The 144,179-nt window shown below is 42.6% G+C and overlaps 1 protein-coding gene and 1 long non-coding RNA gene across 5 annotated transcripts; one reads left to right on the forward strand and one right to left on the reverse strand.

Moving 5' to 3' along the window:
• The first annotated feature begins 5,408 nt into the window (after positions 1–5,408).
• Positions 5,409–96,459, forward strand: LOC121232880 (regulator of G-protein signaling 7-binding protein-like). Of its 4 annotated transcripts, XM_041121388.1 has the most exons (7): positions 5,409–6,062; positions 23,024–23,190; positions 56,954–57,084; positions 89,943–90,090; positions 91,562–91,632; positions 94,650–94,674; positions 95,608–95,637. In XM_041121388.1, coding segments are annotated over exons 1-7 (702 nt in total). In that variant the 5' UTR covers positions 5,409–5,903; the 3' UTR covers positions 95,609–95,637. The 4 variants fall into 4 exon arrangements, with proteins under 4 accessions (XP_040977322.1, XP_040977321.1, XP_040977323.1 ...); XM_041121387.1 differs by lacking the exon at positions 94,650–94,674 and having other exon boundaries at positions 95,608–96,459; XM_041121389.1 differs by lacking the exons at positions 94,650–94,674; positions 95,608–95,637 and adding an exon at positions 93,835–94,144.
• A 9,356-nt stretch (positions 96,460–105,815) lies between these two features.
• Positions 105,816–118,490, reverse strand: LOC121232886. The gene is made up of 3 exons (XR_005931742.1): positions 118,480–118,490; positions 107,127–107,130; positions 105,816–105,965 (listed from the first exon to the last, which is right to left on the reverse strand). It is a non-coding gene; the product is annotated as an uncharacterized LOC121232886 (long non-coding RNA).
• Between the last annotated feature and the right edge of the window lie 25,689 nt (positions 118,491–144,179).

A 144,179-nucleotide genomic window follows, 5' to 3' on the forward strand; every position in this document is an offset into this window, starting at 1 on the left:
GTCCTGTCGCATTGTGGGAAAGCATTGGAGGTGGAAGGCTGCTATATGGAGTCTGTTACGACAAGTCGCAGAAACTGCTGAAGGAGAAGGTGAATCGAGTCAGTTTGCAGAGGTGAAAGCCATCCAGCTAGCGTTAGACATTGCTGAAAGAGAGAAGTGGCCAGTGCTCTATCTCTATACTGACTCATGGATGGAGGCAAATGCCCTGTGGGGGTGGTTACAGCAATGGAAGCAGAGCAACTGGCAGCGCAGAGGTAAACCCATTTGGGCTGCCGCACTGTGGCAAGATATTGCGTCCCGGCTAGAGAATCTGGTTGTAAAAGTACGTCATGTAGATGCTCACGTACCCAAGAGTCGGGCAACTGAAGAACATCAAAATAACCAACAGGTGGATCAGGCTACCAAGATTGAAGTGGCTCAGGTGGATCTGGACTGGGAACATAAGGGTGAGCTATTTATGGCTCAGTGGGCCCATGATGCTTCAGGCCATCAGGGAAGAGATGCAACATATAGATGGGCTCGTGACCGAGGGGTGGACTTGACCATGGACACTATTGCACAGGTTATCCATGAATGTGAAACATGTGCTGCAATTAAGCAAGCCAAACGGTTAAAGCCCCTGTGGTATGGAGGACGATGGCTGAAATATAAATTTGGGGAAGCCTGGCAGATTGACTATATCACACTCCCACAAACTCGCCAAGGCAAGCGCTATGTGCTCACAATGGTGGAAACAACCACCGGATGGCTGGAAACATATTCTGTACCCCATGCCACCGCCAGGAACACTATCTTGGGCCTTGAAAAGCAGGTCTTGTGGCGACATGGCCCCCCAGAAAGAATTGAGTTAGAAAACGGGACTCATTTCTGAAACAACCTCATAGACACCTGGGCCAAAGAGCATGGCATTGAGTGGGTGTATCACATCCCCTATCATGCACCAGCCTCTGGGAAAATTGAACGATACAATGGACTGTTAAAGACTACTTTGAGAGCAATGGGGGGTGGAACTTTCAAACATTGGGATACACATTTAGCAAAAGCCACCTGGTTACTCAACACCAGAGGATCTGCCAATCGGGGTGGCCCTGCCCAGTCAGAATTTTTATGTAGTGTAGAAGGGGATAAAGTCCCTGTAGTGCACATTAAGAATATGTTAGGGAAGACGGTCTGGGTTACTCCTGCCTTAGGCAAAGGTAAACCCATTCGTGGGATTGCTTTTGCTCAAGGGCCTGGGTGCACTTGGTGGGTGATGCGAAAAGATGGGGAAGTCCGATGTGTGCCTCAAGGGGATTTAATTTTAGGTGAGAATAGCCAGAATTAACCTGTATGATATTAGTTGCTATATAACCCTGCTACTGTATGTTATCATTACTATAATTGTTATATGCTATATCCATAGTACTATAGTAAGAATCACTTAGATCAAACAAGAAAAACTGTGATAAAACTGAGCGAAGCGCAGTAGTGATGGAACCAGAACTGACTCCAGCACGCAACAATCCAACGGTGCACACCATCCTCCTGCTGCGTCCAATGTCAACTGCTCGTCACACTGCACTGAAGCCCAGCTCTGCTCTACCGACTGAGAGGACTTTGCACCATCCCTCCTGCCCAGAAAGACTGGTATGACAGATGGAGCCCAGAGTCAGGAACTAAATAAACTCAACGAACATTTAATGAACATGACCCATAAACTAAAGGAATGATATCTCTGTGTATGTGTACATATATATATATATATATCATTGTTCATATGTCTCAAAGGGATGGAAAAGCTGATAATGATTGACCAGGATGTAACTAAAGGTATGGGAACTGAGCATGACGTCAATGGTATAGAATAAGGGGTGGATACTGTCCTAGTTTCAGCTGGAATAGAGTTAACTGTCTTCCTAGTAGCTGGTACGGTGCTATGTTTTGAGTTCAGTATGAGAAGAATGTTGATAACACCGATGTTTTCAGTTGCTGCTAGTAGTGTTTAGACTAATGTCAAGGATTTTTCAGCTTCTCATGCCCAGCCAGCGAGAAAGCTGGAGGGGCACAAGAAGTTGGCACAGGACACAGCCAGGGCACCTGACCCAAACTGGCCAACAGGGTATTCCATTCCATGGGACGTCCCATCTAGTATAGGAACTGGGAAGTGGGGGCGGGGAATCGCCGCTCGGGGACTAGCTGGGTGCCGGTCGGCGGGTGGTGAGCAATTGCACTGCGCATCATTTGTACATTCCAATCCTTTCATTATTGCTGTTGTCATTTTATTAGTGTCATCATTATCATTATTCGTTTCTTCTTTTCTGTTCTATTAAACTGTTCTTATCTCAACCCGTGGGTTTTGCTTCTTTTTCCCGATTTTCTCCCCCATCCCACTGGGTGGGGGGGGGAGTGAGTGAGCGGCTGCGTGGTGCTTAGCTGCTGGCTGGGGTTAAACCACGACACCATGTAAAGTATTTTTCGATTTCTACTTGATGTCTGATTTTATTTCGTTTCCAACTTTTGTAATTCCCTACTGTTATATGGCTTTTGCAGGAAGCAAGAACTATATACATACTCTCCTACTTCCCTTAGGCCTATGGTTATACAAGATCAAGCAAAACGGTTAAAGATTACATATGCAGAGAGGGTCACATTTCACCATGCGGCCCTATCGTTGTTTTATATTGACACGTATCAGGTTAATATATTTCACACGGAGCAACCACTACGTGTACTGAAGCCCTGCTTCCCAGGAAGTGGCTAGATATCGCCTGCTGATGGGAAGTAGAGAATAACATCATTTGTTTTTCTTTGCTTTCGCACGCGGCCTTTGCTTTTACTTTATTAAACTGTCCTTATCTTGACCAACGAGCCTTTTGTTATATTTTCTCCCCCCTGTCCAGCTGAGGAGGGGGAGTGATAGAGCAGCTTTTGTGGGCACCTGGTGCCCAGCCAGGGACAACCCACCACAATAGCAAAACCTATGTATTTACTTTTATTTCATTATGAGCTGTGGAGTTGCTGAAGAATTTGACTATATAATGGGCCAAGTACTCTCTGAACTTATTTCAAGTTCACCTCCCCATGCTCTTTAGAGGCTGCTGCAGGAGGGAACAGCAAGCCCCTGCTTGTTGTAATCCATTAAACACCAGGAGATGAAGCTAGAATAAGGCCATTTGCAACAGGAACTCTAGTTCAGAGAAGAGGAAAGAATCATGTTTCTCTCTTTTCAGGAAAGTATTGCAGCATATATACCTCTGTTTTCTCAGGAGAGCATTTTGTTTCCTGGTGGTATATATTTTCAAACTGAGTCTTATTGGTCCCAGTGCTCCCCCACAACAGCATTTGGTGCCTTAGCTTAGAGCTCTTCCTCCCAGCCCAAGAACTGGGATGCCTACAAAAATCATTGTTTCTTTTGCATCCCAGACTGACTTGTTCCCTGTCACTTCTGCTTCTCTAATGTAACCCTGGGGTGCCATCAAATTCATCATGTTCCATGATGATTTCAGAGGTCAGCTGGAAGAATTAAGTAAACAGGAGGTCTTATAAATTACCAAAAGAATCACCAGATCCACTTCCAAATGTGGGCATACTGAAAATATAAACAATCAGGAGTGAACACGCTGTAGGTCACTGGGACTTCAAAACTGTTCCAGATGTTGGCTGAAGGGCAAAATTCAGCTCTGACTCAGTTTTATACAGTGCAGATTTATCGCCAGGAACTAAATTCTAACCTTTTTTAAAAGTCAGTGGGACTTCTGCCATTGACTTCAAGGGACCAGGACTTCAGCCAAGACAGGTAATGTACGAGCAAACATGCTGCAGACTTTGGTAGATTTATTGTTGTTGGTTTTAGTATTAGTATTATTTCATTATTGGTATTACAGTAGCTCTTAGAGACCTGAAATAAGACTAGAACATATGACTAAAATGATACATGATCAACAATTAAAACACTAGCATTAATGTGGCATAGTACTACATTTTAATTTCCCTTTACAAACATATATGTTTTGTTCTATATAGATGTGAGGAGAAGATGTGTTCATTTTGCTTTTTGCCAGTATTCAAATATTTCCTTTGTCATTAGGTAATGGTTTGTGTGTGTATGGAAGTAATATGATGTCTTGGCTCAAAGCTTGTGTTCATGCAGCACCAAATTCAAGCATTTCTTTCCTATGAGTAATAGAGTTAAGTTTAGTATGAAAAGAAAATGTGGTGTCCTTAAAATAGCACTTGCAAACTGCAAGTTCTTGCTGCTCTGGATGCTGAAGATCTAGTAGTATGTTTACAAGGTAGCATTATAATTACAAGGTCGGTTTTGTTTTACCTAAAGTGATGACAGTGCTTGCAAGCACTGCAAACCCATCAACACTAACACACATCCAGTAGCTTCTATTTCTGGGAAAATAGCAGGAAATTTCTAAAAAGAGTTTCAAAGTAGACTAGACAGATAGGCAATGTCCAGACTCGGGTAGATACCAGGGTGTCTGTGTTACAATAATGCTCAGCGAAGCCTGAAAAGAGGTCCTCAACCTGCCAAAGTGCCATTGCTGGCATATTCATGCTCCTTGGCAAGACTGGGTTTATGTGTGTGATGTGTTTGGCATTCTCTTGGTATCAAGAACATTACTGAAACATAAAAAACTTCTATTTAATGTCCTGAAGAAATAAAATTATACCAGAAGTGAGGTAAACTCCTAAACAGCCATAGCTACCTGGCTACAGACAGGAATAGGACCAGCCCTGGAGCTGAAGCTGGCCCAGCCCATAGCTTGCCCCAGGGCAGTGGGGTCCCCGAGGGGCCCTGGGGAAGGTGGCTGCAGAGACAGTGTGGGCACAGCCCTGCAGCCATCTGCATCAGAGGGGCAGATGCCCAAGGCCTCTGGGGACTGTGAGCCTGTTGAACTGCAACTGCACTGTTGTGCTGGAGCACAGAGGGACCAATTTCTCCAATCGATTATTATTTAATCTTTTCTACTATGAACAAATACAATCTACAGCGCAGTTGCATCACACTCTCCAAACATTTTTCTTAGAGCCCCAAAATAAGATGTTTTTTAGTGAAAGAAAACAAATCTGAGCAGTGAACCAAGTCTTCGTTAAATAGAGAAATATTTTCTAAGTAAGCTTCTTGAGGATTAGTATCAACTTCGGCAAAAGCTGGACGGGTGATGTGTTAACGTCTGTAGGAAAACTGCCCCGGCGGCCACGAGGCGGTTCCCGCTGAGGCTGCAGCCACCCAAAGGGAAGGCGCTGCTCAGCTTCTTCCTGGAGCACGCATTGGGAGAGCGCTTCGCCCCGAAGCTGACCCACCTCCCATGGCGGCCGGCCGGCCGGCCGAGCGAGGCGCCGCCGCCACTGGCGGGCTTGGGAGGGCGGCTGGGCCGGGCGGGCTGACGCCATCAACAGCGCACCGCCCCCACAGGGAGGGAGCGCGAGCGGCGGCCACTCCCCGGGCCTCGCCGCCCCTCCGAGCGGCTCCCGGCGGGCGCCCCGGTGAGACACGCCGCGGCGGGGCGGGCTCCCCCGCTAGGAGCATCGGGCAGGTTTCGGCGGCCCCTGGATGGGATCCCTTCTCCGCTGGGCACGGCCGCTCTCCCCCCCCCCACCGGCTGCAGGAAGGAGGACGGCAAAGCATGCCACCGGAGGGGCGGTTCCGCAGGGACTGACATGCTGCTGAAGGAGGAAAGGCGCCAGCCCCTCCGCCTCTCCCCGCGGTAGCGAAGGCGATGCTGCAGGGCGCTCTCCGGGCTCTCCCGCAGGTGCCAGGCTATCACCCACAGCAGCCGCGATCGCTGCCGTGACCAGCGCGGCCCCGGGCCAGCCGAGGCGACGAGCGGCGCGGGCCTGCACCCCTCTTCGGGGCGGCGGCGGGGGAAGGTGCTGACTGCGCCCGCGGGGCCCTGCGCGGCGGGCGCGTTTGCATGAGCTCTGCACCGAGCTGGCGCAGGAAGCGCCTCTGCTCCGCCGCCTCAATTTTCCAGGGCAGCAAGACCTCGCCGCACGACCGCGACGGTGAACGCCGGAGCAGCGGCTCCGACAGCGCCTACCAGACCCAGAGAGCCCTGGATGACTGCAAGATGGTGCGTACCACAAAAGGGCTTGCCTTAATTTTTATATTTTCCGAGTGTTCTCGTCGCTGGTGGCGGTGCCCCTCCTCCCGCCAGCTTGCCTATTCCCATCACATGCACTTGCACTATTTTTAAAACTTCAGTCCCTGTCGGGGGTGCTGCCCTTTAGCCTAATTCGTAGCGGTTCAAACACGGGAGAGGGGAGGGAAAAACGAAACCTGTGGGGAGCCGGCTGGGTGCTGCAGGACAGGTAGGGTAGGGACTGGAGCCGGGCACCTGGCCCTGCAGGAGCAGGAGCCCTTGCCCCAGCACATGCTGCCTTCGAGGTGCTGCCAAGCAGCTGGAGTTGCATTCTGCTAGATCTGGCCAAATCTGTCCCCAGACTTGCACTCACTGCAGCCTAAATAGGTAAATAGTTGCCTCCACTGCATCAGTGTGCTCTGTGCTTGCTGTCTTGTGTGCAGCACCCACACTCTTGCCCTAAAATCTTTCTAAAACAAGATTCAGAATTTGAGGCCCCGAAATTCTGTCCCTGACATACATGGTACCTGTTTCCAGCCTCCCCCGAGTAGCTGATTGCAATTGTAAAATCCCATATCAAGCACCTGCATCCATGTTATTTTTGGACTATCACATTATGGTATGACATTTTTCTCCATTCATGCTCAAAATGTTTGGATCTGGACACTTTCCTCCAAACCAGCACCATACACCCCATATCTGGCTCCTTGGGCTATGGTCAGCTGGACATTGGGCCCCAAAATTGCTCCTCTCACCAATGACAGAAATAGAAAACAAATGAAGTTGCTGCTACTTTACTTGAAAAATCTGGATCTTGCTACAGCTCTGTCCAGTAGCATTGGAAATACATCATACTTCTGCTGGATTCTGGCATTTTTTTTCCTCTAATATTGCAAACTGTACTGGCAGATACCCACTCTAATACTTCAAAATCGAGAGCAACTCCCAGCACGCCAAGGAACAAAAGCTGCCACAGTAACTCTATAAATACACCCAACAAGTGGATCCTACTGGGTCCTGCCTTTTTTCTCATTCCCGACAGCATAATTTGGTTAGTTAAACAGAAATACTAGCTTTGTTTCTTCACTGTTTATCTAGTAGAATTCACTGATTAGAAATAAAATATGACTTACAGATGGATTGTCAAGATGCAGTAAGATTCAGGAGATAAAACCAATGTTTTTATTCTTTTTCTCTCTCTCAATGCTGCAACATCAGTATGGTTTTGTTTTCCTTGGCAATGCTGAGGTGGCTAAATGTGTCCTCAATTTAAACAGGGGATATCAGGTGAGAACTGGCAACTGTTGTGGTTTAACCCCAGCCAGCAACTAAGCACCACGCAGCCGCTCACTCACTCCCCCCGACCCGGGGGGAAAAAAAGTAAAACTCGTGAGTTGAGATAAGAACACTTTAATAGAACAGAAAGGAAGAAACTAATAATGATAATGATAACACTAATAAAATGACAACAGTAATAATAAAAGGATTGGAATATACAAATGATGCACAGTGCAATTGCTCACCACCTGCCGATTGATGCCCAGTTAATCCCTGAGCAGCCATCCCCCCGCCCCCACTCCCCCCAGTTTATATACTAGATGTGACGTCACATTGATGTGCGGAAACAGACTCCACAATCAGTGAGATTGTAAAGTAGGTATGTTTATTCAGCGCTGGGCAGCACGGGGGGTAGTCCCACCAAAGTCGTGCGCACCTGACGTGGCAGTTCGCTTCAAATTTATACAGTCAAGTGTTACATATACATGAAGTTTCGCAATACGCCTATACATAGGCATGATCTATCCCCGCTTCATATTAAAATTAGTCTCAAAAGTCACAAGGCTGGTCTTGGCTGGTTTTTGGGGTGGACTGCTGCTTCTTATCAGGGACTATCTCTTGCCCCAGCCAGGCTCAACAATGCAAACATTAAGCACCACTTCTCATCCTCTTGGGCCACGTCTACCTCTATTGAAAATTCTTTAACTTCATTATAAGCTAGATAATTACTATATCTACTAAGGTTCCTTTGGCTCCCCGTTTCAACATGGTATGGAATACCCTGTTGGCCACTTTGGGTCAGCTGCCCTGGCTGTGTCCTGTGCCAACTTCTTGTGCCCCTCTACCCTTCTTGCTGGCTGGGCATGAGAAGCTGAAAAATCCTTGACTTAGTATAAACACTACTAGCAGCAACTGAAAACATCAGTGTGTTATCAACATTATTCTCATACCGAACTAAAAAACATAGCACTATACCAGCTACTAGGAAGACAATTAACTCTATCCCAGCTGAAACCAGGAGAGTATCCACCCCTTATTCTATACCATTGACGTCATGCTCAGTTCCCATACTTTCCATTACATCTTAGTGAATCATCATCACCTTTTCCGTCCTTTGAGATATATAGAGATATATGTATACACACACAGTGAATCATTCCTTTAGTTCATGGGTCATGTTCATAAAATGTTCGTTGAGTTCATTTAGTCCCCGACTCTGGGCTCCATCTATCATACCAGTCTTTCTGGGCAGGAGGGATGGTGCAAAGTCCTCTCAGTCAGCAGAGAAGGATTGGGCTTCAGTGCGGTACAGCGAGCGGGTGACATTGGGCGCAGCAGGAGGATGGTGTGCACCATTGGATTGTTGCATGCTGAAGGCAGTTCTGGTTCCATCACTACTGCGCTTTGCTCAGTTTTATCACAGTTCATTACTGTAGTACTATGGATATAGCATATAACATTTATAAAAATAATAACATACAGTAGCAGGGTTATATAGCAACTAACATCATACAGTTTAATTCTGGCTATTCTCACCTAAAATCAAATCCCCTTGAGGCACACATCGGACTTCCCCATCTTTTCGCATCACCCACCAAGTGCACCCAGGTCCTTGAGCAAAAGCAATCCCGCGGATGGGTTTACCTTTGCCTAAGGCAGGAGTAACCCAGACTGTCTTCCCTAACATATTCTTAATGTGCACTACAGGGACTTTATCCCCTTCTACACTACATAAAAATTCTGACTGGGCAGGGCCACCCCGATTGGCAGATCCTCTGGTGTTGACTAACCAGGTGGCTTTTGCTAAATGTGTATCCCAATGTTTGAAAGTTCCACCCCCCATTGCTCTCAAAGTAGTCTTTAACAGTCCATTGTATCGTTCAATTTTCCCAGAGGCTGGTGCATGATAGGGGATGTGATACACCCACTCAATGCCATGCTCTTTGGCCCAGGTGTCTATGAGGTTGTTTCAGAAATGAGTCCCGTTTTCTGACTCAATTCTTTCTGGGGGGCCATGTTGCCACAAGACCTGCTTTTCAAGGCCCAGGATAGTGTTCCGGGTGGTGGCATGGGATATGTTTCCACCCACCCGGTGGTTGGTTCCACCATTGTAAGCACATGGCGCTTGCCTTGGCGAGTTTGTGGGAGTGTGATATAGTCAATCTGCCAGGCTTCCCCATATTTATATTTCAGCCATTGCCCTCCATACCACAGGGGCTTTAACCGCTTGGCTTGCTTAATTGCAGCACATGTTTCACATTCATGGATAAATTGTGCAATAGTATCCATGGTCAAGTCCACCCCTCGGTCACAAGCCCATCTATATGTTGCATCTCTTCCCTGATGGCCTGAGGTATCATGGGCCCACTGAGCCATAAATAGCTCACCCTTATGTTGCCAGTCCAGATCCACCTGAGCCACTCCAATCTTAGCAGCCTGATCCACCTGCTGGTTGTTTTGATGTTCTTCAGTGGCCTGACTCTTGGGTATGTCAGCATCTACGTGACGCACTCTTGCAACCAGATTCTCTAGCCAGGACACAATATCTTGCCCCAGTGTGGCAGCCCAAATGGGTTTTCCTCTGCGCTGCCAGTTGCTCTGCTTCCATTGCTGTAACCACCCCCACAGGGCATTTGCCACCATCCATGAGTCAGTATAGAGATAGAGCACTGGCCACTTTTTCAGCAATGTCTAACGCTAGCTGGATGGCTTTCACCTCTGCAAACTGACTCGATTCACCTTCTCCTTCAGCAGTTTCTGCGACTTGTCGTAACAGACTCCATATAGCAGCCTTCCACCTCCGATGCTTTCCCACAATGCGACAGGACCTGTCAGTGAGCAGGGCATATTGCCTCTCATTTTCTGACAGTTTATTATACAGTGGGGCTTCTTCAGCCCGTGTCACCTCCTCCTCTGGCGACATTCCAAAACCTTTGCCTTCTGGCCAGTCCGTGATCACTTCTAAAATTCCTGGGCGACTGGGGTTTCCTATGCGAGCCTGTTGTGTGATCAGTGTGACCCACTTACTCCACATGGCATCAGTTGCATGATGTGTAGAGGAGACCCTCCCTTTCAACATCCAGCCCAGCACTGGCAATTCGGGTGCTAAGAGGAGCTGTGTTTCAGTACCAACTACTTCTGAGGCAGCTCGAACTCTTTCATATGCTGCCAATATCTCTTTTTCACTTGGAGTATAGTGGGCCTCGGATCCTCTGTATCCCCGGCTCCAAAACCCCAGAGGTCAGCCTCGGGTCTCCCCAGGTGCTTTTTACCAGAGACTCCAGGTAGGGCCATTCTCCCCAGCTGCAGTGTAGAGCATATTTTTAACATCTTGTCCTGCCCGGACTGGTCCAAGGGCTACTGCATGAACAATCTCCCATTTAATTTGTTCAAAGGCTTGTTGTTGCTCAGGCCCCCATTTAAAATCGTTCTTCTTCCGGGTCACTCGATAGAGAGGGCTTACAATCAGACTGTAATTTGGAATATGCATTCTCCAAAAACCCACAACACCTAAGAAGGCCTGTGTTTCCTTTTTATTAGTCGGTGGGGACATAGCTGCTATTTTGTTGATCACATCCATAGGGATCTGACGATGTCCATCTTGCCATTTTACTCCTAAGAACTGGATCTCCTGTGCAGGTCCCTTGACCTTACTTTCTTTTATGGCAAAACCGGCTTTCAGAAGGATTTGGATTATTTTCTTCCCTTTCTCAAAGACTTCTTCTGCTGTGTTGCCCCATACGATGATGTCATCAATGTATTGCAAGTGTTCCAAAGTTTCACCCTGTTCCAGTGCAGCCTGGATCAGTCCATGGCAAATGGTGGGTCTCTGTTTCCACCCCTGGGCCAGTCGATTTCAGATGTACTGGACACCTCTCCAAGTGAAAGCAAATTCTGGACAGCACTCTGCTGCCAAAGGGATTGAGAAAAATGCATTAGCAATGTCAATTGTAGTGTACTACTTGGCTGCCTTTGACTCTAGTTCGTATTGAAGTTCTAGCATGTCTGGGATGGCAGCACTCAGTGGCAGCGTGACTTCATTCAGGCCACTGCAGGAGGTAGAAATACACGGACGCCTGTAAAGTTGAAAGCAGACAACAGACGACCCTTTATTGCTAAAACACACACATATTTATAATCACATATTCTGCAAAGTCATTGTACACGCGCACAAGTATAGAATATGATTGGTTATACCATCTCTGTACACGCGCATAAACATAAGGCATAATTGGTTATACCAACTAAAACATGCGAAACTTGTCTCAGTCTAATTGGTCAAGATAAGCTGCCGAATTACAGTTCTTTGTGCCAAGTTCCCTTTATCGTGGATTGCGCACTTGTGTTCTTCTGATTGGCTTTATTATCATCTTTCTTCTTTCATGTCTTCTTGTTTGTTCTGCTCAAGGTCTTCTAAAGGCGTCTGGAATGCTCTTGTGACTGTTAGCTAAATATGTTCCTACAACTCCCCTTTTTTGTTTTTGTGCAAGCCAAGTTACATGAAATGCTTTTGCAATTATATGTTCAACTATTTTTATAATATATGGTACAATTATTACAATTGCTAATAGTACAATTAGAATAACTAAGCCATGCATAAGCAAATTTTTTAATCATCCCATAATTCCCAAACTTGTTAGCTATCCACTTAACCCTGTGTTAGTTATCGTGAGCCTTTTTACTGTGAATCATATTGATATCGGGTGTTAGTACCATAAGTCATCCGAGGCTGCATGGCCTCCCTTTAAGTTTCGATGGAATTCCCCCCCACACTCTATCCCTGTGAATTAAAAGCATCCCCGCAGGTAAAACAGCTGGAATAGAAAAAGAGCATGATATTCTGGAATAGATATAGTTACACCAAGCTGTAGCATTTCTATATACAAGCAAAATAGATAGCTTCTTGATGCGTTATGTTCGCCAAGATTACCCATACATTCTGTTTTGGTTGTTGGATCATCCATTCTTCCCTTATGTGTGTCACCCATAACAGCAAGGAGGAGTCCTTTTGGGTTCAGTGTTTTTCCAAGGATGTAACGACTGTCCAGGGTTTTACCCACTTTGCTGGTACCCATCTTGTTCCATGATCTGTAACAACACAAGCATAACCTCTTCCCCAGGTTATTAATTGAAATGGTCCTTCCCATACATTTTTCTCAACATTTTTAACCCTAACTTGAACATTGCTATTAATGTCAAACAAATCTCCTACCATGCCTTGCACATGTTTTACAATTGGTGGTACACTTTTGCCATCTGTCAATCTCAAATAATTCAACACATATACAACTTTGTTCAATCGTTCATGAGGAGTAGCCATCTGCTCTCCCCCTTTTTGGTTTTGCAGTTGGCGTTTCAACGTTTGATTCATGCGTTCTACAATTGCCTGGCCTGTAGGGGAATGTGGTATACCTGTGGTGTGTACAATACCCCATTGACTAAAAAACTTTTGAGTTGGCTGTGCGATGTAGCACGGCCCATTGTCAGTTTTTATCTGAAGTGGAATGCCGTGTGCTGCAAAAGCTGAACGCAGGTGTCGCTGGACGTGTCGACTTGTTTCTCCCGTCTGCGCTGTTGCCCATACAGCTGCAGAAAAACAATCCACAGACACATGAACATATTTCAATTTACCAAACTCAGGTACATGTGTTACATCCATTTGCCACAATTGCAAAGAATGCAAACCTCGTGGATTTACGGCTCCAGGTGAATTTGTTCCCACAAGTTGACACTCGGAACATGTCTGTGTAATGGCTTTTGCATCTCCAGTGGTTATACCGAATTGTTTTGCAAGTACCTTTTCTGATTGATGAAAAAACCCATGTGAGATTCTAGCTTGTCCTAGCTTATCTGGTGAAGGTCCTGTCCATGCATGAGCTACCAACCGATCTACTGTTGCATTTCCTTGTGCTATTTCTCCTGGCAGATTCGTGTGACTTCGAACATGACTTACAAAATAGGGGTGTAACCTGTCATTTAACAGGTACCACAGTGTTCTAAACTGTTGGTATAAATCCTCTTGTTTACAGTGTTTCAAGATAGCTCTTTCCATTCGTTGTACTACCCCAACAACATAAAGCGAATCGCAAATAATATTTATGGAAACATTCGACCATAATTTAAATGCTTCAATTACAGCTTGCAACTCTACCTTTTGCACCGAGCCTTCACAGTGAACCACGTGAGTCTTCCATTCGTTGCCTTCTCTCCATACTACACCGGCCTTTCCTGATTTGCCTCCTCCATCGGTAAATGCTGTAGGTCCTTTAACAGGGTGCTGACTAAGTTTAGGTATTGATTCTAGCCCTATGTTTTTCCAAAAGGTGAACATTCGATGACTCGGGTAGTGAATACTTAGTTTCCCTGTGTAGCCCTCTATTGCAGTTTGAAGTGCTACAGAATTCTGCAAACCCCATTCGCAATAATCTTGTTGTAAGGGAATTAACAATTTTCCTGGTTCCTCACCGGCTATTTCAATTATACGTGATCTTCCTTTGATTATTAACAATGAAAATATTTCCAATCTGGTGGTAATTGTCTTTTTAGGCTGGAATGGCGCAAACACCCATTCTAAAATTCGTAAAGGATCTTTTTCAGCTTCCAACCACTGCAATATAATAGCATACGGATGTTGGTCATGATTTATTATGGCTAATTGAAGTTCAACATCTCCCACCCGTCGATCTCCGTATGCTGTTTCTAATTTTTCGGTTATCCCCTGTAAAGCTAATTCGGCTTCCTCTGTTAACGTTCGAGGGGAATGTAAATCGCCCTCTCCTGTCAACAATGTTAATAATGGACTCATTTCCTCATTTGTAATGCCACAAATGTTTCTCACCCAATTTAGATCTCCTACCAACTTTTGAACATCATTTAATGTCTTGATTTCTGTTCTCAATTGCAGTTTTTGTGGGAAAATAGCTGTTTGCGTAATTTTCCAACCCAAATAATTCCAGGGAGATTGACATTGAACCTTTTCCGGTGCAATCTGTAGCCCTACTTCTTTTAGCTTAATTGTTAACTCATTGATCAGTTCAGGTTTATTTAATTGGCTTCCAGCAAGCAATATATCATCCATGTAATGATATATTATATACTGAGGCCATTTCTCTTGTACTGGTTTTAATGCCCAATCCACAAAAATTTGACACATCGTTGGGGAATTTTTCATACCTTGTGGCAATACCGTCCAATGATATCGTTTCATTGGTTCAGCCTTGTTAACAGATGGCACCGAAAAGGCGAATCGCATCGCATCCTGTTCATGCAAAGGAATGGTAAAGAAACAATCTTTTAAATCAATTATCAAAATGTCCCAGTCCCGCGGAATCATGCTCGGGGATGGCAACCCAGGCTGAAGGGCTCCCATGTCTTCCATAACCTCATTTATTTTTCTTAAATCATGTAAAAGTCTCCACTTTCTACTTTTCTTTGGGATTACGAACACAGATGTATTCCACGGACTTGTTGTCGGTCTAATATGTCCCTTTTCCAATTGTTCCTGTGCCAGCTCCTGCAGTTTAGCGACCTTTTCCTGGGTTAGTGGCCACTGATCTACCCAAACCGGATCATCAGTTTTCCATTTTAATTTAAGGGTTGGTCGCTCTTCAATGGCCGCTCCACAAAATGCTTAGGATTGCTGACAATGGTACAACTCATCTGCCCTAATACATCCCGCCCCAACAAGTTAACTGATACAGGAGCAATGTAGGGACGCACTGAGCAAACATAACCATCAGGTTTTTTGCATTTTAATGTTACTGCACTTTGCATGGTGGTTGATGTTCCACCCACCCCCACAAGTCCATGGGCTGGATTGACCAGCAGCCAACTTGATGGCCAGTCTGTGCTTGAAATTATCGTCACATCTGCTCCTGTATCAACTAATAGCTGACAGGTCCAGGATTTAGGTTGATCTTGAGGGTGTAAAAACTGAATCTGCAAAGTTGGCTTTCTTTGTCCAGTGTCTAGAGCCCAGAAAATCTCCAGTTCTCCCGTGGAACCAAAACCCTCTGTCCCCCTATGTTGTTTTAGAGCATTGGGAACCTGCACTTGAAAAGGAACGAGTTGTGCAATTTGGCTTCCAGTTGGAATGTTAACCGGTGGCACAGGTGTCCATACCATAACTTGAATTTGTCCTGTAAAATCAGAGTCAATTACTCCTGGCAAAACAAACAATCCTTTCCTAGTTGTTGATGATCGTCCTACTAACAACGCACTCAGTCCAAACCCTAACGGTCCACATGCAGTTGTTGGAATACACTGCACGGTTGTATCAAAGCGTTGTTTCTACTGCTGTGTCCAGGTCCGCTCCGGCACTGCCTGCTGTCCGGGCGGAGAGGCTTGCCAGGCAGCCGGAGTGGCCGGTGCTATTTGTGTCGTCGCGCGGTTCACCGGCGCGCTCTGCTGGCCGTTTCCCGCCATAGGTGGTAGCGGAGAGCTATCCTTATGATATTTAGAACGGCAAACACGAGCCGTATGGCCACCCTTCTGGTATCTTGCACAAACCTGAACTGGCGTTACAGTTTGTTGTCGATACTGCAAATGATTTTGTCCCGGTTTCCCTTTAGCCCGACATTGTGCTTTTAAATGGCTGGGCTTTCCACAATTGTAACATTTTTTATCCCCTCTAAGTGCAACCGCAAACGCTTCTGCTAATGCATTCATTTGGAATGATGTAGTTCCAATCTTATTACATGCCTCAACCATATCGACAAGGCTGGCATTTCTGGGTAACGCCATCAAAACCTTTTTACAGTCAGCATTTGCATTCGCTATTGCCAATTTTAGCGCCAAAGCATTCTGAGCCTCCACACTCGATACTTGTTTAGTTATTGAATCTCTTAGTCTGTCAATGAAGGACGTGTATGATTCCTGGGGACCCTGCTTAACCTGTGTGAACGACATAACATTTTTACCTTCTTCTGGCAGAGTCATCATTGCTTTAAACGCCATTACTGAAGCAGTTCTCAAGGCTTCTATGGGAAACTTTGCCTGTAATCTTGGATCAGTAAATTTGCCAGTCCCAATAAGGTGATCTATCCCTATTGTCCTCATGGGGTCATCATCGGGTCTATCCAGATTTTTTTATAGCAACTTCTTCACACAGTCCCCTCCATCTATCTTTCCACAACATTTTCTGAGTTGGCTTTAATAGCATGGTAGCTAATTGATTGCAATCGTACGGAGTCATAAGTTGAGCTCCGAAAATATTGTTGAGTAGCGCTTCGGTGTAAGGAGCCGTCAGCCCATAATTAAGGACTGACTTGCGCACTTCTTTTATCAAATCCCATGAAAAAGGATTCCATTCATTTGTATCATTTGCTCTCACTATAACAGGATAAGCATGAGGAACGACCACTCCCTCGCTTGCTGCTTTCTTATGTATTTCTCTCCAGGAACTTCTCAGGTCACAGCCCAAATCTTCAGCTACATCGTAACTTGGCGGCGGTTTTTCTTTTTCTAAAGAAATATCGTCTTGGGGAGGTTCTGGCCAATTATCATCATTGTCAGGTAAAGGTGGATATAAACCCGTAGACGGCTTAATCGGGCGTATTTCTTTCTCAGGGTTTGGTGGTAGAATAGGTGGCGATGCCTTATTTGGCTCCGGTGTATCTTTTACTGAACCATCCAGTAATGTTATTTTATGACTAGTACAGTCAGAGGGACAATGCGAACAAGATGACTCATTGGTATCGTGTCTGTCCTCATCGCCATTTACCGACACCGATACTTTTGGATTCAGAATCGAATTTGCCTTCGCTGCCACCTTTCTTTCTGCCCATAAGGATCGTATATTGTCAAAAAGCAACCGCCAAGTAATAACCATGTCTTCAGCGTGTCGATCCCCTTTAGAGACTGCATCCCGTAGTTTTGTTCCAATTTCTGCCCAAATATCAGGCTCAAATGCGGTAGCCGTTTCAGCAGGAGAGCCCTGAACTCGGCACCATTTCAATAACCCTCTCACGGAGGATTCAGTATATTGAATTCCTCTCTTAGAGAGTATATGCAGTAGGAGTCTGACTATCGCCCTTTCCTCCGAGGACAAGTTCTGCCCCATACTGCCCCTGGTTGCTCACCTTCCTTTCAGGTGTCTTCTCAGCCTAGGCTCAGCTTCCCTGCTTCAGTCCCGCCGACAGCAGTACCTCCAACCAGGGCTTCTCCTGCCGCATCTTCTGCGCTCTCAGGGCCACGTCGGGGTCACCATTTGCAGGAGGTAGAAATACACGGACGCCTGTAAAGTTGAAAGCAGATGACAGACGACCCTTTATTGCTAAAACACACACATATTTATAATCACATATTCTGCAAAGTCATTGTACACGTGCACAAGTATAGAATATGATTGGTTATACCATCTCTGTACACGCGCATAAACATAAGGCATAATTGGTTGTACCATCTCTGTACACGCGCATAAACATAAGGCATAATTGGTTATACCAACTAAAACATGCGAAACTTGTCTCAGTCTAATTGGTCAACATAAACTGCCGAATTACGGTTCTTTGTGCCAAGTTCCCTTTATCGTGGATTGCGCACTTGTGTTCTTCTGATTGGCTTTATCATCATCTTTCTTCTTTCATGTTTTCTTGTTTGTTCTGCTCAAGGTCTTCTAAAGGCATCTGGAATGCTCTTGTGACTGTTAGCTAAATATGTTCCTACAGGCTACCATAGTCTACTGTTAGCCTCCACTCCCCATTAGACTTTCGCACTGGCCATATGGGGCTATTAAAGGGTGAGCGAGTTTTGCTGATCACTCCTTGGCTCTCCAGTTGACGAATCAACTTGTGGATGGGAATCAGAGTGTCTCGGTTGGTGCAATATTGCCGCCGGTGCACCGTTGTAGTAGCAATCGGCACTTGTTCTTCAACCCTCAGCAACCCCACAGTTGAAGGGTCTTGAGAGAGACCAGGCAGGGTAGACAGCTGTTCAGTGCCCTCCATCTCCAAGGCAGCTATACCAAAAACCCATCGATACCCCTTTGGGTCCTTAAAATACCCTCTCCTGAGATAGTCTATGCCAAGGATGCACAGAGCCTCCGGACCAGTCACAATGGGGTGTTTCTGCCATTCATTCCCAGTTAGGCTTACTTCAGCTTCCAATACAGTTAACTCTTGGGATCCCCCTGTCACACCAGAAATGCAGATGGGTTCTGCCCCTTTATAACTTGATGGCATTAGAGTGCACTGTGCGCCGGTGTCTACTAGAGCCTTATACTCCTGTGGGTCTAACGTGCCAGGCCATCGAATCCACACAGTCCAACAGACCCAGTTATTCCCTTTCTCCACCTGGCTGGAGGCAGGGCCCCTCTAATTCTGGTCAGAGTGTCTATTACCCACTTCTCGTAAAATTGGCTCAGAAGTCCCTTCAAAAGGATCAGAAATGAGATCAGCCCTTCTACTCTGTTTGGAAACTGGAGTGGCATTTTTCCTGGGAGAATCCCCTTTTGTGGTGGTTTTTCCTCGCAGCTCACGTACCTGTGCATTTAGGGCCGAGGTAGGTTTTCCATCCCATTTCCTCATGTCTTCTCCATGGTCACATCATAGGTAAAACCAGAGGACACGTCGTGGTGTGTACCTTCTATATTCTGTCTCTCTTGGGTAGAGGAACGCTCACTCCTAATAGCTGAGACATTGGTCCTTACAGGTGGGCAATAGGACATATCCTCTTTGAATTGTTGGAAATCCTCGGACAGCTTCTCCACAGCCGAAATGCAGGCTTGTAGGGAGGAGGAGAGATTTTCTTCGTATTGACGGAGTTGGCGAGCCACTTCATCCACTGTCGGTGCCTCTTCGTCTTTCCAGGTCATTATTGCCAGTGAGTTGGCATAGGACGATGGTGCGCTCCGTACAAATTTCCGCCACATGGGTCGTGTGCATTGGACTTCGTCTGGATCTTTGGGTAATTGTGGGTTGTCCGGGTCATGATGAATCGTCTCTAGCATGGCTAATTCCCTCAGATATTGGATACCTTTTTCCATGGTGGTCCACTTGCTTGATTGACATATAACATCTTCCTTAAAGGGGTACCTTTCCTTCACACTTGACAGGAATCACCTCCAGAGGCTGAGGGCTTGTGTCCCTTTTCCAATTGCCTTGTCAATGCCACCTTCCCTGGCAAGTGATCCCAGCTGCTTGGCTTCCCTACCTTCTAATTCCAAGCTATTAGCCCCATTGTCCCAGCATCGGAGGAGCCAGGTGATAATGTGCTCTGCCTGGATGACGGCTGAAATCTTTTCGCATATCCCGCAGGTCACTCAAGGATAGGGATCGGGTTATTTACCTCTGGTTCTGCCTCTTCCTCCTGTTCCCGTGATGACCCTGGCTCATCTTCATCGTTCGCTAAGTGAACTGATTTTTTTGTCTATTTCTTCTTGTGTATGGGGGCAACTGATACTGGTGCGGGTTGGTTCACTGTTTCAGCTGCAGTGCCTTTTGCTGGGGTTGGAGGGGCTGCAGGGCCAGTCACCGGGGTTGGAGGGGCTGCACTGCCTGGTGCAGGGGTTGGAGGGGCTGCAGTGCCTGTCGTCTTGTTGTTAGATCTAGAGACCTTCTCTTCCCCTTGAGGATACTGAGTGGTGTTGAACAGGGCTCTATAGGCATGGGCCAGGCCCCAGCACATTGCAGGGATTTGCATCTCTCTGGAGTTGCCAGGGTGACAGCATACCTTTTCCAAATATTTTACTAGTTCTTCTGGATTCTGCACTTGTTCAGAGGTGAATTTCCAAAACATTGGAGGTGCCCACTTTCCTAGGTACTTGCCCATACTACCCCACACACCCTGCCACTCATAATTATCCAGCATCGGGGCAGATCTCTGGGTGATCTTCTTCAATATTTGTTTAACCTTAAACAAGACCTGAACCACATTCAGGAACATGCTGGTTCGTAGCAATAGGACCATGCTGGTCTCAACATCCCAAGGGTATTCAAATTTCCCAAAATTCTCAAACACCATTGTAACTAGACTGGAGGAGAAGGGAAAGGGGAGGAAGGGTGTCTCGCCCATAGATTGGCTCTCCGAGGAGGAAAGGTAGATGGTGTAATTATTAATAGTTTCCCACAGATGGCTCCCGAAGTATAGAGGTGATGACAATGCTGAGTGCAAATACCGGATTAATTCCACAACTGATGGCTTTATCATACCATAAACCAGTGTTATACAATACATCAAAGCGAAAACCTTAATCCACCTCCCACGGATGATAAGCAGCAGAAGAGGGACTACATACAGCAAGCGAGGTGATACATAACAGAACTTTAAAACCCAGAGCAACAACTCTAAGAACACATAAATCAACATAATGACCAGCAACTATTAGACCAATATAATGAATGCTTATAACAATTTTGTTTTAACGAGCTCTGGTCAGGTTTGTCGTTATCTCAACCCTTCGGGCCCCACGTTGGGCGCCAAAATGGACTGTCGTGGTTTAACCCCAGCCAGCAACTAAGCACCACGCAGCTGCTCACTCACTCCCCCCCGACCCAGTGGGATGGGGAGAGAATCGGGAAAAAGAAGTAAAACTCGTGGGTTGAGATAAGAACGGTTTAATAGAACAGAAAGGAAGAAACTAATGATGATAATAATAACAATAGTAAAATGACAATAATAATAATAAAAGGATTGGAATGTAAAAAACAAGTGATGCACAATGCAATTGCTCACCACCCACCGACCGATGCCCAGTTAGTTCCTGAGCCGCGATCCCTCCCACCCCCACTGCCCCCAGTTTATATACTAGACATGATGCCACATGGTATGGAATACCCTGTTGGCCACTTTGGGTCAGCTGTCCTGGCTGTGTCCCCTTCCAAATTCTTGTGCCTCTCTACCCTTCTTGCTGCCTGGGCATAAGAAGCTGAAAAATCCTTGACTTTAGACTAAACACTACTTAGCAACAACTGAAAACATCAGTGTTATCAACATTCTCCTCATACTGAACCCAAAACATAGCACTATACCAGCTACTAGGAAGACAGTTAACTCTATCCCAGCCAAAACCAGGACAACTGATTAGAAATAAAATATGATTTACAGATGGATTGTCAAGATGCAGTAAGATTCAGGAGATAAAACCAATGGTTTTTTTCTTTTTCTCTGTCTCAATGCTGCAACATCAGTATGGTTTTGTTTTCATTGGCAATGCTGAGGTGGCTAAATGTGTCCTCTATTTAGACAGGGGATATCAGGTGAGAACTGGCAAAATGTGTCTGGTGCAACCAATTACCATTTGCAGGATGAGACGCTTTTCTGTTTTTCTTAATGCAGAATAATTACACTATAACAGAACATAGTACAATTTTTTTTTCTCCATTGCTTTCATGCATCCTCTACAGAAGGAGAGAGTTGAAGCTCGGTTTAGCAGAGTGCAAGTATTGTGCCTGGGACTGTTTGGTGTGTGCTTTTTTTGTTTGTTTGTTTTGGGGGTGTTTTTTTGCAGATGTATCAGAATGCATTGGGATTGTTTTGCTGCTCCAGAAGCAGAGGAACCTATTTGCTACTGTTACAATGAAATTTAAGAAAGCATGGCCCAAAAATGAGTCCTGATACTATTCTCAGTTATACAGAGTAATTACAGTGGGATGCATGAAGAGCCAGAATGTCGCAGAAGTGACTCATTTATTTTCTGAGTATGAGAATTTGAGGGCTTGACTTTATAATTTGGTAGATCTGATAGAATCCAGGTGCCAGATCCAGGTTTTTAGCATGCTTGTATGTTGGGATATGTTGAATTCTTGGTGGTAATGAAAGCTGCAGAATTATGAGCAGTTACTCTTGTCTGGTTTTTTGTAGTTTGGAAATTGAGGTCAAATTAGCAAAACAAAGATAAATAAATATTCTGTTCTATTGCTCCCTGCCTTCCACCCTTGCCACCATGTGGAGCAAGTGGTCTGATGTGCTTTCTTTCAGAAGACAGCAAATGCTTTATTTCCTTAAAATATAATCCCACATAGGTGGAACTAAACAATAATGATCTTTCCATCACTGTAAAAGTTACCCATTTATCCAATAGCATCCATGTGTATCTGCTGGACATTAGATTTCTGTGAAAAGGTTGAAGTGTTTATTTACTTCTTTGTTTCACCCCCCACACACATAGGAAAAAGTGCTTTCTAGAATCCTAACTGGAAAGTGCCTATCTGGTACATCTTCTCAGCTAATAGCTTCTGATCAGTTTTAAGTCTGAAAGTTGGGTTAGAGGCCAGTGACAGAACAGAAATCATTACAAAATAAATTAACAAAATCTCCACTGTAAAAGCAAATGCTACATTACAATCCCTAAATGTGCTGTTAATCAGGAAGCAGGAGGAGCAAAGGCAATCATTTCTGGAGATATTTTTGTCTCATAATAGCAAAAAATAACCTCATGCTACTAGTAAAACAGATGGTTTTTTGTCTGCTTAATATTTAAGACTAATAACTCAAACACTTTCAGAGATTAAAAGCAGAAACACTACTTTCCTGCAAATGAACATTTATAGCTCACAGAAGAGGCAGCTGGCATGGAGGCCCTAATCATTTACTAAATCTTAGGCACTTGATCCTGTATGCCATGAAATTGGGAGCAGCAGGAACAAATCCTAGATTGGGCATGTTTTTTAAAAACTTGATTGTTTTTATCAGTGTAGTTAAATGTCTCATGTAAGTAAATCCTCTTTGTTTTTCAGCTTGTCCAGGAGTTCAATACCCAGGTGGCTCTATACCAGGAGCTGGTCATTTCCATTGGGGATGTCTCAGTCACCTGTCCATCTCTGCATGCGGAAACGCACAAAACTCGAACCCGAGGATGTGAGATGGCCTATCAGGTTCATCAAAAACTAGCAGCAGTTTCTGGGTAGGAGTCTACTTACATTTAATTAAAGCTTTACTGATATGCACATCTTTAATAAATACTACATTGAGGAAACTTTCAGCAAAAGCATTAACTTGTGTTTCTGTTTTAGGCATAGAGATATATGACCACAAATCCTACATGATGCTCATATCCTTATGATAGTGAAATTTTGGGTCAAATCCTGGTCCCCTGTGGTGGGTTGACCCTGGCTGGATGCCAGGTGCCCACCAAAACCGCTCTATCACTCCCCTTCCTCAGCTGGGTGGGGGAGAGAAAATATAACAAAGGGCTCGTGGGTCGAGATAAGGACAGGGGGAGATCACTCAGCAATTACCGTCACTGGCAAAACAGACTCGACTTGGGGAAGATTAACTTAATTTATTACAAATCAACCAGAGCAGGGTAATGAGAAATAGAACCAAATCTTAAAACACCTTCCCCCCACCCCTCCCTTCTTCCCGGGCACAACTTCACTCCCAAATTCTCTACCTCCTCCCCCAAGCGGGAGGAATGGGGGTTGCAGTCAGTTCATCATACGTTGTCTCTGCTGCTCCTTCCTCCTCAGGGGCAGGACTCATCACATTCTTCCCCTGCTCCAGCATGGGGTCCCTCCCACAGGAGACAGTCCTCCACAAACTTCTCCAATGTGAGTCCTTCCCACGGGCTACAGTTCTTCACAAACTGCTCCAGCATGGGTCCCTTCCACGGCATGCAGTCCTTCAGGAGCACACTGCTCCAGCGTGGGTCCCTCGCGGGGTCACAAGTCCTGCCAGCAAACCTGCTCCAGCATGGGCTTCCCACAGGGTCACAGCCTTTTTTGGGCATCCACCTGCTCCGGCGTGGGGTCCTCCATGGGCTGCAGGTGGATATCTGCTCCACTGTGGACCTCCATGGGCTGCATGGGGACAGCCTGCCTCACCATGGTCTTCACCACGGGCTGCAGGGGAATCTCTGCTCCGACGCCTGGAGCATCTCCTCCCCCTCCTTCTTCACTGACCTTGGTGTCTGCAGGGCTGTTTCTCTTACATGTTCTCACTCTCTCCGGCTGCAGTTTCTGTGTCCACCGCAACTTTTTTCCCTTCTTAAATATGTTATCACTGAGGCACTACCACTGTTGCTGATTGGCTCGGCCTTGGCCAGCGGCGGGTCTGTCTTGGAGCCGGCTGGTATTGGCTCTGTCAGACATAGGGGTAGCTTCTAGCAGCTTCTCACAGAAGCCACCCCTGTAGCCCCCCCTGCTACCAAAACCTTGCCATGCAAACCCAATGCATCCCCTTACCAAGATGGTATCTTACTAATTTCACTGGATGCTTTTATGTAAGATGAACAGGATTTTACTCTGTATCACTAGACAAAAAGATCAAGGGAGAAGCCTTGCCTTTCAGGGGTGAAATAGCAATAGATTTCTGCCCAATCCTTCACTGAGTATACCTAATTGAACAGTTAGAGTCAACTAATTCAGCTTAACTGGAGACTTAGCAAAATTGGAGGAAAAGAATTAGGTGAAAATTACGGAAGCGGGGGGAATACAAATACTATTGTGAAAACTTGTGTTTACATTCTACATGTTTTTCAATCCTTACTTGTGTTGAAATGAGGATTGAAGCTTTGCCAGCATAATGTTTGAATTTATTCTTTGACGGACTTAGTGTATTACATTATATACATTCCTTTCCATGGTGACAGAATGTATCATCACATATTTGAGACTATGCCTCAGTACAAGATAAACCAGGATAAATAGCTGTATCTTACAAAATGTGAATTCATGCTGCTTACATGAAATCTAATTATTTGTGGGTTCTTCACAGTATGGTGACTGGGGCATTTGTATTAACACATGTATCTCCTGTGTTTTGTCTCTCTGACCACACTTCATCAGAGCTTTCTGCACCTGCCTTATCCAACATAATCCATTGTGTGCCACTGGAAAAAATCTTTCTTTTTTTTGCAGCTCTGCCTAATCCCCATTGAAGTTTTTTCATCAGTTTAATGTATATGAGAAATCTGTCATAGGTTTAGTATATAAGGGAAGGCCACACTAAAAAGCTAAACAGAAAAAAACACTGGTTGGTCATTTTAGTAGAACTTTTAACATTTTCATATGTGATTTTGTGGAAAGACTCTTAAGTTGATATTACAGCCTCTGATTTGTTCCTCAAACAAAATACATGCTTTTAAGTTACTAAAGTCTGTGAGAATTAAAAAAAACCAGACCAACCACAAGATACAGTTCTTTTTAACCAGTGTATACTACCTCAACATTGTAGCACTGAAAATGTGGAAACAAACAAACAACAGTGAAATTGATCTTGTGCACTTTCAGACTCAAAGGAGAGACTAATACAAACCAAAATAATACATCTGAATAGCAGAACCTAACTTGGATTTTTTTTTTTCCCATAAAGAAAACCATAGACACATGCTCATTTAGAAGTATGGAGTTTTTTTAAGTAATCATTTCACAGTTGGGAGTCTGTCATATGCACAAAGATGTCCTGAAGGTTGTGCAGATGCTACAAGATTGACATTTAGCTAATCTAAACCTGTTTTAAATAACTATGATAATAATGTGATATCCATAACAACTGGTAGGTGTTAGAAATCCTCTGGAAATTACTTGTTTAGTTTGACAGACATTTTACAAGATGTGCTTCACATCTTCACCCTCCTATAGCTGAGGAAAGCCATGTGAGCCAACTTAACTTTTTTGGTGTATCTGTGAGGAAAGATGGGAGATGAAGGTGCAGTAAGGCTTCAGTGTTGAAAACAAATAGAAGGAGAAGAGAAATAGTCTCAGAGGTTCAGTCTTTAATTCAGCAGGAAGAGCGATGCAGTGCATATGGCATAGGATCTGGAATGGGAACCTAATTTGGTAGGAAGAAAAAGTATCAGGAAGAAAAATATTTAGGGACATGAATGTATTAAATCATCTCCAGTATTAAATAGTCAGGAGGATAGTCAGGAGGGTAGTGTATTGCTCAGAAATCACTGGTAGTCAGCAGATGGGACAGACTCATTTAGTTCACTGCTTTAGTTCAAAATGCATAGCACTGCACTGTGCGAACTCCTGGGTAAGACAACCAATTCAATTTTCCAAAGCTTGTTAAAGAAAGTCTATTACTTTCCCAGCCAGAGAGAATAATAACAATTAGCTAATTATGTTACTAGACTATAAAATTTCATTACAGATCAGCATTCTATTAGTTAAGGTCATCAATAATATTCAGTTAGTCTCTAAGTGACCTGAGCTGTTGCAGGGCACTGAGTTTCTTTCAAGAAGTTGGCATTGCTGTCTCAGACAACATTAAGTTCATTAATCTTGTTTGTGCTGATGTCTTCCTTGGAAAATTAGCAGACAGCTTCATTTTATGCTTCCTGTTTGAATACATCAGGATTTGAGACTCTTAAATGCACTTCTGATTCAGGCAGCTACAAGAGGCACCTATTTCCCTTCATAACTCACCTGTTCTACCAGACTAGGGAAGATAACAAAGAGGAAAGGTGCAAAGACTCAGAAGGAAAGAAACAGGAACAGATCCACTAGTGCTGAGAAAGGCAGCTCTGGAAGAAAATTTGGGAACTGTGGGAAGGGAAAGAAATGCTGAGGTGGAGATAATACATTAGGAACTGAACAGGATAGAAGAAGTTATGAGGAGGAAAAAACTTTGATCATGGGCATATCAGTTCTGGAATATTAGATGGACATTAGAGTAGGACAGTGGTGTCATATGAACAAGAAGAGAAGACTGCAGTTGTAGCTGTAGAAAAAGTATACACTGATAAGCCATCAAAAAGAAATTCAGCTAGGGAAATGGAGGGAGTGAAAGCCACACTTACATTTTAAAAACCGAGAGAAAGAAAAACAAAGGAGATGATGGTGACAAAGATAAGGAAGTAGCAAGGAAACATAAAACCTTACAAAGTCTGTACTGGATTAGACCATATTACCCCAGCTAGCCCAAATCTGACAGCTGCCAGTAGCAGAGATTTTGTAAAAAAGCATATAAAAAACAGGCTGTGCATAGAATGATGCCTTCCCTAGTATACTTGCTACTTCCCAGCAAACAGTAGTTTAGGGGTTTTCTGAGCCAAAGGCTGCATCTGAACAATTTGTATCTGACAAATATGAGCTCTCACAGAAGATTTCAGGATTTGTCTAAATATGAAGGTCTTTTACTCAGAAAATGCTGAGGATGAATAATGACATATTTACACTGTGGTGTGTTTAAAAATGTCACAAATCAATTAAAAAGATTAAGTTTATTGAGAAGGGAAACTTCAGATTCCATCTCTAGCCTAATAGGGCCTCATAGCTATTATACTCTCTTCTTAACTTGCTCTCTTATGTATTTTTCTTGTAGAAATAGGTGAAGTTTTATCAAAGAGCAGATGCATGCCTGAGATTAACAACGCTATCATGGCTTTCAGGGAATAAAGATTAGAAATAAAAATATTTTAAATTGAAATATTCTAGTTATAGCTGATGATCTTTTAAGAATGCAAGTCAAATTAAACTCTTCTTTCAGTGTTGGTATTCTCAGGACTTCAGGTCAATTCCTGCTCAACACACTCATACTATAAATTCTTAGTGATTTTTAATGAGACTGTCTCTGCGGCGATTGAATCAAGTGCTCAAGCTCTCAGTGCAAGATTCCCTTTATTTCACAAAAGGATCAAACTTATATATGTTTCAACAAAGATCCAGAAAGAACTAACAGCATACAGCCAATACTACTAACACAGGAGGGCATATCTGGCCCAGCTGGGATGTTTGCCAGTCCTCAGAACAGTTAAAGATAAAAACATTCCATAGACATACTCGTGGCTGTCTTCAGCCACATCTTCCCAGGCCTACACAAGGCCATCCTCCAACCTGACCTTGTAAAACTAGTTCTTCAAAGGCTTGGCAAACATGCAGCACAACAAATTCTAACGGTCACTCTTGAAAACAAATGCCAGGTGTTCTGAGCTGCTCCCACAACTGTCTTCTGAAGAAAGTGAGCAAGGTTTGGTTCTTTCATTACATTTTCTGCTGTATTCATTTATCAGAAATTGAATGTCTTGAATTACATTGTGCACCCTTGCAGTATCAGAAGTCATGGTCAAAACTGGAGAAAGTAAAGCAGCAAGAAAATGTGTCGGCATGATTTTTTTCCAAAGGAAAAGAAAGGAAAAATACTTGGAACAACAGGAAGATGAAAACAAAATGTGCAAATCTGTTTTGAAAGAGGATCTGCTTTATGGGATGATAAAGACTGGTGATATTTTAGAAGTCATCAAATAGAGAGACAGCTTTATAGATGAAGTACACTATGTTTGGGATGTAAACAGAAAGATAACTCAGAACTGTATTTTAAGATACAGGTCTGCACAATTGTGTACACATTTTTGTAAATGTCCCTTTCATATTCTCAAGCACTTGATATGCTTACATAATGCAAGTACTTCTGTGTGCACTTGGCACAGTGAAACCAGAACTGGCAGTGTCTTTGTGCCAGTCTGATATATATGTTGACAGTGGCTTTTTTTCATGAAATGAAACTGTGTGAGGAGCCCAGGGGTGCATGGCAATGTACATCTGTGTGAACCTAGCTTTGAAAGCGGTTGTCCTCTGTTGTTCAGACTGGCGTTGCAAAGTCCTGACTCTAGGGAGGAATAAACCCATATGCCCATACAGGCTGGGGGCCAAGCACCTGGAAAGTAGCTTTGCAGAAAAGAACTTGGGGGTTCTGGTGAACACCAAGCTGAACATGAGCCAGCACTGTACCCTTGTGGCAACGAGGGCCAACAGCCTCCTATGCTACATTAGGAAGTGTTGCCAGCAGGTCAGGGGAGTTGATTCTTCCCCTCTACTCAGCACTGTTGAGGCCATATCAGGAGTACTGTGTCCAGTTCTGGGCTCCCTAGTAGAAAAGAGAAAGGGACATACTGGAGCGGGTCTAGTCAATGGCCATGAAGATGATTAAGAGCACGCAGCATCTGACATACAAGGAGAGGCTGACGGACCTGGGATTGTTTAGCTTGGAGAAGAGAAGGCTTGGAAGGGGGATCTTATCAGTGTGTATAAATACCTGATGGGATAGCATAAAGAAGACACAGCCAGACTCTTCTCAGTGGTATCTAGTGATAGGACAACAGGCAGTGGGCACAAATTGAAATACAGGAAATTTGATTTAAACATTTTTAAACCCCCTTTTTTACTGCAAGGTTGGTAGAATATTGGAACAGGTGCCCAGAGAGGTTGTGGAATCTCCTTGGAGATACTCAGAACTCAACTGGACATGGTCCTTAGTGACCTGCTCCAGTTGACACTGCTTTGAGCAGGGGGGTTAGACTAGATTGGCTCTAGATGTTCCTTCTAGCCTGTGACAAAAGTTACCGTAAATCTTCTCATTGGGAAAATTCCAAGATAATGTTTCCTTATTTTACATTGGGGTGCATCTGTTACTTTTATAATACAGTTGTTACATGTAACTTCCCCTGAATTCAAGAAAAGTTAAAGAAGTAGACCTAAAAATCACATCCTGATTGCATTCCCTTCTTTGTTGCAGTGCATAGAAATGTTACCATGGTGCTGCTTTAAGTATGTAGTTTCAGTTAATTTCTACTTTTGTTTTCCTTTGCAATCTACAGTAGATTTCTGATGTTTTCATTAAGCAATAGAGGGTAATTTCTCAGACCTAATTAATATTAGATCAGTTCCTAAGGTTGTTTTAAAACACTCTATTGACACACAGTTGTGGCCAAATTTTTATTAAAATGTCTGAATTTTCCCCAAATTATGACACTTTAAAATGATTATCTGCTTTCTAAAGCACACAAGCAAACAAAAAAGGCTGCTCCAAAATATTTTACAAATTAAGAGAAAAGGAGACTTAAGGCTTATAACATAATGAGAGCTGCATTCAGACAGACATAATAGAAACCATTTTCACTGTTTAACTTAAGATGTTAAATAAAGCACTGCTGGCAGGCAGTATAGCTGAGCAGAAACAAAACATAGCAACACTTAGCTCAACAGGGAAGAATTTTTATAATCATGAATCAAAAATAAGGTAATGCCAGCAGATAGAGCAACAAACTAGAGCTCTGCCCAAGCTAGATACCAAACATGCAGCATGTATGGAGATCTCTGCCCTCCCTAGATGTCTTTGCAGTCACTGCTATTGTACTCCTCTAACCATGTGTGCCAGAGGTGGGGAGAGTGATGTTAATGTTGATCCTTAGAGTTCTGAATTACAGGCACTGCCCCTGTATCCTACCTGAGTTACAGTTAGCATTGTTTCAACAGCCAGATGAAAAGTTAAGAATAAGGTAAGTGCTTCACAGAGGTTGCACCATGATAACCAGAATGTGGCCTGTTGAGAATATAATTAAATATTAAAAATAATGTAATGACATGTAAGAAAACAAAGCAAGCAGTCAATATTCACTGCAAGAATCGATACTGTTATACGTGGCATACCAACAGCATAATGCTCCCTGAATTCATATGGGTTTTTTTTGCCAAAATATTGCAGATATTTAAAATATTAAGAACTTAAAAATCTGACCTTAAAAATCCTATTAAGTAAGTACAAAATGTTGAGATTCTGCACTTGTGAAAACTGCGGGAAATAGAAAACTTCCCATTTGCACTCACAGGCGTATACTACAACTCATCTCAGTAAGTTGTTCCAATCTGGCAGGCCAGATCCCACAATTCTTACAGTCAAGGCTTACCTGCAAGTTACCTTACTCAGCAAGTTGTCCTGATGACTTGACTGGGACTGTTCAAAATGAGAAAAGTCAGTGAGATCATTTTCTCCCTCCAAAGAAGAGTTTTCAGGATCTGGAGCAAGTTCATTACTGAGCATTCTTATCATATAAAGTTTCATTTTCCCTCAACCTTTACATTCAGCTTCTGTAAACATTTACCGTAACTTTCCTAAATGCTTACAATTTTCTTGTGATTTTGAGCATATCAGATTCTAGGGGCAAATTCTGACTGTGTTTTTTCTACTCTGTTTGTAATATCTTCACTGATTTCTTAGTCATGAAGTGACTCCAGACTTACTACTGTATATCAGAGATTGCACCTATTCCAGTGACTCAAATCCTATTTTTGACTAATGGGAGTTGGTCTACATGGGAATGTTTTGGGAAGTAAGCTCAGATACAGATATTTTGTGAACATACTCTTTATGGACAAATTAGTGCACGATAAGTATACCATATCTTACTCTTTTCTCAAGAGGATAAGACACACATACATTGCTCTCACTAGTTTCCATTGCAAAAAATTCTCTAATTATACAAGCTATGTGCATCTAAAATGATGGAAAGGGACATTGAAATACTAAGACCATTTTCTGTGGAACTGAGTTAAGGTGGGTTCTGTTGTTGAGAATAAAATCTATTTACTCAATTTAAGTTGCAAGTAGAAAAAGAAATCTTTTAAGACATGCCTCAAGTTCTAATAGGTGAATTCAGAAAGCAAATAATGGAGGAGAAAACAAGGTTACTTACTAAAACTAGAGTTCTCAAAATAGCTAATTCCACAGACTCACTTTTGCTTTGTACCTTTGTCTTTGGAACTGTGCTCTAATAGGCAGTTGGGACTTAAAGATACAAGGTATTTATATCTCCCTTTATAGATCTGTCTTTCATAACTGGGGGCCAGATTTAGTAAAGGGCAAACCTATCTAAAATTGAATTTAGCATTTACTTTTCTATGTCCAAAACAGCAATTCCGAAAAGCCTGAAAGTTCTACATCTGCAGTGACACCATGTAACTTAGTTTTGACAAAGTGAAGAGCTTAGCACCTTGCTTAATGGTAAATCTAATCAGCAGGCAGAAGTGAGGCATTCTTGCTTGTCCAAGCTCTAACGAGCTTGATCCCATAGGCGCTGCCAGAGCATCCTCAGAGCCTAACACACACTGACAATTTTGAACTCCTCATAAAACACAGTGGCACCTGCCACTTTCTTTTAAACCAAAGCTGAAGGTAAGTCAACTTAATTTCTAGAACACTTGCACCTACCTCCCATAAAAATGCCCTGACTTCCAGATTACAGATGGGGGGAAGTGGGAGATAAAAGCAAGATGGCCATCATCTTTGTCAGTCACTTATTTGTCCCTTTCTTCCATCTCACACTCAACCAGCACATTCACAGCACCTCCCAGTGCAGCACTGCCACTGCTGAGACACTCAAGGACTGCACATGCTGGGTAAGGCAGGCAGGTAAGCCTGCCTCTTATGTGAAGGGTCCTCTGACAGAAGAGAAGCTGTGTCCCAGCCCAGCAGCCAGGGACTCTGCCCCATGCTCAAGGATCACCACAATTAGGCATATTCTCCCTGGCAGAAATAGAGCACTGTAGCTTTTCCTCTGTGACATGACCTGAAACTGTGAGGTAATTGCAGTGAAGGAGGGGGCACATTGCCATCATCTGACCCAGTGGGCAGAGTATTGTGCACAAGGGAGCAAAATGGTGTAGAAGTCTGCAGTCTATTTGTGTTTCAAGCAGTGCCAGTGTGGGTAAACATTGAAGACTGTTAAGGAACTTCCTTGGTGGTAAGGAGAACTTGTATTCTAGTCCTTGCTCCAATGATTTTTTCTGTGTTTTAAGCAGATAAACCACATAAAGATGCAGGGGAGCAGAGATCCAGAACTCACATGAGTATTTTTCAGCATTCTTCATCTTTAGCCTGGTGAACTGTAAAGTCATCTACACAGTACCTTGGTCTAGGGTTGTAGTAGGCTGCAGGTTTAGGGTGGTTTGGCTTCCATTTTGACATGGCTTCTGCATTCAGCACTCCATTCTGGGTCTCAAACTCCAACCTGGAAGAGGATACCAAAAAGTAAGGTGCTGCTGTATTTTAAGTCCTCCACTGGAACTCTCTTCTCTGCTATGCATGAGCAGCATTCCACTATGGTTAGATTCCAGGGGGTTTGTCTCTCTAAATCTAACTTGGGGAGAGTGGAGTATTCTGGCCATAGGTGAGCCTATGTATCTGTAGCAATGGTTGAAATAACTACTGTTTTACACTCTTGTTTTGAGCTATACAAACCTTTTACATCACAAAACTGAAGTTAAGGAAAACAACATATGTAGCCAGAGAGATATGGGGACTGAATTAGTTTGGCAGGGTCCCTTTAGAAATGCTGTAGCATCGGAGCTGACATTGTTCAGACAATTCAATGTTTCTGCAAGCATTCTCTAACTTCATACCCTTCTCTTGCCCCATTTTGTCCTTCCTTCAGAATACCTGCTATCACTGTTGGACATAAAAAGCTTTTCAGACTTCTATGAAAGCAATTTTCTTAGGGAGTAATCAGCCAGAGGATCCAGCTGTTAGGTACATATATAGAAACAGGAAATGTGGGGATTTTGAAAAGCCTACAAAACTTAAGTGTTGACTCTTTTTTTGACAGTTGCTGTTACCTTCACTTCACTCCAAATTTTCTTATACCCTCTTCTCCCTTGTTGTCATCCTTTTCTTCAGTGTTTCTGATTCTTTCTTTTTTTTCCCCATAGCCCATCTCCAAACAGTAATGAAATTAATAACACATTTGCTGCTGTCATATTAACTATTTGGAAACTTTTCAGGGCAGAGACCTGAATGTACTTTATATAACAACAAGCCCACTGGAATCCATTTTCCTTTAGATCTGTGGCATTACTGTAATAAACGTGATTAACAAGAAAAATGAATGTTTTGAATATTTTTTTTTTCTGTTTTGGGAAAAGTTTTGAAAATCTTTCATTCAACCTCTGCCTGATCCTTTAGGTGAATCACTTATTAAATAGGTGTACCAGTACTTATTATCTCTGAAAAATACTGTGTATATTATTTAATGCTTTTACATCATATTTCAGTCTTTCAAGGGAAGGCATAATATTTAAATATCCTATTTTATTGTTGCTATAGTGTTTCCTAAATAAAGCATGTGAAAATTACGTTTTTATCATATCGTTTTCCTAAATTATTTCTTCAAAATTTTATTTTAAATGATCAATTTCCTGGAATTTTAGGCCCTAACACATAACAGTACAGAGCAACTCCTGTATGTATCTTGGCATATCACAAGTGGAATCAGTCAATAAGCTCTTCCTGAGCAAAAACCTGAGTGATACTAACTTATATCTGTAAATAGTGCTTTATAAAGGGATTTAGAACTAAATTTTAAAAGGTATTTAAAGACTTACAAATGCAGCTTATTATGAGTCTTTCATGTCATGATAATGACCCTATGCCCACGAAAATTAGGGGCACCACATAAGCCTAAATGGGTTAAAAATTAATGTTAGAACAACCCAAAATATTTTTTTCATTTCAGTATTTTTGAGAGAAAATTTCTTTCTTGGCAAAATTTTGCAAAAAACACATTTGTTGAAAAAAAAGTTTACTGAAGCTTCATGCTTAGCTTTACAGATGTGACTGAAAGTTGCAGTTGCACTGGTAAAGAACTGTCCCTATAACCAAGACAGTCAAGAAGAGTGCCTTTATGTCCTGTTTAGGCCCACTGCTTTGAGATCTGTCTCACCATCATATTTCAGTAATTTTCTTCTCTAGATTTCTACTGAAACACAGCTGTGGCCAAAGCTGAGAATTTAGTAATGAGTTTTAAGTGCTTCTTTCCTGATAATTTTCTTAAATACTATTTGTGGTGGGTTGACCCTTCCTGGACTCCAGGTGCCCACCAAAGCTGCTCTATCACTCCCCTCCTCAGCTGGACAGGGGAGAGAAAATATATCAAAAGGCCTATAAGGACAGGAGAGATCACTCACCAATTACCATCATGGGCAAAACAGACTCGACATGGGGAAATTAGTTTCATTTATCACCAATCAACTCAGAGTAGGATAATGAGAAATAAAACCAAAACTTAAAAACACCTTCCCCCCACCCCTCCCTTCTTCCCAGGCTTAACTTTACTCCCCAAATTCTCTACCTCATCCCCCCCGCAGTGGGACAGGGGGATGGGGAATGGGGGTTGTGGTCAGTTCATCACATGTCTCTGCTGCTCCTTCCTCTGCAAGGGGAGTGTGAGAGACTGAAAGAGTTAATGTCTCAAACATTGTGGTGGGGCAAGTTCTGCATAACCGTGAACTCTGCATAACAATGAACCCTGCATAGCAACGAACCACAGGTGAAAAGAAGCCAATCAGCAAAGATCAGCAACAGGGTGGAGAGGGCATGACTGGGAGGGTGTGCCAGAGGGTGCACAGCTCTTTTGTATTAAAGGGTAAAGGAATTTGGCAGAAAATAAACCCCCTTGCATTTCAGCTTATCCTCAGATGTCAGAGGGGCTGGGGGCGGCTAGGTTTAGTTTCTGAGTAATGTCCAATTCAGTGCTATAAGTCCGGTCCTGTAACTATCACGATGACAGATTGTCCTAGTTTCAGCTGGGATAGAGTTAACTGTCTTCCTAGTAGCTGGTACAGTGCTATGTTTTGGGTTCAGTATGAGAAGAATGTTGATAACACACTGATGTTTTCAGTTGTTGCTAAGTAATATTTAGTCTCAAGTCAAGGATTTTTCAGCTTCTCATGCCCAGCCAGCGAGAAAGCTGGAGGGGCACAAGAAGTTGGCACAGGACACAGCCAGGGCACCTGACCCAAACTGGCCAACAGGGTATTCCATTCCATGGGACGTCACATCTAGTATAGGAACTGGGAAGTGGGGGCGGGGAATCGCCGCTCAGGGACTAGCTGGGTGCCGGTCGGTGGGTGGTGAGCAATTGCACTGCGCATCATTTGTACATTCCAATCCTTTCATTATTGCTGTTGTCATTTTATTAGTGTTATCATTATCATTATTAGTTTCTTCTTTTCTGTTCTATTAAACTGTTCTTATCTCAACCCGTGGGTTTTGCTTCCTTTTCCCGATTTTCTCCCCCATCCCACTGGGTGGGGGGGAGTGAGTGAGCGGCTGCACGGTGCTTAGTTGCTGGCTGGGGTTAAACCACGACACAGATGTACTTATAGCACACTGCACTCTCGGCTTAGCCACGTTCAACGCACGAGAGTTACCAGACTTAGGGAGTTTGGTTGCGTTAACGAACTATCACTGTAATGAACGGGTTAACTTTGTTCATGAAATCGCATGTGGGGGTAGGGACATTCTTCGCTTATCTAAAACCTGTAGAGGTAGGGATATTCTTCACTTATCTAAGACCATGATGATTAGCATATGTAGAGAGACGTTTACAGAGCATGAATGGGACTTGAGTCACCTAAAGAACAGCTGAGGAAGACTTCGGCCTTCATCCCAACAACCACCAGAAGGCAAATTACGACCACTTAACACCTGATGGCACAAGATACCGAAGATACCAGCTAGCCCTCACGTAACAGGGACTAAAAAGACTGTATAAATAAAGAGGCTCTTCCCCAGTTTGGGTGGGAGCTTGTGGCGGAGCACTGTCTCCCTGGCCGCCCAGCGCTGTTTTGCTCTTTTATCGCTTGCTAATAAATTCGATCTTTTATTTAATACAAATTGGCTCCTCCAATTTGTCACGAGCGTCTATAACAATCACGACTAGATTAATGAGCAGCGCAGTTTAGTAAAGCAACAGTACAGGTTCTTTTGGATTGCCGGTGATAAATACACTGTCTTCAAAGCGCGTGCAAATATTGAATACAGCACGTGAAATCAAAAAAGAAAGCAACTCTATATAGAGATTTCTAAGTTTCCCGAGGAAGCACTCAGTACAGCTGAGTGTTCAAATCTCACCCAATAGGCATCCCTATGGGGGGGGAAGAGAGGCTCAGCCCATCGACTGGTCCCAGAAGTCAGCGATGTCCTCCCAACTTGTCTATGATGGTATCTTCCCTAAGAGTCCCCCTCTCTTTGGACCTTTTTATCCTGTTTTTCTTTTTAGGTGGAGCTTGAGTGACTCTAGTCATACATACCTTTACTTTGATTGGTATAAAGTTCTCTTGCTTTGCTTTTAAAGGTATATGCTAGAAAAAATTCAGAGTGCATGCTCCGTAGGGGGGTGGTTGCACCTTGGAGGCGGGTAACTTTTGGGATGGAGGTGTGTTTTGGTATTATAATGAGATTATAATGAGCAAAGTTCACCCAAAGGACATGATGTTGCATGTCAGTTCCCCAGAACTGGGCACGTATGATATAAATCAGAAGTAGGGCATTAGGTTGACAGAACACCCATTATTTTACCTCCTTGCTTCAGTGGATCCAATGCAGGGACCTACCGTTCTTGTTCCTATCATTCCAATTCCCTATCCCTGTGATCACAGAGCCTGGCCGCAGCATCTCCACTCCGCTCCACCCTGTGTGTTACTTTTCAGACTCAGCACACCAAGTTCCCCTGGTGTTGCCAACATCTAAAAGTTGCAGGTTATGTTGCTTAGGGAACTACCATGGAACCGATTCTTTACCTGTCCACTGTATTCCACCCTGGAGGTTCACCTTCCCTTGAGGGGGGAGGGTGTCATATCGATAAATCACCTCCAGCAATCATTCCACAAGCTCCCTGTTCTGATATGCTAAGCAGGACAGCTCACCATGCATGGTGAAAGATCATGTCTGCAGGGAAGGGGAAGTTACTCCCCAAACAAGCCCCAAGGCTCACAAACTGCTCATGACACCTAATTAGCCTAATGAGTTTGAGTGCCTGCCCAAAGGAGGGGCAAGGATGATAAAAGGACACAAACTGAAGCCCCAGGTGTGCAAGCCAAAACCTTGCCATGCAAACCCAATACACTGTTTGATTAAGAAATCCCACATTGCTGCAATTTTTAGTGTTATACATTTTGCTTAGTTTGGTTCTGTATAGCTTTGATTAATTGTTTTCACAAAATTACTTCTGATTCTCACTGAATTTCTTATATATCCAGACTATTTTAGCAATATATTTTTATATCTTCAGAGAAGGACATAAGATAATGAAGTTTTGCATTAGAAAAAGAGTTTAACATGGGCTCTTAGAATTCCACATATACTGGGTTTTTGGTTCTGATTTCTTAACTCCTTTTTAAGTTTTAGACTGAAATTTCCCTGTTAAATATTTTTACTAATTCTCAGTACTTCTCAACATTCTGAAACACTAATTAGAAAAAACAATTTTGATTCTGTGCCCCTCACTGAAATCAGCCAGTGCAGTTGCTAAGTTAATTGTGCAGGACCGTGCAGTTAAGTGCATGTGCTTCTCATTACCCATGTTCTGTCATGCCCCTTCAAGTGCTAGACTTCCTGCAGAGTCATCTAAGAAAAGTCTTTGTATTTATCTTGAGCTTTGGTGCATGGAGATTTGCTCTAGTAAGATGTCGAGTACCAAACAATAAAGGATAACTGCTCTCAACAGCATCATCAGTAACTTGTAAGATCGGTCTCCAACCAAGGGAGATCTCAGATCTGTCAGGCTTACGCAGGGAAAATTCCCGCCAAATCCAAATTTATTATAAGGTGTGTAAAATCTGTTCTAGTTTTTCTAATTGCTTTATAGTTCTGCTTCATAATAATTAAATATTTGAAACCATTATCTAGGCATTAAGGTCTCATCTGAACAAAGCATTAAATTAAGCATTCCTTAATTAAGAATCCTTCCAGTACTATCAATTAAATGATGTTTAAATTCCTGTTATAAAATTAATCATATACTGAAGTGCTGGCTCTTATTGAATACTATTTCCTCTTTGCTGGATACATTTGCAGATCTACATTTAGGTTTTCTACATAATTTTTAACTATAAGAGAAATAATACACTCAGTTATTTGTACATGAACAATTATTCACTGTAGTTCTTCCTTTTCTCTCTTATGTTCCATTTTTTACCTTGCTGTTATTATCTTTCATATGAATACTTTCTGCATGAACATTTCCTGCCAGCAGATTTGGTATAAGAATTCAAATACTGTCATATTATATTAAATGATGTGCTCAAAGTTGTTGAAGAAACTGTCTTCCCATTGCAGAAGAAAACAAGTTTGCATTTATTGGTGAGCAAAGAAAAGCTGACACTTTGTCTCACTGTCTATCATGGCAAGACAGATCATTGCAAATGTACTGTTGGTAACCTTGTCAGTGTGGGAAATGGTTAAGTGGCAAAATATTAATAAGTGCCTTGTTTATACAGTAGCCTCCAATTATTTCCAAAAGTTCTGGAGCTGTTATTGTGGTGAAGCAAAACTATCCACCCATATGCATTTACACCCCCCTCCAAAAAAAAACCCAACAACAACAAAACAGAGATTATGGTACTTTGGGATAGTATGACAACTGCAGCCATAGCCCTGTACATAGGATGAGCAATGTGAGGCTGTGTGCTGAGGGAGCAGTCCTTTCATGCAGGTTGAAGAACACCAGGACCCCAAAACTGTGGGCATTCCAAAGTCTGGGCATTTAATTTAGCTGCAGACCTACCCAAAGTAATGTGTGTACAGCCTTGCTATTCATTTTACATCATTCAAGATGTGAAAATGAGTAGTATGTCTGTATAGCTGATAATACAGGATACTGGATGCCCAAGGAAGGCTTTCTGGAGGCACCCTTGCTTCCCAAGCAGAAATAGGCATTTCAAAGAGGAAAAAAAGTAACACCAGTTCACAAAGAAGTCAGAGACTAGAGCAGGATTAAAAAAAAAAGTGAAAAAATGCAAAGTTCTTGTATTGGGTTTGTGTGGCAAGGTTTTCGTAGTGGGGGGGGTTACAGGGGTGGCTTCTGTGAGGAGCTGCTAGAAGCTTCCCCTATGTCCGACAGAGCCAATACCAGCCGGCTCCAAGACACAGAAACTGCAGCCGGAGAGAGTGAGAACATGTAAGAGAAACAGCCCTGCAGACACCAAGGTCAGTGAAGAAGGAGGGGGAGGAGGTGCTCCAGGCACCGGAGCAGAGATTCCCCTGCAGCCTGTGGTGAAGACCATGGTGAGGCAGGTTGTCCCCCTGCAGCCCATGGAGGTCCACAGTGGAGCAGATATCCACCTGCAGCCCGTGGAGGACCCCACGCCGGAGCAGGTGGATGCCTGAAAAAGGCTGTGACCCTGTGGGAAGCCCACACTGGAGCAGGGTCCTGGCAGGACCTGAGGATCCACGAGAGAGGAGCCCACATTGGAGCAGGTTTTCTGGCAGGACTTGTGATCTCGCGAGGGACCCACGCTGGAGCAGTGTGCTCCTGAAGGACTGCACGCCGTGGAAGGGACCCATGCTGGAGCAGTTTGTGAAGAACTGCAGCCCGTGGGAGGGACCCACGTTGGAGAAGTTCGTGGAGAACTGTCTCCCATGGGAGGGACCCCATGCTGGAGCAGGGGAAGAGTGTGAGGAGTCCTGCCCCTGAGGAGGATGAAGCGGCAGAAATAACGTGTGATGAACTGATCGTAACCCCCATTCCCCATCCCCCTGTCCCACTGCAGGGGGTAGGTAGAGAATTTGGGAGTGAAGCTGTGCCCGGGAAGAAGGGAGGGGTGGGGGGAAGGTGTTTTATGATTTGATTTTATTTCTCATTACCCTGCTCTGGTTGATTGGCAATAAATTAAGTTAATTTTCCCTAAGTCGTGTCTTTTTTGCCCGTGATGGTAATTGGTTGAGTGATCTCTCTGTGTCCTTATCTCGACCCACGAGCCCTTTGTTATATTTTCTCTCCCCTGTCCAGCTGAGGAGGGGAGTGATAGAGCGGTTTTGGTGGGCACCTGGCATCCAGCTAGGGTCAACCCACCACAGTTCTTTATGCTTCCTGAACACATTTTATCAACAGATGGTTTTAAAAATTTCTTTCACCATATATGATTTTAAACATTTCAGGAAGCTAATCTATTTTTTCTTTTTTTTTTTTTTTTTTGACACATTAAAGTTTTCTCACATTCTCTCAGCTGTGATTTTTAACTTTACTCATACAGATTTGATCTGTGAAATATCTGGTTGAGCTGTGTGAGATACATCTACTGACATTATACCACAATTTCTTTTTCACTTGGAAGACTTTTATGTGGAGGTATTTGGATATTTTTTTTTTAAAAGATAAAAAAATATTCCAGGGCATAAGAATGACCTGTTCAAAGCACTCCTAGACGCATTTGATACATCCAGAATCCCAAATATTACCTTATTCTGAGCAACCTAGTAATGATCTGCTTGGTGGACTGTTTCTCTTCCAGTTTAGAATGGTAGCAGTCACATTGCTTGACTACAGGAAAAAAAAAGGATTGAGAATATATGGATCTTTTCAGTTATTGTTAATGGATTATGGAACTTATCCAAACCCCAGTGAAGCTAACAGAACATTTTCCCTTTAGTTTCAATAGTCCTTAAACCACAGCGTTTTGTCATCTTTTTTGAGGAAATGCAAATACATTGTTCCTTACCGCTTCTCATTTTACCCTCTCTTCACATCTGCTGTGTTTTTCTCATTTTGATATATGGAAAACCACAAATTTATGTTACAAACAGATAACAGGTATCCAGATCACACAAGTGCTTTATGGAATGCCCTTTGGAAAAATCTTTATATTCAAATTTATATTCAAAGTAGGTGCTAGAGACAGAAAAAAAGGGAAAACAGAAGTGTCATAAATCAAAGCAGTCATCTGGTTTAGTGTCCTGTTGTCCTGGTTTCAGCTGGGATAGAGTTAATTGTCTTCCTAGTAGCTGGTACAGTGCTATGTTTTGGGTTCAGTATGAGAAGAATGTTGATAACACACTGATGTTTTCAGTTGTTGCTAAGTAATATTTAGTCTCAAGTCAAGGATTTTTCAGCTTCTCATGCCCAGCCAGCGAGAAAGCTGGAGGGGCACAAGAAGTTGGCACAGGACACAGCCAGGTGTTAAAGAATTTTCAAACGTGGGTTTCTCTAGGTTTGCTTTATTAACAACTCGGGGTTGGGCCACCACTGCAGTGAATGGCAACCTTCCAAAAATTTCCCAATCTTATATACCTTTTTACCACCCATTGTCCCAGTCCAAAGTCTTTGTAATTTTCCAGTCGATCTCGGTTCCCATGTCATTATCATTCATCAATATATCTCATCAATTCTCGTGTCCCAGTTCTTCTGAAGTTAGTGGTCGTAGGCAGAAGGTCTTGGGTCACCACGATCACTTATCTTCTTATGCATCAAAGATTACCTTTGAATTTCTGAAAATCACTCAGGATATTCTATTAATTTATCTTGTTCTAAAGTTAATCACTTACTCCCATGTCTTAGGTCTAAGATGTATGATCCTTCCTCTGTTAATTCAGCTTGACTGGGTTTCAAGCCAGCCATGGAAGGGGAGACACATAGGACAAATAAGCAGCTTATGCATATTGTTTTATAAGCATCTGTATTCTATTAATCATATCTAAAACAATTTCTAATCATTATTTATATGTCTAATATGAATAGTCTTAGAAATAGTAAGGCTTAAGGCCTAGTTCCTGAATAGTCTTAGAAACAATAAGGCTTAAGGCCTAGTTCCTTTTACACAGGACAGCTAACCCAAAGTGGCCAACAGGGTATTCCATACCATGGGACATCACATCTAGTATAGGAACTGGGAAGTGGGGGCGGGGAATCGCTGCTCGGGGACTAGCGGGGTGCCGGTCGGTGGGTGGTGAGCAATTGCACTGCGCATCATTTGTACATCCCAATCCTTTCATTAGTGCTGTTGTCATTTTATTAGTGTTATCATTATCATTATTAGTTTCTTCTTTTCTGTTCTATTAAACCGTTCTTATCTCAACCCACGAGTTTTACTTCTTTTCCCGATTTTCTCCCCATCCCTGTTGGTGGGTGGGGAGTGAGTGACTGCGTGGTGCTTAGTTGCTGGCTGGGGTTAAACCAAGACAACTCTGTGGATAGTCAACAGCAGATGGCATCACTTGCCTGCAGCAGAGTTCCTTCCAAACCCCATATGTTAGTAGTTTGTTATGATCTAGATCCTACAACAGCAAATACCCAAAGTATTTCATTCATTTTCAAGCCTTTCTGGGAAGTCTGACCCTATTTGTCCACACAGATCAGAACAAATTTCATAGACTATCCTGCACAAGATACTTGTTTTGATAGTTTTCAAACATTCTCTTTCCAACTATTAACCAAAGGAACTATACAGGAGTGTAGATATGAATTCTTACCATTTAAATTTTGCAGACTTTTGAAAGATAGAGTTTATAAATAATTTATTAGTGAGTAGTAAGTAATTAAGGGACATTTTAAAGAACTTAGAAGCTTAATTAAAATCTAAGGGGAAATCCATAGGCAGCATGAGTTTCTGATGTCTGCAGTCAAGTTAAGAAGCAATATGGAGGTATACTGGGCTTCAGCCTGTTGGCTGGCACAGACCTGTCTGTGCTCTCACTCCTTGTTTATCAAAGAAACTCATTTGAGAACAACTTGCAGATGCTGACAAGGCAGGGTGCTGAACAGGAATTTCTTTGGGAAACTTAAAAATTGTTGCATATCCAACTAATCTGACTACCTACTTCTTGGTTAGCACAGATCTTTTCTGGAAGGTCTGTGCTGTGGTTTGGGTTTATCTATTATTTAGTACTGCCTATCATATTTGAGGCAGTGAGGCTGTGAGTCAGATTTTTTGTCCAGCTGAGGCTAGACCTAAGCAAGGCTGACTTGAGAGCTCACCCAAAGTTTTCTTTCATCTAACTTGACACCACCTCTTCTCAATAGGGAGCCTGATAATGTGCAGAGAGAAAGGTCCTGTTCAGCTCATCTTTGGCTAGTGCAGAGGTCTTATGGATTTCCCTAAAGTAAAGGCAAGGGACAGTCAGCTGAAGAAAAGAATGATGGAAAGCGGACTTAGAGTTTCTGCAAAGGTGTGGTGGTCAAGCCCTGCATTTATTTTTTGAAAATGTTATAGTAACTCAAAAGCATAATTAGACACATGTGCAGTTTCACTTGAAATTCAGAGTGCTTAGAAGTATCCTGTCAGGGATTTTAAGCTTAGCTAGTGTGGAGGGTTAGCCTTGGCCAACAGCCAAACTCCCACCCAACTGCTTGCTCACTCCCCCCTCAGTGGGACATGGGGACAAAATAAGAAGAACAGGAATGAGAAAGCTTGTGCGTCAGGATAAAGACAGGGCCATTGCTTACCAACCTCTGTCACGGGCAAAACAGGCTTGACTTGGGGAAGATTAACCTAATTTATTGCCAATTAAAATAATTACTAATTCAGGTAGTAGGAAGACAAACACTAAAACAACACCTTTTTTCCCCCTTTCCCATGCTCAACTTCACTCCAGACTCCTCTACCTGCCCCCAGAGCAGTGCAGGGAAGATGGGGAATGGGGGGTTACAATCAGTTCATAACAGCTCCTATCTGCCTTGTCTTCCTCCTCACGCTTTTCCTCTGCTCTAGCATGGGCTCCTTCACAGGCTGCAGTCCTGTCAGGAAAATCTGCTCCAGCATGGGCTCTCCACAGGTGGCAGTTCTTTTGGGAATATCCATCTGCTCTGGTGTGTTCCTCTCCATGGGCTGCAGGGAGTATCTGCTCTGCCATGGAGAACCTCCTCCTTTCTCTGACCTTGATGTTCCCTTTCTTTTTTCTCACTCTTTTTGTTCCCTCTTCCTCTCTCCCTGTGACGTTTTCTGCCCTTTTTTAAATAAGTTTTCAAAGAGGTGCCACACACTTGGCTGATGGGCTCAGCTGTGTTCTGCCATGTGTCCATTTTGGAGCTGGCTGGAAATGGCTGCGTCCAGCACAGGGCAGCCCCTCACCTCGTCTCACAGAGGCCACCCTCTAGCTCCCACCACTACCAAAACCTTGCCACTGAAGGGGAAATTCAAATTGTAACTGCTCAGCAGTGGTAATTTGTGACCAAGAAATGATCTGGCACCGAGGGCAAGAAGGCCCAACTGCAGAAGGGGTTAAACTGGCTGGATGCAGGAATGCCAGAGACAGAATGACAGAGTGCTCAGGGGCCACCTTTGGGCAGCAGAGCTGAGCTGGGGGATGGACCCAGGGCCAGGCTGAGGTGCCCCATGCAACCGCTCAGGGGATTGGTGCTGGTGCCAGTGTATATAAGGAATGTGCTTGTGACGCATCTTTGCAGAGTCCATGTAGAACCACTTATTGCAGTAGGACTCTGCCCAATGCATTGTTCATTAAATTTTTCTTTTATATTTAAGCACAAACATGTAATTAATTCACCTCGAGGAGTACCATAAAAATTCCCCAACACCACCTACACCCAATACACCTAGTCTTACCTAAAGTGGAGTGGGTTTGAATAAAATTTCCTGTATTAGTGCTGTTTGACTCAAGTTCAAGAAGTTTTACCAAGTGGTGGTAATCGGTTTGTCCTCTAGTGGAATAGTTTGGATAATCCTCTGGTAATTTACTTCTTGCCCATGCTTGAGTTAATTCAGCAAGTAAAATTCGCTTCTGAGGGAACAAATCTAGCAAATTCCAGTCTGTGATTCTGATTGTTTCAAAAAAACGTTTTCTGAATAGCACCTGCAACTACTGGATATGCTGCAAAGTACATGTACAGCTCTTAAAAACAGTGTACTTGTTCTCCTGATAACATAAAGTCAGGGGTGTGGAAGAATCACAGTATTAATTAGTTAGTAATTAATTAATCCATTTTAAAGGCAAGCTTACTGCATCTGTAGTAATTATCTCATATTATAGAATCATAGAATCATAGAATACCAGGTTGGAAGGGAGCTCAAGGATCATCCGGTCCAACCTTTCTTGGCAAAAGCACGGTCTAGACAAGATGGCCCAGCACCCTGTCCAGCTGAATCTTAAAAGTGTCCAATGTTGAGGAATCCACCACTTCCCTGGGGAGATTATTCCAATAGCTGATTGTTCTCATTGTGAAAAATTTTCCTCTTGTGTCCAATCGGAATCTCCCCAGGAGTAACTTGTACCCATTACCCCTCCTCTTTTCCATGTGATTCCTTGTAAAAAGGGAGTCTCCATCTTCTTTGTAGCCACCCTTTAAATACTGGAATATGGTGATAAGGTCTTCCCTAAGCCTTCTTTTCGCAAGGCTGAACAAACTCAGTTCTCTCAGCCTTTCCTCATATGGCAAGCTTCCCAGTCTGTTGATCATCTTTGTGGCCCTTCTCTGAACCCTCTCCAGCCTGTCCATATCTTTTTTGCATAGCGGGGACCAAACCGGAACACAGTATTCCAGGTGTGGCCTGACAAGCGCTGAGTAGAGTGGAATAATGACTTCTTTATCTCTGCTGGTGATGCCCTTGTTGATGCATTCCAGCATCCTGTTGGCTTTCTTTGCCGCAGCAGCACACTGTTCGCTCATATTGAGCCGCTTGTCCACCAGGACCCCCAGGTCCCTTTCCACAGAGCTGCTCCCCAGCTAGGTAGATCCCAGCCTGTGCTGCACTCCTGGGTTATGTTTTCCCAGGTGCAAGACCTTACACTTGTCCTTGTTGAACTTCATAAGGTTCTTGTTAGCCCACTCTTTCAACCTATCCAGGTCTTCCTGCAGGGTGGCTCTCCCTTCTGAAGTGTCCACTTCCCCACTCAGTTTGGTATAATTGGCAAACTTCTTCAGGGTACACTTGATCCCATCATCCAGATCGCTTATGTAGATATTAAACAGCGTTGGGTCCAATATTGATCCCTGGGGGACCGCACTTGTGACAGATTGCCAGTTTCCAAAGGAGCTATTTACCACCACCCTCTGGGTGCGGCCTGTCAGCCAGTTCCCCACCCACTGCACAGACCGCTTGTCTAGACTGTAACGCATCAGTTTCTCTAGGAGGAGGCTGTGGGAAACCATATCGAAAGCCTTGGAGAAATCCAGGTAGACAATGTCCACCGCTCGCCCCACATCAACCGAGCAGGTTACTTTGTTGTATATATATGAGTTTTTGTCGTATATATAGTGAGTTTCCAAAAGAATTTTAGAACTTCAACAGAAAAAAAGGTCAAAGATTTCAATAAAATAAGTTATGCTATTTTTTTTTTCCTTTAGAGGTATTTCTGAAAGAGGGAGCCAGCCAGAAAAAGGAAGCAGCAGTATATTCAAAATGACTGTAATTTGCAGACCATACATGGCCCTTGGTTTATCAGATACCTTTTATGGAAGTCTGTGAGATTTTCTTGAATGGATAACAAAAGTATATTTCCTACTGTTATAGTTCTAGCGAAACTGTTCTAGCATGGAAATATCTAAACTGCCATCAACTTGGGAGTTAGAAAAGTTTCTACAATATGAGTCAATGCATTGTGGTTTTATTCTACTTGTATTATCATATATCCAGAGTGACTCCATCAGCCTTATGAGAGTACTTGGAGATTTACACTGGTCTAACTAAACAAAATCTGATCACGTCTTCTGTTATTGAGAGTGCTGTTGTAGCTGCTTTGAAACAACAATCTGATTTAATAAAAACAACATTGCAACCGTTTATAGGTCTACTAGAAAGAACTAGCCCTGCTTTTCCTCTGGCTGGACTGGGATGTTGTGTAGCAGTTGTATCACCATATTACAGTGCATTAGTAGAGAACAAAAAACCAACATATGATACTGAAACTGACACCAGTTTGTGTGAAACATATATTTTAGAATAAAACAACACAACCCAGCAGATGGGAGGAACACAAATAAGAATGTTTTCTCAAGATCTGTTTAGAAGAAAACATTGTAGTTGGATGACTTTTCTACTTGGTCAAAATAAATCAGCAAGTCTTTTGTTACCTTTAAAGATGAAAGATTAAGTGATAAAGAAATAAATGATGTGTTTAAGATACAAAAGCAGAAGCAAGTTTATTAGGCTGTTGCACCCGAGCCATAATCAGAGGGGCCTCTTGCCCTCAGTATCTAAGGGGATTAAGCATATCTCCTCTGCAGTATTTGTCACATTTTTCATTCTAGCAGAAGAACCATAATCTCCGAGGTAGGTCTTGTATCCAGATCCTTTTTGTGGTATTTTTGTAGCTGCTATATATTTCTAAACTGCAGTGTTTCTGATACTAAATTAAAAGACAACCTACAGGGTAATATTTGTGGACAGTAATTTTCCACCACTTATCAAGACAATTTCCATTAGTTTTCATGGGAAGTACATATATGGGCCGTAAAGCAGAATTTGATTAATTCATTTTCACTTCTGATTTGCCAAAGGTTTATTTTCCTTTAGCTGATATCTAAAATAAACAGTCTTCATTATATGTTTAGATAGTTCTTTTATCTCATATTATTTTAGAACTATTGATGCTGTTCATAAAAATGATACTTTTCCTTAGAGTTAAGCATAGAATTTGTCAAAAAAGTACTTTTACAAAAAGGTATATCAAACCCTTTATATAACTTAGCCATTCTTTTAACCATAGATAATACACCAACATGTATTTTTAAATGTTGTTGACAGTAATAGTAAAATACTTCTCTGTTGTAAATGTGTGACTAAAATTTTTAAGTTAAATTCAGAATTAAACCAGAAGCTTTGTTCAGTTTTAGCAGTCTTAAGTTTCACTAATTTCAGTGGAACTATGAATGCTGGACACCAGTGGGAATTCAGGAAAACCTGAAGGTGTTTTTTAAACAAAATTTTGGCAGTACAATAAAATAATCTGTCAACTATTTTGGAAAAAAAATCAAAAATTTTAAATGGAGTTTTCACTCTTTACCTTTTCATGTTAAGGAGGGACATTTTAATCATGTTTATTCTTTTATTTTAAAATGATTATCCGAAGTGCTGCATTCACCTTTCTTACTTATAGCAGGTAGTATATGGTTGGTATAAGAGCTCCCTCTATAGGTTTTATTTTAAATATCAGCTTAGGATAATATAAGGAAAGTAAATTCCACCTCTTGTCAGTGCTTCATAAACATATTCAGTTGACCAACATTACCTGATTTTTAAAAAGCAGGATTTTATGGAAAGAAAACCATCAATTTTACCAATGGTTAAAGTATGAAAAAATATAATAATGTTATAGATATAAGTTGTATTTACAAAAATTTATACTTTTACTTTTAATAGCAGCCTGATAAACTGTGTGACTTAAGCTACTGTTATATAAAGAAACAAACCAGCATTTTCTGTTTTGTAACTACTTTTAATACACATAGATATCAGAGCTCTCAAACTGCAGAAGTATGGCTCACATAGCAGTACGAGTTTCTCATCAACTGAGTAGTATTCACATCTTTGAATAAGGACTTCTACCATTTCTGGCACCCTGGTTGTGTAGTATTCATGTGATAACTATGGAAATTCATAGTAAGGGAGAGACAGGATATTTGAAAGTATTTAATATGCAGCTATCAGCATAATTTAGCAGAGAGAGAAAAAAGGAAAAGCAGAGCCAAATGATCTTCCAGTTTTCCCTAGACATCAGCAAGTGTTTCTAGGTCAAACAAGTAATCCTGCAGACCTCATGATGGGAAATGTGGTTGTTGGTAGTAATAAGCTAACCATCTGGCTTTCTTTCATACAGAGTTTTTATCATTAAAAACAAAACAAAAAAAAAATCTCTGTATGAAGGAACCCATTCTCTTAATTCTATTCGAAAATCAAAGTATAGTTTTCTAGTGAAGATCAGGCGGGAGTGAAGCCTGATAGTTGTTAAGCTATATGCCAGCTTGTATGGACCTATAAACTTTACCCTACATGCAAAATATTTGCTTAAGCATGTGTACACCCATCTTTCCATTTCCCCTTCCTCATGTATGGGAACATGTGTGTCTTGCAGCTTCACTGGCAAATCAAGAGGCTTTTTCAGAGCAGTAGAATTCCATAAATTCTATCTTTGGTCCCTCCCTACATGGGCCATTCATTGCATTCATCTTGTGAAAGGCAGTAGTGCTCTCCTGTCAGATGAAGTATCCCCAAGAAGCCACAACCTATGTATCCAAATCCTCTAAAGGTTATCAGTACCTCTTTATCTTACCTGAGCAGATAGGGAGAAGCAAGAAAATTTCTGTTCCACAATGGATGCAGGAAGTGAGCACAATTCCTATTCACACAGCCTTGTGGCAGCTGTGCTCAGAAGCCAGGGATGAGGTCTTTGGCTCATGGGCAGGTGCTTGGTGCTGTGCTAGCTCTTGTATGTTCAGCTGCATTTAAGCTATTAAACAACTCTGACAACACGATTTATCACAGTAGTTGCATGAGATTGTGTTATATGAGATTTATCTTAAATATCTAAGTGGTCTTCATAAAGAAATCAGCTGGACTAACTGAAACAGAGGTAGCTGATTTTAGGGGGTAATAATACAAGTTTGCATGAACTTCTCTATGTACATAAATACCAATTTGGTATATAGTTATTTAATAATAAACATATCATAATCAGCATTCCGAAAGTTATGTCTGTACTAGTCCCCTGTTTAACATTTCTCATGGCATGACACTGAACATATAGGAATAGAAAATTAGAGAGAAGTGAAACTGATGATTCTTTGAAGAGAAATTTTAAGCTCACCACACAGAATGTACATCAGGGATTATAAAAGAAATCTTTATGTGTGTTGGCATCGGAGCATGTGGCTTTCAGAGATGAAAATGAGGCCTATATACGTGCATAGGAGAAAATTGTTTGGTTGGAAGCTAATGGAATTCTTGTGGTCATTATTGCAAGTAAACACTAATTAAACAGTTTGAGACAATCAGTGAGGGTAGTGGCCTGGAAATAATTCTCATTGGACAACCTTTGGATAATTAAAAATATTTTTCTTGGATGTCACTGCTGTTACTCTGGATTTGCAAATGAGAGAAAAATTTTGCCTACAGTACAATTACAGATGCTCCATATTCTTGGAAAAAACCCAAGAATGGGTCAGAACATGCATATATCAGAGATTCCTTTAGTTCTTATTCTCATGCTATTCAGAAATATGAGTTTACAAGAAAAATATATTAGATTTACAACAGCAAAAAAAAGTCAATTAAAATACCTCTTACTGTGCTTTCTAATACTCTTCCAGCTCATCTGTGAATAGAAACCCACTAATAAATTCAAATTGGCTTATGAGCCAATCTTCTTGTATATAATTGCTGCTTTCTTAGTCTGCACAATTAAAAATTCTGTCAGTAAGACCAAAAAAGTTTTAAAGAAAAGTTTTCACCATTTTTGCTTCTTAGAAATGAAATAGCTGTATGAGGAACATAATGTTTTCTTACACCTGTGTGCAGACCCTCAATCTTTTTGCCAGTGACAGCTAGAAAGGAAGAAATACATTCAACATTGTAAATAAAGTTCCTGTAATGACCATGACTCTTAAAAAATCTAAGGATTTCTAACATATGAAACAATGCAAAGAAAAATAGGACAATAATCCACTTTTATCTAAATCTGCTACAAGGAAATTATGTTTTCATGATGTAAGTTTCCATACTCTTGTTAGTGAGAGTTTTGTGGTTAAAGAATCCTAGCTTTCAGAAGAAACAGACAGATTCATACTCGGATAAGAAAGTGGAGTAGATCTGTATCTCCCTGTCAGAGAGTGCTCTCATCACTGAGCAGAAAAAGGTCATTGTTGCCATCTGTGGTGGCTTTATTTTGTACAGGTTCCATTTTGCACATGAATGTTAATGGCGCAATGCCCTGCAGGTGGAATAGGGAAATGAATGACTCATCCATTACTAGTTGTGTAACTGCTTGTCTTAAGGACAGAGGAAACCCTGCTCAGAAAGAAAAGTTTAGGCATCTAGGAAAATCAAGCAGAAACTGAATGTGCTTGTGTGTATGTTGGTGGGGCTCAAGGACTTAAGTATTACATGAAATGAGTAATGATTTTTAAGAGCTAAATTTTGGAGCTGGGTGCTAAATATGGAAAGTAAATGGAATTCTACACTCTTAAATCTTTTTGTAATCCCTTTATTGGTAAGGATAGCTCAAAGGAAATTACTGTATGTGTGCTCATGGGGAAACAAGAGCTGCAACAGTAAGTGATGTAGATGATGGGAAAAAAAAAAAAAGCTGTATCCCCATCTACTGCAGTAATTCCATGGTTCTGAACTAGGGAATAGTGTTCAATGCACATGTAAGAATATGTGACACTAAGGGGTATAAAAAGATCTCATCTGTAAGCTAAAAGGTAAGACAAATCAGGATGGCAAAAGCCTCCAAGAGGCCATGTATTATCTAAATATGTATCACATGGTTCTTAAATTTAGTTATCAGAGAAATAAAAAGATGTATATAAGACCCAAAGTTCAGAAAGTTAAAATACTATTCCAGAGGAAGAAAATGTGGTGTGCTGTACTTTTGCTGTATTTAGTTCTGTAGATGAGTTCTGTAAGGTTACATCTACTCCTGAGACTGCCTCTTGCATCAAACATCAGCATCCTATTCTGCTCTAAGATTCATCCAATTTTGTAGCAATTCTTTTACAGAAAATGTTGAAATCATTAGGAGCAGTACATACAAAATGAAGGACTAGATGCTGGTCTTGAACATGCTGGTAAGATTTAGAAATAACAGTCTACTTCTGAAGATCTGCTCCTGATTTATATTAAAACAAATTAAATTTAAATCTGAGCTATATGTGTTTTATCTTTCATTAATACCAATATGATTACATTAAAAACCCTTCTTGCCATCTGCCAATTTGAAAAGAAATGCTGTTAAATTTATGGTTATTGTTTATGCAGAGAAGAGTCAATTTCTAAATAACTAAGCAATCACAGATCTAACAGCTGTAATTCATATAACAGATTGGTTAAAAATGAAAGAAACAGCAAACACAACTGCAGAGAATGTTAAGATTTAACTCTTATTAAACCAGTACTAGATACTATGGATTAAAGCAAGATAAAAAGCACTAGATACTTAATGCAAGATAAGTATAAAATATTGTAATATACAAAGTAGAACCTCTAAGTATCTGAGGAGTCTGCAATTAGGTACAGTTTTTAAAAATTCAAATTTAGTTTATCCCAAAGTAATTTTGTGTGCATGTATGTGTGTTATATCGCTGTGTTGTATCTTCTAAGCATAATTTTCAGTGTTTCAGAATTGGAGTTCTTTATTCTGTTATACTGCTGCTTATGCAGTCACTAAAAATATCCTTTGAAAAGAATGTGAGATTTGATCCATTTCCAGCAAATATGTGTTTTCATATGCAGTTAAGGATTTGACTGAATAAAAAAAAATTGTCAGGTAGCTAATTTTTCAGGAAAAATATTCAGGGACTTAAGGCTATCAAATGTTTTCAGAGTTGGAATCACTGAGAATAGGAAGAAATATTATAGCAAGTGCCTAGAAAGACATCTTTAAGGTATTGGGGAGGGAACCCTTTTTGTTCTGCTACCATAGCTTTATTCTGTATTTACACTAAGATGCAGGAAAGACCATATCATGTATGATATAATTTTTCAACAAATACAGACTTCACTTTAAAAGTGAAACTAGATGTGGCTTAAGAGAAATGAATATATAATAGTCTAGCTAAAAGAAATAGAGCTCCCAGGATAGGCAGGTTTATTATCATGTGTATGGCATTGCTCCTGAAGTAACACAGACCACAGCAATTGCAATTTGTACTCCAGTAATTTTCTGCCTTTTCAATGAGTTCTACTTTGCAATGGATTGGCAGGTGAGATCGATCTTCCTTTGTCCCTTCTAAGTCCAGCATGATTTCTTTTCAATCTTCAGTCTTTTCCAACTGTCTCTTTTCCTTTTTGGCTGCATTTTTTGCTTCTTTAAGCATTCTTGATTGTACAGCTTACCACTACTGTGATTCTTACCAGTTTTCATTGGCATGTACAAACATCAGTAGCCTTCCTTGATATGCCGTGGAAGTGCTAAGGTTGTTCTTTCCTTTTAGAAAGGTCCTGGCCAATTCTGTGAAACCTTCATGGTCCCATTTGATTTCTGATGTCACTTGGAGGGACAGGAACCCTTGAGGACCTTGGAAAACCACACAGTTTCTCCCTCATTGGAGACAGATTATGGCAAGTCCTTGCATCAAATATTCCTTTGAGATTGCTCCCTTTTCCTGCCCACTGAGCCACACATACAGAAATAAACCAGGGTCTATCTTATACTGGCCCTGTCTGTTTTCTTACCCCAGGATATGACTGAGCATATTCTTCCTTGGTGTCACTGAAATCAGTGGCAGAAGGTACATGCTTTCTAGGCAATGGATGGTCTCCTTTGTTAGAAATAATGGCAAATCTCAAATACAAGAATTAACAGGTTTTAGTATGCAGTATTCATTTGAACTGAACTTCAGTAAAATTATATTAGCACAAACTGATAGGATTTTCCTTAAAATAGAGTGTTTAAGCTTTGTTCTTGACAAAAGAGCTGGACTTAATATTTTGACTGGACCCTGGATCTAGGTATAAGTAATGACCTCTTACCTTAGGTCAGAAAGAACATATTTTACTAGTTTAAATAGACATTGTCTTGCAGTGTTTGGCCTAGATTGGTATTAAGAAATTATTTGAGCATAGCAGCCCAATCTAGTGTTGCTGCAAATAATTTATCAGGTAAGTTGCTTTGGTGCCTGTGAGGAAATCCACAAGTCTAATTTTAATTCATATACAGGAGGGTCGTTTGAAGTATCATTTTAACCACAGGAAATTCAATCACCGTAAAGAATGCTAGCAACCTTTTACTGTGAAAGCTTCATTTATATTATTCATAGGCTAGAAATCTGAAAGTGTGCTGAATTTTTTTTTGTTTTGTTTCTTAGCAGTAGTATTCAGAAATGCCATTAGGTTCAGGTTATTTAGAAAAGCAAGTTTCTCTAGTTGTTATAAAACCCAGTTTTGGGGGTTGTCTTACCATTTAACATCATTACGTAGCAAACCAATAGCAAGAATGTCTGAACATGAAATGGCTGAAATCCTAACTCTTCAATCTTGCCACTTACTGCCTATTGAAAGTACCTTTGGAAGGGGCATTGAAAACTTAATTCTCAGGTAGGACTGAGTAAATCACTTCTTTAGCACTCACAGAAACAGTTAAGTTTATAAAATAGTATGTTTATTCCCATGCAGCATTCTCAGCCTACAGAAGTGAGATTTGATGTCCAATGTTACAACCAGGCATGAGAATTGGTTCCTGGATCTGGGTACATTATTTCTTAGTGTCCTAAGCAATTAATTGGAGATGTAAGATTACTCTTTGTCGTGGTTTAAGCCCAGCCAGTAACAAAGCACCATGCAGCCGCTGGCTCACTCCTCCCCCACGTCCCCCTGGCCACGGTGGGATGAGGAGAAAATATAAAGGCAGGCTTGTGGGTCGAGACAAGGACAGGGAGGGATCACTCACCACTTATGGTCATGGGCAAAAGACAGGCTCAACTTGGGGAAGAAACAAAATCAATTTCATTGACTACCAATCAAAACAAACCAAGGATATTAGGAAATAAAACCAAACCTTAGAACACCTTCCCCCCACCCCTCCCTCCTTCCTGGCTCAACTCCATTCCTGGTTTTCTCTACCTCCTCCCCCTGGCGGTGCAAGGGAACAGGGGACGGGGCTTGGGGTCAGCTAGCCACACATTGTCTCCACCGCTCCTTCCTCCTCAGGGGGAGGACTCCTCACTTGTCCCCTGCTCCACTGTGGGGTCCCTCCCACAGGAGACAGTCCTTCAAGAACTTCTCCAATGTGAGTCCTTTCCGTGGGCTGCAGTTCCTCACAAACTTCCCTGGCGTGAGTCCTTTCCACGGGCTTCAGTTCTTCCCGAACTTCCCTGGTGTGGGTCCTTTCTGCGGGCTGATCTTCAGTCACAAACTGCTCCAGCGCGGGCTTTCCCATGGAGTCACGGCCATCTTCAGGAGCCTCCGCTCCACCGTTCACCTCCACGGGCTGCAGGGGGACAGCCTGCCGTCTCACCACAAGCTGCAGGGGCATCCACCTCCTCAGGCACCCCTCCTCCCCCTCCTTCCTCACTGACCTAGGTATCTGCATAGGTGTTCCTCTCACATTCCAATCTCACTACTCACTACCGGTTCCCATTCTTAAATCTGTTCTCCCAGAGGTGCTACCACTGTCACTGATTGGGTTGGCCTGGGCCAGAGGCCGGTCCGACTTGGAGCTGGGGGAGCTTCTAGCAGCTTCTCACAGGAGCCGTCCCTGCGGCCCCTCCCTTGCTACCAAAAAAAACCTGCGCCACACAAACCCGTAACACTCTTGATTTCAATTTTTATTTTCAAAATTGTTATTACTGTTCTGAAAAAATTCTTGAACCTTCCATTCTCCTCACAGTGCAGTATCACATGACTAATAATTTAAACACAGGGGGGAAAAGGAAATTCAGGCAGAAACTATAGAACCAAAAGACTACAACTGACTTGTTTCTTGTGGGAGAATTTGTGGGAGAAATTGTGGGAGGACGAAGGAAACTGCACAAGGCACATCTGTTGTTGTAAGTTTACTAACTGCACAAAGGCACAATTATTATGAGCTTGCTGAAGAATGCACAAAAAGTAGAACAAGGTCAGGCGTACGTGACTGATAACAGGAGGGCGACGTGACTGAAGACAGAGTGCAAGACGGCATGCAGGTGGAGGAAACTATTCGCGTGATTAGAGGACTTTATCCAATTAGACTATTGTTTAAGCGCGTGAATGGCGCATGTTAACCGATCAACAAATGGCTTATGCGTGAGTAGATACTAGAAACATATATAACCGAGTGTTGCGCAGTTAATAAATGGAGAAATAGTTTGATCCACAGTATCTGTGTTGGTCCGTTTTCTCCCCAGGGCGAGTCCCTGGCGATGTGTCGTTTTCCCTAGATTGTTGCAGCGGAGAAAGTGGGACAGTTTCTGATTAGAGTGAGTAGTGTTTCTGATTAGATTGCTTGAAACAGTAGGGAAGTGGGTTTGATGACCCTCAGGTCCTCCCAGTCCCATTCCTAACTAAAATTTTTCTCTTTTATTGCAGCCCAGAAGATGGTGAAATTCATCCTGAACTCTGTAGATTATACATCCAGTTGCAGTGTTGCTTAGAAATGTACACAACAGAAATGCTTAAGTCCATATATCTGCTAGGATCGCTGCAGTTTCATCAGAAAGGTATTGAATTGCACAAATATACAGATGCTGATTTAAAAAAACAGAAGAGTCTTTTGGAGCATGCATGGATATTCATGAAAGACAAAGCACCAAACTGTAAAATGAACTATACCACCGAAGCTTTTCAGCTACTGAAAAAAAGTTGTATTTCTATTCCATTCTCATCATTCTTACAGAAGTGTGTCATATTAGGCGTGTATCACTAATGTCCTTGTAGTTTAGAAGGCTGAAATTTTTTTTAAAAGAGTGTTCCCAAACCAAAAGTTTTAGCTGTCATTAGTCAGATCAGTGAGAAAGCTATCTTAGTCATTTTATTAGAGTAACTACTGCAAAATGAAAGGTTTTGAAAAATTTCAGTTCATGCATATCGTGGTGTTTTGTTTTAGGTCAGGTTTCAACACTAACATGTGTTTGCTTTGTTATGAGCTTTATAGGAGTTACAGCCAGGATGCCCTGTGTCCATGTTTTTCTTCATAGGAGAATCTGTCTAGCCAGACTGTAATTCCAGTCATGATCAGTAGTCAGAGGATGTCGGTAGGACAGTAATTAAAATAGAAGGTAACAAGGAGCTTGACTTATAACACAGGCTGCCTAAAGATTTAAAAACCCTTTAAAAGTCCCTATCTTCTGTTTGATACATCATTGTTAAATAACTGTTACTCAAACTAAAGTTTTCTTTTTTACTGTTCTCTTTGCAGCATAAGAGTTTGTTTTGTTCCATTATTATGAATTTATGCTTCCAAAAATTACTTTCATATCCTGAATGAACCATTTTAGGGGCTGTCTAATCAAGTCACTGTGCTTGCCATTTACTTTACACAAATTCAAGTGCTCTGAAGTCTCAGAGTATACTACAGACACAGCATTTGCTCCTCCTATTCTGACAAAGAAAGTGTGAGGACACACAGGTGACTTATGGTAGTAAGGAAGTTCACCTCACATTTCATACTAATGAGTCTCTCAAATATTTTGGATGACTGTAAAGTGTCATTTCCCAGGTGGGCTCCTAGGAAATCTGTAAGGTGATCTCTGATGCAGCTGAATCTGGTGCTGTGTTTCCAGCACTGTGATGTCAGTATTTCAGCTGCTTTAGCCACACTGCCTTTCTGGCTGAAACTACCATAGCTGTATCGTAGAAATCCTGCTTCTCAACTGTCCTTAACACACAATATGTACGTTTTGCCTTTTTTAATGGTTGGCCCTGTCACAACTCGTGCTGGACACACCAGGGAGGGGTCATGGTGAGTTCGAATTCCCTTGGGCTAAATTAAGGTGAAGCAACACCAAACGATCAGTTGAACCCTTTATTTATGGCAGCAGCAGCCTGAACTTGGAAGGCATAACAGTAGGTGGCGGGGTTTCTCACAACAGGAATTGGCATGAAACTACTTCAGTAAACCGTATAACACATGGTAACCACATTGTCGTGGTTTAACCCCAGCCAGCAACTAAGCACCGTGCAGCCGCTCACTCACTCCCCCCCCACCCAGTGGGATGGGGGAGAGAATCGGGAAAAGAAGTAAAACTCGTGGGTTGAGATAAGAACAGTTTAATAGAACAGAAAAGAAGAAACTAATAATGATAATAACACTAATAAAATGACAATAGAAATAAAAGGATTGGAATGTACAAATGATGAACAATGCAATTGCTCACCACCTGCCGATTGACGCCCTGTTAGTTCCCAAGCAGTGATTCCCCCCAGCCCCACTCCCCCCAGTTTATATACTAGACATGACGTCACATGGTATGGGATAAACTGTTGGCCGCTTTGGGTCAGCTGCCCTGGCTGTGTCCTATGCCAACTTCTTGTGCCCCTCCAGCCTTCTTGCTGGCTGGGCATGAGAAGCTGAAAAATCCTTGACTTTAGGCTAAACATTACTTAGCAACAACTGAAAACATCAGTGTTATCAACATTCTTCTCATACTGAATCCAAAACATAGCACTGTATCAGGTACTAGGAAGACAATTAACTCTATCCCAGCTGAAACCAGGAAACACATATATATCAATTCAGGGACGAAAATAAGGAGAGCCCTCCCATTTAGTCACGAGGTTCAGAGCAGACCCCCTTGCTTTCTAGACTCCTTCTCAGAGAGGAGCCTAGGGGCAGCTAGATCCACTCCTAGTCCCAGACTTGGTCAACAGTTTTGTGTCTAAAGGGATGTAGTGTAGGGGTTATGGGAAGAGAGAAGAGAGAGATTTCACCAGTCCTGGGTCCAGTGTTGGTCCAGCCAGTCTAAGGGTCCAGTTTCAGAGGGCACGCACATGTGGGGCTTCAATTCATGTCCTTTTATCATTCTTGCCCCTTCTTCGAGTAGGCACTCAAACTCATTAGGCTAATTAGGTGTCATGCGCAGTTTGTGCTTTCAGAACCTTCAGGAAATGGGTCGGTGGGCTTCGGGGTCATTTGGGGAGTAACTTCTCCCTCCCTGCAGACATGACCATTGTTTGATCTTTGGCCATATATGGTGAGCTGCCCTGCTCGGCATATCAGAACACTGAGCTGTGCACCTTCCAGGACACCCTCCCTGTCCTGTGCTGATCCTGCTTCTTTTCACCTGTGATTTGTTGCTATGCAGAGTTCGTTGTTATGCAGATTTCATCATTATGCAGAACTTGCCCCACCACAATGTTTGAGACATTAACTCTTTCAGTCTCTCACAGGCCCACATGTAATAAGCTACTGATGAATAAAAGGAGTAACTGGTATAACTTGAAGAGTTCTTTAAAATAAGCAGAGCAAACAGAGCAATTCTGATCACACTGATAACTATTGGTGTGAACATTTTCAGTCTAGGAAAGAAACAGCTAAGTTAGCAGAAACTGATTACTTTAAGCATAATGACCATACTGAGGTTATTTGTTGGGTAAGATATTTGAGGGCAAGTGTTTGGTGGAGCAATATGGCAGGGTTTTAGTACTAAACTGATTCCTTACTATCCCTGTTGTTATTTATCCGGCAATTCCAGCTTATAGCAAAAGACGAATAAATATTAAGAGCATCTTATGGTTAAAAAGCTACCCACCTTTATAAAACTAGACACTAGATTCAGAACTGAAATCTACCCCACAGAGTATGTTTACACACAAAGGAGATGGCCTTTCTTTAGTGAAAATGCATCTCTAATAATTTCATGTTTGATTAGCCATCTACTGAAAGGAAGATGTAGAAATGCAAATAATTTACTGAACAGGTTACTCAGTAACCTCATTACTCTGTGATGGCACACTGATTGGAACTGTATCTGTGCTAATTGTAAATACTCTTTTCCCAAATAATATCTCAGCATAATATACCAGGTAAAGACAAGACAAAGTTCTGTAATGAACTGTAATGAAGATCTTGTAATTAACCTTATGTATTTTCTGTCATGCTGAAAGATCCCATAATGTATTTTTCACATGTAGCTATAGAATCATAAAATCATTTAAGGTTGGAAAAGACCTTCAAGATCATCAAGTCCAACTGTCAACCATGCCCACTAAACCATGTCCTGAAGTGCCTTGTCTATGCGCTTTTTTAATACCTCCAGGGATGGTGACTCAACCACTTCCCTGGGCAGCCCATTCCAATGTCTGACAACCCTCTCAGTAAAGAAATTTTTCCTAATATCCAACCTAAACCTCCCTTGCCGCAACTTGAGGCCATTTCCTCTCATCCTATCTCCAGCCACCTGACAGAAGAGACCAGCACCCACCTCACTACAACCCCCTTTCAGGTAGTTGTAGAGAGCGATAAGGTCTCCCCTCAGCCTCCTCTTCTCTAGACTAAACAGCCCCAGCTCCCTCAGCCGCTCCTCATAAGACTTATGCTCCAGGCCCCTCACCAACTTTGTTGCCCTTCTCTGGACACGTTCTAGTACCTCAATGTCTTTCTTGTAGTGAGGGGCCCAAAACTGAACACAGTACTCGAGGTGCGGCTTCACCAGTGCCAAATACAGGGGAACAATCATCTCCCTGCACCTGCTGGCCACACTATTTCTGGTACAGGCTAGGATGCCATTGGCCTTCTTGGCCACCTGGGCACACTGCTGGCTCATATTCAGCCAGCTGTCAACCAGCACGCCCAGGTCTTTCTCTGCCGGGCAGCTTTCCAGCCACTCTTCCCCAAGCCTGTAGCGCTGCATGGGGTTGCTGTGACCGAAGTGCAGGACCCGGCACTTGGCCTTGTTGAACTTCATACAATTGGCCTCGGCCCATCAATCCAGCCTGTCCAGATCTCTCTGTAGAGCCTCCCTACCCTCAAGCAGATCAACCCTCCCTCCCAAATTGGTGTCATCTGCAAACTTGCTGAGGGTGCACTCAATCCCCTCATCCAAATCATTGATAAAGATATTAAACAGAACGGGGCCCAACACCGAGCCCTGGGGAACACCACTTGTGACCCACCACCAACTGGATTTCACCCCATTCACCACAACCCTCTGGGCTCGTCCATCCAGCCAGTTTTTCACCCAGCAAAGAGTACACTTGTCCAAGCCATGAGATGCCAGCTTCTCAAGGAGTATGCCATGAGAGACAGTGTCAAAGGCCTTGCTGAAGTCAAGGTAGACAACATCCACAGCCTTTCCCTCATCCACTAGGCGGGTCACCTGGTCATAGAAGGAGATCAGGTTGGTCAAGCAGGACCTGCCTTTCGTAAACCCATGCTGGCTGGGCCTGATCCCCTGCTTGTCCTGGACTTGCCATGTGAGTGCTCTCAAGACAAACTGTTCCATAATCTTCCCCGGTACAAAGGTCAGGCTGACAGGCCTGTAGTTCCCCGGATCCTCCCTCCGACCCTTCTTGTAAATCGGCGTCACATTGGCAAGCCTCCAGTCCTCTGGGACCTCCCCTGTTGACCAGGATCACTGATAGATGATGGAGAGTGTCTTGGCAAGGACCTCCACCAGTTCCCTCAGTACTCTTGGATGGATCCCATTGGGTTCCATAGATTTGTGAGTGTCCAGATGGCGTAGTAGGTCACTGTTTCCTCCTGGATTAAGGGGGGTATATTCTGCTTTTCATCCTCACCTTCCAGCTCAGGGGGCGGAGTACCCTGAGGATAACTGGTCTCACTATTAAAGACTGAGGCAAAGAAGGCATTAAGTACCTCAGCCTTTTCCTCATCTCTGGTTGCTACGTTCCCTTCTGTATCCATTAAAGGAAAGATATTCTCCTTGGGATTCTTTTTACTGTTAACATATTTGTAAAAACATTTTTTGTTGTCCCTTACAATAGTGGCCAGGTTTAGTTCTAGCTGAGCTTTTGCCTTTCTAATTTTCTCTCTGTATGATCTAAGAAGATCCCTGTACTCCTCCCAAGTTGCCCGCCCTTTCTTCCAGAGATGATAAACTCTCCTTTTTTTCTTGAGTCCTAGCAAAAACTCCCCGTTCAGCCAGGCCGGTCGTTTTCCTCGGCGGTTTGACTTGCGGCACATGGGAATAGCCTGCTCCTGAACCTTTAAGATTTCCTTCTTAAAGAATGTCCATCCCTCCTGGACCCCTTTGCCCTTCAGGACCGTCTCCCAAGGGACTCTCTCAACCAGTGTCCTGAAAAGGCCAAAGTTTGCCCTCTGGAAGTCCATAGTGGTGGTTTTGCTGACCACCTTCCTTGCCTCACCAAGAATAGAGAATTCTATCATTTCATGGTCGCTAAGCCCAAGACGGCCTCCGACCATCACACCTCCCACCAGTCCTTCCCTGTTCGTAAACAATAGATCTAGCAAGGCTCCTCCCCTGGTTGGCTCACCTACCAGCTGTGTCAGGAAGTTATCTTCCACACACTCCAGGAACCTCCTAGATTGTTTACTCACTGCTGTGCTGTATTTCCAGCAGACATCTGGAAAGTTGAAGCCCCCCACAAGGACAAGGGCACACGATTCTGAGGCTACTGCCAGCCGCTTGTAGAATGATTCATCCGTCTCTTCAACCTGGTTGGGTGGTCTATAACAGACTCCCAGCACAATATCTGCCTTATTGGCTTCCTCTCTCATCCTTATCCATAAGCACTTGACCTTGTCATCAGAATCGTGTAGCTCTATACATTCAAAACATTCCCTAACATAGAGAGCCACCCCACCACCTCTTCTACCTTGCCTATCCCTTCTGAAGAGCTTAGAGCCATCCATCGCAGCACTCCAGTCATGGGAGTCATCCCACCATATTTCCGTGATGGCGACTACGTCATATCTATCCTGCTGCACGATGGCTTCCAGCTCCTCCTGTTTATTACCCATGCTGCGTGCGTTGGCATAGATGCACTTGAGCTGGCCTATCGAATCCACCCCTAACATCGGCATGCTGCCCCCAGGCTCATCTCTGGTGCACCTAGTTTTATCCCTTACCCCCTTCAAATCTAGTTTAAAGCCCTCTCTATGAGCCCCGCCATCTCACGAGCGAGTATTCTCTTACCCCTTTGAGATAGCTGGATGCCATCTGTCGCTAGCAAGCCTGGTGCCGTGTAAACCTCCCCATGATCAAAAAACCCAAAATTCCACCGATGGCACCAGCCTCTGAGCCACGTGTTAACCAGATGTGTTTTCCTGTTCCTTTCAGTATATTTCCCTGCCACTGAAGGGATTGAGGAAAACACTACCTGTGCTCCCGATCCTTCCACTAATCGCCCCAGTGCCCTGAAGTCCCTTTTGATTGCCTTTGGATTTCTCTCTGCAATCTCATCACTGCCAACCTGCACAACCAGCAATGGGTAATAATCAGAGGTCCGAACCAGACCAGGGAGTTCCCTGGTAATGTCTTTCACCCGGGCCCCAGGGAGGCAGCAGACTTCCCTGTGGGATGGGTCAGGTCTGCATATTGGGCCCTCTGTCCCCCTCAAGAGGGAGTCGCCTACGACAATTACCCTCCTTTTTCTTTTTTCAGAGGATGTGAAAATGCATGGGGCTGCCCGACTGGGCCTAGGCACCTCCCTAGATAGGGCTTCATCTATACCCTGATCTTCGCTGGCCTGGTCCTCAAGTTCCAGAGCCCCATACCTGTTGTGTAGGGGCAACTGGGAAGGTGAGGGAGACCGGGAGCGGATTCGCCTGCCTCTCCGAGCAGGGACCTGTATCCATTCCCCTCCATCTCTTAGGTCCCCTCCTGCCTGATGGCAAGAGGGCAGGGGGTCCTCCGCTTCTTGCGGAGCCTCCATCTGCTGCCTCTGCCTCAGGGATGGCAGGGTGCGGGCCCACCAATCGATCTCCCTCTCACGCTCCCTGATACTCCTCAACCTTTCCACTTCCTCCTTCAGCTCTACCACCAGGCTGAGCAGATCACTCACCTGGTCACACCTCACACAAGAGGTGCCCCTGTTGCCCTCCGTCATCAGTGATAGACTCAGGCAATCCCTGCAGCCAGAGACCTGGACAGCTGCACGTTTACATGGGACCTCTGAATGCGTCGCCATGTTTTTCCTAGCAATGGCTTTCACCCGAGTGGCAACCATACCTGGGTCTCCCTCTGGGCTGACGCCCACTGCTTGAGTAGCCTTCTCGAGCTTGGAAGAGGAAGAGGGGGGCTGCGCCCTGCCTGCACTCCCTGCCTGCGTGAACTGCCACACCAAGCCCTGGTCACCGGCGCTCCCCAGGGCCGTTTAAATGTCCCGCGGTTGCCCCGGCAACGCCCACGACGCGTCAGCCTCTCTCCCGAGGATACAGCTACAGCCAGTGATACTTTTTAATTAAGAATTAGAGATTTATAACTGCTCAATTGAGCTTCTCAGTAATTTTCTCAAGCTGAAAAGAAATATATAAAATATGAAGAGACAGAATTAATAGAGCCGTTGTATACCAAGATACCAGTAGCTGCTAAAATGAATCATCATTTTTTAAGACAGACTGTACTACATTTCCTAGCATTGGCTACAGTTGTCAAACCACTGTCTGTAGTTGCGGAAAAAAAGTAGCTTGAGGTGACCTGAGTAACCCCAATGTGTCTGTCTCTCTTTTTTGCCTCTGGATGGAATCTACATGATTAACTTAAACTAAACATCAAACTATTAGATGTCTAATATTGGATAAAATGAATTACAGCATTATAGTATGGGCCAACTTAGTTCCTATCTGGCAGTACTTTTGATATACATTGGTTCCTCATCTCACCATAGAAAGTCATGGTAGCTATTCTGCCATTGCTAAATAGAATAATTTTTGGCTCCAAGTTTCTGTGACATTCTTTGAGAAAAATTCATAATAGGCAAAAATTATATAATCACAGGGATTTGAATAAATTGAATTTTGGAACTTAGCCAATAGAGCATTGTTCTTATATATTAAATACTTGGATATTTACAACACCTAGAAGTATTTTAAAGGCATCATGCAACAAGGGAAATTCCAGTTACATGTTAAGTATTTTTTCACAGTGAAGGTAGTCAAATACTGGAACAGGCACCCAAAGAGGCTGTGAAATCTTCGTCCTTGGAGATATTCATAAATGGAATGGACAAAGCCCTGAGCAATCTGATGCAAGTTGGCCCTGCTTTCAGTACGGGGTTAGACGACATGACCTTGCAACCTAATTTATTCTATGATTCTATATCTGCCAGAACATACTATTTTCCAAGGAGCAGAATGAACCCGTACATTTCTTTAAATTCTCTACTTAGGGAGAATGGTACTGTAGTGTAGGCAAAGTGCATAAATTTATCTCTAGGAATGAAAGAGCCAGTAAGTTCACCATTATAAAATATATTGTGCTGTTGCTAGTATATAGTTTTTTTACTTTTTTAACTGTTTAGTTTTTCACTGAGTGACGATATTTAAAAAAAAAAAATTCTTTTCCTTGTCTACGAAGAGTACTACCTTAGAAACAGTGAACATTTCCAATATGTATTAACTTTGCTTAATTCATAAATGCGCATGTCTGATGTTATTCCCTGCATGTAATTTCTTGCTGTGTCTTGAAGTTAATTTTTGAAGGTAATATTTTTCATTTGGATGTAATATTTTCCATGTTCTAGTCCTCTTGCCTGTTGGATAAGTAAGTGGTTTGTTGAGTTTTTAAATCTCCCATGAGATTTCACCAATTTATGTTCTTACTTTGGAGCCAGCAGAGATTCAAGTAGAATAACATGCAGGCTGTTCTCACCAACATACAGCTAATAAATAATAATGTGGGTACTGGTATATTGACCAAACATTATCAAATAAACTATAGAACTGATAAAGCTAAGGCAGTGAGCTGATGCTGATGCTCTTTTCCCAAGAGTACCTCGGCCAATGCTCCCTACTGGAAAACAGATGCTCTTTTATGAAACACCACATTACAGTTTGAAGGGCTGAGCTCTGGGTATTTTTACTGTCTTTCACAGCACTGATCTCATGTCTCCTTCTCATATCTCCTTATCAGTTTGTTCTACTGAACAAACATTCCTATATATACTGTATAGTATATATCAAGCTTCCTGTACAGAAATTTCTTGCATAATTAAAGTACTTCAGATTAATATACTACTGTCATACAACCTCTGCTAGAAAAGTCAGACAGTCTGTTAATTGAGATGTAACAGTCACAGTGGGGCCAAAAGCCATAAATATTTCCAGCTGTGTTATGCAGTAAGTAAACCGAGGTAAGTGCTCTCTAATAAATTTGTTTCTAAGATACATAGACCAAAAAGGCCCAGCGTTGAAAATACATTATGATTGCAAAGTTCAACATTCAGAAAGTTTGCAAAGGACAGAATGAAACATGCCCAAGTAGCCTTAATTCAAGTTTTTTGTATATATTAAGTCTTTGGTTACCTGATCATATACCTTATTACTCCTCCTTTCCACAGTCCCAAGAGTCCTGGCTAATTACTACACATGTTAATATTTACTTGGGCATTCATCTTTCTTTTATCCTAATTGTTCAGTGTCATATGTTGTATTTATTGAACACAATTCTGTTCTAAAGGCAGAATCCTTCTGTTCCTCAGACCTTTCTCAGTAACTCATACACTGATGACAGTGTCTTCAAAACTGCCTTGAGTAGTGAGGTAGTAGCAATCTTGCCCACTGTAAAGAAGGAACAAAGAGAGATTAAGCTAAAGAGTGCTAATTTAGAATCTGAGATTGCAGTGTACTTTATGCAGTGCTGTATGTGTTTATAGAGTAATTTCTCAGTAGCTCCAGTTGTAGCTGAGTGCAAAGAGTCTTTGGGTTGAGCAATCAGAGAATTAGAAATACTTTGTCAACAATTATTTTGAGGAGCTGGGTTTAAGCAACTTAGAGGTATACATCGAACTTCCCCATCTTTTCGCATCACCCACCAAGTGCACCCAGGCCCTTGAGCAAAAGCAATCCCACGAATGGGTTTGCATTTGCCTGAGGCAGGAGTAACCCAGACTGTCTTCCCTAACATATTTGTTATGTGCACTACAGGGACTTTATCCCTTTCTACAGTACATAAAAGTTTTGATTGGGCAGGACCAGCTTGATTGGTAGACCCTCTAGTGTTAACTAACCAGGTACCTTTTGCAAAATGTGTATCCCAATGTTTGAAGGTCCAACGACCCCCATTGCTCTCAGTGTAGTTTTTAGCAGTCCATTTTATTGTTCGATTTTCCCAGAGGCTGTCACACAATAAGGGATGTGATATACCCACTCAATGCCATGCTCTTTGTCCCAGGTGTCTATGAGGTTGTTTCGGAAATGAGTCCCTGTCCTGGTTTCAGCTGGGATAGTTAATTTTCTTTGTAGTAGCTGGTATAGTGTTATGTTTTGGGTTCAGTATGAGAAGAATGTTGATAACACTGTGTTTTAGGGTGGTTTCGAGGATTCCCGAGAAGGCGAACACACACACACTGACTATAAGGGGAAAAAGCAAGCATTTATTAACTACAGATGTGTGTTATGCTAAGGGTATCTTGTAAAGCAAATTAACATACCGACCTGAGGACTGTGAGGAAGATGGACCATCCGTACATTCTTGTGCCGTCTTGCGTCACGAGCTCAGCCCAGCAATCGGTAGGTGCCAGCTTTACGTGGGCATCCCCACGGAGGCAACGGTGGCCTCGCCATACACCAGCCTGATGCTCTTCAGAAAAATCCCAGTATTTATACATTGGCAGAGGAACGGGTTTCGGCACACGTGGCCAGTGGGTGCCAAAACACGCCTCGATTGTAACATAGGGAGCCTATGACGCATGTCATACATGAAAACTGATGTTTTCAGTTGTTGCTAAGTAGTGTTTAGACTAAGTCAAGGATTTTTCAGCTTCTCATGCCCAGCCAGCAAGAAGGCTGGAGGGGCACAAGGAGTTGGGAGGGGACACAGCCAGGGCACCTGACCCAAATTGGCCAAAGGGCTATTCTGTACCATGTGACGACATGCCTAGTATATAAACTGGGGGGAGTTGGCCTGGGGGGGTTGCTGCTTGGGAACTAACTGTGCATCCATCAACAAGTGGTGAGCAACTGCATTGTGCATCACTGCTTTCATATATTCCGATCCTTTTATTATTATTGTCATTTTAGTACTGTTACTATTATCATTATTAGTTTCTTCCTTTCTGATCTATTAAACTGTTCTTCTCTCAATCCACAATTTTTACTTTTTTTTCCCAGTTCTCTCCCCCATCCCACTGGGTGGAGGGGAAGTGAGTGAGTGGCTGCGTGGTGTTTGGTTGCTGGCTGGGGTTAAACCATGACAGTCCCGTTGTCTGACTCACTCAGTTCTTTCTGGGGTGCCATGTCGCCACAAGACCTGCTTTTCAAGGCCCAGAATAGTGTTCAGGGTGGTGGCATGGGGCACAGAATATGTTTCCAGCCATCCGGTGGTTGCTTCCACCATTGTAAGCACATGGCACTTGCCTTGGTGAGTTTGTGGGAGTGTGATATAGTCAATCTGCCAGGCTTCCCCATATTTATATTTCAGCCATCATCCTCCATACCACAGGGGCTTTAACCACTTGGCTTGCTTAATTGCAGCACATGTTTCACATTCATGGATAACTTGTGCAATAGTGTCCATGGTCAAGTCCACCCCTCGATCACAAGCCCATCTATATGTTGCATCTCTTCCCTGATGGCCTGAGGTGTCATGGGCCCACCAAGCCATAAATAGCTCACCCTTATGTTGCCAGTCCAGGTCCACCTGAGACACTTCAATCTTGGCAGCCTGATCCACCTGCTGGTTGTTTTGATGTTCTTCAGTGGCCCAACTCTTGGGTACGTGAGCATCAACATGACATACTTTTACAACCAGGTTCTCTAGCTGGGATGCAATATCTTGCAACAACGCAGCAGCCCAGATGGGTTTACCTCTGCGTTGCCAGTTGCTCTGCTTCCATTGCTGTAACCACCCCCACAGGGCATTTGCCACCATCCATGAGTCAGTATAGAGATAGAGCACTGGCCACTTTTCTCCTTCAGCAATGTCTAATGCTAGCTGGATGGCTTTCACCTCTTCAAACTGACTCGATTCACCTTCTCCTTCAGCAATTTCTGCGACTTGTCGTATAGGAATCCATACAGCAGCCTTCCACCTCCGATGCTTTCCCACAATGCGACAGGACCCATCAGTGAACAGGGCATATTGCTTCTCATTTTCTGACAGTTTTCTGACAGTTTATTGTACAGTGGGGCCTCTTCAGCACGTGTCACCTCCTCCTCTGGCGACATTCCAAAATCTTTGCCTTCTGGCCAGGCCGTGATCACTTCCAAAATTCCTGGGCAACTGGGGTTTCCTATGCGAGCCCGTTGTGTGATCAGTGTGACCCACTTACTGCACGTGGCATCAGTTGCATGATGTTTAGGGGAGACCCTCCCTTTGAACATCCAGCCCAGCACCGGCAGTAGGGGTGCCAAGAGGAGCTGTGTTTCAGTACCAACCACTTCTGAGGCAGCTCGAACTCCTTCATATGCTGCCAATATCTCTTTTTCACTTGGAGTATAGCAGGCCTCGGATCCTCGATATCCTCGACTCCAAAACCCCAGGGGTCAGCCTTGGGTCTCCCCAGGTGCTTTCTGCCAGAGGCTCCAGGTAGGGCCATTCTTTCCGGCTGCAGTATAGAGCACATTTTTAACATCTTGTCCTGCTCGGACTGGTCCAAGGGCTACTGCATGAACAATCTCCCGTTTAATTTGTTGAAAGGCTTGTTGTTGCTCAGGGCCTCATTTAAAATCATTCTTCTTCCGGGTCACTTGATAGAGAGGGCTTACAATCAGACTGTAATTTGGAATATGCATTCCCCAAAAACCCCAAAATGCTTAAGAAAGCTTGTGTTTCCTTTTTGCTAGTTGGTGTAGACGTAGCTGCTATTTTGTTGATCTCATCCATTGGGATCTGACGACATCCATCTTGCCATTTTATTCCTAAAAACTGGATCTCCCGTGCAGGTCCCTTGACCTTACTTTCTTTTATGGCAAAACCGGCTTTCAGAAGGATTTGGATTATTTTCTTCCCTTTCTCAAAGACTTCTTCTGCTGTGTTGCCCCATACAATGATGTCATTGTATTGGTTTTGTGTGGCAAGGTTTTGGTAGCGGGGGGGGTTACAGGGGTGGCTTCTGTAAGAAGTTGCTGGAAGCTTCCCCTGTGTTCGAGAGAGAGCCAATACCAGCCGGCTCTAAGACGGACCCGCCGCCGGCCAAGGCCGAGCCAATCAGTGATAGTGGTAACGCCTCTGTGATAACATTTTTAAGAAGGAAAAAGTTGGGACAGGCAGAATTCGGCAGCCGGAGAGAGGAGTGAGAACATGTAAGAGAAACAACCCTGCGGACACCAAGGTCAGTGAAGAAGGAGGGGGAGGAGATGCTCCAGGCGCCGGAGCAGAGATTCCCCTGCAGCCCGTAGTGAAGACCATGGTGAGGCAGGCTGTCCCCCTGCAGCCCATGGAGGTCCACGGTGGAGCAGATATCCACCTGCAGCCCGTGGAGGACCCCACGCCGGAGCAGGTGGGTTCCCAAAGGAGGCTGTGACCACGTGGGAAGCCCGCGCTGGAGCAGGCTCCTGGCAGGACCTGCGGATCTGTGGAGAGAGGAGCCCACGGAGCAGGTTTTCTGGCAGGACTTGTGACCCCGTGGGGGACCCACGCTGGAGCAGTGTGCTCCTGAAGGACTGCACGCTGTGGAAAGGACCCATGCTGGAGCAGTTCGTGAAGAACTGCAGCCCGTGGGAAGGGCCCACGTTGGAGAAGTTCGTGGAGGACTGTCTCCCGTGGGTGGGACCCCATGCTGGAGCAGGGAAGAGTGATGAGTCCTCCCCCTGAGGAGGATGAAGCGGCAGAAAACAACGTGTGATGAACTGACCGTAAACCCCATTCCCTGTCCCCCTGTGCCGCTGGGGGGGTTGGTAGAGAAGCCGGGAGTAAAGTTGTGCCCGGGAAGAAGGGAGGGGTGGAGGGAAGGTGTTCTGAGATTTTGGTTTTCTTTCACATTACTCTGCTCTGGTTGATTTGTAATAAAGTGAGTTAATTTTCCCCAAGTTGAGTCTGTTTTGCCCGTGACGGTAAGTGGTGAGTGATCTCTCTCCTGTCCTTATCTCGACCCACAAGCTCTTTGTTATATTTTCTCTCCCCTGTCCAGCTGAGGAGGGGGAGTGATAGAACGGCTTTGGTGGGCACCTGGCAACCAGCCAGGGTCAACCCATCACAGTCATCAATGTATTGCAGGTGTTCCAGAGTTTCACCCTGTTCCAGTGCAGCCTGGATCAGTCCATGGCAATGGTGGGTCTGTGTTTCCACCCCTGGGGCTGTCGATTCCAGATGTACTGGACGCCCCTCCAAGTAAAGGCAAATTGTGGACGGCACTCTGCTTCCAGAGGGATTGAGAAAAATGCATTAGCAATGTCAATTGTGGCATACCACTTGGCTGCCTTTGACTCTAGTTCGTATTGAAGTTCTAGCATATCCGGAACGGCAGCACTCAGCGGCAGCATGACTTTATTCAGGCCACAGTAGTCAACACTTAGTCTCCACTCCCCATTAGACTTTCACACTGGCCATATGGGGCTGTTAAAGGGTGTGCGAGTTTTGCTAATCACCCCTTGGGTCTCTAGTTGGTGAATCAACTTGTGGATGGGAATCAGGTAGTCTTGGTTGGTACGATATTGCCGCCGGTGCACCGTTGTGGTAGCAATTGGCACTTGTTGTTCTTCAGCCCTCAGCAACCCCACAATCGAAGGGTCTTGAGAGAGACCAGGCAGGGTAGACAGCTGTTCAATTTCCTCCGTCTCCAAGGCAGCTATACCAAACACCAAGGTTGCATGGAGCCTCTGGACCAGTCACAATGGGGTGTTTCTGCCATTCATTCCCAGTTAGGCTTACTTCAGCATCCAGTGCAGTTAACTGTTGGGATCCCCCTTTCACTCCAGAAATGCAGATGGGTTCTGCCCCTTTATAACTTGATGGCATTAGAGTACACTGTGCGCCACAGTGTCTACTAGAGCCTTATACTCCTGTGGGTCTAACGTGCCAGGCCATCAAATCCACACAGTCCAATAAACCCGTTTGTCCTCTTCCTCCACCTGGCTGGAGGCAGGGCCCCTCTAATCCTGGTTATAGTATTTGTAGCTCACTTGTTGTAAATACGAATCAGAAGTCCCTTTATTAAGATCAGAAATAAGATCAGCCCTTCTACTCTGTCTGGGGAACTGCCCATTGGATACCGGAGTGGCATTTTTCCAGGAAGAATCCCCTTTTGTGATTGGTTTTCCTTGCAACTCATCTACCCGTGCCTCTAGGTTCAAGGTAGGTTTTCCATACCACTGCCTTATGTCCTCTCCGTGGTCACGTAGGTAAAACCACAGGGTACCCTGTGGTGTGTACCTTCTATATCCTCTGTCTTGCGTAGAAGAACGCTTACTCCTAATAGGTGAGATACGGGCCCGTACAGGCAGGGAGTAGGACATATCCTCTTTAAATTGCTGGAACTCCCAGGACAGTTTGTCCACAGCTGAGACAGAGGCCTGTAGGGAGTAAGAGAGATTTTCTTCATATTGCCTGAGTTGGCCAGCCACTTCATCCACTGTTTGTCCCTCACCTTTTTTCCAGTTCATTACTGCCAATGAGTTGGCATACAACAGTGGTGCACTTCGTAGAAACCTCTGACACATGGGTCATGTGCTTTGGACTTTGTCTGAATCTGTGGGTAACTGCTCATTATCCAGATCATTATAAATCATCTCTAGCACGGCTGATTCCCTCAGGTACTGGATACCTCTCTCCATGGTGGTCCACTTGCCTTGGTGACATATAACATCTTCCTTGAAGGGGTACCTTTCCTTCACACTTTATAGGAATCACCTCCAGAGGCTGAGGACTTGTGTCTTTTTCCCAATCACTTTGTCAATGCCTCCTTCCCTAGACTGGGATCCCAGCTGCTTAGCTTCCCTATCCTCTAATTCTAGGCTATTAGCCCCATTGTCCCAGCATCAGAGCAGCCAGGTAACAATGTGCTTGCCTGGATGGTGGCCAAAATCTTTTCGCATATCTCGCAGCTCACTCAGGGATAGGGATGGGGAGATTACCTCTGGTTCTGCCTCTTCCTCCTGTTCTCATGATGACTCTGGTTCACCTTCAACCCTCACTAAGCGAACTGATTTTTTTGTATTTTTCTTCTGTATGGGGGCGACTGATACCGGCACAGGTTGGTTCTCTGGTTCAGCTGCAGTGTCTGTTGCCGGGGTTTGAGTAGGCCCAGTGCTTGTCACAAGGGTTGGAATAGCTGCAGTGCCTGTTGATCTGTTTTCTCTCCATTCCCCATGAGGGTGCTACATAATATTGAGCAGTGTTTGGTAGATACTGGCCAGGGCCCAGCACAGTGCGATAAGTTGTGCCTCTTTGGAACAGCCACAGCATTTTCCTTTCAAATACTCTTTCACTTCATCAGGGTCCTGTAGTTGTTTGGGAATTAAGTTCCAAACCATTGGAGGTGAGAAGTTCTCTAGATACTTGCCCATATTCTCCCACATACCATGCCACCCATGACTATCCAGCCTTGGGGCAGATCTCTAGGTGGCGTTTTTAAAAAAATTTTGTGTAACCCTAAACAAGACCTGAAATGCATTCAGGAGACTTAGCAATAACAGCATGCTGGCTTGAACGTCCCAAGGATATTCAAAATTCTCAAAAGCTGCTGTAATTAGCCTGAAGGAGAAAGGGGAGGTGAAAGAGCAGGATTCAGTATCCCCCCCTCCATCTTCCCCATAGATTGGGTGCGATTACTAATAAATTCCGAGAGAGGGCGCCTGAGGTACCGACATGACAGCAATGCCACATACAAATACCAGTTTAACCTCAGGACCAGTGATGTAATCATATCATAAATCGACATTACCCAGTACAGCAAAATGATAGTCCTGATCCCTCTCCCAGAGGTGATAAACGTAACCGCAGGGTATATATAGAGCATATAAGAACTTAAACAATGCCACCATGTGAACAAATGAACCAACATTGTGACCAGCGACTATTTAACTAATATAAGAAATGCATATAACAAATTTGTTTTAACACACTCTGGTCAGATCTGTCATTATCTCAACCCTTCGAGCCCCACATTGGGTACCATAAAGGACTGTCGTGGTTTAAACCCAGCCAGCAACTAAGCACCACGTGGCTGCTCGCTCACTCCTCCCCAGGAGAGTATTAGAGGAAGTAGTTGACATAATTTCTGTCGATGGAAGCTGCTGGATGTGATTACCCTTTTTTTCCAAATTAATACTGAGGTTTTCAAGATCTGAGAAAACCCAAAATTACCTCAAAGTTCTTAAGTACACTTCAGCATACATTGCTGTATTCAATCACAAATATTTCTGGGTCAAAGTTGATACCTTATAAAGGACTTCATTTCATTTGAATGTGTAAACATAACAGATAAAAGAGCTTTGCTGATTCATATATCCACAATAATAATATATTCCTTTCATTGTAAGGAACTGTAAAATATTACTATTATCATTGGATCATTATAGCATGTCACTGTGGAAGTGCACATTACTGAAGTTTAATGCCCATAAATGTTTACATAGAAACCATTAATTTCTTAGGATCATCTACAGATATAATTGACTTGTTTGGTTATATAATTACATATATTAGAAAATGTTTTTTAAAACCCTAAATTGGAGATTGTAATCATTCTATTAGCTAGTTATACAGCATTTGAGCAAGGCACTCATTTTTCTAATTAAGGGAGGAAGCCCATATAAAAATCAAAGAAAAGAGGGGACAGAAATTTTGAAGGTTAAAATGAACTGGAGGTGTTTTCCAGAGTTCAAAACACACTGTAAAAATAGTTAAAGCTACCTTGTCAAAGAAGTACAAGGATTGAAGCTGGTAGCCATTTATGCTGAATTTGAACAAAATAAGTCACTGCTCATGTACAGTTATAAGAATATATTATTCTTATGGTCCAGAATCAGGTGAACCTACTATATTGTTTGTAACTTGTTGAAAAAAGAAGTGTACAACCAAGGAGAGGTAATTCCTGCTTTCAGTTATTTACACATAGCTCTACTCATTTTAATAGAATTTGAATATCTATGGGAAAAACTGAGTCCAAGATATATTAGATTCCCGGAATCTTACACTTTTTTGTATGAAATGGTCTCAAAGTTTTATTTTTTCCTGTCTTTTTCTAAATGATGTGTTTATACATGAATAATTTCTCAGAATAAGACGCAAAATACTTTAATGCTTGTAACCTACATATTGTTTATTCTTACCACAAGTCTATTTGGAAGCCTTGAAGAAAAAAATTACAGTTCTATCACTGTAATTGAGATGTGTGGGCTCCATCTGACTTGTATAAACATAGCAGAGGGCAGAAGGATACCAGCACTAACCAGAGTGGTAGGTACCTGAATACTTAGGTAAAAAAGGGAAGAATTGAGTCTTATGGGAAAATCATGTGTACATAAGGTGGACAGAAAACATTAGGCTTTTGTGATGTAAATTCAGACTGAACTAATTCCTGCATTGTTGGTACATCAGAATGATCAAATCACAGATAACTGTGTGTCATATACCATACAAGAAGTTCATAGTATAACTGTTGTTTTTCTAGTATGCATTTTGTGAAAACAATGTATATTTCCTTAAAATAGTACCTAAAAGTTTGTGATAGCTTATATTGCAGATTACAAAAAGAAACTCTCAATTCAGTGAAGGGATTTTTATTTTATTTGGCTTTGTTTAAATTACATACTATTTAGAGTTTTGAAGGAGAAAGGAAGGATTGTTTAACTGATGTGCTACAATCTCAGCATTCTATTTAAATACTGGTAGATATGTGTAAGTAAGAGGGATAAGATGTGAGAGAGAAAAGCAGCACACAGGTGTGGAGAAACAAGCACTTAAAAAATCCAGAGGATTACCCATTCTCATGTGGACACTGTGAAGAGGCCAAAATGCATAGAACAAAAACAGGCATGGAAGGAGGAAAACACAATTTCCACCGGAGACTCTTGTTCCCATTGCATTTTCCTTGATAATAATATTTCCAATGAGACAATATCTGAGTTCTGCAGATCCCAAGTGTAAGTCAGGAATGAAGTTCATCAGACTGTTAGCCATATTTGCCACGTTTCTTTTTCACTTTCTACATGATTCTTTCCTATTCCCCTTTTTATGTTCTCTTCATTTACTTTAGCTGTGCATTTATCCTTAATTGCCAGGTTAGAAGTCTGATACAAATGCTGCCGCCTTTTTGAGATGGGTTCTCTCGGCTTTGTTAAATTTTCCCCTCAAAGATCTTTCCAATTCATCTGCAGTGAAATCTAACTAGCTCTGAGGGACCTATAATAGATTTTTGTTTTCATTATGTAAGTTTCTCTGGGAAGCAGGTGATGATTAAGAGTAGGTGCATAGCGTAGCATGACAGAAGCAAATACAGAGATCACCACAGAAGCAGTAAGGAGCACAACAGGTGAGGAACATAAAGCACAGTGATCATAGGTGATGTATGCAGCCTTTCTGAACTGATCATTTTCTACCCTCTTATTTATCGTCACTCAAGTGGGATCTTCAGCATTATTTAATTCAATGAATTTAATTTCATACCAAAGGCATTTTCCACTTCTTAAAATAAAAAGATATGCTCAATTAGAGGCTAGAAGACAAAGAATACATCAATTTTTATATTAAAATTTCACAGTAAAAAGAGCCTCTGTCTAGTCAACTGGCAAGAACAGCAACTGAATGTGGACACCTCTGAAAACACTCTGTGCATGATCAAACTCCAACTGAAATTAATGAAAGTCTTTCCACTGAATAAATTGAAAGTAAAATTTAGGGTTCATATCCCTATTTTAAGAATGTGTAATACAAAAGATATCCTTACCCCCACTAGAAGGATGAGAAGATTAAAGAGCTTTTGTTTCTCTACAGTCTGTGCCATGTAGTAGAAATGTTAAGCCTGAGTCATATACATTATTCAAGCAAAGCCTTTATTATTAGCTGACTCTTTAACTGTTTTCAAGTGATTGAGCAGATGCTCTGAAATTCAAGGAAGGCTTCATGAATTGTTCACAATACAACAGAATTACTGGTAAAGAGCTCTTTTCAGTTGAAAAGAAATCTGTGCCATTCATTCTGCTAAATCTGCAAGAGCTTGCCTTTGTGCTAACAAAAAGAATGTTACAGTCTCAGTGCTTCTGTTCTCAAGTTGGGAAAAAGAACCTTCACTGTTATTTCATCTAGTATTGTTATTGTTTCCATTGAATCACTTTTCACATCCCTGAAGGATACATCTATAGACAGGGTTGTTCTTCACAGGATGTCACCAAAGGTCAGGTCGAAGTTCCAACATAACACTTCAAAATAATGGGAGAATTAACTAATACCCAGTTCCAGCAATAACATCTTGTGATATCAGTGGCAAATTAGACGGTTTCCCTGGGGCAACCCTCTTTTACAAAGTGGTGAGTGAGATATTGGTAACAGCATATTGTGTTATGGGCTTCTTGTAATGGGAAAAGTAATGAATAATGAAGCTTACACAAATGAACACTTAAAATTGTACAATATGAACTACCTTAAAATAACAGTATAAGCTGCAGTTAACAACTAGATAGAATTTGGAAGTTATACTTACAGGGTGATACACAGTAAAACATATAATCTGGGAAGTAGGCTTAGGCTGCTGTTCCACATGTTACCTGATCAGAAAGTAACTCCCGAAACATATTCCATATTCCTATCAAAATCATGAACAGATTATCACAATAGTAAACAAAAACATACTGTGCCCTGCTCCCGAGTACAATTTATGAATTAACCCTTTTAAATTTTAGATGCCTTCAGAGGTTCATCGTTCCAGGTTTTTAAATAAACCCAATCTCCTGGCTGAAATTCATGAACTGCAGTATCTAGGCCCAAAGGCATCCTTAATTGTAGATACCTGTTAAGAGAAGACAGAATTTCCCTAGAGAAATCACATATTCTTTAAGATATTGTTTCCCTATTAATTCTATAGATCCTGGCTCATGATTCATGCTTTGATAAGGTTTCCCATATAATATCTCAAAAGGGCTAACCTTTTCCTTAGATCTTGGTGTAATTCTCACTCTCAACAATGTTAAAGGGAGAACTTCTGGCCATTTCAACTGAGTTTCCTGACAAATTTTATTCAATTGTTTCTTGATTGTTTGGTTCATTCTTTCTACTTTCCCACTAGACTGCGGCCTCCATGGGATATGCAAGTCCCATTTGATTTGTAAAAATTTGGATACCCCTTGGACTATTTCTGCTACAAAGTGCAGTCCTCAATCTGAGGATAACCCTCCCGGTACCCTGAATCTTGGAATGATTTCTTTCAATAAAACCTTTACTACTTCCCTTGCCTTGTTGGTGCGACATGGGAAAGCTTCAGGCCATCCTGAAAAAGTATCCACAATCACCAGTAGATATTTCTATCCTTTACAATTAGGTAGTTAAAAAAAATCGATTTGCCAGTAATCTCCAGGTGTATAACCTTTTCTTACCTCTCCTAGGGGGGGCCTTTTCTGAATTTTAGGATTATTCTTTAAACAAACTTCACATTTCTGTACAATCCTTTTAGCTACTAACAACATATTAATTCCCACAGCATATCATCTGGTTGCCTCAAGCAAAGCTTCAACTCCCATTAGCTCCTTCATTATAGGACAGGCAATGGTGCACTTCTATTTCCTTCTCCAAAGTCATAACAGCATACTTGGCCTTCCATTCCCCTTTATTTACAAAGCTACTTCCATCAGTGAATAGCTCCCAATCAGGATGTTGTAAAGGGGAGTCCTTTAAATCTGGACGGCTAGAATATACTTGCTCAATAGTCTGTCCTCTTGTTCAATCAATATGGCTTGATACTGTACTATCCTGCTTGGAGACAGCCAATGATGTCCTTTTTGTTCCAAAACAGCTGTAACTGCATGTGGCACATAAACAGTGATTCTCTCTCCCATTGTTAACTTTGGTGCCTCCTGTATTAACATCACTGCTGCAGCCACTGCCTTCAAGCATCCCGGCCATCCAGAGCTTACGCTATCCAGTCATTTTGAAAAGTAAGCTACCGGTCTTTTCCAGTCCCCTAAAGTTTGCACAAGCACTCCCATCACTTGATGTCCTTGTTCATGCACATAAAGCTCAAAAGGCTTTGTCAAATTGGGGAGGCCTAGTGCAGTGGCCCTCATAAGAGCAACCTTTATATTGTCAAACCCTTTCTGACATTCCGGAGTCCATTCCAACACTTCTCCTGGTCCTTTAATGCTCTCATACAAAGGTTTAGCCATCAATCCAAAGTTAGGTATCCAAAGGCGACACCACCCGGTCATTCCAAGAAATCCTCTTAACTCTTTTTGGTTTGGGTGGGGCAATCTGACGAAATCACTTCCCTCCTCTCAATCCCCAGTTTTCTTTCTCCTTGAGAAATTTCAAAACCAAGATAGGTCACATTTTTCTGTGCAATCTGCGCCTTTTTCTGAGACACTTGATATCCAGCTAGCCCTAAAAGTTCAATAAACTACTATTTGCTTCTTTATATTCCTCAACAGTATTTGCCCCCAACAGGATGTCATCCACATATTGTAGCAAGGTAATTAACGAGTTCTTACCTTGCCCTTGTTCCAATTCCTTCGCTAGTACATTACCAAAAATGGTAGGGCAAGTCTTAAATCCTTGGGGAAGTACTGTCCAACATAGCTGCATCTTGTATCCTGTTGTAGGACTCTCTCACTCAAAGGCAAACAGTTTTTGACTCTGTTCTTCCAGAGGAATACAGAAAAAGGCCTCATTTAGGTCCGGAATGGCTTCGCTCCCTGTTTTAATTCCACTTTCACCAGTTTGGATGATTTAGCTCTTCCAGGCCTCTCTGTTGCCCACACAAAGGGGACCACCGCATCCATAATTTTGGAGGGGATTTCAACTTGTGCATTCTTCATGTCCTTGATTCCTGTAACATATAAACTTGTGCTCCCCAGGCATTAATCTAAGGAATATGCGCTTGAATTTTGTGGTTTGGTTTTTTTTTTTTTTCCAAAGTTATCTGTGCTCCCAATTTCTTTAGCAAATCCCATCCCATAAGAGGTAATGGACATTCTGGCATATACAAAAATTCATATGTCAATGTTCTGTTTCCAATTTCACACATAATATGTTAGAGAAAGGGCTTAACCTCTCGCTTTCCCGTGGCACCAACCACTGACATAGAGAACTTACTCACAGGTCCCTTACAGCTATTTAACACAGAATAAGTTGCCCCTGTATCTACCAAAAATTTAACAATTTCATTCCCCAGCTTGCCTGGAACCAGGGGCTCGGCTGGGGCTGAGCCCCCGGTCCCCATCAATCAGAATCCTCTGTACCGATCATTAGTAAATCAGCCTCAGAGATAGGGGCAGAAGGGGGAGACCAAGTACGTTTCCCCCTCCTCCCCATTCCCTTCCATATCCCCATCCTCTCGGGAAACCCCTTCCCCTGGAGGATGTGTTACTGATTTGTCATTAATTTGTTATTAGTTAGAATTAATCATATTTAGTTTTAATATTTTAGCAAAATCATATGTATGTTGTATTTTATATATTTAACCACCAACCAGTGTCTGCTGTGAAATCCCCTGTATAGCCCCGTACCAAGGCCGGAGAAATTGGCTAAATTCATCTAGTAGGAACATTTAGAACTTAGATAACAAGATAAAGAAATACCTGACAACGGGGTGGTGTAAGAGTTGTCAGTACGTTACCTGACAACGGCCTGTTTGGAACGCAGCGGCCGATCCCCAAGGATAGAATGTGCAGTACAAGGCTCCTGGAAGGTACCTGGCTAGAGCCGTTAGAGATAACCGCATAGCTACTGTCAAAAAGGATGGATTGCACCTGTTGCCATAACATTCATGAAGAAATCATAAACTCTAGACGAACTTTGCTTCATTATAATACCAAAACACACCTCCTGGTCAAAAGCTACCCGCCTCCAAGACTTACCACGCCTCGGAGAGACCTTCACTGCGCCTGCGTAAAGGACATTTACATATGCTAATGATTTCCCGGAAGTCTAATGAATATGTATAACTTTTCTTGGAAATCTAATGAATATGTATCAATAAGTCTTAATATAAGGTGTATTGTTTTGGTGACAGGTGTGCGTGGTTCGTGAGAGGACTCGCCCGCGCACCCGGCCGTCAATAAAGAAGTGTCTGCTTATCTACACTAAATTGGTGTTGATAAGTTCTTCATTCCGAGCTTTTCGGTAACAGATGTGCTTGAGTAAATGCTGCTGCTAAAATAGCAGCCTTTTGCTTCTGATCTTTTAGTTTCTCCTTTTGTTTTTCTCATTTTTTTTCCAACTCTTCTCTGTTATTATACACCTTATAAGCAATCTCAGTCAGTTGAGATATTGTCATTCATTAACACGTTTGAATCAAATACTGACAATTTGCATTTCTTTCTAGTTTCATAATCATTTGTTAAAGCAAAGAACATATCCACATATGGGATTTCATCCCACTTATCTTGCCTTCTAAAAAACAGCATTAGCTGTAAAATGGTATTATAATTCAAAGTTCCCATTTCCGGCCATTTTTCTTCATCATCTAATTTATGCACCGGCCACCATTGAGTACAGTACTCTTTTAATTTCCTCCTTGTTAGGGGATCCCCACCAAACTTGTTCCAATGTTTCAAAATACAACCCAATGGGGAAGCTTTAATTATTCCCGCTTCCTCAGAGGAAGCTGAGTTTCCCAATATAACCTAATACAACAATTTAAAACAACCAGTAGTACCAAAAATACAAGTACACCGAAACAAACCAAACCAAACTCTCTACCTGCTCCGGCTGTCACCATACTAATGCAGGAGAGATAAAATACCTCCAACCAGCAGCTGCAATTAATCCACTAATTCGTACCTTAAACAGATACGCTTTATAATATCAAAACAGCAAATAGCACCCTGGTTCCAATTGATCACTTACCACCCACCAGGGAATCACAAGAGGAGTCCCCGGAAAAATCCTCTGGTGCGCAGTGGAGTCCGGCTTGTGATTGCTCCGGTGGTAGCAAGCATTGATCAAAATCCACTTTTAAAGTCCCATCTGGGTCACCAAAACTGTTACCTGATCAGAAAGTAACTCCTGAAACACACACAGTATGTTTAGAGAGGAGACATTGCTTTATTCTACACAGGGTGCAAGGTGGAAGATTTCCACAAATCGAGCACACCTACTCAGGTTTTCAGTTCATACTTATATACTACAGCTAAACCACCACACCTATCTAATACATATGTTCCGCCTAACTATTGCATATTCTTTATGTTGAGCAAGCATGACATGTTGTTCTCTTGAGCAATCAACCCAGAGTCTTCTACACCTGCACGGGGGTCTCTGGTGGTCTTCGGTGGTCTTCAGTGGTCGTTTGGGGAAGAATAACCCTGCTCCTTCTGTCCTTTTATGGTCATGCGTCATCTGAGGACACCAGGGTCTTTGTTTCTCTTGCCAACCCCTCATTTCTCAATGCCAAAGGAGGATGTATGTCCTTAATTAGCAAGTCTGTGACTCCTTAAGCATCCTCTATTGTAAGTAGAATCTTAAACTAGATGAGCTTTACCTTGAGTACACATAATCTAAACAGTCCTTGAATAGAAAACATACCACACTTCTCGCGTTTTAGGTTTTTTTTCTTTAAACTATCACCACCTTCTTATTTGTTAATCAGTCTTTTGAAGGCTTGAGGCAACACACAAGCAATTGAGTCAGCATAAAAGCTTGTTACCACCAGACAGGTCTTGATCCCTTCTTCTCTATCTCCACCCCCCCTCCCCATCTTGCCTTCACTTCTTCCTCCTTTCCGCTGCTTCTGGCCATATGGTCAACCTCCTTCTCTGGCACTTGCTCTGGAACATGCTAGGTTCTTTACTGACCTGACTTAAATCACTGCAACATCAGAAAACTATTCACCTTTTATTTTTCCTTTTGTTGGGGTAATCTACTATTTGATGGGTTAAAGTGACTCACAGAGGGATCTGGCAAAGCAGAAGTTATCAGTGGATGCCTGTGCGAATGAGATTTTGTTACACAGCTTTGGTTTAGCAGCAATTTAGGATTTATTAATATTTTTGAGATAGATCACAAGATTAGGTTGTAAAACTTTAACAGTACTTAATTATGAGCCAATTTAACAGAGCAATTCAGTGGAATTTGTTACAATTAAATTTGTGACGTAGTTAAAGATTCGAAAATGGCAAGGATCACCTGAAACTTACAGCAGGGTTGTACACAGATGGAGGTTAAATCAAATCATACACACGCACAGACAGAGAAAACAGTTCTGAACCACACACAGACAGGCAAAATAGTTCCGAACAAAATCACACAGAGACAGGCAAATAGTTCCGAACCAAACTGCAAATGCACATGCACAGATACCCATACACACAGAGGTTAACCTAAGATTAAAATTTCCCTTTTGTGAGTTTCATGAATTACTTTTATGTGCTGGCATTCATTAACTGATGGGCAGTGAACCTTGCGAAATCAGGCCTTTAAGTCCTCGCGAAATTGTTGACAGACGATCTTTCAATCCTCGCGAAATCTACCCTGAGAGGCATCCCAGCTCAAGGGGAGATACTGGGTCACACAGCCCACTGCAGTCCCTGAGAGCTATCAGGTCTCAAGATGATTGGCTTTGGTCATTATTTTACATTCTGGCCACAATTCGTGCTGAGTCATTCTGATATACAATTCAGGCAGCAGATGGCCCAGGTGTGGCCAGGGGGTGCCTGGTGCCCATAAGTCTCTGCATTTGCAACCAAAATAACAGCACAATGGGAGTTTTTCCAAAGCATGCATAGCTTATCCTGAAATATCAGGGTGGCCTGGGGGGGCTGCACCACCACAATGCCAAAGTAAAGTAAGCAGCAGAGAAAGGACAGAGGACATCATTCTTTTTTAGATGATAAACTTGTTATGTTGGGTCATGCAATCTCTTGGAATCATAGTTAGATGACTTAGTGTGGGGGAAGCAGGGAAAAGGGCTTCCTACTGACTTTAAAGGATAATGAAAACATTAAGCAAATATCCTCTGTAGTGCAAGTAATGTCTATTTGACATTCAGACAAGTAGCTAAGAAATATTTTTTTTAACAAAGGAATAATTTACCAGAATACAACAGTTTAGAGAACCTGCCCAAAAAGAGTTTCTTAAGATCCAGGAATTTCTAGTTTTAAAAAAACCACAACAGGTTACAAGCCTGATAGCTGGGATACTTAGTTGTGATATGGAAGAGAAATATAGCATGGTCTGCAACCTTAGTCACTAGTGTCCCAGAAAAATGGGCTAAATAACCACTATTCTATTAGCTGTTCTTGTTCTTACTGTTCTTTGTCAAACCTTACAGGAAGTACTCAGGTTTGTCCTGATGTGAAAATTTATCAAATTGCAAAAATTGTGAGATCAAAAAACATTTCCTACTCAACTCCTCATACCACTAGTTCAAACAATGATGTTGTTTTCTCTATTTTCAGAAGGGTTTATTTTTTTTCTTTCTGAGACTTGTTTACTCCATTTTGTGAGAGAACTAAGAGGGGAAAAACTTTAATTTCTCAATAACATGTCTGGGATGCACTCCAATTTGAAAATTCTCATTTAAATGATGCTCACAAAAAGAACTTCTCCCATCCTGTACTTTGTGCCAGGGCTGTATTGCCATTACAGTAAAGGAATGCCATCAGATAATCCACAGGAGGTTTGCAAGGATAAAAAAAAAAATCCCACCAGTACTTAACTCTCTTGCTTGTTCCACTATCATGGTCCACATCCTTTATCCCATTGTCTCCCTGACAAAAGCCCTGGAAGATCTGTCATGAAGTCCCCACTCAATTCCAACACTGCATTTCATTTTCATATAGTAAGCATGAATTAGGCAAGTGGAAACATGGAAATTCTGAATATAATACATATTGGGCTGTGAATGGTGGCAGCTATGTATTGCTTTTAAAATCATCAAGTACAAAACTGCACATTTTTGTCTCTTGTTTTCCCTTAGTATTGCAGTAATGTTGCCTCAAGCCTTCCAAAGACTGATTAACAAATAAGAAGGCTGTGATAGCTTAAAGAAAAAAAAAACTAAAACATGAGAAGTGTGGTATGCTTGCTATTTGAGGACTGTTTACATTATGAGTACTCAAGGTAAAGTTTATCTGGTTTAAGATTCTGCTTACAATAGAGAATTCTTAAGGAGTGTTTGGATATGTATTGCCTGGCAAGGTTTTGGTAGCAGGGGGGGCTACAGGGGTGGCTTCTGTGAGAAGCTGCTGGAAGCTTCCCCTATGTCCGACAGTGCCAATGCCAGCCGGCTCCAAGACGGACCCGCTGCTGGCCAAGCCAATCAGTGACAGTGGTAGCACCTCTGTGATAAAGTATTTAAGAAGGAAAAAAAAAAGTTGCTGCAGCACAGAAACTGCAGCCGGACAGAGGAGTGAGAACATGTAAGAGAAACAACCCTGCAGACACCAAGGTCAGTGAAGAAGGAGGGGGAGGAGATGCTCCAGGCACCAGAGCAGAGATTCCCCTGCAGCCCATGGTGAAGGCCATGGTGAGGCAGGCTGTCCCCCTGCAGTCCATGGAGGTCCACGGTGGAGCAGATATCCACCTGCAGCTCCATGGAGGACCCCACGCCGGAGCAGGTGGGTTCCCGAAGGAGGCTGTGACCCCGTGGGAACCCCACGCTGGAGCAGGCTCCTGGCAGGACCTGCGGATCTGTGGAGAGAGGATACCATGGAGCAGGTTTTCTGGCAGGACTTGTGACCCCGTGGGGGACCCACGCTGGAGCAGTGTGCTCCTGAAGGACTGCACGCTGTGGAAGGGACCCATGCTGGAGCAGTTCGTGAAGAACTGCAGCCCGTGGGAAGGACCCACATTGGAGAAGTTCATGGAGAACTGTTTCCCATGGGAGGGACCCCACGCTGGAGCAAGGGAAGAGTGTGATGAGTCCTCCCCCTGAAGAGGAAGGAGTGGCAGAGACAACGTCTGATGAACTGACCGTAACCTGCATTCCCCATCCCCCTGCACTGCTGCGGGGGGTAGGTAGAGAATCCGGGAGTGAAGTTGTGCCCGGGAAGAAGGGAGGGGTCGAAGGAAGGTGTTTTAAAATTTGATTTTATTTCTCATTACCCTACTCTGGTTTGATTGGCAATAAATTAAGTTAATTTTCCCTAAGTCAAGTCTGTTTTGTCCGTGACGGTAATTGCTGAGTGATCTCTCTCCTGTCCTTATCTCGACCCACAAGCCTTTTGTTATATTTTCTCTCCCCTGTCCAGTTTTGGAGGGGGAGTGATAGAGCAGCTGCGTGGTGCTTAGTTGCTGGCTAGGGTTCAACCAGGACAGGATAATAGTCAAGGCACCAGATAACGGACATTTCAGAGTCACAGATTTGCTAGTTAAGGACATACATCCTCCTTCGGCACTGAGAAACGAGGGGTTGGCAAAAGAAACAAAGACCCTGGTGTCCTCAGATGACGCATGACCATAAAAGGACAAAAGGAGTATGAGTATTTGTCAGGACCCAGGCTGGACAGACCAGGGAGTCATTTTGAATTCAGAATTCCCTTGGGCTAAATTAAGGTGAAACTACACCAAACGATCAGTTAAACATTTTATTCATGGCAGAAGCAAACTGGACCTGGGAGGCATAACAGCAGGTGGCAGGGTTTCTCACAACAGGAATTGGTATGGAACTACCTTAGTGAACCGTGTAACCCAGGGTAACCATATATATATAGAGAAAGATTTCACCAGTCCTGGGTCCAGCATTGGCTGAGTCAGCTGAGGGGTCCAGTTCCAGTGAGCTTGTACACCTGGGGCTTCAGTTTGTGTCCTTTTATCATTCTTGCCCCTCCTTCGGGTGGGCACTCAAACTTATTAGGCCAATTAGGTGTAACCTTCAGGTGGTGGGTTTGGGGGTTGTTTGGGGAGTAACTTCTTCTTCCCTGTAGACCTGGCCATTGTTTGATCTTTCTATCAGAACAGAGAGCTGTGCACCCTCCAGCATGCACCTCCCCAACCTGTTGCTGATGTCTGAGCTGATGGGCTTTTCACCTGTGGTTCCTTGCTGTGCAGAGTTTGTCTTTAAGCAGAACCTGCCCCACCATAATGTTTGAGACATTAACCTTTTCAGTCTCTCACAGTATTCTTCTCCAAATGACCACCGAAGACCACCAGAGGTCTACACACAGGTGTAGAAGACTCTGGGATGATTGCTCAAGAGAACAACGTCATGCTTGCTCAACATAATGCATATGCAATAGTTAGTGGAGCATAGGCATTAGATAGGCATGGTGCTTTAACTGTAGTGTATAAGTGTGGTGGGTTGACCCTGGCTGAATGCCAGGTGCCCACCAAAGCTGTTCTATCACTCCCCCTCCTCAGCTGGACAGGGGAGAGAAAATATAACAAAGAGCTTGTGGGTCAAGATAAGGACAGGAGAGAGATCACTCACCAATTACCATCAGGGGCAAAACAGACTCAGCTTGGGGAAAATTAACTCACTTTATTACAAATCAACCAGAGTAGGGTAATGAGAAATAAAACCAAATCTCAGAACACCTTCCCTCCACCCCTCCCTTCTTCCCGGGCACAACTTCACTCCCGGATTCTCTACCAACCCCCCGCAGCAGCACAGGGGGACAGGGATGGGGTTTACGGTCAGTTCATCACGCGTTATTTTCTGCCGCTTCATCCTCCTCAGGGGCAGGACTCATCACACTCTTCCCTTGCTCCAGCGTGGGGTCCTGTTGTGGACACATATTTAGCTAACGGTCGCAAGAGCATTCCAGACGCCTTTAGAAGGCCTTGAACAGAATAAACAAGAAGACAAAAATAAGAAAGATACCAATTAGAAAAACACAGGTGCTCATTCCACGATAAAGAGAACTTGGCACAACCAACCTCAGTTCGGCAGTTTATCTTGACCAATTAGACTGAGACAAGTCTCGCATGTTTTAGTTAGTATTACCAATTATGTTTTATGTTTATGCGCGTGTACAGTGTTGATATAACCAATCATTAAGTGTAACTAAGCGTGTGGACAGCACATGCTAACCAATCAACAGATGGCTTACGCATGAGCAGGAACTAGAAATAATATATAAACCGAGCTATTTGTACAATAAGGGGGCTTCACTTGATCACATTGGTCTGTGTGTGATGTCCTGAACCTCCGCAGGGTCCCTCCCATGGGAGACAGTCCTCCACAAACTTCTCCAATGTGGGTCCTTCCCACGGGCTGCAGTTCTTCACAAACTGCTCCAGCATGAGTCCTTTCCACAGCGTGCAGTCCTTCAGGAGAACACTGCTCCAGCGTGGGTCCCCCGCGGGGTCACAAGTCCTGCCAGAAAACCTGCTCCATGGGTTCCTCTCTCCACAGATCCGCAGGTCCTGCCAGGAGCCTGCTCCAGAGCGGGGTTCCCACGGGGTCACAGCCTCCTTCGGGAACCCACCTGCTCCGGCGTGGGGTCCTCCATGGGGCTGCAGGTGGATATCTGCTCCACCATGGACCTCCATGGGCTGCAGGGGGACAGCCTGCCTCACCACGGTCTTCCCCACGGGCTGCAGGGGAATCTCTGCTCCGACGCCTGGAGCATCTCCTCCCCCTCCTTCTTCACTGACCTTGGTGTCTGCAGGGTTGTTTCTCTTACATGTTCTCACTCCTCTCTCCGGCTGCCATTTCCCTCCGTCCCAACTTTTTTTTCCCTTCTTAAAAATGTTATCACAGAGGCGTTACCACTATCGCTGATTGGCTCGGCCTTGGCCGGTGGCGGGTCCGTCTTAGAGCCGGCTGGTATTGGCGCTTTCGAACACAGGGGAATCTTCCAGCAGCTTCTTACAGAAGCCACCCCTGTAACCCCCCCCGCTACCAAAACCTTGCCACACAAAGCCAATACAATAAGTATGAACTGAAAAACCTGAGTAGGTGTGCTCGATTTGTGGAAATCTTCCACCTTGCACCCTGTGCAGAATAAAGCAATGTCTCCTCTCTAAACATACTTTGTGTGTTTCAGGAGTTACTTTCTGATCAGGTAACAGTAATACTAGGAGACATGGATTGCAATTGTCTTTAATGTCAAAGTTTTTGAAGTTGCTTTCGGAATGTATGCTCTAGTTCTCTATTAATTTTTTTTTGTTTTGTCCTCTGGCTCTTATTTTGTGTCACATGTGAGCCACTGGAGTTTAACTGAAACTCTTCATAATACTAAGTAAAATTCTGAGCTCCACACATGCCTGCATGGGATTTCTCTTAGTTTTGTTTGGTAGAAGTAACATATAGCAGCACTCTGATTAGCAGATTGCTGTGGTCTGTTCTCTTTCTAAACAGTTCTTACTCAGTGCAAGATCAAGCTCAAAACATCAATGATATAATCTGAGTATACATTTTAAGTAATAAAGAATGGGGATACATGTTTTGTTTAAATATTTTAAAGGAAAAGAGTCTTGTGCCCCACCCAAGATCCTAGATACTAAAGTGGATGAGAGTTCCGAAGTACCTATTTTAGAAGACACGTCATCATCACCAACAGATATTCAACAGCATTTATGGCAGGTTTCTACAGATATTGAAAACACTGAAAGGTATGTATAGAACTTCATTCCTAAATAAAACAAATTTCTGTCTAGGGTTTATTTTTATTTAGTCTTTTCCAATTAGGCAGCCAGTATTGCTACTATAAAAGGTGTTAGTAAATTAAATAGCCTGTTAATATTTCTGTTACATTTACCATATCTGAGAGCAGCTCCTAAAAGAAGAGCAGAGAGAAGTGACATCCTGAATTTGACTAATTACCGGAGGGTAATTGTCAAAAACAAAGGGTAGGAAATTATAGTGTTAGCAGGCCAGGTCTCTAAAAGAGGCAGCTTTTGTCTCATCTTAAGTGGTTATTAATTTGTACCTGAAATCTGCTGGCCTGCAGTTCTGCATTCATAAATCAAAAGCACAGAATCTAGTTCATGTCAGTTGTCTTTGCCCGCCCATAGTTATGACCATGGAAGCCTTAGGAGGGGAGGGGAACATCATCCACAGATATGTCAAAGTGGACTTCTCTTACCCTCTTAAACTATGCAGTTGAAAGTCAAAACTGAGACCCTTTAGTAGGGAGTAATCCTGATGGCCAATGTTTCTTTGCAAAAAATACCTGTTTTGATGGCTTTGTATATTAAGTTGCTGCTGAGATTTTAATGGTTACCATGTTTTTTTATATAAAATAAAGTTCTGTTTGACTGAGAGAGTAACTCGGAGAATAAAACTGAAAAATAAGGAAGTCATGCTGCTTCATTTCTAAGAACCATTTTATATGTAGATGACTGAGGCAAGAACATATTGTTTTTAAATCCTGAAAGCCTTAAGACATTACAAGCCTGCACACAAAATTGCTGGTCTGCCATCTATCTGTAAAACAGGAATCTTTTTGCAACTTATGGCCTCTCTGAAAACATATCTATATGTAACTTGCTTTGTGAGATGATATTTTGTTATAATATTTTCCATCTTCTGTCTTTTAGCAAATTTCATGCCAAAGTCCTCTTAAAAGGGGGTGAGAGTGACAGCGCTGTTTCTAAAATTTTCACTTTATGCACAGGGAGCTATGTGACATGGATTAGCTACATGTATTATAATTTCCTTATAAACAATGAAACACATTCATGGCACAAGCTACAAAATGCTGATAAGGGGTATTAAGTTAACATTAGTACAGGCTTGTGCTAATTTTAAGGCATATTGTGTATTTTGCCACTAGGATCACATTGTGCCCACCAACTCATTTAATACTCAAGGGCCAGAACAGATCATAAATTTGGACTGGATGCTACTAATTAAAGTCAGACTGGCTTAAAAGTGCTCCCTTATTAAATCTACTGCCCTTTATTTTGGTATGCATCTTCTGATACATGTATTTGAACCAAATGCTTGCCCAAAAGATTTTTGTATTATTTAATTTGGTTTATTGCTCCATTATTTCAGCATATAAAGCTATACTGTGAGCCATTCCCCATTCAGTCTTCAACTGCTGTTCTATTGTATCTCTTTCAACTTTTGTTTCCACAGAGATATGAAAGAAATGAAAAACCTTTTAAGTAAACTCAGGGAGACTATGCCTTTACCACTGAAAAATCAAGGTAGGTTTTATATTTTCTTCATGTAAGGAAAATTAAGATAATTAAAGGGTTTACCTTCCATTAGATCTGAAAAATCTAGGGGGTTTTTGGTAGAAATTACAGAAAAAAAACCTAGGTGAAGTCCTGTCACAACCCAGACTGGACAGACCAGGGAGTCATGTTTAATTAAAAATTCCCTCGGGCTAAATTAAGGTGAAACGACACCAAACGATCAGTTAAACATTTTATTCATGACAGAAGCAAACTGAACTGGGGAGGTGTGGTAGTAGGTGGCAGGGTTTCTCACAACAGGAATTGGCATAAGACTACTTCTGTAAACTGTGTAACCATATACATCAATTCAGGGAATAAGGAGATCCCTCCCGTGGAGTCACGAGGTTCAGAGCAGACCCCCTTGCTTTCCAGACTCCTCCTCAGAGAAGGGTCTAGGGGCAGCTGGATCCACTCTTAGTCTCAGACTTGGTCAATGGTTTATATCTTGAAACGGATGAGGTGTAGGGATTGTGGAAAAGGAAAGAGGGAAGAGAGAAGAAGACAGAAAGAGAAAAAGGAAGAGAGAAAGATTTCACTGGTCCTGGGTCCAGCGTTGGTTCAGTCAGCCGAGGGGTCCAGTCAGCTGAGGGGTCCAGTCCCGGTGGGCTTGCGCACCCAGGGCTTCAGTTGGTGTCCTTTTATCATCCTTGCCCCTCCTTCGGGTGGGCACCCGAACTCATCAGGTTAATGAGCAGTTTGTGAGCCTTTGGGCTTGGGGGTTGTTTGTGGAGTAACTTCTCCCTCCCTGCAGACACTGCCATTGTTTGATCTTTGTATCAGAACAGCTTATCAGAACAGGGAGCTGCACACCCTCCAGCACCCCCTCCCCCTCCTCTTGCTGATGTCTGAGCTGATGGGCTTTTCACCTTGGTTCCTTGCTGTGCAGGGTTTGTCTTTAAGCAGCACTTGCCCCACCACAATGTTTGAGACATTAACTCTTTCAGTCTCTCACAAGTCCCTTCCCTATTGATTCAGTGGAGCCAGAATTTAATATGAGAACTTTGTCCTCTTGAGTTTCACATAAGGTATTCTGGAAGTTTATGGATATTGTTATAGACGCTCGTGACAAATTGGAGGAGCCAATTTGTATTAAATAAAAGATCAAATTTATTAGCAAGCGATAAAAGAGCAAAACAGCGCTGGGCGGCCGGGGAGACAGTGCTCCGCCACAAGCTCCCACCCAAACTGGGGAAGAGCCTCTTTATTTATACAGTCTTTTTAGTCCCTGTTACGTGAGGGCTGGCTGGTATCTTCGGTATCTTGTGCCATCAGGTGTTAAGTAGTCGTAATTTGCCTTCTGGTGGTTGTTGGGATGAAGGCAGAAGTCTTCCTCAGCTGTTCTTTAGGTGTCTCAAGTCTCATTCATGCTCTGTAAACGTCTCTCTACATATGCTAATCATCGGTACTCATGGTCTTAGATAAGTGAAGAATATCCCTACCTCCACATGCGATTTCATGAACAAAGTTAACCCGTTCATTACAGATATGATATCTATAGATAAAAATAATAGACTTTTCCTGGTGACGTGAAGGCAGCAGCACAACTAATTCCCTGTGTCAGGAGGCTTTCTTTTTAAAAGGTGATGAAGGTGTAAATTGCACAGACTATGATAGGGATGCTGCTGAGTGATGCGGTTTGCTTTACCCCTGCAAGGCTTGTAGATTCTGTGATATGACACTGACCCTATGCAGAAGAGATACTTGCCTTGAGACTGCTTAACAGCTTGCTTTTCCCAGTAGACAGCTATGAGGCACCCTGTACAAATGCACAGGGGACAGGATCTCCACCCTATGCGTGTATTTAGCAATGGGCCTTCATTTTGTTGCCCAGCAGCCTTAAATACTCCACATCTACAGGGACTCTCTTCATGTGAACAACATTAAAAAGATAATTGTTTTCCTTTTTTTGTTTCTTCTTGATAATGTGTATTTCTTAAATGCTGTGTAGTCTTTGCACACTGGCAGCTGATGAAGTATGCCTAATGTGTCCTAGATCTTGTCCCAAGTAACTAAGCAGTCTAACGTTCATCATAATATGCTAAAAGATGAATATAGAATGGATGAATTCATTATACAAGTAAGAGTTTATGGCAGGATGGCTTGATAGAAAACTATTTGAAAGGAGAAAGGAAATTGCTTATGATACATGATACAGATGTGCCATTACAGACACTGGAAAAATGCTATAAAGTCTGTGCCTAGCCTAGAAGAAAGGAGCATGGTGGAAATAAGGAAAGAAAAGACAAATTTGGGGAGTATAAAGCATATACCAACTTGAATTCAGAACAGAGACAAAGGCATACAGAATTCTTCTCTGCTGTCTGGTGTCTACATTGCCCTTCAACACTGGCCAGAAAATCACTGATCACCTGTGCAGCAGGATGGGAAATGTGTCAGCTAGATTTTAAAAGCTCTGAGACATGCCCCAGGATCAGGGAATCATAAGTGGTGTTTTTGCTGCTCCCACAGACTACAACTGTGATCATAGTTTACAGATGACGTCTGAGAATTGATGCCTCAGGAATGGACAGTCATACTCATTATTCATACAGCACTTAATTTTTTAAAAATATTCCAAGACCTTTAATAAATTAAACCTTGACAACAGTATAAGTAAATAGAACAAACAACATTATAGATAATTAATATAAAATAAAATAGAATAGAATAGAGTAGTTCAGTCGGAAGGGACCTAGAACAATCATCTAGTCCAACTGCCTGACCACTTCAAGGTTGACCAAAAGTTAAAGCATGTTATTAAGGGCATTGTCCAAATGCCTCTTGAACACTGACAGGCTTGGGGCATCGACCACCTCTCTAGGAAGCCTGTTCCAGTGGTCTGGACTGTAATTTTTACATTTATATGAATTAAAAGCATGGTTTAAGAGAATGATTATGAGATGACTGAATGCCATTGAATGAACTGATCTTTACAAGACCTGACCCTGCTTTCAGTTAAATGAGAGTTTTGCTGTTGATTTCAGTGACAGCCAGAAAGGAGTTAAGATGGTAAGCCCACAAAAGCTTTACATAATGTTACTGACTGCTCACAGACCTGTTTTTTTTTATGGAATTCTTTTAAGTGACAGCAGGAAAGTTACTATGCTAAGAAATTCAGAACTCTTACCTATGTTCTTATAGTTAAGTATTTGTATTACAGTAGTGTCTAGAGCCTACAATCAAAACTAGATCCCTGATGTAACAAGAATAGGAACATAATGAGGCATAATTCTTAGCCTGAAACCATGCCTGAAGATGGCTCAAATTCAAAGTAAATATAAAGATTTTTTGAGATAGTTCATTGACAGTGCATGAGTTAACATAAGTATAGGCAATAATATATAAATTCTGTATGAATTTAGGCGTTAATATACAAGGTAGAAAGCTAACCAGAAACAGGGAGAGCATATTGTGCTAACTTTCCCAGACAAGTGCTTTTAATCTTGATGTGACAAGATGTTCCAATGTTGGAGTTTTAAATGGAAATTCTCACTGATGTGCACAAACAACCACTCAATAATATTTTTTTTCATCTTTAAATTAAGCCAGAATTTAACCTTAGGATCAACATTTTTTAACTTGCATGTCTTCAAGATCTCAAATTACTTATCTTTAGGTTTTATTTGGGACCCTAATATTATCCATCCATGCAGGAATATTTTGGCTTAGGTGTCCCAGTACTGAAGGTATAATTTCCTTTAGGTTTCATCACTGAACTGGTATTCTTCTTGCCAAAATTTCTATTGCATTATCATGGGGATCCTGATAATTAGCATTTTAAGACTCATATACAAAAATCAGTTTATTATTTGCTCTATGCCTAGAATAATGGGATCTACTACTTGATCTTGTAGGTGCTGTTAGAACACATAAATGATATAAAGTCTTTTGTGTGTGTGCATGTATACATGCTGTATTAAAATGTGGGTTTTTCCATCACAGATGATAGCAGCCTCCTAAACTTGACTCCTTACCCATTAGTAAGAAGACGGAAGCGAAGATTCTTTGGACTGTGTTGTCTTGTCTCAAGTTAGATTAGGTAAAGAAACACCAAGAAAATCATAACTTTGATTAAAACACTATCATTTGACATTGAAAGGATAAACATTACTACTTTTGATTATAAAGTATATTTTCTACACTAGCCTATTGCTTTTTCTCTTCTGCTCCATCCTCCTTTTCAAAATAAGGGTTTTAATAGTCAAAAGTTATGGTGGTCAAGAACCAGCTGTGGAATAGATCTAGCATAACTAAGAATGTTTTTAAAACTTTTTAAAGTATGTTTTGCATGCTTACTTTCAACCACTCAGAGAAAAGACACATGAATTATGGATAATAGATGATTTTTTAATTTTTTATTGTTTGAACTACAGCTAAAAGTTTCTGCATAGTACAGTACTCTTATTAGTATCATATTAAAATACTTGATCATATTCTAACAGTCTTTAAGCATAGAAAACTATTTAACAGCAAAAGTATTATAGTTCTAAAACATTTAAACACTATTGTAACAGAATTTGCACAAAATTTCCAGTTGCTTTTTGTGCTCTCATTCATATTTAGTCTTGCACTATATCTCAATTTAAAAGCTTCATAGAAAAATATCTTAATTTATGATACACAAACCATATATGAAAATACTTAGAACTTGTAAATACAGAAAAATCTTAATATCTACATACTGTACAATGCATAGAAGTAACAGATTTCCTTTTAAGCTGATAGTATCTCTACAAGCTTTTGGAAAAAATAAATAATTTATTTATTAAAAGAAGATGTATTAAAATAAACAATGTAAAACACAACACCAACCCATTTTGTTTCCAAAATAATTTATAGCATGATGTCTGCATATCATTAAGAATTAACTCTTATAGGGCATGCCAGACTTATCTCAGACTGTAAGATATTAAATCTTTTACATTGTTAATAAATTTTTTTATTTACATTAAATGTTGTCTTGTTTCTAGTTATATTGCCAGAATATATCTTTTTTTTTTCTAATTTTGTTGTCAGAGTACTACAAAAAGTTTTGGTAATTTTTCCATTTCAAGATGTATGTTTGCAAAGACAGACAAAAAATTATGATGAATATATAAATGCTAAAATGACAGCTTGTCGTAGTTTAACCCCAGCCAGCAACTAAGCACCACGCAGCTGATCACTCACTCCCCCTCCACCCAGTGGGATGGGGGAGAGAATCAGGAAAAAAAGTAAAACTCATGGGTTGAGATAAGAACGGTTTAATAGAACAGAAAAGAAGAAACTAATAATGATAATGATAACACTAATAAAATGACAGCAGTAATAATAAAAGGATTGGAATATACAAATGGTGCACAATGCAATTGCTCACCACCTGCCGACCGACGCCCAGTTAGTCCCTGAGTGGCGATCCCCCTGCCCCCACTCCCCTCAGTTTATACACTAGATGTGATGTCACATGGTATGGAATACCCCATTGGCCATTTTGGGTCAGCTGCCCTGGCTGTGTCCTGTGCCAACTTCTTGTGCCCCTCCAGCTTTCTCGCTGGCTGGGCATGAGAAGCTGAAAAATCCTTGACTTGAGACTAAACACTACTTAGCAACAACTGAAAACATCAGTGTTATCAACATTCTTCTCATACTGAACTCAAAACATAGCACTGTACCAGCTACTAGGAAGACAATTAACTCTATCCCAGCTGAAACCAGGACACAGCTAGTAGCAGCAATAGATATGAATAGGTCAGACTCATTGTACTGATATTTCAGGATGATAGGCAAGTCACCACAACTAAACTTGTGCTAGACTGCAATGCTATTAAACCCATAACAATCTGTAACTGCCCTATAGAGCAGGTCACCATACCCTTGTAGTCAGTAATACATGAGGAAGGTGACTATGCGCCCTTCTGCAACTCCATGACCCAACAAGAAACACATTCCTTCTTACTGCGTAAGGGTTTAGTGGTGGGTAAGGAGGTATTGTTTTCTTGTCACAGGAAACACCCATACAGATATATTCTCCATGGGTTTTTGGTAGGATATTAGTACACTCACAAAAGCAGTCTGTTAGGGATAGCTATTCACTGAACTATATCTGGCACCTACAAAGTTTGATCTGACTGATTTTTGTACCATTTTTTTTTCTCCTGGAATGCTGTTTGCTGAAAAAGGAAGGAAACACCCACATTGTCAGAAGTATTAGTGTACTGTCTATAGCAAGGCCCAAAAATTGAGATCTAGTTTAATCCCAAGAGAGGAAGGCAGGAATTTTTCTTTCTGAACAGTGATCCAGTCAGAGCCACACCATTCCAGTTTTAGGATTTCTCTGGTAGGATATTTTTCTTTTCACTCCAATACAGCAGTGTTTCAGTTTTTTCCAGGTTGGAGTGATCTGTTCACCTTTCAGTCTCCCAGACAAAAAATATATTTTTGAATAATCAGGCCCCCGAATAAATACTTTAAATGCAATGAGGACAAATACATCTAAAATGCCCTCATGGAAATTGTGTTTCCATAAGCAAAATTAATTCCATCCAAGGAATGCATGACTAAATACTAAAAGAGCATATAGCTGCAAGCACAGTAATATTCTTTAAATAGCGCAGGAAAATGTAACTGCAATGTGTTATAAGATTTCAAGTCACAAATATTCTTCAAAGTACACAGCATTTAACATGGGGAGATCACTATACGCTCACAAAACAGTGTGTACTTGTGAGCATGAATGCATTTCTAAGAAGAATGGAATCAAAGTCCACGGCAGGATGTTTTTTCAAAATTACTTCTTTGACATTTTCCCCACATCCCTCATAAACAATGTCCTTGTTAATCAGATCCTAATTTTCCATAATAAGTTGTTAAAGAATGTCTAAAAGATGGCAGCACTGACATGTTTTCATTGCATAGCGGGGACCAAACCGGAACACAGTATTCCAGGTGTGGCCTGACAAGCGCTGAGTAGAGTGGAATAATGACTTCTTTATCTCTGCTGGTGATGCCCTTGTTGATGCATTCCAGCATCCTGTTGGCTTTCTTTGCCGCAGCAGCACACTGTTCGCTCATATTGAGCCGCTTGTCCACCAGGACCCCCAGGTCCCTTTCCACAGAGCTGCTCCCCAGCCAGGTAGATCCCAGCCTGTGCTGCACTCCTGGGTTATGTTTTCCCAGGTGCAAGACCTTACACTTGTCCTTGTTGAACTTCATAAGGTTCTTGTTAGCCCACTCCTTCAACCTATCCAGGTCTTCCTGCAGGGTGGCTCTCCCTTCTGAAGTGTCCACTTCCCCACTCAGTTTGGTATAATTGGCAAACTTCTTCAGGGTACACTTGATCCCATCATCCAGATCGCTTATGTAGATATTAAACAGCGTTGGGTCCAATATTGATCCCTGGGGGACCGCACTTGTGACAGATTGCCAGTTTCCAAAGGAGCTATTTACCACCACCCTCTGGGTGCGGCCTGTCAGCCAGTTCCCCACCTACTGCACGGACCGCTTGTCTAGACTGTAACGCATCAGTTTCTCTAGGAGGAGGCTGTGGGAAACCATATCGAAAGCCTTGGAGAAATCCAGGTAGACAATGTCCACCGCTCGCCCCACATCAACCGAGCAGGTTACTTTGTTGTAGAAGGTGATCAGGTTTGTCAAGCACAATTTGCCCTTGGTGAATCCATGCTGCCTTTTCCCTATCACGTGCTTCATTTGACTTGTGATAGCTCCCAGGAGGATTCATTTATTCCATAACTTTTCCAGGGACTGAAGTAAGACTGATGGGCCTATAATTTTCTGGATCCTCCTTTAAGCCCTTCTTGTAGATGGGGGTGACATTATCCTTCTTCCAGTCTTCTGGGATGTCCCCTGATCTCCATGACTTCTCAAAGATTATTGAGAGTGGCCTTGCAACAACGTCGGCCAGCTCTCTTAACACCCTTGGGTGGATATTGTCAAGGCCCATCAATTTTTAGGGGTCAAGCTCCTGTAATAGTTCACATACCAACTCTTCCTTCACTGACGGTGGGTCTGTGTTTGCATCAACCTGGATTTTTGTTCCCAAGGCCTGGGGCCCAACAGTGCTGGTAAAGACAGAGGTGAAGAAAGTGTCAAGAACCTCTGCCTTTTCAGCATTGTTGGTGACTAATTCACCTCTCCTGTTTAACAGCAGGCCAATATTTTCCTTCTGTTTCTGCTTGTTGTTTACATACATGAAGAACCCTTTCTTGTAGTTTTTGACATCTCTGGCGAATTTCAATTCAAGCTGAGCTTTTGCTTTTCTAACTGCATCTCTGCATGACCTGGCAATGCCCTTGTAGTTCTCAATGGGTATTTGTCTGCTTTTCCATCTCTGGTATGCTTCTCTTTTGGTTTTGAGCAGACTCAGAAGCTCACAGTTAAGCCAAGAGGGTCTCTTGCTCTGCCTACTTCCCTTACCTTTAAAGGAGATGAACTGGTTTTGTGCTTCCAGGAGAGCATTCTTGAAAAACTCCCAGCACTCGCTAGCTCCTTTATCCTCCATGGAAGCTTCCCATGGAATCCCTCCCAACTGAGCTCTGAGCAAGCTGAAGTTTGCTCTTCTAAAATCTAAAACTCGTCATTTTTTATCCAGCCCAGATCATGTCACTGTTCCACCATGTTTACATTTTCCTTGGATCACAGAAAGAATGAGAATAGATGTATTAATAACCAACCTCACTGCCACTCTGATGTCCTTTTAGACTGATATGGAACACCATTTTGTGTGAGCATGAAAAAGGTTTAAAATAAAACCTATTACAAATGCTTTTTTTTTGTGGAAGAGAAATATCCAATTAATAAGGAAAGTAACGCACATTATGAGGTGTGGGTAGCCTTCACAACATTGATGAGGCTATAACAAACTTAGTGTGTTTAGGGAAATGCAACAGGAATAGGTGATTGAAGTTAGGGGCCTTGTCAGACCTGTGTGTTGCGAGGCAAAAAAGCTGAAGACAGCATGTATGTTGGCGAGCTCACCACAGGCTGGAGGAGTGGAACTGGAAACCTCACATGCTGTTAGTATTCATTCTGCAGGTCATGCCATCCTTTGTTTCAGCTTTTGTCTGTCAGTCTGCAGTGCCAGTCTTTCAGCAACTGCCTCCATGTAGATATTACTTCCATAATTTATGTAAGTGCTTCTTTACAGGCAGAATCACAGAGCCATCATTGGCCTAGCCGGGAACAGGCTTCTTCGTTGAAGTGCTTCACATATGGCTGTTTGGGACTTCTGCACTATTGTATTACTGCTATTTGGGCTTTTCAAGTTTAGATTTAACAACATAGGTGTTGTTCACCCAGAACTAGGTGTGATATTAGTTGCATATCCAATCATATCTGTTGTTATCTCAAACCCTTCAAGCCCCAGGTAGGACACCAAAAAGGACTGTTGTGGTCACAAATCTAAAATACAGCACCATACGAGCTACTATGAAGAAAATTAACTCTATCCCAGCCAAAACCAGTACATCATGCTATCCTAAGGAAAATTTAAAAATACAACTTTAAATTATACTTTTATCTTGATTTGAAGTTCAACTTAGAAAATCTGTGTCAGAAAAATGGGAAAAAGACAATAACCAACTTTTATCCCATTTCATGAATAAATGCACAGTGATGCACTGATGTCTCTTTTTAAAATGCCTACTAGTATCATGTCAGTGTAAAGGTGAGATTCCTTATTATCTATGTAAGAGTGATTTCCCCTCCCTGTAATGTGACAGCTCTAAGGATGTAGGCCTAGGCTTTTTGTGCAGCTACTTTTTAAACCTGTGTCACGGCTAAGCGTCCTTCAGATTTACCACTCCAGTTTTTAGGCTGATCCTCAGACTGATAATTGTCTGCTGTTGTTCTGACCTCTTCAGGTGTACTTTTATTATCCCTTCCTCCTCACTAGTACTTGAGACTTCACCTTATTTCCTATTATCTGTAAATCTTCTTGGTGTGATATTTATATCCCTTCCATTTTTTTTAACATAGTTAAGTATCAGTAGTAATAGGAATTCTGGAGTCCAAAAGACCACCTGGTTCTATTTGTCCAGTCTGTTGCTGTCTCATGCAACCACATCTTCATTTGAGCCATTATATGTACCAAGCCCCATCTTTCAGAAGTTGTATTTCTTGCTCTTCTGGGACTTCCATCCTTTGATGTATAGAAAGTTTCTGCCAATTTTCCACCTAAATTTATTCCTGGATAACTAATACCAATTTGTTTGTACACTTAAATTATCTTTTAAGTGTTCTTTCTTTGCTCTTGTTTACTTCTTATCCCCTAATACTTAGGGAGGACTATACCCTTATCAACTTGCATTTTGCTAATTGAAAAATCAAGTTTTTCTAGTTTCCTGTAAAAATTCGTATAGCAATATCTTTAGAGTGAAAATACCAATTTTCTTCTTTCTGTTTTTGAGTTCCTTCAGTAACAGTTTACTGAAACAAGACCTAATACAATGCACTTATCAAATTTAGAAGGAAAAAACTCAGCAAATGAAGGCTTTGTTTAGAAATATAAAAGTTCTGTTTAAAGCATCCAGAAAAGAGCAAAAACATCCTTAAATTTAATAACATGAAGCATGTGATGTTTTTTCCCCACTTATATTAGGAATAGCTTATTCATTTTTAGCCATCAAATGAAAAGTAATCTACACATATACTCGTTTTGCAACAGAAGATAAATATTTCTTCCTCTGCTTTTTCTTCCTTTAATTTACTTAGCTCCTGTATTCTCAGCGTTAGCTTAGAAAATTCTTTTTTAGACATCTGGGAAAATTTAAAGAAATCATTTGTATTGTCACCATTGAAAAGAGACTTTTAAATCTTTTCTGTGCTGCAACTTAGAAGAAAAGCTAATAAAGCTTGCAAAGCTAGGGGTTAGAAAGTTGCTGATCCCAAGAGCAACACTCTTTTGGCCTTTTTTTTTTCCAGATTCCAACCATTAATCTCTTTCAGTCAGGAGAAGATACGGTAACAGCAGAAACAGCAATTGCACATGGAACAGATGTGGCAGATGTTCCAGAAAGAGAGCATTATTTAAGATTCAGAACGCTTTAGAGATTTGGAAAGGTTTGGCAAAGCAAATGAGTAGATTTTAAATGTAACAGAAGAGATTTCCTTAAGGAAGTCAAGATTATATATCTAAAAAATTATATCTTTCAAAGGATTAAGAGTCTGCTTTTTCTCCTTTGAAAGAAATATGCAAGTTCTCATTGGTACAAATCCACAAAAAGACTTTTTTTGTTAGATGCCAATCTTTCAGCCTCCTTCCAGTACCTTGCATTCCTAGTCTCTGGTACAAGCAACCTAGTCTCTTAGAAAGAAAACTTCATCCTCCTCATCTTCCCTACTTCTTTTATTCTGAAGTTGGGCTTAAAACCACAGTAACTTCTTTAATTCCAGTACCTCACTAGAGAGCTGATCTGAACTGAGGAAGAACCTCAAAGGGAAACTTAGGCATGCTATAGTAATTGTTAGGCAAGTTAGCCTTTCTATAGCAAACCATCACGTACTGGTTAGCTAAATATAGAAATAAAATTCTTGAGTCAAGTGCCGTATTAGGAAAGTTTTTAAGATATATGCCCAGGTATTTCTGAGGTCTGTAAAACACCTATCAGCATCTGAGTTTTTTACACTTTGTTTTAAAAGGTTTCTGTTACATATTATTTGAAGCCTATTTGAGACAGCTCATTATTAGTGTCCAGTATTGGAGGCTTCCTGTTGTCTTCAAAAATAGATTTTTTTTCCCTGCAATGACTACCTTATTTAATTCCTGAAAGTTTGTAAAAAAACAGGTTTTTAAAAGTGTAAATATCCCCAGACTCCTTGCATAAGCCCAAGTCAAGAGTTTAACCCATTCCTTTCTAAACATAATGTGTGTCATGGTTTAACCCCAGCCAGAAACTAAGCACCATGCAGCCGCTCACTCACTTCCCCCGCCACCCAGTGGGATGGGGGAGAAAATCAGGGAAAAGAAGTAAAACTCATGGGCTGAGATAAGAACGGTTTAATAGAACAGAAAAGAAGAAACTAATAATGATAATGATAACACTAATAAAATGACAACAGTAATAATGAAAGGATTGGAATGTACAAATGATGCACAGTGCAATTGCTCACCACCTGCCGACCGACGCCCAGTTAGTCCCTGAGCAGCAATCCCCCTGCCCCCCCCCTTCCCAGTTCCTATACTAGATGTGACGTCACATGGTATGGAATACCCTGTTGGCCACTTTGGGTCAGGTGCCCTGGCTGTGTCCTGTGCCAACTTCTTGTGCCCCTCCAGCTTTCTCGCTGGCTGGGCATGAGAAGCTGAAAAATCCTTGACTTGAGACTAAACATTACTTAGTAACAACTTAAAACATCAGTGTTATCAACATTCTTCTCATACTGAACTCAAAACAGCACTGTACCAGCTACTAGGAAGACAATTAACTCTATCCCAGCTGAAACCAGGACAGCATGGAACTACCTCATTAAACTGTGTAACCCATGGTAACCATATACATCAATTCAGGGAATAAGGAGATCCCTCCCGTTGAGTCACGAGGTTCAGAGCAGACCCCCTTGCTTTCTAGACTCCTCCTCAGAGAAGAGCCTAGGGGCGGCTGGATCCACTCTTAGTCCCAGACTTGGTCAATGGTTTTATGTCTTAAAGGGATGAAGTGTAGGGATCATGAAAGAGGAAAGAGAAAAGAGCGAGCAAGACAGAGAGAGAAAAAAGAAGAGAAAAGAGAAAGATTTCACCTGGGTGCAGCATTGGTCCAGTCAGCCTAGGGGTCCAGTTCTGGAGGGCGTGCGCTTGTGGCCCTTCAGTTTGTGCCCTTTTAAAATTCTTGCCCCTCCTTCGGGCGAGCACTTGAACTCATTGGGCTAATTAGGTGTCATGGGCAGTTTGTGCTTTCAGAACCTTTGGGAAATGGGTCGGTGGGCTTGGGGGTCGTTTGGGGAATAACTTCTCCCTCCCTGCAGACATGACCATTGCTTGATCTTTGGCCATGCATGGTGGGCTGCCCTGCTCAGCATATCAGGACAGCATATCAGAACACTGAGCTGTGTACCCTCCAGCATGCTCTCCATGCTCTGTGCTGATTGGCTTCTTTTCACCTGTGGTTCCTTGCTGTGCAGAGTTCCTTGTTATGCAGAGTTAGTCGTTATGCAGAACTTGCCCCACCACAATGTTTGAGACATTAACTCTTTCAGTCCCTCACAGTTGCTTAAGAAACTTTTCAGCCATTCTGGTATAGAAAGCTCAGTAAAATTTCCCTTCAGTTCCCTGTCTTCAGATGAAGCTTTCAAAATCAAGAAACAAATACGGTACAAACTCCCATTCCCCAGATTGACATGTCCACAGAGGATCATGGGAGAATTACATAGGAGCTCTGAATTCCCCTAACTCCAATAACCCTTCCAATCTCATTAAGTAAAGAACATTTTAGGGGAAACAATTGCAATGACTTGTGTTTTAAGCTGTGGCTTGATTAAATATTTCCTTTGTCAACAGTACTGGCTTTAGTAGCCTGCAACTCCCCTGTTGCTCTCCACAGAATGACTGGCTTTGAGAATTAACCCAGTTAAAAATAAGCTCCAATATCCACAGCAGCACTAAGGAGACTGGAGTGAACAGGGTGGCAGAAGCTGTTAAATTAGTACTTATGACGTGCGGAAACGGACTCCACAATCAGTGAGATTGTAAAGTAGGTATGTTTATTCAGCACTGGGCAGCACGGGGGTAGTCCCACCAAAGTCATGCGCGCCTGACTTGGCAGTTCGCTTCAAATTTATACAGTCAAGTGTTACATATACATAGAGTTTCGCAATACACCTATACATAGGCATTACCTATCCCCGCTTCATATTAAAATTAGCTCTAGGAAGTTATTTCCATAGTCTCCTCTCAACTGCGCTTGCGCAGTGCCTCCTTATGGTGGTCGTCTGGTGGTGGTGAAGATGAAGGCTGTATGTCTTCTTCACGGTGAACTCTTAACCTTCTGTCCCTGCGCAGACTCAGTTGTCCCTTGGCATTTGTCCAAATCACAAGGTTGGTCTTGGCTGGTTCTTGGAGTCACTGCTGCTTCTTATCAGGGACTATCTCCTGTCCCAGTCAGCCTCAACAATGCGAACATTAAGCATCACTTCTCATCCCCTTGGGCCAACAATGCAAACGTTAAGCACCACTTCTCATCCTCTTGGGCCACGTCTACCTCTATTGAAATTTCTTTAACTTCATTATAAGCTAGATAATTATTAAACAATTCCTATCTACATTCATATATTTACTATATCTACTAAGGTTCTTTTGGTTCCCCGTCTCACTTATGAAAGAAATGTTCCTTACATTATGCACAGATATCAGCTAATTAAGGAGTCCAGTCTTTCTTGTTATATTATCCAAGACCATCCCAGAAATCATGGTATATGACATGAAAAAATAGAGATTGGACCAAAGCCAGTAAGAAAAACAACAGATACAAGGGCTCTTGCCATCCTCTACTGAGAGACCTACATAGAGGGTTAAAGATTATTTCTCTTCGTTCTGTGGCTTCTGTGAGTATTTCAATCTTTAACTTTCCCTAGCACAGCATCTACAGCACAAGTGGAGTTGCCCAATAATGAGGGTACTGGTCTAGCACATACAAGTTTGAAGGATGGAGTTAGCTCTAGGTATCCCACTTTCAGGCCAAATACAGTAACCACTAAAATAGCATAAAACTTTTTGTACTAACTCAATGCTCTAACACACTGTGAAAAACATAGACAATGGTTATCATTCTTAAGAAAGCTTAAGTGGAAGCAGTACTGTGCCTATGCAAAAAACAAAACCACAGGCATGAAGAGCATTTTTAAAAAGCTGTAAATGTAGGCACTTTGAGGTTTAGGCTACAATACGGTAGGACTGTACACCTAAAATCTGCTCAGCTCAAAAGTATCAGTCTTCATTGAACCTGTATCCTACTGCAGTGCAAGATATAAATTGGATTCCCCAGAATCCAATTATAAAATTATGATATGCTTAACATTGCTTCTGACAGCAAATGGTAAATTTTGCTACCAACTTCAACATGATCGATTGCTCATGTTCCACAAGAGGTTTTTTTGTTTGTTTGCTTTTTAACTATTCAATGGGAGTTTTATTAGAATGAATGGAGACTTCATGATTCTTGTCAATTGTCAGTCTTTGGATTTCCTCTTTCAGTGCATGTGGGTGTATTTGTTTTGCATGGCAAGGTTTTAGTAGCTGGGGGGCTACAGGGGTGGCTTCTGTGAAAAGATGCTAGAAGTTTCCCCTATGTCCAATAGGGCCAATGCCAGCTGGCTCTAAGATGGACCCGCCGCCAGCCAAGGCTGAACCAATTAGTGACGGTGGTAGTGCCTCAGTGATAACATATTCAAGAAGGGGAAAAAGTTCTTGCACAACAGAAAACTGCAGCCAGAGAGAGGAGTGAGAATATGGAGTAAGAATATGTAAGAGAAACAACCCTGCAGACACCAAGGTCAGTGAAGAAGGAGGGGGAGGAGGTGCTCCAGGCGCCGGAGCAGAGATTCCCCTGCAGCCTGTGGTGAAGACCATGGTGAGGCAGGCTGTCCCCCTGCAGCCCATGGAGGTCCACGGTGGAGCAGATATCCACCCTGCAGCCCGTGGAGGACCCCACGCCAGAGCAGGTGGATGCCCAAAGGAGGCTGTGACCCCGTGGGAAGCCCGCACTGGAGCAGGCTCCTGGCAGGACCTGTGGACCCATGGTGAGAGAGGACCCCACACTGCAGCAGGTTTGCTGGCAAGACTTGTGACCCCGCGGGGGACCCACGCTGGAGCAGTGTGCTCCTGAAGGACTGCACGCCATGGAAGGGACCCACACTGGAGCAGTTTGTGAAGAACTGCAGCCCGTGGGAAGGACCCACGTTGGAGAAGTTCATGGAGGACTGTCTTCCGTGGGAGGGACCCCATGCTGGAGCAGGGGAAGAGCATGAGGAGTCCTGCCCCTGAAGAGGAAGGAGCGGCAGAGACAATGTGTGATGAACTGACTGCAACCCCCATTCCCCATCTCCCTGTGCCACTCAGGGAGGATGAGGTAGAGAATTCAGGGAGTAAAGTTAAGCCCGGGAAGAAGGGAGGGGTTGGGGGAAGGTGTTTTTAGATTTGGTTTTATTTCTCATTACCCTACTCTGGTTTGATTGGTAATAAATTAAATTAATTTCCCCAAGTCTAGTCTGTTTTGCCCACGATGTTAATCAGCAAGTGATCTCTATCTGTCCTTATCTCAACCCATGAGCCTTTTGTTGTATTTTCTCTCCCCTGTCCAGCTGAGGAGGGGGAGCGATAGAGGGCAGCTTTGGTGGGCACCTGGCATCCAGCTAGGGTCAACCCACCACAGTAGGCATTAATCACCATGTACTGTATTAACACAGTACTTAGAACTTTGTAAACAATCTTGCTGGATAGTCATCTAGTGTTAAGAAGTGGCACTTCATATCTATGTCAAAGATGAAATGGCCATAACTGTAAAAGAACAAAACCTAGGCAGAAAGGATGGACTTTGAAAAATTGATAGTTTTTGTTTGCTTTTTTTTGTTTTCAGCTTGCTCTCAGTGATCCTGCCAAAAGAATGTGTAATTGTGTTTCACAGTCTATTAGTAGATCAATTTTAGAAGATAATTTTCAAAGAGTAATCTCTTTTAGCTTCTCATTGCCCATTTTTTCCCCTCTCTGGACCTGAACGCTATTTCATATTTGCACTTACTGATTAGCGTATGTAAGTAGAAAATATTATGCAAAACATATCTATTTAAAGAATAAAATATAAAATCTCATTTGAATTTCCAAATTTGATTTAACCATTCCAACATTAAGCATATTTAAGTCCAAATCTTTCTACGCAAAGACTTGCAAATTGAAGTTTACCATATCTTAGTGTAAAGGATTCAAAACATGACTAATCACAGCGGAACTAAGAATAAGAGTACAGAACTAGTTCAACTTGCATGGTTGAGTACTAATAAACTTGAAATAGAAGAGTAGATTTTTTTTTTCCCCAAATGGTCCATTTAATAATTTGAAGCACTCATATTTGCAAATAGATTTCTTAAAAAAAATAATATATATATCTCAACAGCACTGCAAAGCATAAACAGGTTATATTTGAAAGGAATATCATCCTCTCTGTAGAAGTGAAAGCAAAAATAGGCCAGCACCTCAGTCATTACTAGAACTGTCTGAACTATCAGAAGATGAACTTTATTCCTTTACTCTCTTCTTTTTCTCCTTTTTATGATGCTTTTCTTTCTTAGATTTATTCTTTTTTTCCTTTTTCCTTTCTTTTTTGTGTGACTTGTTTTTTTTAACTTTGGCCCATCCTCTTCAGCTTCACTTGATGAGGAACATCTAGTAAAAAAAATAAAATACAGCTTGATAAGTAATTAAAGAAGGAAAATGCCACAAGAATAATGTTTATTTTTTATTTCAGTATTTATATAATGTCACAAATCAAATTTAGTGTAGAATTCATATAGTAGCATCCACTGGAAAGCTTATGATATCTCAGTCTGCATGTCCAACTGAATGATGACTTTTCTAACTATTCTATTGTGCCAGAAAAGCACTATGCTTATAATACAGATCAATTAACAATGGAATAAGCAAGTTGTGTGTTTTTCAACCTTCAGTAAGAAAAAGACTAATAGTACAGACCTCCAGAAAACTGAAAGTACGACAGTAAGATAGAGCTTCAAGCTTTTAAAATATCACATGATCAATAACAATGCTACAGTAATGCCTTCAGATAAATCTTAATGTGTTTATCTCATACAAAAATCTAAGAGAAATGGGTATGACAAATTTGATGGTCTTGCAGCTGACAATATTTGTCTCTAATGAGCAGTGATGAGGGAAGTGATTACACACATACAAGAATTAAGATGACAATAAAAGAAAACTCCCAATTATTATACTCAAGAGGGCAGTTTTGTACTATTGTTTACATGATTAAATATTAATTACTTGCATGTAAAGACTACTGCCAGCAGATTGACTCTTCTGTACTGTATTCATAAGTTAGAGCTACACTATGTAAATAAATAAGGGGAAAAATGCCAATATAACCAGTGTTTGTGGTGGGATGACCTTGGCTGGATGTCACGTGCCCACCAAGCTGCTCTACTACTCCCCCTCCTCAACTGGACGAGGGAGAGAAAATATGACAAAAGGCTCGTGGGTCGAGATAAGGACAGGGAGATCACTCACCAATTGCCATCATGGGCAAAACAGACTCAACTCGGGGAACTTAATTTAATTTATTCCAATTAACAATGGTGTAGGATAATGAGAAATAAAACCAATTAAAAAAAAACTTCCCCCCCAACCCCTCCCTTCTTTCCAGGCTCAACTTCACTCCTGAATTCTCTATCTCCTCCCCCTGAACGGCACAGGGAATGGGGGTTGTGGTCAGTTCATCACATGTTGTCTCTGCCGCTCCTTCCTCCTCATGCTCTTCCCCTGCTCCAGCGTGGGGTCCCTCCCATGGGAGACAGTCCTCCACAAACTTCTCCAACGTGGGTCCTTCCCACGGGCTGCAGTTCTTCATAAACTGCTCCAGTGTGGGTCCCTTCCATGGCGTGCAGTACTTCAGGAGCACACTGCTCCAGCATGGGTCTCCCACAGGGTCACAGCCTCCTTTGGGCACACCCACCTGCTCTGGCATGGGGTCCTCCCCGGGCTGCAGGTGGATATCTGCTCCACCGTGGACCTCCATGGGCCGCAGGGGGACAGCCTGCCTCACCATGGTCTTCACCACAGGCTGCAGGGGAATCTCTGCTCCGGCGCCTGGAGCACCTCCTCCCCCTCCTTCTTCACTGACCTGGGTGTCTGAAGAGTTGTTCCTCTCACATGTTCTCACTCCTCTCTTCTGGCTGCAGTTTTCTGTTGCGCAGCAATTTTTTTCCCCTTCTTGAATATGTTATCACAGAGGCGCTACCACCGTCACTGATTGGCTCGGCCTTAGCCAGCAGTGGGTCTGTCTTGGAGCCCGCTGGCATTGTCTCTGTCAGACATAGGGGAAGCTTCTAGCACCTTTTCACAGAAGCCACCCCTGTAGCCACCCTGGTACCAAAACCTTGCCACACAAACCCAATACAATAGCATACCATTTTTTTTTTTCCTGAAAAACTCAAGGGTTTTCAAAAGCAGCAATATGTGTGAGGAGCCAGAGAATGAATAGGGGAAAAAAAAAAAAAAATTCGTAACTTAAACTGAAAAATGTCTGGGCAAGAAGGGAGAACACTACTTTTTTTTTTCTTCTCTCCTCAAAAGGCATTTCCAACATCATAAATTGAAGGAAACACTGTAACTTCGTATTGCTTTCCACAGACTTATGGTATCCGCATTTCTTGCATCCTGCTCTGATGTTATCCTTATTTCCACCTGAAAGAGAAAATTCCATCAATTAGGTATTACTAAACAGAACTCTCAAATTTCTTCTAAATCTGTCTTGATAATGTCAATACACAGATAGGAGTCATCACTCCTCAGAATACTAACACTAAGATCTCTTAAAAAAACTTAAAGAAAAGCAAAACAGTGCATTTCTAAGGTCCGTTTTCTATGCAGTAATCTGTCAGAACAAATTTGGCTAGTATAAACTGGTACAGATCATTTAGCTTCACATAACTTATTGCCAAATCCTCATTTGATTTATTATGACCTTTCCATTATAATTTTAATAATTATTCCACTTCTCTTAAAGCTTATGCATTTGTTCAGTTACAGTACAAACATGGTAATAGCTATCTGACAAACCAGTCATCCATAACTGCGTACTACAAATGTAGTTATAAAGTCTTGCAGTGCGTGGATGTTGACAGACATTCATTAGAAACTCTGAAGTAAGAACTGTCTTAAAAAGGCAATTAAAAAAAAGGTATAATTAATCACTGCTGAAAAATGACAAAAGGACAGATAGAAGCAATAATAATAATAAAAAAACCCAAAACTAGCTAAACAAATTGTTAAATGACTTTGAATCCAGGCAACATGGCACCAAATATAAAGAATTAATGGGTGCAAGAAAGTAAATGGGGAATACAGTGAAGAGAATAACAGAAAAGTCAGTAGATGCTATGCAGGAAGGAGGACCAGAATAGTGCAAATTTTAGGTATAGAAAGTGTGTGATTTTCCCATCCGAACCCACAGTTAAGTTAAATAGACATAGTAAGACATGACTCAGGAGAAGAGAAACCCCAGAGACCCACCCCCCCAAAACCAGATCAGTCTTATTTTTAATCAGCTGAGCCTATTCATAATGAAAGTCACAACTGAATTTCCAAAATCAAAGGGTGCTTTTCTATCTTCCAGCTGTATAAAGTATGAAAAAAACCAGTGACTTAAACAGTTATATAGACAGTTTTCTGAATAACTAGGTTATTTATTTAAATAAATAAGCAAACATGAGAAATCCATGACAGAAATTAGAGAACCAGAAAGGGTTTCGCTCCATGAATTTAAACTTTGATTTACTGAGGCAAGCATAGTGTTTAGAAAATTCTACTCAAAATAACAGAGAAACCTTCAAACCCCAGGTTGAAAAACTAACTTGGAAACTTGGAAAACTAACTGGTCTCTGAAGAACATTGGAAAACTGAGCAATAGAGATACATATATTCCATGATGATGCATGGTTTTCTGCAGATCCCAAAACCTCAGTATTACATATCCCCTCTGGGATCTATAAACTCAGCAGCGTTTAGGTTCCTGTTTTATAACTGACTATCTTTTGAGGGAAACCCATGAGAGGTAAGAGGGTGGGAAAACAAAAGAGTGCTGTGTGGATTGTCCAGCTCATAGTTCACAAACTTCACTACTCCTGGCAGGACCTGTGGACCCATGGTGAGAGGAGTCCCGTTGGAGTGGGTTTTCTGGCAGGACCCATGCTGGAACAGTCTGTTCCTGAAGGACTGCACCCCATGGAAAGGACCCACGCTGGAGCAGTTCATGAAGAACTGCAGCCCGTGGGAAGGACCCACGTTGGAGAAGTTCATGGAGGACTGTCTCCCATGGGAGGAACCCCACACTGGAGCAGGGGAAGAGTGTGAGGAATCCTGCCCCTGAGGAGGAAGGAGCAGCAGAGACAACGTGTGATGAACTGATCATAACCTCCATTCCCTGTGCCACTGCGGGGGGTAGGTAGAGAATTCAGGAGTGAAGCTGTACCCGGGAAGAAGGGAGGGGTGGGGGGAAGGTGTTTTTAGATTTGGTTTTATTTCTCATTACCCTACTCTGGTTTGATTGGCAATAAATTAAGTTAATTTTCCCCAAGTCGGGTCTGTTTTGCCTGTGACGGTATTTGGTAAGTGATCTCTCCCTGTCCTTATCTTGACCCACGAGCCTTTTGTTATATTTTCTCTCCCCTGTCCAGTTGAGGAGGGGAAGTGACAGAGCAGCTGCATGGTGCTTAGTTGCTGGCTGGGGTTAAACCACGACAGCACACAATCCATGTAGCTGAAGTTTCTACAAAGTGCACCACCAACCTATGCCAACTCATTGGCAGTAATGTCCTGGAAAGAAGGCTATGGACAAATCATGGATGACATGACTGTCCAATTTTGGCAAAACGAAGGAAGTATCTCTTCCTCCCTATGAGCCTGTGTCTCGGCTGTAGAGGAATTGTCCCGGGAGTTCCAGCAATTCAAAGTCGATATGTCCTTCTCCCCACTTGTATGGGCCCGCATCGCAGCTATTAGGAGTAAGTGTTCCTCTGCCCAAGAGAGAGGAGATTGAAGGTACACACGACAGGCTAACCTGTGGTTTAACCTGCATGACCATGGAGAGGACATGAGGAAGTGGGATGGAGAACCTACCTCAGTCCTAGATGCACGGGTACATGAGTTGCCAGAAAAAGCAATCAGGAAAGATGATTCCTCCTGGAAAAATGCCGCTACAGTTTCCAGTGAGCACTTCCCCAGACAAAGTAGAAGGGCTGATCACATTTCTGATCCTCTTGAAGGGACTTCTGATTCATGTTTGCAAAAAGTGAGTAATGAATACTATGGCCAGGACTAGAGGGGGCCTGCCTCCAGCCAGGGGCAGGAAAGGGACAACGGGTCTATTGGACTGTGTGGATTCGATGGCCTGGCACATCAGACCCACAGGAATATAAGGCTTTAGCAGACACTGGTGCACAATGTACCCTAACGCCATCAGGCTATGAAGGGGCAGAACCCATCTGTATCTCTGGTGTGACAGGGGGATCCCAAGAGTTAACTGTATTGGAAGCTGAAGTGAGTCTAACTGGGAATGAGTGGCATAAACACCCCATTGTGACTGGTCCAGAGGTTCCATGCATCCTTGGCATAGACTTTCTCAGGAGAGGGTATTTTAAGGACCCGAAGGGGTACTGTTGGGCCTTGGTATAGCTGCCTTGGAGGTGGAGGGAATTGAACAGCTGTCTACCCTGCCGGCTCTCTCTCAAGACCCTTCGGTTGTGGGGTTGCTGAGGGTTGAAGAACAACAAGTGCCAATTGCTACCACAACGGTGCACCGGTGACATTATCACACCAGCTGAGACTCCCTGATTCCCATCCACAAGTTGATTCGCCAACTGGAGAGCCAAGGAGTGATCAGCAAAACTCGCTCACCCTTTAATAGTCCCATATGGCCAGTGCAAAAGTCTAATGGGGAGTGGAGACTAACAGTTGACTATCATGGCCTGAATGAAGTTACGCCAGCGCTGAGTGCTGCTGTGCTGGATATGCTAGAACTTCAATACAAATTAGAGTCAAAGGCAGCCAAGTGGTACGCCACAATTGACATTGCTAATGTGCTTTTCTTAATCCCTCTGGCAGCAGAGTGTCATCCACAATTTGCTTTTACTTGGAGGGGCATCCAGTACATCTGGAATCGACTGCCCCAGGGGTGGAAACACAGACCCACCATTGCCATGGACTGATCCAGGCTGCACTGGAAAGAGGTGAAGTTCCGGAACACCTGCAATACATTGATGACATCATCGTATGGGGCAACACAGCAGAAGAAGTCTTTGAGAAAGGGAAGAAAATACTCCAAACCCTTCTGAAGGCTGGTTTTGCCATAAAAGAAAGTAAGGCCAAGGGACCTGCACAGGAGATCCAGTTTTTAGGAATAAAATGGCAAGACGGGCGTCGTCAGATCCCAATGGATGTGATCAACAAAATAGCAGCTACATCTACACCAACTAGCAAAAAGGAAACACAAGCTTTCTTAGGCATTTTGGGGTTTTTGGGGAATGCATATTCCAAATTACAGTCTGATTGTAAGCCCTCTCTATCAAGTGACCCGGAAGAAGAATGATTTTAAATGAGGCCCTGAGCAACAACAAGCCTTTGAACAAATTAAACGGGAGATTGTTCATGCAGTAGCCCTTGGACCAGTCCGAGCAGGACAAGATGTTATAGATGTGCTCTATACTGCAGCTGGGGAGAACGGCCCTACCTGGAGCCTCTGGCAGAAAGCACCTGGGGAGACCCAAGGCTGACCCCTGGGGTTTTGGAGTCGAGGATATCAAGGATCGCTCGCTATACTCCAACTGAAAAAGAGATATTGGCAGCATATGAAGGAGTTCGAGCTGCCTCAGAAGTGGTTGGTACTGAAACACAGCTCCTCTTGGCACCCCGACTGCCAGTGCTGGGCTGGATGTTGAAAGGGAGGGTCTCCTCTACACATCATGCAACTGATGCCACGTGGAGTAAGTGGGTCACACTGATCACACAACGGGCTCGCATAGGAAACCCCAGTTACCCAGGAATTTTGGAAGTGATCACGGACTGGCCAGAAGGCAAAGATTTTGGAATGTCGCCAGAGGAGGAGGTGACACGTGCTGAAGAGGCCCCACTGTACAATAAACTGCCAGAAAATGAGAGGCAATATGCCCTGCTCACTGACAGGTCCTGTCGCATTGTGGGAAAGCATCGGAGGTGGAAGGCTGCTGTATGGAGTCCTACACGACAAGTCGCAGAAACTGCTGAAGGAGAAGGTGAATCGAGTCAGTTTGCAGAGGTGAAAGCCATCCAGCTAGCGTTAGACATTGCTGAAAGAGAAAAGTGGCCAGTGCTCTATCTCTGTACTGGCTCATGGATGGTGGCAAATGCCCTGTGGGGGTGGTTACAGCAATGGAAGCAGAGCAACTGGCAGCGCAGAGGTAAACCCATTTGGGCTGCTGCGTTGTTGCAAGATATTGCTTCCTGGCTAGAGAATCTGGTTGTAAAAGTACATCACGTAGATGCTGTGGTGGGTTGACCCTGACTGGGTGCCAGGTGCCCACCAAAGCCGCTCTATCACTCCCCCTTCTCAGCTGGACAGGGGGGAGAAAATATAACAAAAGGCTCGTGGGTCAAGATAAGGACAGTTTAATAAAGTGAAAGCAAAGGTCGCGCACGAAAGCAAAGAAAAAACAAATGATATTATTCTCTACTTCCCATCGGCAGGCGATGTCTAGCCACTTCCTAGGAAGCAGGGCTTCAGTACGTGTGGTGGTTGCTCCGGAAGACAAAAATGCCCCCCCCCCCCTTCCGTCTCCCTTTACTTAGTTTTTATATCTGAGCTGACGTCATATGGTATGGAATATCTGTTTGGTTAGTTTAGGTCAGCTGTCCTGGTTATGTCCCCTCCCAAGATCTTGCCCTGCCCCAGCCTGCCATTGAGGGGGGGGGCAAAAATGTTGGAGAGACAGCCTTGGTGCTGTGCCAGCGCTGCTCAGCAGTAGCCAAAACACTGGTGTGTTATCAACACCTTTCTAGGTACCAATGCAGAGCACAGGGCTATGAGGGCTGCTATGGGGAGTATTAACTCCATCTCAGCCAGACCCAATACAGATGCTCATGTACCCAAGAGTCAGGCCACTGAAGAACATCAAAACAACCAGCAGGTGGATCAGGCTGCCAAGATTGAAGTGGCTCAGGTGGACCTGGACTGGCAACATAAGGGTGAGCTATTTATGGCTTGGTGGGCCCATGATACCTCAGACCATCAGGGAAGAGATGCAACATATAGATGGGCTTGTGACCGAGGGGTGGACTTGACCATGGACACTATTGCACAGGTTATCCATGAATGTGAAACATGTGCTGCAATTAAGCAAGCCAAGTGGTTAAAGCCCCTGTGGTATGGAGGGCAATGGCTGAAATATAAATATGGGGAAGCCTGGCAGATTGACTATATCACACTCCCACAAACTCACCAAGGCAAGTGCCATGTGCTTACAATGGTGGAACCAACCACCGGATGGCTGGAAACATATTCTGTGCCCCATGCCACCACCCGGAACACTATCCTGGGCCTTGAAAAGCAGGTCTTGTGGTGACATGGCCCCCCAGAAAGAATTGAGTCAGACAACGGGACTCATTTCTGAAACAACCTCATAGACACCTGGGCCAAAAAGCATGGCATTGAGTAGGTGTATCATATCCCCTATCATGCACCAGCCTCTGGGAAAATTGAAGGATACAGTGGACTGTTAAAGACTACATTGAAAGCAATGTGGGGGTGGAACCTTCAATAGCTAGTGAATTAAGCTGTATGATGTTAATTGCTAAATAACCTGCCACTGTATATCTGTAAAGGACTGAGATAACAGCTTTGTCTCACCATTGCCTGATTAACGTTGGCTCTGCCTACATAGTCTGGCTGGCCTTGCGGTGGGAAGATAAGAAGCAAAACTAGGCTTATCCTTGAACAGTCACAATGATAATGGCAGCGATTTGTGAATGTCTTCGGTCATGGCACTTAGAGGGGGATCTGGTGCCTAACGACCCCCTAAACAAGATGTCTGTATGCGAAGCCTACAAGGCGGATATGCCGTTACCATGGCCACCTAGTTTGAGCAAAACTGCTGAAAAGCAACCATAAAGCCCACCGGCAGGACTGCATAAAACAGGTACTAGGTAAGCACAGGCAGAGCTCTCCCCACAGAAGAAGAGGATCAACGGGATGCAGCTGGATCCATGGTGGTGACTATCACTTGCTTTTCTTAAGGAAATCTCTGCTTCTTTTCCCCCTTTTCTATCATTTCCCTCTTTTCTCTTTTTGTAAGCAATAAAATGAATTAACCTTTGAATATCAACATTTGACCTCGTTTGTGTCTTAATCTCGCTTCGGGTGCATCCGATTCTCACTCCCCCTTCCATACCTTCGGAACGGGACAATGTCATTACATCTATAGTGGCTATATGCCATATCAAGGTTATTACAGTAAGAATTACCCAAATGACTGAAGGATGGACTTTGAAACCAAGCAAAGTGCAGTGGTGATGGAACTTGAACTTGCGCCCAGCAATTTCCTCAAGATCGACATTTTCAATCTGCAGATCATGGGCATGGGTTGTGCCAAATACACCAGCCACAAGCTCTAGAGGCAGCATGCAACAATCTAACACCACACACCATCTCTCCTACCCTGAAGGACTATTATGACAGATGGAGCCCCAAAGTCATGGACTAAATAAAATCGATGGACACGTTAGAGGGATGGCCCATAGACTAAGGGAATGCTATTTGTGTGTGTGTGTGTGTATATATATCTCAAAGACAGGGAAAGTGGTGGTGATTAATTGGAAAGTGTAGGATCTAGGCACGACGTAGATGGTATAGAATAAGGGGTAGATAATGTCCTGGGTTTGGCTGGGATAGAGTTAATTTTCACAGGAAGCTGGGAGGGGGCACAGCCAGGACAGCTGACCTGAACTAGCCAAGGAGCTATTCCATACCATGTGACATCATGCTCAGTATATAACTGGGGAGCAGACTGGGGGGTGGTCGCTCTGCAGGGGAAGTGGCAGAGCATCGGGTTCTGGGTGGTGAGCAGTTGCACTGTGCATCACTCTTTTTGTATATTCTTTCATTAGTACCATTGTTGTTGTTGTAACTTCTCTTTTTGTGTTGTCCCAGTAAACTGTCCTTATCTCAACCTACGAGGTTCTATTTGTTTTTTTCTCTCTCCTTTCTGATTCTCCTCCCCATCCCACCTGAGGGGGGCAGGGAGGAGCAAGCCAGCAGCTTCATGGTCCTTTGTTGCCAGCTGGGCTTAAACCATGACAGTAAGATAATGTCCCAGGCTCTCCACTGAAGTGGCAGAGGTGCCTGGTAACACCCAACAGCTGTGTCAGTTTGATAAGCAAGTGTGAAATTAAGCAATGCAGCTTTGCACTTGCATTCAGTTAATATAAAAATCACTGATGCATGCAGTGCATTGTATGTGTAGATCAGTGCTTCATCACTAGTGCAAAAAGTATAGTGCTTCCTTGCTCTTGCTGACATTCAAAATGATTCAGTTCACTGATTGCCACTTCAGTTTCTCCCAAAGGGCAGTTCTGGAAAGGCCAGAGCTGTTGTGATACCAGACTTCTGTTTATACTACACTTAACGTGACTGCCACCTGTCAGCAGCTGGCATATGGTTCAGATCCAGTGCATGACTCCCACATCTCAAAATCAGGGGGATTACTGTATATCATATCTTTTCTTACAAGTACCACCTCACTAGAGTAGTTCAAAAGAACATGATCCATCTCCTGAATAAGCTGGATGAGTCTGCCTGGAAAGCACTGTGTAGGTGGGGTTTGTTCTTCACTGCGTGGTTGGCAAATATGTTGTTGCTTATGCTAGCCTATTGGACACACATCTTAATCATACTGTAATAGTTCTTGAATACTTTCTGATGTGCTGAAGTTTCTTTTTTAGCTACAGTTGCAGCCAACATTCTCCCACTTGTTACGTCCTAGAAAGTAATCAAACTGATCACCAAGGTAATGTATTAGTTACCACAGTGTAAGGACATATAGGAGCTACTCTGCTAGTAACTGTGGAGAAGCAGTCTTATTTGCCGACTGTAGCAAAAAATCATTATCTGAGAATATCACTAAGCCAGGAGAGTATCCACGTATGTTTTAAATCCTGTGCTGTCTCTGAAACCAGCTTAAATGAGTTCAGGTATTTCAGTCTAATGCATCAAGGTATTTCATTTTTGGAATACAGAAGAGAGCCAAGTACTGAATGTCCTTTAGTAACACTGAAGGAAAGAAGTGCAGTGTAGTGGCACGGCTGCTTCCCCATTACATAGTATAGAACAACAATTAAACTGTATGATGCTGTTGTTTGGCCAGGATAAAAATCAACCCTCTCCACCAATAAATCCATGCTAAGATAGCCGGTTCTGATTTGCAGCACTATCTTAATAAAAGAGGTTAAGCAAATAATTTTGTGGTTACTTCTAAAGAAAGTCAACAACTTCCACACCTAGATACTTTAAACCCAGAATCATCAGTTTTGGCAAGCTATTTTATTAAAACTAGTTTTGAGAAAAAAACCTAAGCTGTAAAACTGTATTATTTTTTTTTTTAGTTTTGCATAGGAGGACTGACACCTTTCATCCTTTAAATTTTGAAGAAAAAATGTGTTTTTAAGTTGTGTGTCTTACTAGTTTAAAATGAAGACCAGAGATGAAGTTAGAGCTTTCAGCACAGTGACTGCAGAAGCACGACTGGGCAGCCAGCTCCCCGCTGAACCTGTAAGAGTGCAGAAGGGAAGAGAGCTGTAAACCAAACAAGGAAAAGTCTTAGACAACCTGTATTTGTGGAATTGTAGCCCTAACACAGCGCTTGGAAAATTATGCAAGTGCAAGCTTTTGTTGGAGAAGCTTGAGTAGGATTACTGTAAATTCAAATAATTCATATAGAAATAATTATTAAATACTTCCCATGTTCCTTAAAAAAAGAAAACAGTTTGAATTTTTTTGGAAAATAGTATTACGTATGATTTACCATTTACATTAATGTAAAACAGGTATACCTGTGTGTGGACACATATTTAGCTAACATCGGTCGCAAGAGCATTCCAGAGGCCTTTAGAAGACCTTGAACAGAATAAACAAGAAGACTAAAAAAGAAAGATGCCAATTAGAAGAACACAGGTGCACATTCCACGATAAAGGGAACTTGGCACAAACAACCTCAATTCGGCAGTTTATCTTGACCAATTAGACTGAGACAAGTTTCGCGTGTTTTAATTGGTATAACCAATTATGTCCTATGTTTATGCGCGTGTACAGAGTTAGTATAACCAATTATATCTTATGTTTATGCGCGTGTACAGTGTTGATATAACCAATCATATTTTATGCTTGTGCGCGTGTACAGTGACTTTGCAGAATATGTGACTATAAGTATGTGTGTGTTTTAGCAATAAAGGGTTGTCTGTTGTCTGCTCCCAAGATTACAGGCGTCCGTCTACTTCAATCTCCTCACCTGTGAAGATGTGTGACTTGCAAAAATAAGCTTAAGTTCACATCAGGAAAATATTTTCTAAATCTTCACCACAGTCTGTGTTTATTTTGCTTTACCTATGAGATGCTGCATCTCAAATGGATTCTGGGAATATCAAAAAGTTTCTTAATATTGGCTTATTTTTAATCACAGCTGGGAACACCTCGGTGGAAAATTATGAGTAGGAGTCAGAGACTATGACTTCTTTCAGCTCTTGGAGAAGAGTAAACATTACTTAGTCTGTATTTACTGCATCTGATTTCCAAACTACGTGGGATGCAGTATGGTCTGACCCAAGAATTAGAGATGTATTTATTTTTTAATTCCTATTAGTTGTATCCTGCAAGTGTGCTGTGCCATTCTTTGAAAACCTGAGTTGATGAAATGGCTAAGTGTGACTGTGCTTCTACATACACTCATATAACATGCTCTAAAACCACTCACCAAGGGATGACTCCATCTCTTTGGGCCTATATTTTAATTCAGACTAGGATAGTGTGATTTGGTATGTGCTCTTAAAAAAATATTCTAATGCTCATCTTTAGTAAGTTGAGAAGAATGACAAATGCAGACAGCATGTTAACTAAAATAAATTACTTCAGTCCTTCCACTTTGAGACAATATTTTTATAATTAAACTACAAACACGCAATCATGAGTCATTCAGATGGTACATTGTGTTATTCTGAATTGTAGATATGACTACAAAAAATAAGTTTTGGTGTTGCTAGTGTGTACAGGGTTATAAACTACTGAAGTTTTATACACTGGAAACAACTCTTAGGAAGTATTTCCATAGGACAGGGTAATATGCAGGCATGCTGTCAATGCCGTACAGTAAGAGATTTATGAAACCTACATGTCAAGAATCAATTGTGCTCAATGATCAGTCTCATCAAAAACATAATCCTGTTTTTAACACTTTACCATCTAAAAATTAAAAGCTTCTCAAGTTTCCAGATTATAGTCTTTCCACAGATTTTCCCACCCCCACCCACCCCCAGGTGCTAATATTTTTACAGAAAATGGGAATTTTCAGTGCTCCTTCTTTACAGCATTTCTGATGCTGTAGAAGCATGGCCTACCCATATGGGCAATAGCTAAAGAAGAGGGACACAAGTGAGCGAGGTCATTAAAAAGTGTGGAATGTTTTGCTGATGTTGTTTTTAGAACAAGTTCAGTAAGGTATGGTGTCCTTATAAAGCTGCCACTGCCAAATTTCTTGATAGGGTCTGAGGTGTGAGATACATAAACCTGCATTGGTGGCTTACTATGACCCAAATGTCAGGTTAGATTAATGCAGACTATTGCTTTAATGCACAGTGCAACCTTTGAGATAAGAAGAAAACTTGGAGGTGTGATGTGAGTTCCTGCATAAAGCTGTCATTATCCTCCTCTTAGGCTGAGTGAATTATACTGTACCACGATGTAAAGAAGTTAAGAGGGATTACATTCTTAAACACAGCTATTCACAAACTAGTGAGTCAAAGTTTTTAAATCATTAAGTCATTTTCTGTCGGGCTGCTATTGGTAAAATCAAGAACATCTAATGTCACATGCTAAGTTATCTCTATTCATTGCATTGTTTGCAGAGAAAGTTTTAAAACAGTCATTATAGGAAATGAGCAAATCAAATCCTCATTCTGATAGATATGGGAAGGAGGAAGAGAGAATGTGTGTGTGCGCGCGTGCGCGTGTGTGTTGGCAGAGGAGGTCAGCATGGGGAAAGTGAGGGCTAGATCTAGAAAGAAACTTGAGCATCAATTCCAGGAGACAGCTACTGCCCCTGTAATAGAAAAATGTTCTAATTACATAATTTTCCTGTAAGCTAAAGTAGGATGCATGAGTCAATGAATGGGCAAGTTGACTAACATCCCTTTTAGCTGAATTTTTTTGCCGGCAACCTGCAGCAGCTCTATGTGTGCTGTATTTGATGATTCCCATTTTTAAGTAGTAAACAAGCACAGGGAGAAAAGCTTAACTCATGGTTTAGGGCTCTGCTCAGTAAGAAGAGGTCTGAAAGTCTGGAATTTGCATACACAGGACTGTGATAACGTCACAAGAACAAGAGAGTAACTCTATGCTGACATTTTCTTGATAAGTGAAGTGTGTACTGAAAATCAGTAAACATTTTTCCAGAGATAATATATCTTATCTAATTAATGCTACAGTTGAAACCAAATGTGTTGCCTGTTTAAGCTAATTTTAATGCTTTGTGCTAGGAGAGCACAAGGACTTGCCCCAAGCAGCACTCTTTCCATGTCTAATGGATATCACTTCAGGTGTAATGGACATTACTGCATTAACCCAGGTTCCCAGTAGTAAGCTGGTATGTGGTTTGCACTAAGGCTGGCTATCTGGATACAAAAGAGGAAAGCCTTTTGGAAAGGAAATGGGTTTTGGTTTTCATTTTTTAAACAAGAGCTGGGACCAACTTCCCTGGCAGTTTGCATTTGCTCTGTATCAAACCCATAAGTAAGGGTAAGGATATTTGGATTGAAAAACAATTTTATTGTAATTATGAATGGAAAAATCCATTTCACCTTGATGAGGACAACTAGAAATGCCAGGCCCTGGATGCTTTGTGAAGATATTTGGACTACTTGTGTCCAAAATCATCCCTAAGTCACAGGGGCTTGGCACAGAGCCTTGTGCAGGCAGAACTCACCATGAGGGAGCATCAGTGCGAAATGGTACAAATAAATGAATTCAAGCAGTTTTTAGTTACAATTCTATGTGATAAAAATATTCTATAATATTTATTTCCCAGAAACATAGAGCCTCTAAACAGTTTTTAATAATTGCAAGTGATTGTTACAAGTGATACTAGTCTTCAGGGCTAACCAGCTGTTTAAACATGTGGGCATAATTTCTGCACAGTTGTAACATATAGGTAGGAACATTTGTCTATGCACTACTAAAACAAAAACTAGTGTTTTGACACTTTCTTGTGATATTTTCCTTCCTAAAAGATGCTACTTATGTGCACAGATCACCCAGCTTGAAGATGCACACCACACTGCTGGTATGTAAATAATTTCTGGGGAAAAGTCACTGTTTAATATTGCAGAGTATGCACCACTTCCCCACCACCACCACCTGCTTTTTTGATTACTCATTTCAGTAAGCTAAAAGTGGTGTAAGTCCAAACTATAACTGAATTTTGAGTTAGAGCACAGAGGTGAGGGCTACCTATTTTTAGTGGCAGCTAAACTGAAATTTCAATACATTAGCTTTGCTGCCAACACAGTGTGGCCAGTGTCGACATAGTCTGTGAGACAAATAGTCCTTCCAGTCATGTCTGCCTTCAATGTAATGGGACCTTTCATTTCTTTAGAGGGAATTTAACTTTCCTAAATGAAAAAAAAGGGGGGGAGTCTTACATCCATGCACAGAGTGTTCTGTTGGTAAACTTAAAATTTTTGTTTCCGGACCGGCTGGATTTCAAGTTGATAAGGTCATTCTAGGTCACATCTGGTAATAGCAAGATCCTCAAGAACAGCTTAAAGGCTTGCCTCATGAATCCTGTTGGTGAAGCCAACAGCTAGTACAATGTGTCCTTTCTGCTTTGGAGCTAAAAAAACCCCTGAAGTATAACTGAAGCTGGTTTATTTCTGCAAAATAGCCACTATGCCTTCGCTGTTAGGGGTGTAGTCTGCAATGACACATCACATAGCTTTCCCTGAGCTGCTGGCTTGCATCATGAGCAGATTTGGGAAGAGGTTGTTCCCTTCCCCAGTAAAAGGGTGTGAGAGACTGAAAGAGTTAATGTCTCAAACATTGTGGTGGGGCAAGTTCTGCTTAACGACTAACTGTGCATAACAAGGAACCCTGCATAGCAAGGACCACAGGTGAAAAGAAGCCGGTCAGCACAGATCAGTAACAGGACTGGGAGGCCTGGGAGGCTGTGCTGGAGGGTGTGCAGCTCCCTGTTCTGATATGCTGTTCTGATATGCTGAGCAGGGCAGCTCACCATGCATGGCCAAAGATAAAACAATGGTCATGTCTGCAGGGAAGAAGTTATTCCCCAAATGACCCCCAAGCCCACCGACCCATTTCCCAAAGGTTCTGAAAGCACAAACTGCCCATGACACCTAATTAGCCTAATGAGTTCGAGTACCTGCCTGAAGGAGGGGCAAGGAGATTATAAAAGGGCACAAATTGAAGCCCCACACACGTGCGCCCACTGGAACTGGACCTCTAGGCTGACTGGACCCCTAGGCTGACTGGACCAACTCTGGACCCAGGACTGGTGAAATCCTTCTCTTTTCTTTTCCTTTTCCTCTCTCTTGCTCTCTCTTTCCTTTCTCATAACCCCTACACCTCATCCCTTTAAGACCTAAAAACGTTGACCAAGTCTGGGACTAAGAGTGGATCTAGCCGCCCCTAGGCTCTTCTCTGAGGTGGAGTCTAGAAAGCAAGGGGGTCTACTCTGAACCTCGTGACTCAATGGGAGGTGTTATAGACGCTCGTGACAAATTGGAGGAGCCAATTTGTATTAAATAAAAGATCGAATTTATTAGCAAGCGATAAAAGAGCAAAACAGCGCTGGGCGGCCGGGGAGACAGTGCTCCGCCACAAGCTCGCACCCAAACTGGGGAAGAGCCTCTTTATTTATACAGTCTTTTTAGTCCCTGTTACGTGAGGGCTGGCTGGTATCTTCGGTATCTTGTGCCATCAGGTGTTAGGTGGTCGTAATTTGCCTTCTGGTGGTTGTTGGGATGAAGGCCGAAGTCTTCCTCAGCTGTTCTTTAGGTGACTCAAGTCCCATTCATGCTCTGTAAACGTCTCTCTACATATGCTAATCATCGGTATGCAATTGTCTACTCAACGGATACTCATGGTCTTAGCTAAGTGAAGAATATCCCTACCTCCACAGGTACCCCCACATGCGATTTCATGAACAAAGTTAACCCGTTCATTACAGGAGGGATCTCCTTCTTCCCTGAATTGATGTTTATGGTTACCACGGGTTACATGGTTGACTGAGGTAGTTTCATACCAATTCCTGTTGTGAGAATGTGGCAGTACACTCACCCCCAGCCAGAAACGAAACTTCTCCAGGAAGGGAGAAGGGGAAGGAAACCTAAACCCTGGAGGCCGCAGGTTGAAATTTGAACTGGCCAATCAAGACGTGCCAGGTACACTGAGGTGACCTTCTTGGCCAATAGGGATTAAATGACCACAAGGTCGACAAGGGTATAAACGGGGTCCTGCTGGAGGACATGTGGGAATCAGTCCTCCTTGGAGCAGTGGGTCTGCAGTCGGGGACTCCCCCTTGGGTCAGGGCACCGCCCGAGGTAACCCCTCAAGGGAGAGAGCCCTCATCTTTTAGGTGAGTGATATGTGCATTTTGAGTCATCACTTTTGAATCTTAAGGATTCTTAAGTTGGCTGTGTAGTACTAATTCCCCTTACATCGAGCCTGTGGTTCACTACTGTTACCGGAGTTCTAAGTAACTTTTCTACTGAAGAATAAATCTGAGCTTTAACTCCTCTTGGATTTGATTGTGCGTGCATCCGTAACAGAGGAACCACGCCACCTACTGTTAACGCCTTCCAAGTTCAGTTTGCTTCTGCCATGAATAAAAGGTTTAACTGATCGTTTGGTGTCGTTTCACCTTAGTTTAGCTGGAGGAAATTCGGAACTCAACACGACTCCCTGTCCAGCCCGGGTCGTGACATCAGATGACTGAACTCTAAGGCTTAAAATAACTACACACCACTGTTGTCTGCTTTTGTGTCGTGGTTTAACCCTAGCCGGCAACTAAGCACCGCACAGCCGCTCACTCCCTCCCTCCCACCCAGTGGGATGGGGGAAAGAATAAAAAAAAAAAACACAAAACATAAAACTCATGGGTTGAGATAAAGACAGTTTAATAGGACAGAAAAGGAAGGGATAATAATAATAATAGAATATACAAAACAAGTGACACAATTGATCACCACCTGCTGACCGATGCCAAGCCAATCCCCGAGCCTCGGTTTCTCCCGGCTAACTCCCCCCAGTTTATATACTGGGCATGACATCATGATATGGAATACCCCTTTGGCTCGTTTGGGTCAGCTGTCCTTGCTCTGTCCCCTCTCATTTTCTTGTGCATTCCCAGCCTCCACTGGCAGGGCAGTATGAGAAGCTGAGAAGTCCTTGACCTAGTATAAACACTGATTAGCAGCAACTAAAACATCAGTGTGTTAGCAACATTATTCTCATCCTAAATCCAAAACACAGCACTATACCAGCTACTAGGAAGAAAATTAACTTTATTCCAGCCAAAACCAGGACATTTGTCTAGAGGACCTCAAGTTTGCAGGAGACACAGTCATGTTTTAGCAAGATAAAAACTAGCCTCAGACAGAATGGATAGCTCCAAACTCTGCCTCATTCTGGCAGATACTTATGGGTCTGATTATTTAAATGATGACAGACTTGGGCCATTAGAAGATGAGGGAACTTCTCAGTAAAAAATGTAGATATTTGCTTACATCTTTCACTGTAACAAAACATGAGCTGAGCATACAGTGGCTACACTTATAAGGTTCCTGCTGAAGTATATACAGCACAGAGATTGTAAACTGAAAAGTGAGACCATGTCTCTTGATGTTTCTTATCCTGGTGTAGAGTGTTAGACCAACCAGGACTATTTACCAAATGTCGCCAATTAAACACAAGAGGCTGGTTGCATTGTATAGCCAGCATGTACAGCGGAAAGAGATGACACTGAAGTTCCTTGATGAGGACTAGGAGCACTGGTGACAAATATTCATCACTACCCTGAAGTGCAGCCTCCAGGTCCCTGCTACTCAGCATAGGTGTGAACGTCATTCAGGCTGGGTAGGAGGAACTGCCTTACCTCAGCGCTGTCACTGCTCCTGTGGCCACCTCTTCCAGCAGACACATTACCCAGGCTCAACTCAACAGCTAATTTACCTTCCTTCTCAGGCAGCACCTCAGACCTAGAAGTCCCCGATGAGTGTGTGCTCATGTCCATCAACTCTCAGCCCACTTTTGAACGTAGATGATCATCCTTTGATAACACACTCCTGCCCTGTTAGTAACATAAGCTCTCTGTAGCCCAGAGTAATGCTGTAAAGTGATTTCCCCCTCATCTATCCTGGTCAGACATGCCACGTTTCTAGTCACATGCTTTCTAGTCACAAATTCCTCATGCAGACAGACAGAAAACTTGCACCCATGGTGGGGGCTCTCTGATCGATAACCTCTGGTCACAAAATCTGCAAGGCACCCACAGCAGGTGGCACCCAGCCTGCCAGCGGCCAATAGCCTGTGCACCTCAGCTACTGTCACAGCAGAATAACTTTCTGAATTCATTTTCTTTTTCACAGTACTGTGAAATAAATCTCTTCCACTTCAGTATCCATCACAGATAGCATTTTCCATTTGTCGTGGTTTAATCCCAGCCAGCAACTAAGCACCACGCAGCCGCTCACTCGGAAGGAAAAAGGTAAAACTCGTGGGTTGAGATAAGAACAGTTTAATAGAACAGAAAGGAAGAAACTAATAACAATAATGATAACACTAATAAAATGACAAAAGTAATAATAAAAGGATTGGAATATACAAAACAATTGATGCACAATGCAATTGCTCACCACTCACCGACCGATGCCCAGTTAGTTCCCAAACAGCAATACCCCCAGGCCAACTCCCCCCAGTTTATATACCTGGCATGACGTCACATGGTATGGAACACCCCGTTGGCCAGTTTGGGTCAGCTGTCTCACATGGCACAAGCTTCATTTATAAGACACAGATTGGAAGGGTATTTTAAAAAAGCTAATGCAAAGCTAGCACACTGAGAGTGAAGATTTGCTTCCCCTCCCCCCGCACCGACTTCACCGCCATATTCTCTTGTCATTAATCCTTCCCTGTCAGCCACTATTACTGAAGGGCCAGAGGAAGGACTCATACCCTCCTCCTCCCCTTTTCAAAATGGCTATTACATTTATACCTAGGCTCTGCCCCAGTGTCCTCTCAAACTATCTTTATGTCTCTGTGTGTGTCCTGGTTTCGGCTGGGATAGAGTTAATTGTTTTCCTAGTAGCTGGTACAGTGCTATTTTTTTGGGTTCAGTATGAGAAGAATGTTGATAACACTGATGTTTTCAGTTGTTGCTAAGTAGTGTTTAGTCTCAAGTCAAGGATTTTTCAGCTTCTCATGCCCAGCCAGCGAGAAAGCTGGAGGGGCACAAGAAGTTGGCACAGGACACAGCCAGGGCACCTGACCCAAACTGGCCAACAGGGTATTCCATACCATGTGATGTCACATCTAGTATAGAAACTGGGAAGGGGGGGGCAGGGAATCGCCGCTTGGGGACTAACTGGGTGTCGATCGGTGGGTGGTGAGCAATTGCACTGTGCATCATTTGTACATTCCAATCCTTTTATTATTACTGTTGTCATTTTATTAGTGTTATCATTATCATTATTAGTTTCTTCTTTTCTGTTCTATTAAACTGTTCTTATCTCAACCCACGAGTTTTACTTCTTTTTCCAATTCTCTCCCCCATCCCACTGGGTGGGGGGGAAGCGAGTGAGCGGCTGCGTGGTGCTTTGTTGCTGGCTGGGGTTAAACCACGACAGTGTGCTTGGCTTCCTAATGCAGAGCTGGAGAATCTGTACACCCTTACAAATACCACACTTAAGCTGAAGCTACATTTTATTTTATTATGTGCATATGTAATTTCTGTACATACTACAAATGCAAAAAAACCTGAAGTCAAAGCTTCAGTGAGTAGACTTATAATTGAAATATCAACTTTATTATATGTAAAACACTTTTTTTTATTCCTGAAACATATAGTGAAATAGCATTATACCAGAAATGCTTTCTCTGTTCACTCTTGATCATATCCTTTAAGTCATACATAAAGGATGACAGCTGGAAGCTCCTAGAAATACCTAATGCAATGTCAGACTGTTACACTAAACTGACATTACTTGACTTGGTATGAAGTGTCTGCTACTCAGAAAACCTGACCACAGCATGAGGATCTTCCGATTGTAACCTACAATTGGTATCTGGTACTCCTTCAAAGCAGTACAAAAGTCTGAAAGGTAATTTTTGAAAAAAAAATTCAAACATATCCTTTTCCATTTTTTTAAATATAAATTGGTTGATAGTAATCTTCTACTCCTAAAGCACCATTAAAAAAAAGCACAAGGACCCTACCTTAAGAACTCTAAATTTACAGACATAAAAGGAGACTACAAACAAGACAGCACCTTCTTAAAAAAAAAAAATAAAAAATCTGTTCTTAAACCTCAATGCATCAGAAAAAAAAAGTTGCATTTCTATGAATAAACTCTCTGAATATAAATAATGGAATTTTGCAGTATGGGGAAGGTAGAGGGAATATCTACTGTTCTTGACTTAGAAGATCACATGGAAGAGAAAACAACTTCTGATACAAAGAGCTTCTACTACAGTCCATATTTTTAATTTATGAAATGCATTGGCTATGGAACATAGCAAGGTACAACAGTCATATTCCCCAGTCAATGGGAGTCATGAACTTGAAAGTCCAGTCCAATATTCATAAGGTTAAGTTGGACATATGCTCCCCTTTATGATTTGTTTGTAGTAGTAAAAGGGCACAGTTACAGAATAGCCTTAGGATAGCCTTTAGTTTGGCAGTTTAATTTTGGCAGCAATAAAGCATTAAAAGCTGAAGCTTTTTATATTGAACACAGTTTTTTACAGTGGCTATTGAAAACTTGGCTCCAAAATAGTCTATGCTCTTCTTCAGAAGTAACTTCTGAGTCAAACAGAAATATGCATGTTTTAATAGAGAGCAAGCTGTTGTCATATAGAGTACCCAAACAATCAATTTCTCCCTGAATGACACAGAAAAACATTTGAGAGAGCTGTAAAAGGGGGGGAGGGATAATTCTAACCCAACTATTCCAGATTTACTTACATTTATAATGCAGGCAGAAAAGTCTCCTTCCAGTGTTTCATATCATTTTATTTCATGAAGACAAAAATCATCAGACAGAAAAACCACAGTAAGCAACGTTTGCCCTTGCCAAACAAAGAATTTACATAAATGTTTGCAACTAAAAAAAAAAAGCTTACTTCAACCCCTACATCTGATGCACACTATTGGTTTTTTGTAGGGAACACCGTTCGGAAGATCTCGCGATGTCACGGAAAGGTAGAAGGCTAGTCGTCGCCTCCCTATGACATATCAGTAATCCCACCTACTGTTGTTAGTATAAAAGGAATTAACTGCGCAATAAAGGACGGAGTTGGCACTCACACCATGTGTGTTATCTGTCTCTTCCCTGGTCCAGGCCGACCAGTGATCTAATCGCGGCACCTTGATATGTAGCACTGCTACATAGTGGTGACCCTGACGTGATCGGCCACAGAGGCGACGATGAGGCTTGCGCAAGCGATTAAGGTATTAAAGGTGTTAGCTTATGAGGTGGGTGCCCGCGGTTCGATTAGGAGGGGCCCCACGGGCGAATGCATCCAATGGATGCTGCGCCGGGGGGACATTGAGTTTCCTAGATAAGTTTTGAGCCCCCCAAATTGGGGAGAGATTCGGGAGTCCTTGCTCCGATCCGAGCGCGGAGCTGCTGAACGATCGCAGAGTTGGGGGAAGGTGGAGCAGGTGGTCGCGGCGGGACGGGAGGCTGAGGCGTGCTGGTTGGCGGCGCGAGCTGCTGTGTCTGCGGGTGCAGCGCCGCCTCGGGAGCAGCGGGGACAGTGCCCTCGGGAGCAGCGGGGACAGCGCCCTCGGGGACAGCGGGGACAGTGCCCTCGGGGACAGCGCCCTCGGGGACAGCGGGTCGGACTCAGACGGAGCGGGCGGCCGTGGAGCGGGGCTCGCAGAGTGGTCCGTCTTTGATTGCGGACATGGGCACGGAGGGTGCGGCGGAGACGGAGGTTTTTCCTGCAGAGGCGGCACCAGCGGGACCTGATGCGCCCCCCCCCAGTATCCATGAGAGGAGTTGCGGCGGGTGCTTCGGCAGCTCATGGGGGAGGGACGATTTGCAATGCCTCAGGCACAGGCACAGGGCATACGCAGGCGTGACTTTACGGCACTTGCAACAACTGCCTTGGCCGCACTTGGGCGTGTCACGGCCATGGATAGAGCGGACCCCCCTTGCGTGAAAGTTCCGCAGGGGATTGCCGAGAGGTTTACTGCCTTTTTAGATCGGCTTCAGCTTGCTGTGTAGACGGCAAACCTCCCGGAGGCGGCTAAAGAGGCGATTGTGCTTGAATGTGCTAGGGCTCAAGCTAACCCACAGAGCGCAGCGCTTGTCTCCCATTTGCCAGCGGGTTCGTCCCTAGGTAACATGATACGCCAGGTACTGGAGAGAGAGCAACACCGGGAAGCGCGTCCGGTAGTGGCGGCCTTGCAACAAGTTTTGCAGGCGGGTACAGCCTGATACTGCTTTTGAGGAGGCAGTCTGTAAGCAGGCCGCTAATGAGCAGGATTCTGATTCCGATAATAATTCTTTTGCATCAGGCAGGGTGGACTCTGAAAAAGAGCCGCATTTATATCCCTCATTACCTCCGCCGCTGCCTGCCGCGGCCGCCCCGCCGCTGCCTCCCACGGCCTCTGCGCGGCCGGGACCGCTGCCGTGCCGCCGCCGTCCCCCACCCCCCCACCCCAATCGCCTGGTACTCCCTCTCCAGGGTTTGCTGAACTTACAACGGAACCTGGCTTTGCTGCACTGCCTGTATCTCCTTCTCCTGCTAATCCCTCTAACTCTGTGCCTCTGTCTAATCCGTGACGATTCACTTACTTAATAATTTGGGAAAAAATACACATAGTTTGATGCAATGCTGTCTAGGAAAAGCTCTACAGCAAGGAGATACCATGTTTACTTTTCCTGCTGTATGCACACCTGCCTCAAGAAATGCAAGAACCTCAAGAGTTAGAGTTCTTAGGATCAGTCATCATGAATCCCTGTGTGATGTTTAATTACATCCATAACACCACTGGAAAGGGTCAGAATGTAAATGCTATTTTGCCTGTATATAGAAATGCTACAGCTTGGTGTAACTATATCTATTCCAGAATATCACACTCTTTTTTCTATTCCAGCTGCTTTACCTACGCGGATGTTTTTAATTTGTGGGAATAGAGCGTGGGAGCGGAATTCCATCGAAACTTAACAGGAGGCCACGTAGCCTCGGACAACTTACGTTACTAACACCCGATATTAATATGATTCACAGTAAAAGGCTCACGATAACTGACACAGGTTTAACTGGATGGCTAACAAGTTTGGGAATTACGGGATGGTTGAAAGATTTGCTTATGCATGGCTTAGTTATTTTAATTGTAATATTAGCAGTTGTAATGATTGTACCACGTATCATAAAATAGTTGAACGTATGATTGCAAAAGCATTTCATGTAACTTGGCTTGCATAAAAATAATTGGAAAAAAAAAAAAGAGAGAGAGAGAGGAAGAGACAGAAAAAAAAAATTAAATTAATGAAAACAAACGGCTGGAGAGGGGGAAGAGAGATGCAGTTGCGGAACACACAGACATGGCAGCTGAAGAGTGAGAACATCTAAGAGAAATAACCCTGCAGACACCAAGGTCAGTGAAGAAGGAGGGGGAGGAGATGCTCCAGGCGCCAGAGCAGAGATTCCCCTGCAGCCCGTGGTGAAGACCATGGTGAGACGGGTCGTTCCCCTGCGGTCTATGGAGGTCCACACTGGAGCAGTGTGCTCCTGAAGGACTGCACGCTGTGGAGGGAACCCATGCTGAAGATCTTCGTGGAGGACTGTCTCCCGTGGGAGAGATCCCACGCTGGAACAGGGGAAGAGTGCGATGAGTGCTGCCACTGAGGAGGATGAAGTGACAGAGATAATGTGTGATGAACTAACCGCAAAACCTCATTTCCCGTTCCCCTGTCCAGCTGTGGAGGAGAGAGTGATAGGATAGCTATGGTAGGTGACTGGTGTCCAGCCAGGATCAACCCATCACATAGACAAAATGCATTATAAAATAGAATGAAATTACATTGCAATTGGGAATTTCAAAAACAAGGGCTCTGTGTAACTCCTTTACAAGGGAATGAAAGTGTATGTGATTGGAATTAGGTGAAGGCACATTTGCAAGGTGAATTTGCTACTAATATTGCAGGAGAGACCTAAGACCTTGCACAGATATTACAAGATCAAATGGGAAATATACGAAATTAGCAGAATAAGGTGTTTTTCAAAGAATTGTCTAATACTGTTGAATGCTTAAATCCAAAAACATGATTTGAAGGTTTAAATTTGTGTATCTGAATTTATATTGCTATTGGAGAATTATTAATCATTTGTGTGTTTGCAGCAATCAGAATCACCTGAGGAGCAGTACGAGGATTGCGTCAGTTCGAAGCTAGAGTCCTCGCTGCCTTCCTCGTGAATCTAATGTTCCTAAACAAAAAAGGGGGCGATGTGGGAGCAGCTTGGAACACCTGGCATTTGTTTTCAAGAGTGACCGTTAGAATTTGTTGTGCTGCATGTTTGCCAAGCCTTGAAGAACTAGTTTTACAAGGTCAGGTTGGAGGATGGCCTTGTGTAGGCCTGGGAAGATGTGGCTGAAGACAGTCACGAGTATGTCTATGGAATGTTTTTATCTTTAACTGTTCTGAGGACTGGCAAACATCCCAGCTGGGTCAGATATGCCCTCCTGTGCTGGTAGTATTGGCTGTGAGTCGTTGGTACTTTCTGGATCTTTGTTGAAACATATATAAGTTGGATTCTTTTGTGAAATAAAGGGAATCTTGCACGGAAAAAAAAAAAAAAAAAAAAGGGAAATTGTGGGAGATTTCATAGAAAATGGGGGAACATTTCTTTGAGCCTGATTATTTAGAGTTAGCATAAGTAGCCCGCAGTCAACATGAGTGGACCGGAGTACGCTCCCTTTAAGCCACTACAGTATTTGCATGTTACCGTAGACACCTATAGTAAATATATTCTCACTACAGCGCACAGGAAGCAGAATAGCTTGGCGGTTGTACAACACTGGCGTGCTTGCATAGCCCAACTGGGGATTCCACGACAGATCAAGACGGATAACGGTACAGCTTATACTGCGGAAAAGGTGAAATGATTTTGTGCAATCTGGGGTATAGCCCTTGTACGTGGCATTCCTTATAACAACACCGGCCAGGCCATTGTAGAACCCACTGCTAGATCGTCTTAGGGAGGGGGACCAGGCGGAGCCCTCCTGCTTACGGGATAATTCACCTGTTCTCCGTGCACAGCGTCTCCTGTTAACTGCGTTAACTTCATTAAATCAGACAATTCAGGGGGACCTGGACCAGACGACGGCGCAACGACATTTTACGAGTACGGAAGAGAAAGGCCCCTACCCATTGGTCCGTGTGCGTGATCCCCAGACACACCAATGGGACGGACCGTTTGAGCTGTGTTGCCTCGGGTGGGGGTACGCCTGTGTACAGACACCTGAAGGGCTACTGAAATGGGTCCCTAGTCGTATGGTTCGTCCTGCCCTAACCTTGTAGTGTTTGAGTGTTTTTCTTTACAGATTGCTGTTATCCTTTCCTGGCTTGTGATGTCTTGGGTATCTGCTACGAATTTCTGACAGTGGAGCAATTAATAAACAAGATAACAGAACTGCAGAAGCAAGAAGGCGCTGCAAGAGCTTTAAAGCAATTAAGAAAACTGTCATTTCGGCTTAGAACATTTAGCTGCGGGATGGGGACTTAGGAGTTGGTTTGTATCTTTGTTAAAAATCGGGGTTTCTTTTATTCTTGTGTATTTTATTAGGTATAATGTTGCTTTTACTGTGTTTAATTAATTGTGTTCATATATCTTGTAGGTCACCTTAGCCGACATAACAGGTCAAGATTCTCTGTGCACTGCAACCACATCACAAAGCCCGTGAACCAATAGACACGATGGCTATGACTCGTGCGGCACGCCTGGCCAGCGACCGCATGTGCCATAGGCTCCCTATGTTTCAACTGAGGGGAATTTTGGCACCCGCTGGCCACGCGTGCTAAAATCTGTTCCTCTGCAAATGTACAAATACCGGGATTCTCCGAAGAGCATCGGGCTGGTGTACGGCAAGGCCATCGTTGCCTCTGTGGGGACGCGCACGTAAAGCTGGCACCTACCGATTGCTGGGCTGAGTTCGCGGATGGTGGTGACTAGATCTGCTAATGCTCTTCTAATAGAAAAAGGGAGGGGGAATTGTTGTGGGAACATTTTCAGCTAACGGTCACAAGAGCATTCCAGACGCCTTTAGAAGGCCTTGAACAGAATAAACAAGACGACAAAAATAAGAAAGATACCAATTAGAAAAACACAGGTGCATATTCCACGATAAAGAGAACTTGGCACAAACAACCTCAATTCGGCAGTTTATCTTGACCAATTAGACTGAGATAAGTCTCGTATGTTTAGTTAGTATGACCAATTATATTTTATGTTTATGCGCGTGTGCAGTGTTGATGCAGCCAATCATTGAGTGCAACTGGACGCGTGGACAGTGCATGAATAGTGTGTGTAACCAATGGGAGCTAGTTGGACATGAGGAGGGGGAGATGTAGGGAACACCGTTCGGAAGATCTCGCGATGTCACGGAAAGGTAGAAGGCTAGTCGTCGCCTCCCTATGACATATCAGTAATCCCACCTACTGTTGTTAGTATAAAAGGAATTAACTGCGCAATAAAGGACGGAGTTGGCACTCACACCATGTGTGTTATCTGTCTCTTCCCTGGTCCAGGCCGACCAGTGATCTAATCGCGGCACCTTGATATGTAGCACTGCTACAGTTTTTGTTTAATTTCAGGTGGTTTCACTGCTACAAGATGAGACCTCATATACTGGAAGGACCAGAATATACTACCTTACTGTCATATAATTTAGGCTCAGTCATACCTCAGACAATATTTTTACAAGGTCACTTTGCAAAAGTATGTCTAGCCTATCCAAATGACAATATTGTTTATGCCAAAGGTTTCACTTTGGGGATGGAAGTATTCCAACTACTGTTTAATAGGCTATATGGAAAGGCTAAGAAAACATCATTTGTAGTGCACACAGCTTATGTATATAGTATAGAACTAAAGAGCACAGACCGAGCATTGGCAATACGGCCTAAAACTGGCCTCAGTGAAAAAAAGCCACAAAAGCAATGAGCTTCTGAGATTTCCTCCCTGATATTATTTTTTTAATTCCTGAACTTAACCAGAAATATGAATGCACAAGTGAGAAATACATCTGAATTCAGTAGCTACCTGGATATTCAAAATGTAAAAGATATTTTTCAGAAGAGAATTTTTAACAGGCATATGACTTTACAAGCAAACAGGACAACATATTCTCATCTACAGTCTTAGAACAGGCAACTGATGGGGAAGGAATGGAAGGAACTCCAATAAAAAGCTTCTTAGAAATACTGAGGTGAAGACAATACACTCTTCATAGCCAAAGTAATTAGTACCAGACCAAGTGTTCCAGAACACGATTAGAAGGTAAAGTAAAACAAGCACAGTTCTTTCTTGTATTGGGTCTGGCTGAGATGGAGTTAATAGTCCCCATAGCAGCCCTCATAGCCCTGTGCTCTGCATTGGTAGCTAGAAAGGTGTTGATAACACACCAGTGTTTTGGCTACTGCTGAGCAGCGCTGGCACAGCATCAAGGCTGTCTCCCCAACATTTTTGCCCCCTCCCTCAATGGCAGGCTGGGGCAGGGCAAGATCTTGGGAGGGGACATAACCAGGACAGCTGACCTAAACTAACCAAACAGATATTCCATACCATATGACGTCAGCTCAGATATAAAAGCTAAGTAAAGGGAGACGGAAGGGAAGGCATTTTTGTCTTCCGGAGCAACCACCACGCGTACTGAAGCCCTGCTTCCCAGGAAGTGGCCAGACATCGCCTGCTGATGGGAAGTAGAGAATAATATCATTTGTTTTTTCTTTGCTTTCGCGCGCGACCTTTGCTTTCACTTTATTAAACTGTCCTTATCTTGACCCACGAGCCTTTTGTTATATTTTCTTCCCCCTGTCCAGCTAAGAAGGGGGAGTGATAGAGCGGCTTTGGTGGGCACCTGGCACCCAGCCAGGGTCAACCCACCACAGTCCTTCTCAAGCTCTGTTCTTAGAAGACAAGCTTGGTCCATGGACTTTATTTCTAGTCAATTCGTAACAGTTTTTCTGGTAAACTACTCTTCTTCAGAAGCTGAAACCTGCACTGCAAATTCATCATTGTTACTGACTAAAATTATGGTGAGAATGCAATATATTTTTATGGTGTGAAATCTATTTAGATATCAGTACTGATTCTTGTAACCTGTGCTGTTTAAAAGGCTAATTAATTCAGGAGGTATAGTGTTTTATTGCAATAACAGGAGTTCTCATTGAATACTTATCTATTCATAAAGTTCAACACTTAAAAACTGGAAAAGGTGTTTGTTCCTGAGGCTTTATCATTCTTATCAAGGACACTGGCATTATTCCTTAAAGAAAGCCTCTTGCCTGCTATCAGAATCTGTTCAGTGAGCCAAGAAGGATCCTGATTCTCATGCTGAGTGACTGAAATTACAAAATCCACACCAGACAAACACTGCCATATGCACCAGAATATTACAGCACTTGAAAATCAACTGGCATCCAAACAATCCCAGTGCATCAGACTCATTAGAATAGTGTAAGTAAGATTTGGAGGAACAGAAGCACAAGAAGAGACCCCACAGGCTGAGGAAGGAGTTGGAAAAATAGTGCAACTGTATGTGTATCTTAGGCAGGCAACTGGGGTTCATAGGCCTGGGAAAACCCAGACAGGCATTTTGTGTAAAAATGCATGCCATAATACATAATGCTTCACAATACATAATATAGCCACTACACAATATTCTATGATAGTTATGCGTTCAATATAGAAAATTAATGGTTTTTACCCTATGGAGCTGTGGAATAGCTGCCATTCTTCCTCTGTTACTTTGCCATTTAAGTCCATGCTTTTTGACAGTGACAAAACATGCAGAAATTTGGGGCTTTTTACCATATGAGAAAAAACTACAGAAGGGTAAGCAACCATTTTTTTTGTTTTGAGAATGCTTTTCATGAACTGTTAGTCAAAGCAGCTACATTACCGAGACTGGCAGCAGACAGTGGAGTGTTGCTCTCCCACACCTGGCCATTCCAGTGCTTAGGTCTAATCTATATTTCACAAATATCAGTCAGCCTTTCAGTTTTCAGATCGCAGGATTAGTTCAGGTTCCAAACAGGAGGAGGGGGAAGGCAAGGAAAGAGCTTCAGTAGTGATGAGACATTTGCTGTTTCCACAATAATACCATGTGGCTTTTGGAGTAGTGGCCCCCTGGGATCACCAAAAACCATGAACATTCAGATAGATTTGAGCAATCCAGTATAATATCATGCAGCTATGGACAGAGAGCGTGTGGCTCCTGGTCACCCTGTGTGGAATGCAGTTTTAAAAGAAAAATATGTTAAATTACTTGGTTGAAGGGCAAGTCCAAAGACATCATCTCGCACAAAGACTCAATGCCTCAGATTATCTATAGATTTCTACCTTGAATACCTAAAGTACAAATTTTCTGGCTGGTATGAATGCATCTACAAAGAGAGCTTGGAGGCTGAGGTGGTATTTATTCACAGACTAGTGAATAAATATGCACTATACCCCTCAGAAACATAGGCAAGATTAGGAAGGGAGAATATAGGCAACAACTCTAATCATGGAAAAAAAGATTATATTGTGCAAAAGTCAAACCTGATTGAACAAAAGTTAAGTCTAGACTCATTTAACAGTGGTGAATTAATCAAGAACCTTTAGTACCAGAGTTACACTGACAGCAAGTGGGGCTTTGTATGACACAAATATTCCTGAAGCTTCTCTTTTCATACCTTCTTGGCTCCATGCTTACACAGAGCACCCTCTTTTTACTGAGCTTTCCAAATAACAATTACATAGCCACTAAGCATGATTTCAGGTCAGAACAGACAGGACATAATCAAATATACCAACATAATTTAAGAGAGGTTTGTCTAACCTCTCTCCCTGAATACTCCACACTTCCCCAACATGGTCTTTTCCAATATGTGACCGTTCTTGTCTTTAGAAATATTTTCCTAAAATCTAACCTAAATCTCCCTTGCTGAAGTTACACCTATAACTTCTTGTACTATTCTGAATGAATAACCTTTTCCTCTCTGCAGCAATATTTTATGTATTGGAAGATTTATCATGTCTCCTCACAACTTTTTCTTCTCTAGAATAAACAATCCCAAATTTTTAGTTCTTTCCTTACCAGTCATGTTTTGTATATCTCTAAATCATCCCTACTGATCTTCTCTGGCTTTTCTCCCAGCTGGCCTGCATTCTTCTTTAGCTGTGGTACCTAAAGAAAGCTGGACACAGTGGTCTAGCTAAAGCCTTACTAGTGCTAAAAAGAGAGGAATGAATCTTAACTTACAGCACCCCTGTCTATTTATCCAAGCATGGGCTTTGCTTCCCCCTTCCCCACTGACATAATTTTTTGACTGATGTTCAACTTGTGAACCATTATAATTCTCAAATCCTTTGCTAGTAATCTACTGGTTAGCAGTTATTTCCCATCCTGTATTTTAGCAGTTGATTAATCCCAAGAGTGGTATTTTGTATTCATCTGTATTGAACTGCATCCTATTTTTTCAGGATGTTTCTTCAATTAGTTGCAACTGTTATGAATTCTAGTCTTATTCTCCAGCATGCTTGCAGGGTCTTCTAGCTGTAGTTTCATCTAGGCCATACTTCCTAGATTGCTTATCAGAATACCATATGAGACAGGTCAAACTATCAAATGATTAAACTTACATTACTTCTCTGCTATCTGCAAACCCTGTTACCATACACTAGAAGGAAATTAGGTAATCAAAGTAAATTAATGCTATCAGAGCTAAGTGCAATTTCATTATGTTATGAAGAATAATATGAAGTGAAAAAATCTACCCCTTGGAAGGAAAATATTTGCTGAAATGCAATTTATCCTTAATATGATATACTCTGTGTAAGATAAAGAATGCTTTTCATAGTTCACTAAATCCAGCAGCGTGAACCAAGTTAACACACAGTTGAGGCTTAAAGCCTGATTAGCTATTCAGTCACAGGCATTTCTTTTCCCCAGGTGTGTCATGAGCAGTAGCAATATAACCTCTGGCTGCAAATTGCAAGAATATGCATACCCTAAGCCTCAAGTCCTTTAAACTGGCTGGATGAATGTGTGAAACTGAATCAAGTCAGCTCTGGGTCTGAACAGATGGTGTGATGGAGGTAAGCACTACCAAGCTTTCTCAATCTTTTTATCTCAGCAAGGGTACAGAGCTCCTTCTTAAAAAAAGGGAATCTGTAGAAGCTTCTTCCTTGTGTTGACATGACAAATTGTGTCATCTAGACACAGTAATGAAAACAATTTCATTTTCTAAATGCCCTCATATGAATGGTTATAATTCCTCTTACAAAGGAAAAACGTGAAAAGGCAAGGAATTAAAGTGTCAGAAAAACTGTTCTCATCTGTCATTTGATAACTGATCTGCCATGTCTGCACAAAGGAAGTGAAATGCCTCCAGCAACTGTTTTTAGACTGGTTTCCACATGGTTCTTTACACTTTAGTCAAGTGTACTGCCACTGAGAGGAAGCCCACATGCTACAGAGAAGGAAGATAAGGGAGATTCTGTGTGTGTGAAATATTAGTGGTGACTGTGAATGTAAAACAGCATTTCACATTTGTGAAAGCCAACTGGACTTAGGGTAAGATAATAGGATGTTCTCTAAGAAGACCCCCAGCCTCGCATGTGAAAACTTCTGAAATATTGGACATATAATCAGGATGCATCTTCTATTCTAATTGTTGTGATTAAGCAGGTCCAAATGTATCTGTCCTGTGCAGTGCAGTCTTTGCTATCATCTAGCCCTCGATTCTGGCACCTTGATTTTTCTCTGCACATCAGTGAGACTTTAGATAGCTTGATTTGGCTATCTTCTCAGGATCAAAGAACATATTTTTATGAATGGGGCCTGGTAGTTCATTAAACAGAATTCAAGAAAAACAATATATATTTTCTTGAAAAGTCTGTTGAACTAGGAAGCAATTGCCTTTTCTTGTTCCTGCTGGCATACCAGTACAGTTTAGAGGAGTAGTGTTTCCATATACTGCTCTAATTCTGGAAATTAGTAATCTGTTACAAGGTACAAGTAAAAAAGAGTGACAGTTGTTTCCTGGGAGATTTTGGTACTAGAATGTGGTTACTTGTTGGTATCAACGCAGTCCTTAATGCTCTGCTGTTGATGCTTTCTGTAAGACTATCCCATCACATGATCAAAATTTTGACTGTTCTTAAATCAGACACTTCTTGAACAGAGCTACTGCTTTCCTCAAACCCAGTAAGATATCATCTGACTAAGTGAACACTTCTGCATTTCTTCATAAACTCTTTTTCAGTGGGTATTACCTAATCAGAACAGATGTGGCTATTATAGGAGTAGTTTGTGCCTTAGGTCTCCAAATTTTTGTTCCCAGGACAATAAGAAACAGCTGGTCAAACAATGGTCAGGGATGCAGCCCTTAGAAAAGGCACACACTAGGCTCATTTTTCTGAAATGAGAAGATTTTAACATGACAAGCAAGGCTGAAACCCTCCAAAGTAGGATCCACAGTACAGAACCTCTTTTCAGGTCTAAAGAGAAAGATTAGAATTCGATCTTTTCATAACTGAATGAAAGAAATCCTGCATCAGGGTTGAATCGGAGTCAGACTGTACCACCAGCCTCTCCCCTACCAAGCAGAGCCTAGAACCTGTCAGGCAAAACATGGCCACGACCAAGCGCTGCAGTCTGGGCTGCACATTACAGAATCTTGGCCTATCTTAGATGGAAACACTCACATGCTGCTTCAAACACAGTGCTAACTTATCTCCTCTGTCTGCTTGCACCTCATTTCTGCTTTGATGCTGTGCATTGAAAAAAAAAATTGTTTTCTTGTTAGAGCAAAGCACTAGGTGTCAGAAATAAAAAGCACTACTTTATACACTGGTTGCACCAAAACAGTTGCTTGTCTTTTACCTAATATGATATTATTTTTACTTACTTGGTATTAGAAGTTATTGTTACCAAGTGGCTAAGTGGAACTATGGTTTGTTTGGGGTGGGTTTTGGCCAAAAACTGTCTTGGAGGAAGACCAAACAGAAAAGCATATTTTAAACCTTCCATCTTATTGCATGGATTTCACAAATGTGAATTTTTTCTCTTTACAAATGTTTTTCCATAGCACCCATGCCAAACTTACTTTTAGGCTGTAGGGAGGCAGAAGACAATGCTATTTGAAAGCAGTTCAACTCACTTCCAAAGTAATGCAGCAGTAGTCTCTTGCTACATTGGCCCATTGCTCACAATCAAAAATTAAATGAAGTGCTTGAAGACAGCACTTCATTTCCCTGGAATCCAAAGAGAACATATCCCTGCTCAGTACTTGGACCCTGGTTGTTTTTTACATCCAGGCAGATGTGGAAGTCTTAGGTATTGAGTACTGACCCAGTATTTCTAGGAGACCAGCTCTCAAGCTCAGGACTTTAGTTTTAGACTAGTTGGAGACCTTAACATTCAGGTAAAAGCCATTCTGAAGTACTTTGGAGTTTCAAAACTGACAGTCTTGAAAACTGTAAACATTAACCTACAGTTTTTAACCTTGAGAAAAATTATAATCGTGCATTATCATGGTGTTTAGAGGCTGTTTTCTGAATTCCTGTTCAACAGAGTTCTGGGAAGATTTTTATGGAGCAAAATGGATTGCATGCAAATACCATTAAAATAGATTAACATGGATTTGCTTCATTCATGAACTATCTGAAAAGGTATCATCAAACAGCAAGCTTGGAGATTGCTGAAGAAACAGTCTCTGGGCAGATTACAGAAAGCTTTTTCTCCTCTCCACAATCAGCGCATTATGGCAAGATCACAGTTAGTACTCAGTATTGCACAAAAATTAATTTTGAACTGTATGGCATATGAATGTTTTCTCTCTGAAGTGAAATAAAAGCATGTTTAATTAAATAAAAACATGTTTTAAAAGCTAATCATACAGAAAAATCTCACTAAGGGCTCACGCAGTGTCCTCATGTAAATCAACCTTCCAGCTATATTTGTGCTAAAAAAAGATATTACTTCTGTAGAAAAGAGTCATTCTCCCTCTCTCCAATTAGAAACTGTTGAATGGAAAGTCAGCTCCCCTCCAAGGA

The sequence above is a fragment of the Aquila chrysaetos genome (genome assembly GCF_900496995.4).
Source record: "Aquila chrysaetos chrysaetos chromosome W unlocalized genomic scaffold, bAquChr1.4 W_unloc_1, whole genome shotgun sequence".
NCBI classification, from domain to species: Eukaryota; Metazoa; Chordata; class Aves; order Accipitriformes; family Accipitridae; genus Aquila; species Aquila chrysaetos.

Coding starts and splice junctions, on each gene's coding strand:
- LOC121232880 (XM_041121387.1), top strand. CDS start 5,904: ATGAGCTCTGCACCGAGCTGGCGCAGGAAGCGCCTCTGCTCCGCCGCC. Junction 90,091..91,561: donor GATATTGAAAACACTGAAAG/GTATGTATAGAA, acceptor TTGTTTCCACAG/AGATATGAAAGAAATGAAAA. Junction 91,633..95,607: donor TTTACCACTGAAAAATCAAG/GTAGGTTTTATA, acceptor TTTCCATCACAG/ATGATAGCAGCCTCCTAAAC.